We start from the raw sequence: 139,612 nt of genomic DNA on the forward strand, positions 1-139,612 counted from the left end.
CTGTCTGCCTGAGGAGGGGACTGCAGCCAGGCACACTGCAATACCAGAGCAGGACACAGAGTCAGATCTAAGCACCACCACTTACAGGAGGAGAGGAAGGCAGGAACATTCAGTCATCACTGCTGTGGATGTGGCCCATGTGGTGTCTGTGGTTTGGGGTACATCATCACATGGAGTCAGGTCTCCACGTGGCAGCAAGCCATACTCCCTCCAAATCCAACCATTTTCTGGAAATCATATCGTCCTCCAGGCAGGGAACCTAGGACCCTAAGAGGAAAGGGCCCATGTGGAACAGGGTAAAATCATGTGGGACAAGGATACCATGCTGGGTGGACAGGACTGTCAGTGAGGGACTCGGATGCACACAGGGAAGAGGCCAGGCTCTGGGAGTGGGTGAGCAGCCCAGGGCTCTGCTGGGCACTGTCTGCAGGAGGGGATGCTGGGCTTAAAATCACATCTGACTCCAGAGAAGGCAAAGAATCAAGCTGAACAGCAAACAAGGAAAGTATTTAACTGTGATGGGAGAAAATAATTATTACGATGTGATGAACATGATACACAGGGGCCTTCGAGACATTGAGGACTGGTTATGTGGCAGCCGAACTTTAATTTCCTGGAGCTAATTGCAATGACATAATTCACAAGCAGCTGCTTCTCACTGTAGTTCTGTGTGGCTCCAGGAATGACTGCAGAGTTACCTAAACACAAGATGACATTTTAGGACAGCAAAGAGTTTGTGAGATTTTGAAGGGCAGATTGAAAAGCAATAGTTAAAAATCTAGAACTGTGGTTGCTACGGAAGCTAAAAAAAATTATGTCAGTAAAATATACTTGATTTAAGAAAAAAAAAAGATACTAATATCAGGAAAAATTTTACAGATCACAGGATTTCCTATACTGAGAGCTGAGACTCATGGGAAAAAGTGAGAAAATTCCAGAAGCAAATGAAAAGAAGAAGCTGTGTCCTGAAAGGAAGGACCAGTATTATCGATTCTGAGGCATAATTGACAGAGGTCTCCAGACTGGAATGTTTGTGCTTTACTTTTGAACCTTTGAGGCACAGACTCTGTCATGTAGAAGCAATATATTTAACAAAGAATGTAAGTACACCTGAATAATTAGCATATAGTTGACACCTTTGGCTGTAGAAGGAGCCATTGTGTAGTAATACATAAAGTATATAGCTTGTCTCATAGCAGATTACTTGAGACTGAATAAATCTTATTTGTGCATATTGGATCATTATCACACTACATCTAATGGGAAAGCTCTGCTGAACCTCATAAGCTATTATGGACTTGAAATTCAAATTTATTTATTTTTTTTGTCATAGAATCAGCCAGGTTGGAAAGGACCTCTCAGATCATCAAGTCCAACCCTTGATCCACGACCACTGCAGTTACTAGACATGGCACTAAGTCATAGTCATGCAAGTTTTGATGGAAAGCGAAATCCTTGGCAAAGACAACTCCAAAGCTGTGGGAATCAGGTTTTGGCATGGGTTGTCTCTGATGACCTAAGCATTAAAATGTCACCTTGTCTTAATTAATGGACTGACTCTGCAGAACCCAAAGTTGACAGGACTGTGGGAGGATGGGCTCTGTCACCAAGAGGCAAGAACACAGATTCTCACCAGGATTTCTCACAGGACAGTGAAAATCTGAGGAGCAATAAACTGATAAAGAGAAAAGGCCTTTTACTGGGTGTACACAAGCATAAACCCCTTGGGGAATGTTAAAGTTTCTGTTGTCTTATAATTACTCTGTGCAAATTGGATAAGTAATTTACATAAAATGTTACTTGTACGCAAATACCAGTTTAGGTCAGTTTGTCTCCTCCACCTCTTTTTTGGTCCAAGCAAGATCATATTTCTTGTTCTTTCTTCCAACTGTTTTTGTCTGTCCAGTTTGTGTGCTTGTAGGATTCCTGGAGAGTCATCTGGCTCCTGTCACAGCCCAGGGACCTAGAGCAGCTGGTTTTATCAGCTCCTTGGGCTGCACTGTCCCTCCTGGGGCTCCACAAAAATGGAAGAAAGATCCCAGGAGGCTGCCTGGCTACAGACCTTCAGCTCCCCAGGAGGACAGGTCAGCATTCCTACAGACTTTTCACAGATGTTCCATTGACTATACTAAACATATTTGAATTGTGGAGTTCGCTGCTGTCTTCTAGAAATAGTTTATTTAAAACTGAGGAGCTTGTAATAATTCTCTAAAAAGACTCATGTGTGTGGCCATCCAGATTTAACAACTTCTATACTTTAATGATATAATAAATAATACCATAATCTTATGATGAAACTTGCTGATTTATCTACTTAAAAACATGCTTTCTAAAGGAATCCATGTGATGATTATTTTTTATCAGACCTCAGGCCTCCAGGGCCTGCTTATATAATAACAGTTGATTTTAATAAACTGAAAGATGCAAAAAGACCAAACACATAATAGAGAGGAAAAATCCAGCTATAGGGACTGCTTTTGAGAGTAGAGAAAAGTGGTTTCTTGACCATCTGAAACACTTTACAATGCAATTAAAAAGTAAACTATTTCACTGAGGTAAAGTAAATCTTACAGTGTTCATACATTTCTAAAACCCAGGTAAAACACATTCTAAACCAGTTCAAGCTCTTTAATATCTTAAACAACAGCTCTAGAGGAAATCAGTCTATTTTAAGTTGGAAAAGACACAACAAATGTGTGGTGTCTGGTGTTTCCAGTGGGTGTTGAAGAAATCCACTGCAGTAAAATGCTATATAAACAGAATGCACATTTAAATAAAAAGCATTTTTAAACTGCAGATATATTTTAAAATTAATCAAATATTTACATTTTATTAATATATTACTGAAATATGCAACTTTGTATTTATTAAATAGATTGTTAAAGACAGATAAAACAGTAAAAGAAATACTTTTTGAAGTGCCAGAAATGTGATAGCTCAAATCTGTTCTTGACCTAGTGCTAGTCAATTAATTGATCTGTTCTTTGCAACACAACAGTATATTGTAAAGTTTACATGGCTAAATCTTTGTAGTCTGATAAATAATTTTAAAAGCATTGGTAAGTTATATAAGCTGCATACAATCATACTGCTCAAACAACACACTGAAGATAGAAGCCACCTGTCCTAAACACGTGTCCTTTGGGGTTGCAAAGCTGGCAGCAGGGAGCAGAGAACAAAGCCACCCCGTGGAGAGGTGCAGGAGCAGGGAAAGCCATAAGGACAGGCACAGCATGGGCACCTGGTGGGGACCAGCTGTGTGAATAGAACCCGCAAGCAGCCCTTGAAACCAGTTATTTGACATATGGTGTTCTCACTGAAACACGGGCTGGTTGAGGTGCGGAGGACCCTCTAGAGGTCACGTGGTCAAACCTGGAGCCAGTTGCCCAAGTTATGGTTTTTTTACGTTTGCAGACATCTGTGTTAAAATAGAATGCTTGCCAGTGAAGTACAGGGAAAATGAATAACTGTGCTGTGTAACTGGCTGCAGGCTAGAGAATGAACACGTGTGAGCTAGGGCAGGTATTTATATTGTAGATAAATAGTACCTGCTAACCTTTCTGCTGCCTTTTTCTTTTTTTTCCTTTCAGTATGCCAGTTGGCTTATGTTCACCCCTTTGGAAACTGGAACTTAACAAACTTGATTGAATTTCATAGGTCTCTGGATCAGTTGTATGTGAGAATTAAAATGCAAGCAGAAGTTTCATTCTACCCAAGCTTGGTTTTGTGGATTTAATGTATATAGGTATATATATATATATCCTGTTATTTTGCTTAAACAAAATATGTCTGGTTTGGTCTGAAATTGGGGTGTTTTTTTGAGATGAGGGATGATTTCAATCTGTGAAGAAAGTCTTCCACACAGATATCTTTATTTATGACACACTCATATGAAAAAGAAAAATTAACAACTTCTTTATTATGTGAGTCAAACAGCAGTCAGGTATGGATGAAGCTGCTGGGACACAATGTGCATTCAGAGTCTACTTGTTTCCAGAGTACATTCTGCTTTCCTCTGCACATCACTCTCAGCATCAGTTTCCTTCCAGACTGGTCAGCTCAAAGCATATTTTCATTCAGACCTCTTCTACCCAGTCACACAGGTAGCAACATCCAGATATGATTTTTCTCACATTAAGAAAACTGGAACATCTGGGATATTAACTCCTTCCTCCTTGCATTGCATATCCCAGAACTCTGAACAGTCTGGAGGTGAGAGAAGGTCTTTCACAACACTGGTTGTTGGAGGTGCTGTCCCAGTGGACAGCTTTCTAAATCTCACTTTCCTCAAAGACTTCCTCAGTTGTTTCTCCAGTGGTGAACTCTCCCTCGCTGCTGTCTGACATGCTTATCCGTGGGTGGGATGGGAGAACAGAGCCTGGCTCCGGGCTGAAGTCTGTTCTCTGCCTAACCAGCACCTGCTGCAGCTGCATGCCCCAGGGTGTGCTCACCTCCAGGCATGAGCGGTGTTTGCTGCTGAGGTGCTGGTTTTTTCGTTTCTGTGAACATTTTCGGAGGTATTTTATGTTTTCCCCAAGAAAGCAGAGTTTGCAGCCAAAGGGATCTGCCAGCAGGAAACGGGACCACTGCTTCTGGAGCTCTGCTTTCACCTGGGGGGAGGAGAAAACAGTCTGATCATAGTGATGGCTTGTGACCACCCCCTAGTTCATGAACTCAAATACTAGATGTAAAATGAGAGGAACTGTGAAGTGCTGAGCTTCTTGTCTCTTCAGGCAGGTTCACCTTGCACCTGGTGGGGTTCTCGTAAGGTAGGAATAGACTTGTTGGCTAAGCCAACCTGAACAGTCCAACCTCTTCACTTAAAGTTTTTCCTCTGCAAATCTGATGCACGTGTGTGGGAGAGCTCAAGTGTTTACAGCCTGATGGAATGAAGAGGAGAGAAGCCCAGGTGCTGTGGAAATGAAGACCATGCAGTTTTGCCGGAGTGTTATGCTTGTGTAGCTGATTTGTTTTGTTAAAGCTGTTTATCTGGCAGCCTGACTGAGATCCTCAGCACTGGTTGTCCCACTGCCTGCACCCCCTGAGCCCGTGCTGCAGGCTCCAACCCCATGTGGAGGACTGAGACTTCCCCTGGCTCTAACTAGCGGGACTTTGGCCTGAGAACTCAGCTGGACTAATGGTAGAAGGCCAAAAGAGCAACTTTCAACTGCTGATGAGAGCTGATAGCGGTTCTGTGCCCTTCACAAGACTACTCTATTGCAGACAAGTGCCAGATCTCTTCTTCATTTAAGTAGTTTCAAAATCACTGCGTATTTCCTTGATAGATATTAGGAACATCTGGTCTACCTTCTGTATAAAGCCCATCCATTTGTTTCACTGGTGTCTTTAGGAAGGTGTCCAAATTCCTGTAGCCCTGTTTGTGTAGTGTGTCTCATGCCAGTGTTCTGATGCTGGATATGTGTCTGTTTATTCCAAGTAGTGGCGGTCTGTACCCAGGCCAAATACAAGGGAAGTACAGACAGCAAGATTCAACTTAGAAAACATTTAATATTAAATGAGATTAATTCCACAGCCTACGCAACATCATTTTCCAAGGTAGCTTGTGGCAAGTTAGGCTGAGAAAGCTGGGGTGTTCAGCCTGGAGAAGAGAAGGCTCTGGGTAGACATCAGAGCCCCTTCCAGTGCCTAAACAGGACATAGAAAAAGAGGGAGAACCACTTTTCACATGTGCAGATAATGATAGGACAAGGGAGGAACAGTTTGAAACTACAAGAGGAGACATTTAGATTAGATGTGGGTGGAATGAGATGAGCTTTGAAGTCCATTCCAACCCAAACCAGTCTGTGATTCTATAATTCCATGCAGTCAGAGTGAAAAGGCAGAGGCAGTGTGGAGCTGTCACTGGACTGTCTGGACAGGAGCAGAGCCAGTAGTTCAAGAGAAGCAGTTGTTCTCCCTTAGATCACCTTTGAATACTGTGACTAATTTTGGACCCCCAGTACAGGAACTGTGTTGATAACCTTTAACTTATTAGCAGAGATCAGCACTGGGGCACTTGCCCTATGAGGAGATATATTTACACTTCAAAGCCCGGATACTGTCTATAAGGAGATCATGGAGGAGATGGAGTCAGGCACTCTGCAGAGGTGTTTGATAAGGAGAGACAGTGATCGTAAATTGAAATATATAGAAGGGTTTGGAGCAGCAGGAGGGGCTGAGGGAGCTGGGGGGGTTCAGCCTGGAGAAAAGGAGGCTCAGGGGGAACCTTCTGGCTCTGCAACTCCCTGACAGGAGGAGGGAGCTGGGGGGGGTGGTCGGGCTCTGCTCCCGGGGAACAAGGGAAAGGAGGACAGAGTTGTGCAACTGGCCTCGAGTTGCACCAGGAGAGGTTTATATTAGACATTAGCAAAATATTCTATATCAAACAGGCTGCCCAAGGGAGTGATTGAGTCACCATTGCTGGAGAGATTTATGTAGATGTGACACTTGGGAACATGGTCTAGTGGCAGACTTGCAGTGCTTGGGTCAAGAGGTGAACTCAATCTTTTTTAGGTGTTTTCCAATTTAAAACAATTCCATGATTCTATGACAATATATGGAAAAGATATTCCCTCCTGAGTAGAGAGAAGCACTGGAACAGAGGACCAGAGAGGTGGCGGAACCTCTGTCCTTGGGCTGGGGGGGTTTGAAGTTTAGCTGGACAAACCCCTGAATGTCATTAGTACCCTTTAATAACAAACTAAAAACTTTTCTCATAAACAGTGTCTTACCTCTCCATTAGCAAAGCAATACAGAACTGCTACCAAAAAACCCTGTAAGAGAAACAAAGTGAGAGGGAAAAGTCAGTGTGCAGGAAATACCTGAAGCCTTAGTTTAAGGATGACATTATTGTTAAAGCCATAAATATAAAAAATACTGCTTAACTTTCAAAAAGGAAACTAGTTGTCTGCATTTACTTATTATTGAAGTGCCCGGTCACTTGTTTTTGTGCAGTGGCTTGGCAAATGCAGGTCACATTTTGTGCAGATAACTGAGAAGAAGAGACTATACAACCCAGTCTTAATTTTGCTAGCACATCATAATACTTTTTTTCCCAAACCACTGCTGTTATAACTGCTGCTATTTCTAAGCATGGTAAGACAAAAAAATGCAGCTTTGTCTTATTGATTTGTCTTATTATCTATGTTTGTTGCGGTTTGCATATGAGACTACTGAGACAGATCTCATTTGGGTGCTTTTTACAAATTAGTTCTATATTAAGTGATTAGTGTTAGTTGAAAATACAGCTGTATTGAGTGTTACAGCTATTTTGAATTGCTATTGTTCCTTCAAACTTGATATAAATAAACACCTTAAAAAATCCTAGAGATAGAACTTGTTTTAAACTAACGCCAAAATTATTCTTTCCATTTGCCGCCCTTTGTCTGTGTTTGATCTCAGAACAAAGCAGCTTACAGGCTGCATCTCAACACCACAGGCTGGTACAGACATGCAGATTTATTCCCAGTTCTTCTGGAAATGCCATTCTTTTAGTGTGTCTCAAGGTATCTGTGACACAAGTTCTGATTGAGAGAAAAATCATCTCAGTCTCAAGGCAATGTTTATATAACAACTACAAAGGTGCTGTAACCATACACAATGCAGCTGACAGCACTCAATTGGTTTCACACTCATACTTTTCCAGAAAGCTTAAAAAGAAATTCACATACCCAGAATCTTCAGTATTTTTCATTATACCTAGCATTAACCAATATCATTTTGAGGGTAATGTTAATAGTCTAGCAATTCTGAAAGGTTTGGAGTCATTAATTCCTTAAGCATATATGCAGTAAGTATGAAAACAAGCAGTTTATCTGCCACACCAGTGGAAATAGGGACAAGAGAAATAGCAGTCACAATTGCTTTTTCCATGTATTTTATTTATATAATTTTTCATGCTTCACCTGGGTTACTGTAGCAAGATATAGTTAATTTTGGCATGTCATTTATGAATGTAACTTTTAAATAATCTTTTGCATCTGAATTATTTCATGGAAATATAAAAAAAAATCACAAAATACTGTGGTCATTAGAGTTATTAATAGGTTATATTAAATACAAATTGTAATTCATTATAATAATTATATCTTATTATAATTACAATATATTATCATATATGATCTTAAATACAGATTTAATCGCTTAAAAAGCAACTTTTTTTATACAGAACTGCTCCTGTACCTGGAGATAGTTCTCTTTTTTTTTAGGTAGAAACTTTATGAAGATGTCTCTACTGGGTGGGTGGTTTGGGTTTTCTTATTTTATTTATGAGCTCTAAATTTAGCCTCACAGGCACCGCAAGCATTTTAACTACATGATGCTGTTGAGTCCTGTGACTGCTAAGCCTGGTGATAGCCCCTGCCAGAAATGCAGAGACTCACCAGATTAGGAGCCTGTGTGAACACGAGTGACATCTCTGTGCTGATTTCAGTTTGTAAATCCCTCTGTGAATCTAGTTCACTGCTGCTGCAGGACCAGAGCATGCAGTGACAAGCAGAAGCACTGTGAAATCATACCAGAAGGTGGAAAATTCTCCTGATTATTCATGTTTGATGTTCATTTTATATCCTGATTTCTTTAATTCTTACTCATTTTTTTCCCAATAAATTGAATTTCACACTTAGAAATCTTTCCAATATGCTGTGACTTTTCAAGCACACAATTTCAGAATTATGCAAGTGTGAGTGAAAAAGAAGAATCAGATATTCAGAAGAAATGTTCATTAGCATAAACACCAATAGAAAAGGATAGACGCACACAGAAGCCTCACAACTGTTTTTCAGTTCCATTGACAATGACAACATGATAAATTACTTTTTAAATAACGTGGTCTCTCCACTAGAAACTAGTAGTTTTTCCTGTGGCTAGCAGTTTGCATGCACCAGGGAGCCAAGATATTTTGATTACTCCACTTTCTAAAGCAAAGTAGCATCATACCTACAGCAGAACTCCTATTTAGAATTTAATTTTGTGCTCCTTGAAAATGTTTGAGTTAAACCTCTGGATAAGATCCCAAGGGTAATGTTTTCTTTAACAAAACAGTTTAACTGTCTTTTAAACTATTGAGAAGATTTACAGACTAAACAAATGCAACTGTGTACAGTTGATGTGCTTTTTGGCTAATCCCTCCACAAATAATGCCATAGCTAAAAGAGAGAATCTGAAATAAACATTAGCTAAGATCTTTGGGTATTTTGTAAAGACGTTTTGCTTCTAAAGCATGACATGCAGCCAAGCACATGAATGTTTCTCTAAAAGGAATGAAGTTTGTGTTCTCTAGCAAGGATGAATAAGCTGGTTTATATATCAGATTTCTCTGTACAATCCAGTAAATGAAATTTCCACTAAAAATTATTCTGTGTTTTTAAAATAACATCTAGTCACTGCAACGTCCCCAAGTAAGGATATGTCTAACTGAGGAATGCATTCTCTAAAACTAAGGTCCCTTCCAACCCAAACCATTCTGTGATTCAGTGAACGCCATGTCAGAGGGCTCCTCAGGGTTGTGGCTCTGCAGGAACTCTCTGATGCTGACTGGGACATTTTTCCCCTGAAGCTGTAGTGGAAATTTTTAATTGGAGCCTCAAAAACAGCGTCAAAACACTGATGCATACGTACACCTTAGTGTGGGTGCCATACATAGAGGTTAAAACCAAGGATCGTCATAAATCATGGAAAAACGCAGCAATGCTGTGATGACTTCATGCCTCTGCATGTGTCAGAGCAGTGAGTTAGTGAGGAGCAAGGACTTGTAGCCAGAGAGAATGCTGGGTTCCTCAGTAAAGAGAGGAGACCTGGAAATTACTGTCCTGTTGCCCTAAGAAGGTCAAGGCAGGAAGATAAAGGGAAAGGACAACTTTTCTAAGCAGGTTCATTAGTACTACCTGGAAAAGTCATAACTCAGCAGCTCTGCAGAACTCAGACTGAAGCACACAGCAGTGCTTTGTGCCAGTGTCAAGTTCTTTGGCTTTGCAAACTGGAGAGCAAATAGTTATAGGGAAGCCCACCAATACCTGTGCATAGTGGCCATCTGAGAGTTCCAGTGACAGCTCACTCTATGATTAGGACTTAGGATTGGCTATTTAACAGGAGTGTGAGTCCTTCACCCCCTCAGCCTTGCCACAGGGTTGCTACAATCAAACTCTCTTCCTCTCCTACCTCAAGTTTCTGCCTACTTTCACAAGACTAAGGCGGGGTGATTGAAGAGGGGTCAAGTGTGTCAACATCTGTAAAACACTGCTGACTGCATAGGTAAGGAACTTCTGTTCCACCTGCAGACACTGGTCCATCTATCTGTTCCATCCATGTAAGGGCTCTGACAATTTTTCTCCTAGCTCTAAAAGTGTATGAGTACAGTACTTTTGTGAGTGTACGTCTAAGAGCCCATAGTGTCACTTTGCAGATGTGATGTGCAGTTGATGATGCAGATGTGCAGGTGAATGAACAGATCCTTTAGGGAAATGGAGCCCAAACCTTGGATGAGAACAGACATTCTCATAGTTATGATTTTGGCAGGGATTATTTTAAATAGACCACTTGAATCCTGTTTTCAGGGGTCTGTGATGAACTGTCACCTATTATCAAAGAACACAGGACACACTGTTTCTGGAGATGTCCGAACTGCTTTTTTGGTGTTTGGGACTACAATATTTTGAATATGCAGTTTGTGAATGTTTTATCTTGTCACTGCAATAGTTTATTTAGAGACACTTTAGGTTGGAGAATAATATTAAATAAGAATTCTCTATATCTGTGGTATGTATAGGTGAGCAGCATATGCTCACGGATCTATGACCCCTAAAAAGAGTACTTGCAAAACAGTACTTACATGAAATGAGCTCATTGTCAGCTGAATGAAAAGTCTTATATGCCTTGGAAGTCCTTCCACCTGTTCATCAGTGATGAAGGTAAATACAAATTCATGGATCCCCAGCAATGGAATCAACACAAGCGTAGATCTTGCCAATCTTAGAAAGAAAATGTTTGATTATTGTATTTTTAAGTATCCTTGGTACAAGTATAAAAAAAATTAATCTGTAAAGAAATTATTCCAGAAAAATTCCCTCAGTATTCTGACTCTGGAATGGTATTAGCAGTTTTGTGATTTTGGGAATAAATCCTCAAATATGAGTTTTGAAACACCCTATCAGAAAGGTATGTACAGGAAGGAATCTTGGCTTTGAGTTTAAAGTGAAAAGTTAGGGACAAGAAATAGAACAGGAAGGCCACTATCATCAAACTTATGCTGTTAGGTAACAGAAAAATATTTACATAGCTAAATATGAGTGGTTTAGTAACAGGTCTTTAGACCTTCCTATCACTGCTGAAAGCTCATTGAGAACGTCCTGCAGTACTGTCAGCAGGCATCTATTTCCCAAAAAATGCAACTAGAAGAATTTGCTGGAAGAGAATCTTCTTTAACGAGTCTGGGGACATATTTATATGGATGAAAGAAGAGCTCTCAAAAGAAAGTGAGTTCTGAGGATGATTTGCATTATGAAGAATAGCTTGAATCTTTAAAAGTTTAGCAAAATTATAAGGAGTAGAAAGTGGAATATAATACAAAACATTAGGCAATGCTAAATACAGGCATTTCTGTCTGTACATCACAACCACCTTCCTGTATCAATCTGCAGAATATAGCTGAGATCCTCTGGACATTGACTGCTGAAGGAAAATGGAAATATTCTTTTGTTAGGGATGTAATACTGGGTTAAAGAGGAAGTTAATAGCAAAATTTCCATCCTCCCCTCCTCTGGCCTGGTCCTTTTTGACAATAAAGTAATTCATGTTCGTAAGGCAGGACTGTTGTAGCAACCAGGGGTTCACAAATGTCGTGGTTTTGCTCTGGGTCAATTTGCTCTCACCCCCCACACAATTACTATTAATTGAGAGAAGGTTTATGCAGACAAAAGAAACTTGATTGGGGAGAAAATAATATTAACATTTATTACTAGAAAGATAAAAACTACTAAAGAACTATATCTACAACATCTAATTAAGTAAAAAGTACTATGTAATTACAGAAGTACTTCTCCCCCCTTTTATCAGTCCAAGGAGGAAAAGGAGTCCCTTTTTCCATTCTTGGAGCTCCAGGTCTTTTCAATAACTCTGCAGTACTTTAAAGCTCTTCTCCTGTTATCTCAGGACGACAACTCCTTTTCATCACAGCTGGAACTCTATCTCTCTTTCTTCTGTGTCAGCCTCAGGCTACCCCCCTCCTGGGCTAAGACCAGAGGCTGGGGATTCCCCAGGCCCTGAAGGTTTCTCTCCCATGGGCTTGCAAGGGGACACTTGCCTACCATGGATCTTCACCACAGTCACAGGGGATAATGGCTTTTGAGTCCACCCCTGTTCCCTGTGAGGTCCATCCCCACGGGAGAACAGTCCTTGATAGACCTCTCCGGCATGGGTCTAGCATGGATCCCTCACACGGATCTCAACATCCCTACCGGAGCCATTCTTGCTCCAGCGTAGGTTCTCTCAGGGTCACAAATCTCCAGCACCAGCAGCATGGATCTCTCACTGAGATCCCAAGCTTACCCGAGCTGTTCTCACTCCGGTGTAAGCCTCAGGGTCATAAATCTTCAACAGGACTCTGCCTCATCCCAGTCCTTCTCATGTAGTCTTGGCTTCCTTATACATCCACAAGCTCCTTTGTGAGCCGCATGGGGGTCTCCTCACCCCAACAATCTTTCACAGGTAGTAGGGTTTTGTTTTTCAGTCTTTTCCCTTCCGAAGGGAGAGAGTAAAAGAGGGGAGAAACAGCCCCCCTCTTAGAAGTTCTCTTTTCTCTCCTCCAGCTGCCAGCTTCGACCTTGGACACTTTGTTATCTCTCTGCCGGAATTCTTCTGCAGCATTTTTTTGTCCAAGCAGTCAGTCCTTTAAAGTTTTTTTTCCTTTACCCTCTTACAAGAGAGAAGGGGGGTTTCAGTGCCACATCTGCCCCTGGCCCAGGGCTGGGGGAGGAGGGGGCCTGGCCCCCACCTGGGGCTTGCTGCCGCTCCTACATGGCTGCCTAATTTCAACTGCTCCACCAACCTTCTCTTCCGTTTTCCTAAATACGTAATTAGCAAAGGCATTACTGAGAGTCTTGATTGGCTTTTTGTCCGGAAATCCACCTGGACAAAACCATCCTCAGCCCCAGGGGCTGGCTGGTGGGCAAAACCACGACAACAATGATATTAAAAGACACTAAGAACAGGAAAGGACTTGGACATGAAAAGAAGTTAAATCCTCATGTTTCTGTTGTTTCCAGCTTTTCACTGCAGCCTTAGCTCCTTGCAGAGCAGCCTGCCCTTGTAGTTCCCACAAAGTGACATGTTTGTGACATTGTCAACTCCAAGACTTTATTGTGATTGTACCATTGAGTCTCCTCCAAAAGAGCCCACACTAAGGCCTACAAGAGACCAGGCTAAGGAATAAGGTAGATCAGAAACACTAAGAGACACTTCAGTGTCTCACAAATCTTCTACACCCCCTTTTCTTTTGAGGACCTTTTGCCACATTCAAGGGAAAAATGCATCACAGCAGCAGAGGCCACAGGTGTGAGTGACGATACCTGAGAGCAGAGATCTCCTCGCATTGCAAAGCCTTGGTGAAAATGCCCACCCAATTCAGCACTCTGCCTTTACCTCTCAGATAGGAAACTGCCTGTGGAGCCTGTTTTCCCAGGTGGCTCTCCTATATCATACTTTGTGTTACACCTGGTGGTGGTAGGTAAATCTTTAAGGGCAAACAGGCAACCTTCTGATGTTGTGAGAAAATAAAAAGAAAGGGCTTAGATTTCCGTGTAATTTATTACATACCTGTATTTGTAGTCATGAAAGCTCATTTGCTGAGCTTTTAGTTTGGAAATCAGCATCCTGAGAATTTTTAAGAAGATGCCAAAGTTAACCTTGAAGGAAAATACATGTGGGTTACTTAAAACTAAAACAGATGTTATGACACTAATCATATAATTATTACATAAATGTAAAATTGATATTAAATACTTGCAAAACTTATCACCAAATAACTGGAATACAGTTGTGATGAGTCTGGAATACAAGCAGGTTATTGGCACATCTGCAGCACAGAGCAGGGAGTAGCAGTGACAGACTCTGCTGGTATCAGCTCTCTCCAAACAAAGCAGTTAACAGTTTATTTACCTTTAGGTCATGCAACTCTTCACTAAACCATGACAGGTAAGCAGAACGTGGTAAAAATCCACAATGCAATTCTTAAGATAAAGAGGCTCTAGGCAGCCCAAAAAGCCCTGGGTATCCTTTTTACAACTGATTCCCTTCTCTGTTAATTAAATTTGGCTGACTTGAGCCAGAAAAATTTGCAAATAATTCTTTCTAATGAGACCTGCAAATGCCTATGAGTCATGAACTATTTGTCTTTCCAATATGAGTCATGACCTATTTATCAAACCAGAAGCCCTATGCAAAAAGTTGCAACATTGAGGAATTTTGCATTGCCTTATTCAGCCTGACTGGCGTATAATTTATGATATGTGATCTTCCAGTAAAAAATTATATTTTAATTTTTTAACACAGAACTCTGCTTCCTCATAATTTGAACAAAAGTTTATCCCTTCTGTCACTTTATATCCCCCTTGATATTTCTGTAGTAGGAAGCTGTATCTTATTTGTTCCAAAATACTGAAGGACAAAACAGGCACTTAATAAAAAGACCAAGGAGGAGAAAAAATACAGGTTATATAATTCTTACTGTAATGGAAAACAACATTGGTCCTCGGATGATCCACCAGATTCCCATGTGTTCATTTGTTCCCCAGCATCTGGAGAATAATTTGAAGTATAATTACTCTATTTTCATGGAAAAAAAAAATAGAAAGTTTACATAACCTGTATATATTTCAAAAGGAAGTTGTCACAGTACAAATTTTTCAGGTGTCCCTCAGAAAAAACAGAGTAAAACTAGGAAGAGTCTCAGCAACAACTCTAATTGTATTTATTCGGAAGATCTTTCCACATGAATGTTGAGAGATGTTTCCCTTCAGAACTATCTGGCAAACTCAGTCTTTGAATCCACAAAATAACTGTATATGACATAGAACTTTCATGACAAAATTCATCCTACTTAAATTATCTATCGGAAACTATAAATGAGTAAACTAAGAACTGTGTACTAAACAGGAATTGCTTCCTGTCCTGCTAAAAAATATGCATACTGTTTCCTTGAATTTGTGTCCTTTTATCCTGCTCTAGACTTCTGTTTTGTCCTCTGCACATGTTTCCTCTTGCTAATTAGCCTGAGGTTCTCTACTATCTTGGCTTGACTCTTATGATTTATATAACATCTAACTCTATGAGATTGTAATTATTGTTTGGTTGCTGCTTATTATCTATATTGGGGAGCCCCTGGTGGTCTAGTGGTTAAGGGCACGGCGCTGTCACTGCCGAGGCCCGGGTTCGATTCCCGGTCAGGGACACTCCCGGGCAGGTGGAGCTCGTTAGCCCTTAAAGGCAACCCACCTACGTCCTAAGGACCTCGCTGCCACCGTCCAAGCTCGCTTGGCCCCGGCAGATGAACCTTAGGATTAAAGGGTGGGCTCAGTTCCGCGCACACTGTGTCTCACCTAAAAAATCCAATGCGCAGGCTGGAAGGTGGAAAGACCTTCCCCGGATCTTCGCTCGCGAAGACTGGCCATTATTATTATTATTATTATTATTATTATTATTATTATTATTATTATTATCTATATTGGCATTCCAAATGAAATTCTCTAGAAGCCATGAATAATAAAAGACCAGAAGACTGGAAAACTGATGCTTCCTAGTGCACATTACTGTCACTAATTCCTCCACCAAATACAAACACATTAATTACTGTCAGCTTTCAGTGACTATCAGGTTTTGCCATTAGCCTCCATAATAAATTTTTTTTACAAAATGGCAAGGAATAGTTAGTAATTAAACTCAAAATGTAGATGGTCTCCAAGGAAAGCACTGATTCCCTTTTCTTACTGACAGGATGCTCTCCATAAAGATGTTGGTGCTGACAACTTGCTTCATATAAGTGGATGAATATTGGATGTGATAACTTTCATCTCAGGAACAGTGAAGGTTCATTCTACTTCTTAGGTCATGCATAAGTAAATGTGAGAATTCCTAGAAGTAGTTTAATGTAAAAGTACTAAAAGGAACCCTGAAAATGTAACAAGTATCAATCGGTGCTGTATGTATTTTATAATCTAGTAATCAGTAGTTGTGTCAAGTACTGTCAAGGGCTTTCAGAAAAGTCAAGTAAATAGAAAGACAGTATGCTAAGGCTCATTTTATTTAGTAACATACCCAGTGTTCTCCAGTTTGGATCTGCTTATTCCCCAAGGGCCCACAAACAGGATTGGAACAACTGAAAGGAAAAGACATCAATTACAGCCAAGCTTGCAGAAGTAGGTGGTGCAGAGATATCTGCTTTTCAGCCTTCAATTTAGAAGTGTACAAAAATCAACCTGATCCTGGCTTTCCCCATTTGTAGTTCAAATGCAAAATGAAACTTCATTGTGGAATTGAATCTTGCATTTTCATACTGATATATACGTACACACACACAAACACAAGTGGTTGACCTTTTGAAATTTTCTAAATTTCAGGTCCTGAGAATTCAAAGTAATTGGCACATGAGGCCTCGAAGACTACCTTAGGCAACAGTTCTTGAACCTTAAAAGACTTATCAGTGAAGGTGTGAAACTCTGTCTAGTTAATCAAAAAAACTGATAAAGGATTGTTGTCGTGGACCTTTTCAAGAGAATCTGGGGTCCCCAGTCCCCCATTGTTGCCCTAACCCCTTCCTGGAAATCATAGGCTGCAGGCTGGACAAAAAAACCCCCAAACCCTGAAATAAAGGATTAGTGCATTGTTGCAATTGTCTACATATATGCAGGCACAAGTCTCAGTCAGAAGCAGAAGGCATGTGAGCTACAATAAGCAGGCCTTCCACTACATTCTCAGCCCAATAACACACAGAAGATTTTGTGGTGTATGTGGCAGAAATGAAAGGAGATGTGGGTCACTGGGGCCAGAAGAGGGATTATTCAGGATTCTGTAACAAAGCTAAGGTCAGGGAGAAAGCTGAAGTGTGACAATACAGGGAAAGGACCAAAACCAAAATACTTTTTAAAAAAGAATTGATCTCTGAGTGGGTAAAAAGGGGGAAAGAGATGAAAGGAGTCTCACTTGGGTGGGAGATGGCATTGGTACAATAAGTGGGTCCCAGAGAACAATCAGGACGTAGAGAACTTGCTAACAGAGCTATAGATCCAGGGGAGTATGATGTGGTCTCATGAGGAAAGGTGATACCCAGAATGATGAGGTGATGTTATCAAAGGCAGTTCTTGTACAGTAGCTGAGGAAATGTGTCAGTCAGTTAGAGGGTTCAGCCCTGCTGATGAGACACGTGCCAGATGTCCCATCTTAGTAGTGATGGTAATAAATATAAATAAGAGATTCAGCTAATTAGTGAGGAAAGCCTTTAGGAAATCAATGAATATGGTGCAGGAATGAGTGCAATAGAGGACCACCACCAACCATAATAGTAATAATAATAATGAGGATCATTATTATTTATAATCTTTCACTAGTGAGAAAATTTCCTAACAAACTTGTCTATTGCGGTTTGAACAAGGAATAAAATAACTAGTCACCACTATTCCAACAAGCTGGTGATCAAAGCAATAAAGTGATTTAGAGAGGTATGGAAGTATGGTGAAACAACACTAAACACCATGAAAGACAGTGGTCTTGCTGCATCAGCAACCTGTGTGCTCATATGGCCATACTGATAGAGCACAAGGGTCCTTTAAAGAGGAATTGGAACGGGAGCAGAGAAATCAAGGCATGGATGGTGAGAAGGACCCTCGAAAGGGTAAGGGCACAGCAGAGGACAAAGCTCAGAGGCTTGGCAATGGACAATGGAGTATGGTGTTAGGCTTTGACAGGAACTTCTAATAGATGAGGAAGGATGGGAATAAGTGTGAAAGTGAAGGAAAGTATTTTATGTCTGATGAGGAAGAAGTAAAAGAGGAAAAGAAAAGATGCCAAAAATGGGGTAGCACATTCAAAACTACAAACCTGAAAAATAGTTGTCACAGCAGCATAATGGATGAATACAGGGAAGGACAGAGAAAAAAAATCCTGTAGGAAATTCAACTGTGCCTATATAGTGAGATGCATAAAAGATTAAGGTAACATCCCACTTCACTGAAACATTGAAAGAATTCAGTCTACAAAGGTACTTGTCTTCTTACTTTGGTTCTAGAGAGAATCTCAGTATTAGAGACCTGAATTTAACCTTGTTACATAAAATTAAATCCCTCCTCCACAGGTAGACTAAACTAAAGATTTAAGCTCTACCTGATTCTAAAAACACAAGGAACTCTGATCTGAAAACACCCCTCAGAGCACTCAAGGAGTACAGTAGATCATACTGAGGGAGCAGAGGAGAGACAGGATGGGAGATGGAACAAGGATGAAAAATTAAAAATTCTGTTTTAATCATATGAAACTTGACTTCATAGTCAGATAAACAGAAAATATGAGGTTTTTTTTAATAATAATAATTACTTGGTTTGCCTGTAAACATAAAAAGGTTGGTCTGGAACATGGGACTCATTACTGACTGTGCATAAAAGGATACAGGAATGTATTTTATCTTCTTCTTTGTCAAGTGCCTTTATTCTGAAAAACTACAGTTCTTTTGGGGCAAGACCAATTTTCTGAGGTAATTTTAACCATCACATTTCTGTCCATGTGCCAAAATGCAATATTTGAATATTCCAGCTTGTCTTTAGTATTTGTCCTGACAAAACATTATCCTCCACAGAGATATCTCAATATGTACTTAGATTTAATCCCCAAATCTGAGCTGTAATATAGTGCCATAGGTTTAGGTGTCCTTCTCAGTTTAAATACATGAGTGTATTTGGTGAAAAAAGATTTCATATATCAAATTTATGCCTTGGAACCTGGAAGAACTTCAGCATTAACTTTGAGGAACTGTGTTCCAAATGATTGATGATTGCTTTGCTTAGGCTTTCCTTATCTCTTCATCATAGCTATTAAATAACAATTTTCATCAAATTGTTTACTATGTCAACTTAAGTTCAGCTTAACGTGAAGAACAGTCCCCATGTTTCAAATGTGAAAAGAAAATCACTTTTTTCCACTTATGCAGTAAACCTGCCTTTCCCCACTGTACATGCTTCCTCAATAAAAAGTGATGATTTTTTTCCCAAGAGCTCCTTTCTCATTTGATGTCAAAATGTCAGTTTATGATATACAACAAAATATTTAATCAATAGATCAACTTTTTTTAAAAAAATAACCTTTCCCAAGGTTGCAGCACTTCCTCTGTATGCATGGATTGACATTTCTGAAAAAGTCTGTGCTCCCATTGCAAACACCTCTGTCTAATCCTCTTTCTGTCCTCTCAGCTTTTCCACTTTATTCAGTTGTTGTAATGGTGCTCAGTAGTGAGGACTCTGCATTTGTCATCTGAACCTCAGAACTCCGTTGCTTCTCATAGGCTCACTGAAACAACCAGAATTTCTTAACTTCCGGAGATAAGCTAGTTTTTAGTTGGTCTTTGAAGAGCTAAGAGGTATGAGGTTCTGAACAGTCTGTTAGAGCTCTTCTATTGTTACAGGCAGCTAAATAAAATCTTATTTGTGGGAGGAACATGATGTATGTGTGAGCAATTTATATTGTGTGTTGTAGTTTTATAAACTTTTATATAGTTTATATAGTTTTATAGTTATAAGTGCCAAGATGGCTGCGGGTCTCTTTGCTAAAACAAAAGGAAATCAGTGCCAAGAAGAAGGTGGAGTTCGATAAAGTAAATAATTGCCTTGTTACCTGTTAATAACCAATTATAAATGTATTTGTAATGCATGTTTACATCTGGACAGTGACCTGTAATCAATTATGTGCTTCTTGTCACAAGACCTTGTATACAGATGCTATAAAAACCCTGAGCTATCCTAATAAATCGGACATATTTTAGATCTCATAGGTCGTGTATATATGTGTCAGAGCCTCCCCGCTAACACTTATTTTGGATTTAAAACTGCAAAGCAAGGAGAAAAGAGCAGAAATGTTCTAATTGTTAACAAAAGGAAAAATTGACACAATGCCAACTGAGTTCTATGCTCACTTGTAACTAACTGATTTAATGCTCCTAATTAAATGTGCCAACATCGCTGGGTCCAAATTTTTTTATTGGTCTCCAATAACAAGATTACACAATGCACAGAAGTAAACATCAGTTCTACTGACATCTTCAGAACAATACATACAATACTATCTCATGTGTGTTCAAAACCTGGTTCAAACGCTCTAAGAGACATGAGTCAGGTACCTTTTAATCTGAGCAGTAGTAGTAAACACATGCCATTTCTGTAAGAGAAGACATCTAAGTCTTCTGAGTTTTCTTTAATAGATTGTTATTCTTTCAGGCAAGATAGTTAATTTAGAACAAAACCATCTAGTATACTTCAAAAGGCCTTTATATCACAGTTCTGCAACTGTTTTGCTGAGGTTTGTGTGGTTATTTTGATGCTGAAGTTCTGTTTCGAATCTTGCCTTAAGCACTGACAGTTTTCTACAATGGTTCTTTATTATTAAAGGAATAGTCCTATTAGAAGAATATAAAAATGGTCTTATCTCAAATTTGCTTAATTCTAGGAATTTCTGCAGTAGCTTGATTTGGATGCTATGCAATTTCCATTTTACATTTCAGGGGATAAGGTAGATGTCAAAGAGTAGAAAAATGACCTGTCTTCATTCCCTGTGATTATTACAAGGCAAGTTCAGTATAACTGAGTGACATGAATGACTACCAAAGTGACAGGGAGACTGTCACAACCTTGATAACAATAATCAAAAATTTCCTTTAAACGTGTAAGTGTTGTAGCATTCCAACTTAATGATTAAAATTTCAATAATTTCAACTTCATCAATTTACACTTGAGTTTGAACATCTCTTTAAAATCAGACCTCAATTTATTAGATAATTTTAGCAAGAAGTACACCAGTAATATGAAACTGAAAAATTATCCACTTGTCCTTTTTTTTTAAGTGGGTTGTACACTACAGTCCCACAGTCCTGGACACACAATTTTACTTTTTTCAGCACAGTTGAACAGACACAGATGTGGTGACAGTGAACCATCTTGTAAAACCATATATTGATAAAATTTATATAGTTTTTATATAAAAGTCTATATATTATAGATTATAATTTTTATAGTTGGAACTTCTTATGGCTAACCCTTCTATCCTACTTCTTAGCTCAGACCGCTGGATTTGAATCAACAGCTCTTGCAACAAACTTAGATACTGTTTAAGAGGACATTTATTAATTATCATTTTAAAGTTTCAAAGGCCAGCAAGTTGTACAGGTAGCTTTTAGATGATTTTTTGTAATTGGCAAACCTTGATTTTCTCCTTTGTCCAACTAAGATACAGAATTACACTCACTGAGTAAGGAAAAAAAAATAAATTGTTGGACTATGGGACATAGTAAGTACAAAATTGTTTAAATGCTTGTAACTAACATTACGTTGTCTTTATTTCACAAAAAATGCCTAAAATGTAAGACCTCACTCATGCAGTGTTTCAGATTGTCCTCTACCTTAAAGCACACTGTAGAACTTTCAGGTGAGGTGGGAAGGGAAACATTTACAAGCAAATTGCTTATGTTTTGACATTTTTTGTTACGTAGGTGCTCTAATACAAAAGAAGGAAATGAAGTTGCTGCTAGTACCATAATATTCAGTGATGACAGAATATACCGTCAAATATAGTAAAATTTCTTCTGCCCACCAGGCTCCTGTTTTCTTTTGAACCAATTTCGCTAATTCCTGTACTTGCAGGTCAAGCTGAGCTGCCATAAATGTACCACTACTGGCATACTCTTATTTACAATTGCTGGCTTCAAAACTAACAGAGTTCAGATTTTATTTTCTTCATTATAAAATATCCTCTGCTGACTCAACAAAGCACCACATAATCAAATACTTAGAAACAGTCATGGACTTACCCCATCCTATCACAATGTATGTCTGCAGCAGTCGTTTTTCAGAGAGTACCACAGTTATCAATAATGTGTGCAGATAAATTCCTTCTACTAATAGCCAAAAGTAATTTGCCCCAACAAAGTAATGCATGAAAAACTGGGCAGTCCTGCAAATTACTACAATCTGTAGGAATGAGAGATCAGGAATCATTGTAAATATAGGTGTCATAATCTGCATATCAGAATTTTTACTGATGAGCTATTAAAATAATAGTCACCATTAACACCTTGAAGGTAATTTTGTTTGTTGACATGAGCAAGCTCTACTCCTACATCATAAAAGTGTAATTTATTCACAGTGGTTACAAATGAGGTATTGTTAGTCCATTTTCTAAACAAATGTAAGAAAATTAATACATTTTCCTAGTACAGAAATACTGTTTTTCTCTCTCTTACTGCTGTTTCACAGAAAATCACAGAATCACAGAAAATCACAGAATCACAGAATGGTTTGGGTTGGAAGGGACATTAAAGATCATCCAATTCCACCCCCTGACCTTGGACAGGGATACCTTCTACTAGACCAGGTTGCTCCAAGCCCCGTCCAACCTGACCTTGGCCACGATCCCACCCCAGCCTTGCACAGGCGCATCTTTCCAGTTTGCTGGTTGAGCAGTCAGGTGGCGTCGGTTCCACATTGATGTGAATCATTTACCTACCTTGCACCCTCTGTCACTGGTATTATTGATGTTACTGTTCATTTTCTTATCTCATTGCTTCTTCCTCAACCCACGATCTTTTCTCTACTCATGATCTCTTTCTTTTGTGACCCTGATTCTCCTCTCCACCCCACCACAGGGGAAGGGAGTTTCACGTGGTGTTTCAGTGAGCACCAAGTTGGGGAATACCATTCCTAAACCACTAAAGATACTGTTGTTGGAAAAGCCAGATTTGTGTGCACTGCTTTATGCTACGCATAAGAGGAGTGAATAAATGCAGTTTTAAATAAGTGCCAAATAAATACTGAGATTTCTTCCTGAAAGTTGCAGGTGCGAGTTGTTTTACTTAAGTGTCTGTTTCTAAATATAGCACTCCATTAATATGTTCTTTCTATAAGAGCCTTCCTATAAAATAAATCTATTACAATTTGTCAAATCAGAATTTTATCTTGGTTACCCAAATTTTATCAGCAAAATTTCAACATCCAAAGTTTGATCAACAAACACCTTAAAACTTGATGATGGCAAATTTCCAAAACTGAAACTGTTATGACCTCTAGCAGCACACATTTACTATTAGCTATGAAACAATACGTTACCTCTGGACTGAGGTATAATATCCATCCAGTTTCATCATTTGGTCTCTTTGAGTAAATATTGTAGTATACAGTGTCTTTTATAAGAACTGCTGTGGCACGCAAGATAAAAGATGCAAATAAATTCATATGGATGTAGTTTCTTGTGCAGTGTAGTTTTCTGTGGAGAAAAAATAATATATGAATCCTCTAGAATATATTTAATTTGCAGAAATAAAATTTTTAAAAATGGACAAAAAAAAAGGAGCAAAACAGCCGTTGTATTCACACTGTTGCCATGAATGGATTTTGCTTAGAATTGCTTTTGTATTGCTTATTAGGAAAGTACAAGTTATTTACATAAAATCACAGAATAGTTTGGTTTGGAAGGGATCATAAACCCCATGTCATTCTACCCTCTGCCATGGTCAGGCACACCTTCCACTAGTCCAGGTTGCTCCAAGGCCTGTCCAACCTGGCCTTGGACACGTCCAGGGATGGGAAAGCCACAGTTTCTCTGGATGACCTGTCATGGTCATCACAGGGAAGAATTTCTTCCTAATATCTAATCTAAATATACCCTCTTCATCTTAAACCTTTTCCTGTCACTCCGTGCCCTTATCCAAAGTCCCTTCCCAGCTCTTTTTGTAGGCCCTTTAGGTACTGGAAGAGTGGAATGTACCAGAGCATTACAATCTAAGTCATAAATTCAATTACATAAAAAGGAGAATGTGTGTACAGGTGTCTGTACTTCTAAAATGCATGTAAATTTGTACTAACCTGAGTAAAGAAAGTATAAGCAGAGCTAATACAAGTGAGATCAGAGAAAAGTAATATCCAATGGTGTATAACAGCTGTAATGTGGTAAGTAGTTTATGTTCTTCTTCCTAGAAACAAAGAAGAAAAATATGTTGAGTAGGCAGGTGGGCAGATCACAAACACAGCTCAGAAACTTTCATGTTCACTTACAAGGAGTCAGGGTAGAGTTCTGGTGCCTGCCCTCTGCACTGCCTTGTGAAACCAGTGTATGACAGAGACATTTGCAGCCAGGCTTAGTTTCTTTTTAAATTCAAAGGCACTCTCAGACTCATTTCAAATTTCTCCTGCACAAACACCATTCATAGTGTGAATCACAGCTAATTGTTGCCATGATTCCATGCACCAAATAGAGCCTGGTGGGTTAACAGTTGAAGAGATCAACCCACCCAACCTGCACACACAAATACACTTACTCTGTGTGTGGTCTGGAGACACAGTTATAGATCAGTTGTGCTGTACAATTTTGAGAGCTAGCTCTGTCTAGAGGTACTGAAATAGACTGACTTCAACCTTGAGTTCAAAGAAAAAAATAAAAATTATTAAATTGGACCGGTATAGAATGTTTTTGAATGACAAATAAGACATCACAGGAGGAAGGAAAGTACTTACATTTTTACAGATTATCATAGAATATCATGAGCTGAAAGGTACCCACAAGGAGTCCAAGTCCAATTCCTGGCCCTGCACAAATTTCCTTCCAATTTGCTTCATTTAACTTTTTTTTTTTTTTTTTTTGCTAGGTTTTTCCATTTTAGCTGCTTATGTCTACCTCTCAACTATTCATACTCCTTTTCTAGCTCAGTGAAAGCTTCTTTGCAGAGGGAATGTGAGATACAGGATATGTGACTTTCATAATCCATATCTGGCCTGCAGACATTTTCTTGGAACCTGTGTCTTTTTCTCAGTGAGTGTGCTGTTGTTTTACTTCTCAGCACCAGGGATTTTAGCACTGTCTTTCTGCTAGTAGTGTCCTTAATAATTTTATGCTTGTCAGCTGTACCTCTCGAAGAGGGTGAAAATGTCCAGGGAGAACAGTGTGACTGCAGGAGATTCTCAGCCATTAGTCACTCTAAATAAACAGAAAGTTTAGTAATTCATGTACTCACTATGTAAAGAGTATATTAAAAACTTAGTAGTCCTGGAGATACTGAACTAATAACTAATTTCATAACTAATAACTAGTTTCATAACTAATCAATAAAGCAATGTTACTTGATAAAGTAATAAACAGCACTCATGCAATAAATTTTGACATCAGCTAAACTGAACTCCATAGCAAAAGACGTTTCCCCTCTGTGGACAAAGTCCAGCTCTTGGGCTGATGCAATATGGGAAATACAGGATGGAAGGCATTAGCATTAGAGAGAATCCTCCAGTCTCTGACCAGCGAAACTTGAAATGACGAACTGATGGCTCGTTAAATGCTAAAAGGCTCATTAAATGTTGAAGAGCTTGGGAGGGAAATTGTCTGAACTTGATAGACTACTCTGATTTGTGGGGATGCTGGGATGCTTTGCATTTAAGTTATTTGCTTCACAAGTTGCAGTCTTTTTCTATTTTACTAGGGAAAATCAGCATAAGTGAAGACTGGACTCTGAACAGAAAATAATTTGTGGCATCTAAAGCAGAATCCTCTTCCTTAATATTTCCTCTTCTGCTTCTTCTAAATAAAATAACAGCTTTCCATTTTGTAATTTAAATGAAATTTGAACACTCGTTGCAGGTATTCAGTGGAAATGTTTTGTCAGTTACTCAAGAAGGGATTAAGAAGATTAAAGTATTCAACCATAATATAAAAAATACTTACTTTTTTTTTGAAATGATTTTTCTCAGAACATTCTGAACTATCCCGCCAAATGTCTGTGGAATTTTCCTTTGTTTGCCAAATCCCTTCATCCAAGCAGACTCTGTATACATGTCCTACGCTTCCTGAAAGTAAACAGAGATTTAGTTAGAAAGATCAAAATAAAGATTTCATTTTTCATATGTTTGAAAGATTTCTTCCTTGTACTACCACAATAGACGCTACACCACCTCAACTCAAAAAAAGCAATAAACCCCACTTTTCTTTTGTCTTTGACAATATATTTTCCATATTTACATAGGACAAAGTAGGAATGTAATTTAGAAGAAATAAACTCCCTGATTTTTACAAAAAACCCCACATAGTTACTACATCCAAAAAGAAAAAGCCTGCATCTCATTTTATTCTTTTTCCTCATTAAGCTGGGTAATTCATTGTCCAGGTTGTGCAGTCAAAACTCTAGGAAAATTTGATTAGGGAATGATCTTTCCCTGTAACACCTGGTGTTGCAAGTGTTGCAGGCTGGTGCTTCATTTCTGTGCTATCGGGCCCCTTGGGCACCTGGAGTGAACTGGTGAATCTTTCTTGGCTTTGTCCTAGTTTTTGTGGAAATTCAGACAGAAAAAGTTACATGGAGGGAAGATGTTTTCATATTTATTATGAAGAGCTGGATCTGTTCTAAACTGTTGGCAGAAGCAGTTTTTTGAGAGAGTAGATAGAAGCTTGGTCTCTTTCTGCTTATCAGCATAAAAAAGGACAAATGATATTAAAGAACAAACTATGTGTGGTGTAAGCTGGAAAAAGCTGGGATAAGCAGCCTATAGTTGTCTCCCACACCTTAAAAAACTCAGGCAGGTTTGGTCCCTCCAAGTGTTATTAGAAATAACAAGAAATAATAATTAGAATATAATAAATAAATTAGAAATATAAGAAAGACTGTGTAGCAGGATTCACAAATGCTGGTCTGTGGTGATAGGAATGCCCTTTCATTTCTTTAGGAGAAAGGGCATGTTGTTTACTCTTCAACAATTTTGCTTCTGAAGATGTTTTCAATTTTCCCTTCCTAAGAGCTTCCCTGCTCCACTCCCTCCAGGAAAACGCTGCTTGGAAGGCTTTTTTGTTCACCACACCACTTGCTGTTGGTCTGCTATAACCTGCTGGAGGGCTGACTGCTTGGACTGCTGCTTGATTTGGCTCTTACAGCTTTCTGGGAGAGAATTTCATGTCTGGGGGTTGGTGGGGACCCCAGAAGTCGAACTTCAGAAGCTGAGCCCCAAATATGTTACTATCAATAAAGTCCTGGCAATATGTTTACACAACCTTGCAAATGTTGCTTTGTAGCAGACAATACAGAGATATGGCAAGCACAAATGGAAAAAAAAAGAGCAAATAAACATCGACAACGATTTTGTGCCTCAGTTCAGAAAAGGAGTAGAAAGAAGTGAGCCAAGAGAACACTCAGACATTTCAGAGGACACTGGGACAAGGTAGACAAGCACCACCTGTCCTTTATCTGGATTCCCAGCACAAGCTCCAAGACAAGTTATCACTTTAACATTACCATTTTCCAACCATGGCAAATATGAAGGACAAGGAACAGAGACATTTCCTGGGCGTGAGTAAGGCCAGCAAACAAACTGATCAAATGTCCCATTGCAATGTATTCCTGGAGAGAGAAGCAAATAAAAGTTTTACAAAAAGTTGTCAAGACAATGGACAAACATGGAAACCATTGTGTACTGTTCCAGGTAACCTGGCAAGCTACTCCAGAGTAGCAGAAAAACATCGTGCATTCACTGTGCAGTTCTCTGTGCACAGGGCAGAAACATCTGCTGTCTTTCTTCCCTGGATCCACACAACAGCTGCAGGTTTTACACACTTTACTAGGAGATAAAGGTATTGCTCTTCACAAAGAGACTGAGGTCAGACCTCCCTGTGGCCTGCAGCTTCTTCACAAGGGGCAGAGGAGGGGCAGGCACTGATCTCTGCTCTGGGGGGACCAGGGACAGCCCCCCGGGAATGGCTGGAGCTGTGTCAGGGCAGGCTCAGGGTGGATCTCAGCAAAAGGTTCTTCCCCCAGAGGCTGGTTGGGCACTGAACAGGCTCCCCAGGGCAGTGGGCACAGCCCCAAGGCTGCCAGAGCTCCAGGAGGGTTTGGACAACACTCTCAGGGAGATGGTAGGATTGTTGGGGTGTCGTGGGCAGGGCCAGGGGTTGAACTGGATGATCCTTGTGAGTCCCTTCCAACTCAGGAAGTTCTATGTGTCTGTGATTTTACGAAACTATGATCCTGAGACCTCTGTGGTCCAAATATAACAGTCAGATTCCAGGCATGTTATCAGTCGTTGTTTTTTGTACATGCTGCAGACTGGTAAATGGAACATATTTCACCTTTCCCGAACCCTCTGAGAACTGTTCTTAGCTCAGTTAAGCTCTGCCAGCTTCTCACAGTGACTTCTCTTAGTCTTTGGGCAATATCTCATTACCAGAGAAATTATCAGTAACACTGATATATCTCTGATGTATCACTGGTAATATCTCAGACTAACTCAGTTTTGAGATGCATAAGTATCATATCACTCACAGGACTTAAGGTTAAGATAAAACATTTGATAACGCAGAACTGAAATGGTGCAATCAGATGACAGTAACAAAAAATAAAATACATTAATAGCTGCTCCAGTGTCTTTCTTTTTGGGATACACTGAAGTTCTTCTCTCTTAACTTTAATGGATTTGCCCATCCGAAGCTGGAAGAGTTTATCCTGCTTTGTTTTCCATAATGCTTAGCAATACTTCAAGAAACTTATGTGGGAAGAAGAATACAGGGAGCAACAAAGATAGCTGTGTGCTATCTCACCAACATCTTTTTGGGGTGCTTCTGCTCAAATACAGAGCACAGTATGTGCTTTCTTACTAATTCCTACCTTTGAGGCTAAACATCCGTGACATCATCTGTGTTATGACCTGTGTAGCTGCTAACATTTACAGTTGCATTTTTATTATTCCTTTCCCCAATTTCTGATCAACTGTATATTGGGTAGGCTGCCAGAAAAATACTTTTTTTTTTTAAATTTTATTTTATTTTATTTAAATTTTTTTTTTTTATTTCATGAAAACTGGAGTTCTGAGTCCCTGTAGTTCTCTTCATCACCTACTACAAACTACTTCCCTCTAATATCTTGCCAGGGTCATCTGGCTTAGTTCTAATTGCCAACAAAGCCACCATTCTCTGCCTTCCCAGCAGAACACACTCTTCTTTTGCATCATGCTGAGGGTTTCTGCACACTAATGTCTTCAGGAAAGACACTGAGGTGCTGGAGCAGGTCCAGAGAAGAGCAACGAGGCTGGTGAAGGGACTTGAGCACAAGTGCTGTGAGGAGAGGCTGAGGGAGCTGGGGTTGTTTAGTCTGGAGAAGAGGAGGCTCAGGGGTGACCTCATCACTCTCTTCAACTACCTGGGAGGAGGTTGTAGCCAGGTGAGGGTCGGTCTCTTCTCCCAGGCAATCAGCAACAGGACAAGAGGGCACAGGCTTAAGCTCTGCCAGGGGAGGTTTAGGTTGGATATTAGAAAGAAGTTCTTTACAGAGAGAATGATCAGGCATTGGAATGGCCTGCCCAGAGAGGTGGTGGATTCACCGTCCCTGGAGGTTTTTAAGATGAGGCTGGGTGTGGCACTGGGTGCCAAGATCTGGTAATCACAGTGGGGTTGGATCAAGGGTTGGACTTGATGATCTCGGAGGTGTCTTCCAACCCAGTTAATTCTATGATTCTATGATTCTGTGATTCTAAGGTCACAACTGGTCATAGATCTCTAGCTGCTCACTACTGTTTCTCTTTCTTTCCTGTCAGCATTAGTGGTAAGCTGTACTGCACATGTACTGGTTGAGCTGATCTGTGCTTTGCTTCCCTTGCTTTTTAGAAAAACACTTGTCTCCTCTGCAGTCCTCACCACTTTCTTGCTTCTTTGACTGTAGTCACATAGCGTGTAACTTATGGAAGCTTCTTTCTCTTAACTTTGTGTGTTTTCTCCCCTATTTCACACAGATGGCTCTGACTTCTGATGCATCCACCTCACCTCCCAGTTTGGAGTCCCCAACAAATTTGGTGAGGGTGCTTTCAATATCTGCCGATAGCCAGATTTGCTTTTAATTTTTCCTTGGTAAACTGCGGTCACCTCTCTCCCAGCCACTTCTTGGATTTCTCCAACTACTCAAACCAAAGCCTTGCTATCTTTTCTTTAAGACAAAACACCTAGCTGAGCAGAGTTTATACACTACTGAGCAGAGTTTACACATGAGCAGAGCGAAATAATGACAGATTATAAAATCACCTTTTGCCAAACAGCATAAAACTTTGAGCACCTAGCCAAAGGTGGGAGGTGTGGACTCAGGACAAAACACTGTCCTCTGAAGCTATACTGCTCTTTATTCAAGAATCCAGGAGGCACAGACACAAGAGAATAAACAAGGGCATAAGGCTAATGTTTGTAAGTGAACATGGTTCTGCATCTTAACTTATTGTCCTAATGGCTGTGTCCCAAAATGCACAAGCAGTCCTGTGAGAAGGCAGCAGCTCCTCAGCTGCCTTGACCAGGCAGAAAACAGACTCTGTCCTCTGTCATGTCCCAAGTGTTTTGGGTCCTTGTTTGCCATGGCTCAGCTTTCAAAGTATAGAAATGGGAGACATCTCCTTTTCCCTGGGTGCTTTGTTCTCCTGTGGCTAGCACAGTTCCAGGAACTGGGTTTGACTTCCTTCAGGCTGAAACAGGAAGTGAAAACTGGTCTTATCAGGTTCTTACAAAAAATGGCTAGCAAGACACCTCTGGACCAGACACTCAATTCCACACCACAGTGGCATCACTGTTCAGTGTTTCCTTTCTTTATATGATCTGGTTTTATGTATAGGAACATAATGTGTTTCAGGAATAAGAAAGCCAATAATTTCATGATTGCATTGTTTGCATGATCATTACAGCTGATTATTCTACACTTAAAACTTAGGAACAGACACTTCCACAAAGCAAGGAAAAGAATATTTGCATATTCATCAATGTTACTTAACACATTTCTTTACTGTGCTGTTTAATTCCTTACCAGTATCTATTGTTGATTCCTGTAGCATTTTTAAGCATTCCTGTTTATATTTATTCCATTCAGTAGTGGTTTTTTTCAGCAGAGATCCTTTGGCCTGGGAGTGAAAATACTGTTCATGAGGAAAATCAGTTAGAATCTTGTGGTTGGTCTTTAATGGTAAGATTCTTTCCATTATAAGGAATTTCAGAGAAGAGGAGAGAAGAGGACAGAGAGGACAATGGAGGGTAGATAAAAAGGGAGATAAAGACAGACATTCCTTCTCCGGGAATTATAGAATCACAGAGACACAGAAAGCTTTGGGTTAGAAGGCAGATTAAAGACTATGTAGTTCCAGCCCCCCATCATGGGCAGGGGCACCTTCCACTATCCCAGATTGCTCCAAGTCCCATCCAACCTCCCTGCCCCTTGAACCCTTCCAGGGATAGGGCAGCCACAGCTTCTCTAAGCAATCTGTGCCAGGACCTCCCCACCCTAATAATGAAATTTTTTCATTTGCTGTCTGTGCCCAAACAAGTCATGTATTGCCACAGTGCTATATTACCACAATTTTTGTTTCAACTTCTGCAAAGTCCCTTTTAAAAGATCCACATAGACATTTAATTGCCAGGAACTGTGAGGGTGCACATTGGCATTTCATTCCTCTACCTTAGAAAATGTATGCTGATCTTCACTAACTTTACAGTCTTTCCAGTCTTTTTATAGTCAACCAAGGTCAGCCATGGATTTATGTTTCTGCTAGTTTAATTTAGGAATCTGATTGACGATAATTTTGAGGGCTGTTTATTTTTATTTTTAAAGGTAATCAAGTACACCTGGTTGAGTAGTACAGAAAAAAAAAAAAAAAAAGAAGAATATAACAGCAATGAATAAGCTTTATTATTTAACTACTAGCACCTTTCCTCTGGTGCATTTTGTACTCCTTTCCAGCATTTCAAAGACTACTTATTTCACCAGCTGCTGCAATTATGCCATAGATCCATTTCTTTTCCTCTTTTTTTTTTTTTTTTTTTTTTAAGAAACACTTTTGTAAATCTTAGTTTTACTTGCCCATCTGCACCAATTGTGCTGCCCTTTTTGCCTGGACAGGACACCAATTAGCTTTCCTCTTGTGTCCGTATGTGAGAAGGGTCTTTGGTCTCAAGATTTCCCATGTAATAAAATGGAGAATTATTTTTCCCCTGTCAAAATTTTCTCCATCTCACACAAACGGATTTTCTTGTGTTCTGAACCTTTATAAGTACATTTATTTTCCTTTTTTGTTTGTTTGGGGTTGGGGTTTTTTTTAGGAAGAGATGTTTTTGTGTGATTTGGGGGTTGATTTTTTTTTTGTTTTAGATATTTTCATTATCTAATGTTATATCTAATATTTTATATCAATATCTAATATCTAATATCAATATCTAATAGATATGTTTTAGATATTTTCAAAGCTGATTTTGTCTACACCTTCCTGTCTGATCTTCCTCTTCCAGAGGAGATCAAGAATTCCTTTAAATTCTGAAAAGCTACATTTCTGAAGACAGTTTAATCTCAAACATGATATGTTCAGAGAGAATAGAAATAGAAATAAAAGAATAGAATAGAAATAAAAGCACTTCAAGAAAAATCTCCCTATAAGTAGTGAAGCCTTGAAGACAGTCTTAACTTTGGATTTAGTCAGTCTAACGACAGTAGACTCTGCTGAGTCCCTTTTGGAAATCCACCATCCCATGATTACAAGAGCAGCCTCCTCTGCTTGGCTGCTCCTCTGCTGGCAGGCTCCTGGCTCCATGCTGTCATGGTTTAGGAACGGTATTCTCCAATTTAGTACTCCCACTAAAACCATGAGCCACTTGCCCTCTCCTCTCCAACTGGAGGCACAAAAGGCAAAGATCACAAGTTGAGATAAGAACAATTTACTGGAAACAGCAACAACCAGTAACACCATCAGTACTAAGGACAGAGGGTACAAGAAAAGAAATTACTCACATGGAAAACAACCCCTGAAAATGGACAATACCGGACAGGTGTCTCCTCCACATTTGCTTGACTGGAAGAGAGTCCCCCTGGGGGAGAGTCCCTTCCCCTTCCCTCAGCAATGATGTGAGGTGGCATGGAATAATCTCTGGGTCCTGACCATGGCTGGAACCAGGACACTTGCTCTGGCTCTTTCTCTTTGCCTGCTCACCCTGTGCAAGAACAATCCACCCTCAACCCACAAGGTCGCCCTGGGCCTATCACCCACTCTTTTCTTCTCTGGGTGAAGAGAGGTTGAGAACACAAGTAAAGCAAAAAAGGACATCGAGGTCTGAATTGGTACCTGCTTTGACAGACCACTTCTGGCATGTTGTATGAGAGAGAGTTGCTGCATTTATAAGACGTGGATAAGATGTCTCTGCGGTCACAGATGACAGGGCTTGAGGGGATTGTCAGTGCTGATTGATAAGGGACTGAGAGTAGAGGCTTAGGAGCCCTGCTTGAACATGCTGTCTTGAGTTACTCCCTTAGCACTGGGAAGTCAGTAAGCAGAAAGGAAAGAGACCTAGACATTACCATGAAAAGGTGAAGTCAGGGATGTAGATCAACAGTTGCTAGCAGAGAGGAAAAATAATCAAATTTATCTCAAATGGTAAAATTAGTTCTAATATCAAATCTACTCTACTGTTAAAAAAAAAAAAAATTCCCAGCTATAGACAAATTTTAGTAATGATTTTATATACAGTGACTGAAGTGTTTAGGATGCAGTCAGCATCTGTGGCATACACCTTTAGCAATGTAAGGATTGCAGCTGTCCCAAGGGGACTCATACTTGAACATGCTCTCCCTAAATATATGGATATTCACATTTTCTGGTACATCTTTATCATACAACACTGACTGCAGAGGCCTTTAAAAGGACCATAGCTGATAATTACTGTTTAGAAAAGCAATGGCTTAAAATAGAAGAGTTAAATGCAAAATTAATAATTTTGGTTTTTTTGGGCTGATGAAGAAATGCCCAATTAGAACCAAGCAGCAGAGAAAAGATAATGCTAGATGCTGCTTACAGTCCAATATTAGCACAATGACCTGATCATTATTTATCCAGGGAAAAGAACACCAGCCTAAAAAGTCACTGTGCAATAAGCACTCTGGTAACCTGAAACCAGGGGTTTGAGAGGCCAGAGGCAGGCCAGCAGTCAAAAAACACTGTCACTGTAAGTCACCGAAAATGAAGACCTCATTACTGGTTGAAAATGTTACCAATTTTAAACAGCAAATTTTGGAGACCAAACCAAATATAAGTTTTCTAAAACAATCCTTCTATTAAAAGAATGTTTATTTGTTCTCCAGGAAAAGTCAATTTCCTTTTGTCTGGACTAGACCCTTTTTTTGCAACTACCTTTCCCACATGCGTGGTTGTCTTGAACTTGTCTGACCTTTGTGTTGTTCTAAGGGCTGAGAGAGCTCTTCACTAGGATCACTATTTCATGCATGTTTTTACTGTGTAAAATGTTACCTGCTCAATACTCTGCCTTTAGTCTCTCAGCTAATTTCCAGACACTCTACCTCAACTTACAGGGAGTAGAAAGACTATAATTATTCTTCCTCTGATGGGATTGTAAGATAAGGAGAGAATATTTACAACAGCCATGAGAAAGGAATGCACATTTCCAAAATAAAAAGCATCTTGACATTTTCCTCATGCAGGCCTCAAACTGCTGGGAACCATGGGAGATTTTTCAGACACTCATAGGTCAGTGAACCTCATTTGAAGAGGCAGAGACATGGAGATGACGCATTTGGAGACAGGACTTTAGGACAGCATTTAAGGGAGAACACTCCAGTTTCTAATAAACAAATGCATTAAATAGACCAGGAAGTACAAAGAAAGCCTCACTGTTACATGACTGCTTATTTGGTTCCATTCCTGGAGACAAGGTTGACACACAGTCATGAAGAAGTTCACTCAACCAGAGTAAGGAGCAGTTGACTAATTGTTGTTCTAAAAGACTAAGAAATCCCCCTAGATTTATGTTATCAGAGAAATGATAAACAGATATTCAAGACAAAACCATGAACGGCAGCAACTTGTTCATTTATCATCAGGTACTTACATAGGGACTACCAATAAAAATAGCTAAAAAAAGCAAGCTTGCTGTTCATACATGACTATTTAGTCTGCAGTGGCTTCCACTTTTTCCGGGAAAAGGACATACATGTAGAGAAAGGCCAAAAAATGCTGGAAGTACCTGGGTATTAGGAAAATCAGCTTTCTTTCCCTTCTTGTCTTGAAAATGTTTGATATCTGACCTAAACCTCCCCGACTCAGATTCATGTCATTCCCCTTGGGATCCAGATCATAAGAATGGAAATCTTGCGTGATAACACTAAACTGCCACTGGAAGGCAAACCATATGGGCTGGGAATATGGCACTAGCCCTTAAATGGAAGGGAAAATGAATGAACTGAGACATCTTGATGTTCTATGTCTGTTTAAGTAAGTGAAAAGGAGTTGACAACAAGTCAAAGGGACAGGTTTGCCTCTATATCTTACATCCATGTCTCTTTGGTTCTTCAGACATGGGCACAAGTTGTCTCAGGAAGTGGATGGTCTACAGTCTGGGTCAATGTGAGAAGTATAGCGATCACTGATGAGACTGTGGGGGCTTTTCCTGGTTTTGCCATATGGGAGAAGGCCAAGTCATAGAATCATAGAATGGTTTGGGTTGGAAAGGCCATCTTATTCCACCCCTCTGTCATGGGCAGGGACACCCTCCACTAGACCAGATTGCTCCAAGCCCTGCTCAACCTTGCCATGAACACTTCCAGGGATGGGGTGTATGTCCTGTGGCTGTGTTCTGAGAAGACCCATCAAATAGTTCTCTGCAGCTGATATAAATAATGATTACAAATCTCAGCAAGGTTTTATTATGATCTAAGTTTTGGGCTACTCAGTGCTATCAAAACTTAGATACAGTGCATGCTCAACAGAAGAAATACGAGCTTTTGGGGAAATTTCCTGTGATCTCAAGCAGTGGCAACATACAGTTAAGCATGGCTTTTAATCTCAGCTTTACGTTTCAGTTACCATTCAACCACTGCATTTAAACAGGACTTCTGACTGAGCAGAAATTAAAATCCAGCATCCAATGCTGGATTGGATGCCCTACAATGGACAGCTCTTCAGGTTATCTGAATTTTTCTTGGTATCAAAGGAACTGCCTCAGCCCATCAACCTGGCAACCCACTTACACCAAAGTTCACCCATACTGAAATGTAATGACCCTGGAAGGATTAGCAATTTATTTAGTTTGCACCAAGATGACACTGCTGTTTAAAAATATGTTGGATGCTGCAGAAAGTGCTGCCTGAAGCTTTCATTTAGGAAATGGATTACATATGACTGCAGACTGGTTTAAATTTAAATTTTTCATAACTGACCACAGTATAATCATGGTTTCACCCTTTTAATTTTTTATTCTAAGCTAGTGGTAAAATGAAATGTTTCTGTTTATTCAGACTGTGCTATTATGGACAGAAAAAAATCCTTCGATTTATGTGTAAACTAGAAATAAAAAGTTAAATATTTTCTTATTCTTTCAGCCATGGTTTATTATTTTTCATATCTATAGAAGTCTTTGCTAGAAAATGCAATTTTTCTTTCTTATTAAATAAAATATAAAGAAATATAACACATATTTCTTTAAACAAGTTCCAAGAACCACTATGACAAAATAATTCACTATGATTTATAGTCTTGTGAAGTTTCGATCTCACAGAAGTACTTGGGAGATTTTCTGTTAGCATTGATGGAACCAGTGATTTGGCCGAGGTGTTTCACAAGCCTGAAAGTTGTTTCAGTTCTATAAACAGAAGCTCCAAATAGAGAATCTCTTCAAATCAAACAGATTTGAATTACAGAAAAGCATTAGGAATATTTTCTTTTTTAAAAAAATTAATTGTGTTTCCTGGTAGCTTTTTCTCCATAAAAAAGCTAGAAACACAGTTATCAGCTGTCCTGCACATAGAGATGCAAACCCATTTCCTTAGAAAGCCAGAAGAATGGAGAATGAGTGGATAGAAATACCTTATTGCTTTCAGTTTAGAGTAAATCTGTTGCTTGTGGTAATGCCTATATACACTTATTTCATAGAAATGTACCCTAAATCTATATATGAATTTTATTCTGTTAAATTGAAATTTGACACATATTATTAATTACTCTTAAAATTTATTCAAATAAAGGTTGATATTAATAAATAATGATTATTAGAAATCTACATGAAAATTTCCTTGAAGTACACTGTTTTATCATTAAATACCTAAAATTCTTCCAAATTATAAGACAATGGGGAAGAAAGAAATAAGTGCTCAGATTTTTTTATAGATTTAGCAAACAAAAAGAGAAATTAATAATTTAGTGGACCTTTACAAGAAATAAAGGTAAAACTCACACACAGATTTACCAGCCTTCTGTAGGAAGGGAAGGTGCTGAATGAAACCAGTAACACCACATTTCACAAATGGGAGATTCAGTGCTTACCCCTCATACAAGAGAAAAGCTAAAAGGAGTGCCAGAAACAAAGCAGAGCTGTTTTTAGAACAGAGAAAATACAGTAGAAAATAAACATGACTCACAATAGTATTGATATCTGGTAGGAAAACTGAAAAACAAATATAATTCAATATTGATCAATATTGGGAGGAAAAGAGATTATATAAATGGTTGTAAACACAATCTATTCACTGTGTGAATGAGGATTAATAGAAGAAAATTGTAATAAATTACCTAGTAGAATAGAATTCTAATATAAAACTCTACAGCTTTGCAGCCAACGTTTCTCATGACTAATTTGTAATAAAAATAAGTTGTTACATCAGAAGGATTTTTGAAACAAACATGCTGTTTGTGAAGGTTAACGTTATGAGGTAGAAATCTGCATTCATACTACTATTAATTATTGAATTAGCTTACCTGTTTCACGAGAAACAATATTATGACAGAGCTGGTAGATGTGGGAGATATTCTGGTCCAGAGACCCATGCTGGAATCAAGACCAGAAAGTGTCACCATGCCCATTCTAATAAATTTGCCCCAATATGCTGCTATTTCACTCTATTATAGATCAATTATTTCACTCTCTCCTGTACAAACAAACAAACAAACCCAACCAAACTAGCAAAAAAACCCCAAACCAACAAAAATGTCTTCTTTTATAAGTGCCACTGTTCCATTGATCTTCTCTACAAATAAGTGAAGAAGTGTCCTAAACTGTCTAGACTTGCCAGACTCCAACTGCGTTTTGCTTTTTTTCTGATTAAAGGCAGAGAGAGCTTACTTTAAACTTCACAGCAACTTTGCTTACTGTAGCTCGTCCATTAGCCAATAAGAAGTCAGAAAACTATTAAAACATTAAGGGGCTGATCCTGTTCTCTTGAAGTTCCATGGGAATATTGCCAGTGGTTTTGCCAGAACGAAATCCAGCTCCATAAATACACACATATACACAACTCACAAAAACAAAAAAGATGTCTTAGAACACATTAAAACTTTGTGTAGGAAGCTTGCTGACTCTAGCTGGCTGTTAGAAAGCAGCTAAATAAAAGCTAGTTTTATGCTTTCTGATCATGTTTTGTCATCCAGCCAGTGCAGGATCAGGATGAACCTAAATGTGCAAAAAAATTTGTGACCACCAGTTAAGTTTTTGCTACAATTATTGTGACATGTAGTGTTTTCTTCACAGCTTCAGTTGCCAGGTTGGAGAAACTGACAATGAGTTTCAGCTTAAATTTTCAAAAAAATTTTCCAGTTGTAGAGAAAAGCCTGAAGACATTAATAAATCTATACATTATGAAGGTTCAGAGAATAAAATAATTTATAATGCAATAATTTTAGTGTCTAGTTTGTCACATTTTGAGTTGGGAATATGGAGAGTCAAGAGGACGTTGCCTCATTTGTTTCCAAGAGAAATGAAATTTGTGGCTATTTGTATTGAAGGATAGCTCATGTCCTTTTGAGAATCAGAAAATCATAGAAATGTTGTCCAAATGCTTTTGGAGCTCTGGTAGGGTTGGAGCTGTGATCACTTCCTGTTCCAGTGCTCAACAACCCTCTGGGGGAAGAACCTTTTCCTAATATGCAACCTAAACTTTCCCTGACGCAGCTGCAGCCGTTTCCTCCGATCCTGTCCCTGGCACAGAGAGCAGAGATGGAGCTGCCTCTTCGCTGCCCCTCAGGAGGAAGCCGCAGACCTCAGTGAAGTTTGACCTCAGTCTCCTTCAGGATGAACAACCCAAGCTCCCTCAGCAGCTCCTGATATGACCCCTCTGGGCCAGGACCCCGAAGTTTGAGCAGCATAGTTGGAGAACAGACAGAGGAGTCATCCTGGGACCCCACAGCAGTGGGCCAGCACACCCCATTAGCCTGACCATCAGTGTGACCCAGCTATCTCTCTACATGTGACAAAACTCTCTTCTGGAGGAACCCAGGAGTGGGGAAGGGCGTGATGTACACCCATGTCTCATCTTTACATAAAGTTTGGATGTGGTAAAAAAAATTAGTACCTGGACATGGGATGAGGAAGTGCTCTTCACAGTGCAAAATGCATCCAGCCCACTCCAGTGGTCTGGCACTTATGGGTCCCTTCCAACTCAGGGCATCCTATGATTCTGTGAGTCAGTGAGGGCATTGGCTGCACTGCATCACTGGCATAGAGACATGCAATTCCCTTCATTTTCTCTACTGATAGCTATCACTCAGCAGCTGAGTCTGTTCTTTAGTTACAACTTACAAGTTGTAAGTTTTTATGTGCTCACTTCTTAAAATCATCTGAAGTTTAAACCTGAAGGAACTCTATGGTCCCTGTCTAGAATTAGGGCTCCTCAGGACTAGGTCAGAGCAGGAGATCCACAGTGTGTTGTAGTGACACTAATACCACCTAGAAGGTGGTAAAGACAGAAGGCAGAACTGAAGTTTGAATTTCTGAGTTACTGTTTAGAATTTTTACCAGAACAATGTAAGCAAGTATACTGCTGAATGCTCACCACAGCTGCTCACCCTTGTGCCCTCTCAACTTTACTCTGGCAAAAATTACTGCATATAACACTTCAAAGGAGGGTCCAGATAATGTATTTGCTCCTCTCTTATCTTCTTTATTTTTTCACAGTTTGCAATAAATGCTTGTGCAATATATTCTTCCTATTATATAGAGCATTCCTATATGAAGAATTAATTTGAAAGTTGTGGTAGCAGCACTGTTAGGGTATGAGCAGAAAACTGGCTCCATGAAACATTTTAGACTGCAATTGTCAACCAGAAGGTATCAGTGGTTTCACAGGTCTCAAAATATGTTTGAATACAGCCATAGGTAGATTATTCATGGGAATAGAAAAATAGATAAATGTGTAATTCTTTTAGAAGGACTTCCCTCCTTCCTTCCCACCAACACTTGCTGCGCAGTTGATAAAGCTGTCTAGAAGCAGTCAATGCTCAGAGCATTCATGTGTAGTTCACAAATGTTACATCCTTGTGAAAATACAGTAAGACAAATATGTAGAAAATAATAACTCCTGGTTCGATCTACATCTGACTTTAGGGTTGTGAGATTTGCTCTGCCTTTTTTAGTCCAGACTTGCTTGTCTTTCGCTCTGTTGCTGGCCAGTCCTATAAGCTGAGCTCTTCACAATAACCTAGAGCAGGAATTTATCCTGTTCCTTTGTGTTTCATGAGGGGGCTCATCTAGCCACATGCTTCTCCAACTCTGACATCTTTGGGTAGAATTGAAAAAATTCAAAAGACTTGCATTAAATGATATACATGTAACTTTGCTGTCCTGTGGTATCATTCTCCCCTGTGACATTTACAGTTTTAAAATGAAATAGTCACTTGCTAACACTCCTGATCCTTTTGGTTCTTTGCATCACTTGTTTGCATCATCAAACAGGCAGAAAAACAATACATGTAACATGTCAAGGCGGGACACGTTTCCTAGATGAAGGGAAAAGAAATGCTATTTCACAGAGAGAGCACATGCACAGACTAAATTAGAATAATTCAGCATTTTCTCTACTGTTTCACCTAACTTGGGCACAACTTGTATTATGTGTTCATGGAGGTAGACTGGACAGTGCCCAGGAACATGTCAGTAGCAAAATCAGGTAACTTACGACTTTCATTTGTCACTTTGGACATTATGCATTTGCCTTTCCAGTGTTCCTGAGCAGTGCTGCAATGGCCATGAAATGCTTAGCAACTGGCTCTAGCTCCTTAAAATTTCTCTATAGTAAGAATCACACTTGTATTCAATTTAAATACTGTTCAGTGTAACAGGAGCATTTATTTGTTATATATATTTCTTAGCTATGAAATATAAAGGTTCCATCAGTCTGACTCCATCTGCCAATCAAGGTAAATAGGCACAATTTTTTATATAAATAAAACTTTTCTGATTGCATCCTGGGGTACTTCCAATGCTTCTGTGTTCCTGTATTTTTATTCCTGTGATTCATTGGGCAAACTATAATTTATTGCCCCACTTCCTCATATTTCTTTCACAACAAATTACTGCCAAATAGCACTGTCCTACATCCTTAATCTTCCCTGCCACATGATTTCTGGTCATGCCCATATCTCTGCTCTCTGTCTTTACTCTTAAGCTGGTGCAATTTTCTGAGAGGAATGAAGAATATGATGGCAAAGACAGGCAGGTGCTTCACCAGGCAGATAGATGCATAAATTTCTAAAGGTTGTTTCTAGAAAAATTGCTAGTGCAGTCCTGGAGGATGCCAGCCTCACTCCCAGAGGCAGACAGACGGCACAGAGCTTCAGCAGCATTTTCTCTCAGTTTTCTCTCTTTAGTCTTCTCTATTACAGCATTCAGTAGCAGTTACTGGTGCGAAGGGACAAGAAAAGTTGCCAAACCTTTCTGTACCGGAGAGAGCAAAGGGGGTCTTTGCATCCGCTTCAACAGCCCTGATGCCAACAGCAGCCAAGCCGTGCAGTATATCTGGGAGACAGGAGATGACAAGTTTGTTGAGCGAAAGTTTCATGCTGGGATTTGGTATTCCTGTGAAGAAATGATAAATGAAGAAGGTGAGTAAAACCATGTAAATTTACTCAAGAAAACAATCCATTATTCCTGCTTTTTTGGTGTCCTCTTCTGATCTGCTGCATTATCATGGATGTATTTTATTGTGCTCATATCCTTAAAAAGTTGCTCTTCTCTGGAAAAGGGGACCTTAGAGGGTACTATCTAGTCAAGATTTCATAATAAGTTCTGCAAAGAACATTAGAGTGACAGATTGTGTTTCTCGTTTAGTGATAGGTTGTGGTACAGATCAAGATTTGTTTATTTTTTATCATTCTAACCATAACAGCAAGTTAAATTGCTATAACAGGGAAGTGTTTCATTTTCCCTTAGTCAAAAATGAACACACTTGCCCTAAAGAATTGCTTCTGATCCTCTATGGCAACATAAAAAGCACAAACTGACTTTTTTTGTTTTAAAAATCATTTGCACTATTGAATCTGTGGGATCTAAGTTAGTTTCTGGGTTTCCTCTTGACCACAACTACTTCTGCTTTCTTACTGTGATCTCACCTTTCATAAATCAAAGCAGAAGAAGATACTTTTCACCCTGATAAAACCTGATTTAATAACTGTAAAAAATGGTAGCATGTAACTGAATTTCACTCTGCATATGTAAATACCTGTAGAATGAAATTAGCTTGTAATTATACAAACTTTCCAGTTAATTTTGGATATTTGTATAAGGGAATTGTTGGTTCAAGAATTCAAGCATTTATTCTAAATCCAGATCAACACTAAGTTGTTCCCTTGTTGTCCTGATCAGTGTACAAATTACAACTAGAACAGAACTTCAGAGAAATCAAATCAGCTATCACCTGTGCTATAAAATGCAAATATTTTCACAGTCACCTGTCCTGAAGATCCAGTTCTGCCAGAAGGTCTTGTAAGTTATGCAATCTTAAGGGGGTAAATGTCAAAGATCAGAGCAAACTGCATGTCCAAAAGATACCTTTCAAGTGGTGATTGCTATGAATATCAAGGTTGCGTAATTTGTGCATCTGCTATGGCCAGTTCATATTTTCCAACTTGGCGCAGTTAGGAGCTCGAAAAAAACACTCAGCATTTTCAGAGCAGAGTGGAATTAATTCAAAGAGCTTTGTTCACAGCATCTGTGTAGGGGTCAGGGGGTCACATGAGTTTGAAAATCAAAGCTTACAGAAAGCAATTGGAATGAAGCTTAGAAGTAATTTGAGTGAGCAGCAGCCTTGTTGTTGTAAGGAGAGCAGCTCTCCTCTTACAGGGAAGATTACACCCAGGCTGAAAGTCTTCCAAAGGAGTTGATAATTTTCCTATTCTGGCTTTCACAGCTACCACCTTTTGGAACTCAGTTCATAGCCTTTCTCTGTCTTCCAGCCTCTGGTTCCACCTTTAAGAAGTCTGAAAGGATTCTCTAGCTAAGCCTCAGGAGTAGGTTGATACACCAGGCACTCTGTGTACAAATATACACCAAAAATAGTTTCTCCTGACCATCCCAGTTTCTGCTTTTCTGATAGATTTTGCATTTTCCTCTTTTTATTAATCTATTTCTTTAGATCATTACGGAATACAAAGTAATTCTGATTTTTTTTTTTTTTAGGTGAGAAATGTAGAAGCTTTATCAGTCTGACTCCAGCTTCTGATCGAGGTAGGTATGCATATTTTTTTGTGTAATCAAAACTTTCTTGATCATATTTACCAATATAAGTATTCTGCACTTTAATTTCAAAAATACTAGCTTTAATCCTACACAGATTTTTGTTTCCTTTATTTAGTTTTTCAACTTCAAAATGAGGTCCATATCAAATATCAATCTATGTCTTTTTGAAGACACATCATTTGAATATGAACGGCTTTTGAAATTACTTTGAATAGAGGTACTGGAAGTCAAAATTCCTAAATTTTGCCTGCTTTTTCATCATAACTCCATGCTCCCAGTCAGGAATTCTGTGGCCTGCACCACACAACCAAGAGGGCAAAGGGACAGGAGTGCATGAACATTCACCCTTGTGTGCTGATGGGACTTGAGGGAGTTGTGCTGTCTGATGGCAGTCCGAATCTCCTCCCTGTGCCTTGTAAAGAGTTGTGAGGAGACATTTCCATTCTCTTCTTCCAAAGAAGGACTCATATTCCTATAAAACATTCCTGCAGATGTTGTAAAGTGCCTCCTCCCTTGCCCAATCCCCAGTGTAAAACCATCAGTCCATCACTTATCTGATTAAACTAATCACTTTGCAAGTGGCTGATCCAGGAAAAAGAAAAAAGAAAAGAAAAAAAAAAAAGGCTTTCTCTTCAGGATACCGTGAGTGGAGTATTTTCCTGGATATGCAAGGTCAGCCTCTTGGACAAGAAGAAATAGTCAGTCTCTGAAGGCTAGTCTTCCTTCCACCTATTGCAGGATGTCACTGAGTACTAATAATTCAAGAGTTTCGTAGCATGAGAAAAAATATAAATGAGATATGGGTGTATTCACACAGACACGGTCCTCAGAAATGATGGATATATTCTGGGCTCTGCTTTGAGAGATCCTCACAAGAAAAACTACTGTTGGACATAGTGCTGAAACCAACTCTGTGAAGAGCATCAGCAAGCATCACAGGTACTAGCAGGTTAGATCAAGACAGGCAAAGGTACCTAAACACCAAACTTAAAAGCTCTCCCTGGACAGTAAAATCCTGTGCGGAAATAGGCTCCTGCCCTGCACAGGAGAAGAGAGAGGTTGTGTTCTGCACGTGCCTATGGTTACTGTGTGCACAAAACTCAGCAGGCTCACCCTTCCTGAAGTTATCACCTGTGGGTCTCATAATCAGGGATGATCACCATTGGTCAGTGCATATGGAATGATGGCTCACTGATTAAAAATGTTAAAATGCAAGTTCTCACAGCTGGAGTAGCTGAAACTATTGGGAAATGTAACATCTGGAGTTTCTAAAGAAAATCACAATTTTTTAATGAGACAAAGACTTTCTGGAGAAATAAACCTTGCCCAAGAATGCCCACATATAGCCTGCCAAAGAATTTGATGTATAAATGGCCCGTGAATGAAAGAAGTCCCACAGACATTATCAAAGCCAGCAGTAGGGGTTATTTACCACACAAACATTGTCTACTGTCCTAAGTGGTGTCTTGGTGCCTAGTAGTCAAGGACATATCTTAGCAGTGTTTTTATTTTTAAGTTTTGATAGTTTGTATATATCTTCATGTGAAATCACTATTTGAATGTACGACCAGTTGTCTCAGGACACATATATTTGTTTTTAAAAAAGTTTTGGGAAGGTCATTTGCCAGTTCTTGCTACTGTGAATCTGAACACAAGAAGGCCTTCTGCTCCTGGTTGTGGGACATCAGCATGTCAGAGGTCAAACAGCAGGCTGAGAGACTTTAATGAGAGTATTAACTTCTTGCATAAGATGTAATTACCAGATATCCAAAAAGAGATCCAAAAAGATATCCAAAAAGAGAATTAGCAGATAACCAGATAAATGAATCTCAGTGAAACCTGGAGACTGCCTGGGCTCATGAAGGCTTCTCTGTCCAAAAAAATCAAGATCCTGTTTGGTAGAAAGTTAAGCCCATGGGACAGATTTTATTTAATGACTAGACCCACAGGCAGTGTCGTTGTGTGCATGGCCTCACAGTTTGTTAGCTGGGTGACATGGTCAGCTGTTCCTGTACACTTCTCTTTGGACTCAGAACCATGACAGCTAGATAATTGGATAGCAATTCTTTTTTTTATATTAACTTTGGTTCATTGTGTACTGCATTTTGTACTGCAAGCTTCTAAGTGTATAACAGGAACATGCAACTGCTCTTCCACTAAATGATTGAGTCGGTAGAAGAAATTATAATTTAGGGTGTCCATTGGCATTGAAGTCTTTCCATAGATTTTATTGTGGCATCCTCTCAGCCTTTGAGCTTCTGTTTAATGTTGTATGAACTATATAAATGAAAAAGAAGGAAATGGTGAAAATACTATATGACTGTTTATAATATTAGTGCTATTGGTTTGGTTTCCAGGGGTTTTGTGGCTGTCTATTGTAGCAGAGCTTCTCTACGTCATTTTGCTTCTGACAGGAAACGTTCTTATGTCAGTAGAAATGTGTTACTACAGTTCTGTCATTGACGGGCTAAAGATCAACGCCTTCTCTGCAGTAGTCACCGTATTAGCAGGTACAGTTAAGTATCTCAAATAATTACATCCAGAATAGTCTTCCATTTGAAAGTTATTAACAGTGTCCAAGCTTCAAAGCTCTTACAATGCCTATGGAGACACTAACAATACAAGATGAAGCAAAATATTACGGGAAAATATTATTTTCAATTAATTACTTCTTAATATTATTTATTTTGCATTTTATGTATATAGCTTTTGCCATTTTTAATTCAATTATTTAAATTTTATAATTTTTATTTCATTCCAGACTATGCAAATTAAACTTCTGCTACTGTTTCCAGTAGCTATATTGAAAACATACAATTTAAAAATCCTGTATTTACCTACAAAACTACATTAAAGCTACTATTTGATTTCTCAATTCCCTCAATATTTAGCTCAGACTAAATTAAATTCTAAAATGTATGTTCTAACTGGTGCAGAATACAGTGATTTAAAAGAAGAATCTCACTGTGACATTTTCTGACCATAGGTATGTAGATTTATGATGTCCCAAATGCGTCTCTTGACTTTACAGAAATTACTATTCTAATTTGTGTTTTCTCTTAAATACATAAGCACTACTAGTTAACTACCCTGCTATGAAATACAGATGATTGATAACACTGTCCTTTATCCCTCAGTGGCCTTTGATGAAAATGGAGCTTTACAGGCTCTATGACTATGCAAGCACATAACTATGTTTGCCTGTTATATCTATATTAGCAACATTTTCACCATTTCTCCGGCACCAAATTGCCCTGAAGTCACCGCTGAGATGTTAGCTTGACTCTGGATTTAATCCTTGTACAAGAGCTAACAGGAGAGCTCCAGCACAGGAGCTCATGTTCACACTCCAGTTATATGCATTTCTAGGCAGCCAGACTGAAGAAATCAGGACAGAAATTGGCGTAATTCAGCAATAGCTATGACACACCACTTCTCTAGTGGGAGATGGGCAACTGGTCTCCATTCCCTGATAGTCACATCAACAGTCAAACCACTTTTCCTGAGCAGTTCAGTAAAGAATCTGCCACATGGTGCCCAATAACTACCAAATGTGAGGATTGAAAACACGAAGCCTTTTGGCTGTGTTACACCAAGGGCTCTCCTACCTGCCTGTGTGAGTGGTGTTTCAGTCAACACCAGCATTTCAGGGAAGGCCATTTCCCAGCAATTACTGAAGCCAGGCCACCGTCAGCACAGACTTGTTATGCTCGGGAGTCTGAGGGATATTGTGTGCTAGAGCGTGAGCTGTGCCAGAGTTCATGAAAGAGACCTACTTTAAGAACACCTCACAAATTGGGTCTTGCGAGCTTGGTATGGGACTGTCTGCTTGGAGAACCTCATACATTTTGGATAGTGGGACAGTTGATAAGTCAAGGGTATTCATCAATTTGTAAAGGAAACTGGAAACAAAAAAAATCAATGTTTACAGGAAAGTTCACTACTGGAAGACAAAATGCTGAGGGAAAACAGATACTTCTGGAATTACCCAGTATCCTAGTAATAATTTTGAAAATTAAATTATTCAATATAAGCCTCTTTCACAACCTAGACTTTTAGAACTTACTAGTAACTATTGTCCATTTTTTTAAATTCACCTTCATAACTGATAAATCTGGCTGCATTTACAGTGGGAATAGCATACAACTTTGAAAAATCTTTCCACTGAATGACAGCAAACTGTGGGACATGTATCCAGCACAATGCAAATGAGCAATACTTTTCTGTAATAGCTGATCCTTGCTCAGTATTACATAATTAAGAAGTTTTCAGAGGATGAGAGCCAACAAGCCTGCTGCTTTTTAAAATCTATGAGTTGCATGTCCCACTGTGCTTCCAGATTCCTCTGCCATAGAGTGCATGTGTTAAGGGAGTGTATGAATGAATGCAGTGGCAAATACATGACACATTAAGTACACCTAAATTATAGTGTTAGTGTCCAGTATTTGTAAGTGGAATTCAGATATTTCATAAAATATTCTGCAGGAGTTCAATGGATAACTGGAAACAGTTGTCGTCGAAGAACATCCTCAATATAAATTTTCTAATGTTATTATAATATTATACTTTTCAGGTCTTCTGGGCATGGTTGCTCACATGATGTACACAACTGTATTTCAAATGACAGTAAATCTTGGTCCTGAAGACTGGAGACCTCACACATGGGATTATGGCTGGTCTTACTGGTACTTACTGGTTTATATTTGGTTCTTCCACTACATTTTGGTCATTTTACCCTACATTCAAGGAATGTATACCCAATTTATAAGCAATGGGTTTACCTTATTTCACTCCTGAGGACACAGTTCAGTAACCAGTTGTTGTTCTCAAAATTCAGTTGTCTTAGATTATTGCACAGAATATTTAAGCTTGTGAGTTTTGCATTTGACTTCCTACAGGCAGTGCAGAGATGTCCAACTGCCTTGCACAAAGCAGAGGTTCTTCTCCATACACATCAGACCCAGATTTAGTATCCTCATCTCCCAGGACAACAGTCTTACATAAATTGCTTAAAACTCTTTCAGCTTTAGCCATTTAGGCTGGCATTTTCCTATCACATATGTGCTTCAGATTGTTGTATCTGGAACATTACAGACAAGATGATTCGAAGTTGAAAATAGGCTTAGGTAAAATCCACATTATTTTGGCCTCGTTTCTGAGGAGATGTAGTATTCAGAAAGAGGGCTGTTCAGATTAATTTTGCTATAGAAGTGTGTCTTTGCAAATCCATAAAATCTGATCAATAGCAAGCATTTGAACATTCAGGTGTTGGAAACTGCTGCTATTTCCTCAGCTGTGACTGAGAAAAAGAATAGGAACAAGCATATTGGGTTCAATCAAAAGTCAATCAGGATAAATATTTTAGGTCAGAAGACCAGAGCTCAGGCTGATTGTCTTGTTAATATACACTCTGACAGGTGAGATCACAGCTCACATTTTCAGTTGTTGTTGCTCTTTCTACTTTTATTATATCTTTATCAAACAGGTGCTTGTAGCTCATGTGGTCCCTGTGATGCAGACTCACTAGGGATTTTTGCAGTGAAACTGGAATTTCTTTTGTCTTTTGTTCTGCTAATTTTCACCTTCTAATTAACTCAAGTCTCATTTGAAGGTCAGTGTACATTGTTCTGCCTTTTTCCAGGAGTCTGTTTCCCAAGCAGTTTGTTTGAAGTTATTGCTACATGTGTATAGATAGAGATGTTTCTCTGGTGCTTTCACAACACAGAGGGATGAACTTGGTCAGTCCTCCCAAGCTGGAAATCAGCCAGTTCACGACAAAGAGTGTATTTTATCATGTTTGTCCAGCAGACAAGATGGCACAGCAACTGTATGTCACCCACTTGCTCAAAGTAGAAAGTGTGATCATGCTTCTGTCAGGAAGAACATGTCTGACAAGGTCCAATACCAATCATTCAGACAACACCTAGGACAATGTCCAGGGGCTACTTGGATAACCTCAACAGGTATTACAGAAGCTGTTCAGGATCCTTCTTCCGTCCTTTCAGGCTTACATTTTGCTTCTTTGATTCTCCCTTCTTCCCTTCATTCATATGTTTGTTCTTGAAATAATAATTTGGTTTTCCTTTTTTTGGGGATCTCTTTTCTGGAAAGTCTCCCCATTTCTTTCATGAATGGGATTGGGTCTGTTTTTATCCTAAAACCAGTAAGAAGAATGGTCAATGGAAAAAGGGGGAGTGTTCCTTCATTATCTCCCCCTTCCTATGGGAGTGGAAATAGAAAACTGCAGACTGGTACTGAGGAGCCTGTTCCTTCCTTTCCATCCCACTGGGAGAAGAAGAAAAACACCCAAATCACTGTCACTAGTACTGTAACTGACACAACTCCATCAATGCCACTATCACCATCATCATCATGTTAATCACTGATGTCAGCACTGCTGCCACTACAGGCAATATTCTCCTGAGTTCTTGAAATAATGGCTTTTACCATGTAGCACACACATGGAATTGAGGATTTCATGGCTGTCCTCTAATGATTCAGGGTAGCTTGGGCCACTGAATGCCCAAAGAAATCCTTCTACTAACACAAGACTTTCCAAGCCATCAGTATCTGCATACAGGAAGGCATTGAGGAAGATGATCTATGTGGTGCATTTTTTCTAATAAATTTTATGCTCCATTTTTCTACCAGGATTCTTTCCTTTTCCTAGGCCTAAATTGCAACTGCACCACCTTGTTTGACAGCAATCTAAAAGTAAAGTAAGCCATACATACAGGTTCCTCACACACTCCTCCCAGCTGTCTCCCTTGGTTTCTTTCTTCTTGTCCCGTTTTATATGTAATGTTGTCTCTCTTCTTATAACCTCCATTTGCACCTCCTTTCCTGCTGTATGAACCTTCATCTTCAGCCTCCCTTAGTTGCTCTCCCATTTCTGCTTGTGGAAACCTCATCTGATGGTAAGAGAGGAAGAATGTTGATGCTATTTGTCTTTTACAAGAGGAAAGAGAATAGATACCAAAGAAAGAGGTATTATTGATTACAATTGACACTCTTTTCTAATTACCTCAGCACCCACTTGTGGCCACCAAAACCATGAGAAGGGCATGGGCAGGCAGAGGCACAGGTAAAGACTGCTGTTTTTTCATTGGGACTTAGAATCATCTTCTTAGTAGCAAAAAAACCTCAAGGAACTGGGCCCATGGAGCTGCTTTTCTTCCCAATCACCAGATCTAGTAGTGAAGCTATTCCTGTAAGAACTACTGAGCCGTTGTCATGAATCTTCTACCTGCCACAGTTTCCCCTCTTCCTCACATCCAACTGTGTGGCCAGGGCTTTTCTTCCATTTGGCCCAAGAAACATGAAGACTTTTCTTTTTCCTTTACTGTGCTGGAATTGCTAACAATGGATAGACTAACTCTGTGATATCTCTGAACTTCTCTTCAAAAATTTGTTCTGTATTTCTTTTTTCTCTTCTTCAGCAGCTTTCCTGCAAGTTGAAAAATGTTTCTGTTATTGGTGAATCTCTCATGCTCATTATGTTTCTCATACTGAGATATCCTCACATCAAAAGACAATATTTTGTCTCTGAAGAACTGCCCTCTATACTAAATTCCCATAGTTCAGCTCGTATGGAATGCTCCATACAGGAAAAGGGAAAATCCATAATCCAGTCGAGCTTCTTATGGCATGTCTCTTATGCAGATGAAGGATTGGTTGCTTTAGTTTTTTTTCCTATCAAGTCAACCTGCTTGATTTCCCCTTGCCTCCTTTGTCTCTGGGCAGAACCGAAGTTGAATGCTCTCCTTACTGAAGCTGAATGTCCTCTGCAGCCAAAGTGCCCTTTATTCTCTGGCTCCCTTGATAATGAGACTCACTTCCTCCCTAGTCAACTTGGGAACTCCCCATTATTTCCAGGTTGTTTATGGAAAAGCAAAATTTCTGCCAAAAACTTTGACAAATCACACCAATATCCATATGTTGTCAAAAGAAACCATTTATTTCTGTCTTTTGCGTTTTTCCTCTTTTAACACAATATTGGTCTACAAGAGAATCTGTTCATAAGAGATTATTTTCTTTTAGTCTTTATAGAGACTCTCTTGAAATCAGTTTCTTACCCACATGTCATTGGGTCCTTCAAAGAGCTTCAGTGGATGAATTAGGAAAAGCACCTTTGAAAAAAATCTGTACTTCATCATATCAGTTCTATCAGTTTGTTTACTAATGTTACTGTGCTTCAGTTATTCAACCAAAAATGCCACCTACATGACTCAGAACTACTGAGCCCCCTTTATGTCATTCCAGAGCCTGAATTTTCAGTTCTTATCTCCCATGACTGGCTGAACCCACAGATTACACAGCACCTGCTGTCCCATTCTTGTTTTGGTGTGGGGAGAAAATCTAGTGATTTTCCACCCTTCTTGCTCTCTTTTGTTATAAGAGTTCTTACTCAGGGTGTACTTTGATGTTAGGAGCAAACACTGCTTAAGCTGCACCTCTTCTTGCTTCTGGGATCCTTCTGTGTCATACTCCACTATCCTCAAATTCTGTCAACACATCTGATTTCTGATCACCCTAGAGATCAATCCTGGCCAAAAATACTGAGAGGGGAAAGGGGGGAAAAAGGCGGGCAGGGAGAAGGATTTATTTAAAAACACAAATTAATTTGTTGAACCACAACAAGGATGTTGTAACAAACAACTCTGAGGGAGAGATGAGATAAACAGGAGTGCCTTAAATTGATTTCTTCACCAAAGCACATTTCCTTTGATAATCATAACTTTACCTTGTTAAGAAAGCCACTGATGAAAATGTTCCTGCACTGTGAACTCCAACCCATGCCACTGTGAACATATTTTTACAGGCTGCTTTTACACCTCCAGCATGTATTGCCCACTTGGTAGCCTGGAATTTCACATATTTTTGGCAAATTGTACCTCAATGTAATTTTTTTTTTTTAGTTCTGCCTTCTTAGGGTTTTATTTTTACCATTTCAGAGTTTATGTCCTTTTTTCTCTGTTTTGTCATGACTTGTATTTTCCCAGGAATGCATTTCAGTGCTCTGAATGGGCTTTAGTCAACTATTTAACTGTGCCTTCTCTGTTCCAACACTTTTGGATAATTCACACACATTTTTCTCAGTGTCCCCTATGAGATCTGTACTCTGAGTAATCACATCTTTTATTTTTTTAATGCATATGCATTTTTCGCAATTCCATTTTCAGATATTAAGCTCTAAGCAGAGTAAACAGAGAAACTGGAGGTAGGGTTTCATTAATCAGGAATGTCAAATGTGAATATTGTAACAAATATGTATAGGTCAACTATAGGTCTGTAGATGGCCATTAACGAAGAATCTTTCTTCGTCACCAAGCGTGCTCATCTTTCCCTAATACACACCAATACAAGCAAATGTGTGCAGTGTTTTCAAAAATAAAATTGAAGGACTTGAATATGAAAATGTCCTGCTAATTTCTGATAAACCTTTTTGTTTATAGCCTCGCATGGGCTTCCTTCGCTTGCTGTATGGCTGCAGCTGTCACCACTATTAACAAATACACAAAAACTATGTTGGAATTCAAGCACAAAAGAAAAAAGCTGGAAAGGAGTTTAAAGATTAAATACAAATTTCCTGACCATACAGCTCCAGAGAAAGCTTGCAATGTGTATGTGAACTCTTTTCAAAACACCACGGAGGATCCCACACACGCAATAAGAGGCTTGCGTCACCTGGCCACTATTTCAGTTCTGTAAAGCTGAATCATATCTCAAGGCATCCTGTAAATTATAATGCTAGATCCAAATGAAACGGTATTAATGAATAAAACATATCAATGTGTAGTATTATTTATTTTTCTTAATGAATAAATGATATTTCCATGGATGTTTCAAGGAAATCTTGATATTGGAAAAGTAGATTCAGGTGTCTCTTTTCAGAAAACATTAGTGATGCAAATTCCCCCACTGCTCTGGTTTTTAAGCAGTGTCTAATGCTAAGACAGAGCATGTGTGTTTGTTAGAATTTCAGAGCTCTAAGGATTCCACCCTAATTCTTTATTGAAATGACTGTAAAAAATCCCATCCAAAAACCAATACTCATGAAGAGCAGGGCAGCAAATAAGACATATGGTGCACGGCTTGATGAACTTTTTTGTTATTAAAGGTGTAATCTCAGTGGAGGAAGGAAAAGGAATATCTGTGGACTGCAGCTTATGATTCAAGTGTTTCACCATATGCATAGTAGGTTTGCTGTGAAAGGAAGGCTAATAGAGGGAAGAGGCTTTCAGTGTAAACACTGCTTACTCAAAACAGTTAGGAAGGCAAAGCGAAATCTGAAAGATACATTGTTGTAGGCAGCACATAACTCACCTATGGAATTCTCTAGGAATTATTCTGGCAACAGTGTCAGAAAGAATCAAAATTTTATTTGTGATTATTACACATGAAGAATCTATAATCACATTAAAAACGGGAAAGTAGAAATGATTACAACCCTCACAGATGAGGAACACACAGCTGTTCCACTGTGAGGATCAATGTGGAACTTCCCTACGGAACTGAGATGTGTGCCTACTTTGCTGGATACCAGCTTTTCTTCATTTTTAGGTAAATACTCCTCTTAATGAGCCCATTAGGAAAACACACTCGTGAACTCTTGCTCGCAGAGGTCTTAGTATACCAAGCAACTCTGGGCTTTGGAAAAATCACTTTACATTTTTATTCAGGCAATAAATATAGTTTGAGCTTGTTATGCCAGCAGGATCCATAGCAGGTCAGTTTATGGCTAGTGATAAGGTGGAGCTGATAACAGAGAAGCACAACTAGCTCAAAAGGAAACTATTAGAGAGATAAGAGAAGAAAATTGTTAGATAACAGCAGTCTCTGAAGGTGAGATCGCAGAGCAACACATGAGCCTATCTCTTCAGAAGGGACATGGTGGGAAGCCCATAAAGGGGTGGCAGGCACTTGTGCCCAGCCTCCATCCACTATGTACTTGGCCCTGACTGTCCCTTGGGAGTGCAGTGACCTCAGGACTGGAAGTGTGGGGGCAGGATGCCAGGAGGGGCCACAGACACTCCTTGGATTGTTGCTTTCTGCTGGTGCTTGCAATCTGTGCAAGTCCTTCAGTTCTTCTAGGAGCAAGTTCAAGGCTCCTCAGATTCAGGTTGCAGGTGGGAAAAACTGGCTCCCCATCAGGGAGTTTCATGCATTCATGCCACTAGTACTAGAGAGAGAGCTATTTTCTGAGTTGCAAAGCTAGGGCCCAGAGTATCGCTCTGGCAAGGACAGGAACTTTGCTGAAGGCAGGCTCGGCATTGGAGGTGACACCTCAGTGGATCTTGTCCCCACCATCCACTGGAACAACAGGCACTGCAGAGGTCCTAGCACAGACTCAACTCCTGAGAAAGAATGCAAACCTCTGGGTCTAGGGTTGCCAGGAGTGTCTGGGGCTACTTGGAAACTCCTGAGGCCAGGAATGCTGGCAAGAGGGGCATGACTGTTTCTCTAATGGCAAAATACTTTCCATCTCTGGCAGCAGGCAAGAGGCTGTGAGCTCTGCCTGGGGAGCACTTGGAGCCAGCTGAGCCTGACATATGCAGCAGAACCAAGGAGCATGGCAAGTGCCAGCAGTGGGAAACTGTCTTTCAGGGCTTGGTACCTTGACTTGATATCCAGGGATGTTTGCTGTTTGTTCGGGGCTTAGGTCTGAGGTATTGCAGGTGGACTGCTGAAGCCAGTCCAGCCCTTAGACTGCTATTCCATGCTGATTATCCATGTGAACAACAACGGTAATGTCCAGGAGACACTGACCAAGGGAAGAGTACCTCTGTGATTCTGAGGGTGAAGGTGTAGGACATTAGGGCCAAGGTGGTGTTCTCATTGATTCTGAGAGAACAAGGCTTGGAAGTAGGGCATGGAACATGTGGGTCAACCCTTGATTTTGCACAGCAGTCTTGGTGACGGGGCTTTGACTTTGACAGCTGTAGGTCTCTCTCAGAGGATGAGGAACAGCTGGGGAGAAAGAGGGTCCACTTGGCAAAGCTGGCCAAAATGTTGAGAAATACTTTAAGAATGCTTTAGGAATAACAGAGAATTGAGATTTTGTCGTGAAATAGAAGACTACAGTGGTGGAAAGCAAAAGGTGCAAGGTGACACAAAAAAATGAGATCTCAGGTATGATAAAATAAGGCAAAGAAAGCCCTACCCCCTAAGCATATGTACACAAATACAAACAGCCTGGGAAACAAGTGAGAACTAATCTCCACTGAGCCAATGAGCTGCAGTATCCTTAGAACAAGAGATGTGGTTGCACAGTTGGGCTGCTGCAGATCAGTTCAGTGGAGATGGACTTGAGGATTTTATTGAACTGCGATCACAACAAGCTGTAAATACAACTGACAGAAAGAAAGCCAACAGCATCTTGGGCTGTATTAACAGCAATACACCTAATAGATTCAGAGAAGTGATTTGTTAAATGACATACAGAATCCAGTTTTGGGCTCCACAAAACAGGAAAAACAAGAACAAAGTGCACCAAGTTCAGCAGATGATCACAAAGGTGATGGAGAGCTCTGGAGCATACGTGCTATGAGAAGAGGCAAAGGCTTTTTTTTTGCCTGCAGAGACTTCAGAGAGACCTGAAGCTGTACAATGTCAGGCAGGCTTCCAGTTTCTACAAGAAAGTTGTTTATTACATGGAGCCAGGCTTTTCACACTGGTGCACTGTAGGAGAATGAGAGACACTGGGCATGGATTCAGCTGAGACTTGAACTGGATACAAGGACAAGCTTTCCATTGTGGGGACTTGTCAGGCAGTGAAACAGGCTGCCCAGAAGAGGCTGTGCAGCCTTCCTACTTGGAGGTTTTCAAGACCAGACTAAGTAAAGCTCTGAGCAATCTGGTCTTACCTCATAGATGACGGGGGTGAACAAAAGCTTCCTGAAGTACTATTCTACTTGTGTTATCCCACAATCCTGCCCCTGCTGCCTCCCAAAACTCAAATCCCCAGGGGCATCGTAGTGGGTTGACCCTGGCCAGATGCCAAGCACCCACTAAAGTCGCTCTCTCCCTCTGCAACTGGACAGAGAGAGACAAAAAACAGCCAAGGATTCCTGAGTAGAGATAAGAGCTGGGAGAGGTCACTTACAGATTAACCTTCACGGGGAAAACAGACTCAGTGTGGGGATAGAGCCTAAATTTATTACTAACAGGATAAGAGCCAAGAGTGAGAAATAAAACAGTCTTAAAAACACTTTCCCCCCACCCCTCCTTCTTTCCATGTTCTCCCTCCTCCCCCCAGCGGTGCAGGGGGATGGGGAAGGGAGGTTGCAGTCAGTTGTTTTCCATGGGGTCGGATCTCTGCACCCCGATGGTCCTTCATGGGTTGTGGGGGGACAAACCTGCTTCACCATGGTCTGCACCAGGGGTTACAGGGGGGTCACAGCTCTGAGTCCTTCCCTTGTTCCTATGGGGTCCCTCCCACGAGAGACAGTCCTGGATGGACCTCCCAGTGTGAGTCCATCCCTCGGGCAGCAGCTCTTCCCACCCTGCTGTCCCGTGGGTCCCTCCTCCATGGGGTCAGTCCTTCAGGGATGAGCTGACCCGGCGTGGGTCCCCCACAGGGGCCACGAGTCCTGCTGGGAAAAACCTGCTCCATCCTGGGCTTCCCTCTGCACGGGCTGCAGGTCCCTGCCAGGACCTGCTCCATCCTGGGCCTGCCCCGGGGTCACAGCCTCCTTCCTGCATCCCCCTGCTCCAGCGTGGGAGCCTCCAGGGGCTGTAGGGACCTCAGCTCTGAGTCTTTCCCCTGCTCCCAGGGGAGCTCCTCCCCCTCCTTCTGCACTGACCTTGGTGTCTGCCTTGTTATCCCATGTTCTCACATGTTCTCTTCCCAGGCTGGACTTTCTTTTGCCCAACACTCCTCTGTTCTTAAATATGTTATCACAGGGGTGTTACATTTACTTCTAATTGGCCCGGCCTTGGCCAGTGGCAGGGGGTCCATCCTGGAGCAGCTGGCATTGGCTCCATGGGGCAGGGGAAGCTTCTGGCAGTTTCCAACAGAAGCCACCCCTATAGTCCCCCCTGCTACCAAAACCCAGCCAAAGAAACCCATGAGAGGGATATATTGGGACATTCACACATAGGCCTGAAGGTTCTCATCCTTTCTGATGGGGAATAACTGCCTCAGCTACACCGGTGTGAGAGGCAGCTGTCATGTCTTAGAAGGGGCCATAAACCACCAAGGACACCCAAGGTACCCCCAGACTCATTTCTGAGGCTTTCCACCAGAGGACTGCAGGCACTGCACAGTGTTACATCAGACAGTGCAAAACTCCCTCCAGGGGAGTACCTGTCCATTCTTACCTGAACCTAAACATTAACCCATTGAACCTCTGGTTTCATGGGCCCCCAGCCCTGATGGATCAAGACTGTGACCATCACCTTCACCAACAGGCATTGAAATTTGTCCACAGGTGGTGATATCTTTCCTCTCTACTATATAATCTTATCCTTTCTTTCTATTTCTTAAGTGGTATTTTTATACTTTTATATTACTATATTTCTATAGATAACAAAAATGTCTACATAACTCCTTTCCATTGCAATTTAATTGTTTCAAAATAAACCTACCATATATATATATATATATATATATACACACACTGGTCATTCAGTGTTTCACTCTAATCCACCCAAAGGGATCTATTAGCAAGAACCTCAGTTACCCCACCTCATGGGGTGGGTCATAACTTTAAAAAACAACCAACCAACCAACCAAATATGAATAGGAGCTGCAGTAGACTGCAACCTGCAGCTGATTCCTGAACACATAGAGCTTTGTCAGACTCACGAAACAATGTCAGTCAGGTATTTATACCCAAAGTCATCTCATCATAACTTTCATGTGTTGGTTGATTTTATGATTTATGCCTAACTTGACTGCAGTTTCATTATTTTCAGTGGTTTCAGCATTTGGTATTTATCCAAGTTTTCCCATCCAGTGGGAAAACTGACAGAATCACACTCTCTGGCTGAGCAAGTATCAAAACTATTTTGGCTGGAAACCCACTACAAGGCTCACCTATACCTATAGACTCACAATCAAAGAATAATTTAAATTGTAAGTTTGTCATGAGAAGTATGTCATGAGGTTTGTGTCTGGTCCAACCTTCCCTCTGAAAGCAAGACCAATAATGTCGTTCAGAGACTTAGTTGAATTTTGAATATATTGAAGAAATGAGATTTCCTGACCTTGTTGGCAACCTGTCCCAGTGCTTCACTGCTGCAACTGTAGAAAAAGCGTTCCTAACATGAAATCAGAATGCCATGTCCTCCAATTTGTGTCCATTACCTTTTTTTCTTCTACTGTGCATATTTGAGAAGTATCTGGCTCCATCTTCTCTATACCACCCCACCAGGTAGCAGCAGACAGTAATATTTCCCTTTTCATCTTTAGAAAAGTCTGTCTTTATCCATTACAGTGTTCTGAAACTGCTACCTTCCGTTCCTCTCTAGCAGTTGCTAGAGAGTTTGGTATTCACTTTGGTAGAAGCAGTCTCAATCCCTTGACCAGAACACAAGACCTTGATTCCTTTCTCTACTTTCACATATTTCTTTGTGATGGAGATGTTTCTAACATCTTCACTGATATAGGAATTATTCCTGATTCCATCTGACTTTCTGCTTCTTGCATTTGTAATACATCTCTTTTTACAATACATTTTTACTCACCTCATGTTGTTTCTGGGAGTCACTGAGGAACTTCCACCTCATCCAGGAACATACTCAGTTAGTGCCTATAAGTCCTTTAAAGGATCTAATTGAAGTAAGCACCTCATTTTTTTCTTACCCTGCAATTTACTAACACAGATAGCCAGCCTCTGTCATATGGTGTTTCTTCAGGATTTTTCTTACAGTTGGACTGCACTCTTATAAAGTGCTCATTGTGGACAAGGGCTTTAAAATAATTGTCCAATAGGACCGCATCCAGATCAACTCTTAAATCTCAGACTGTCTGTTTTTCTCACATACTAACCATTCAAGAAGACATATGTCTTCTGCTGAATGTCTGGTAAATGAAGTCACATGAGGAAATGCAAGACTTCTTGTCCCTATTTGTAATCCAGGGTTTTGTATTTTGGCCCTTATTTTAACTTTTGACTCCCAGTAATCCTGGAACCATACGATTTGAAGGCAGGTTAAAAACTGTGGCACTTTTATTCTGATTCTTTAGACCCAAACAGTCTTGGTGAATGTGGCATCTCAGTAAACTTCAGATACCTGTGGCACAGGTACATAGAGCTACACTTGTACTGGCACTTCTGGGATGCAATTCCTATTATCCTGAGCTGTAAGTCAGATAAATCAGGCTGTAGACACCTGTTTCTTTCCACCACTTAAGAAGGGAGTCTGGGAGGTCATCCTTCAGTGGGCTATATCTAGGACAGATGTCTAAAATTAAACAAGAATCTCCTCAGTTTTAAATTCTTCCTTACCTCAAGGGTCCTTATGTCTAGAAATGCCTCACAATGTCAATTTTCTTGAACAACAAAAGTAAGAGTTGATTTCAGCACAAACCCCCGTAAATTTAAAATAGTGTAACTGCAGATCACACTGAAAGAAAACGATGTGCCCTTTGGGCATGTGAGCTTAAAAAATTAATTAAAGGAGCTATAGCTGATTATCTTTCTCCTATGACCTACAACTAAATCTGTGGGCCTAGTTCTGTCTTCATTTATAAAAGTTAGTATTATTAAGGAATCTACATAGATTAAAATACAGTTGAGTAAGGCTCACAGAAAATACCTCTTACTGAACTTATAATATTTCTATTTGTTATCATAATATTTTTATATACAAGAGAGATCCACAGGTGAGACAGCAAAACCGAGACAGACAAACAGAATAGAAAACTTCAAATTAAATAATTTATTTATCCAGAGGGAAAAAAAATACTGCTTCTGACAAACCAGTGGAGAAACACTGTTCTCAAGATGAGAAAAAAACATCTAATAAGAGAAAAGTGTGACCTGTTTAAAAGGTCATCTAATCCTTCTTTTCCTCTAGGCAGGATAAACTAAAGCTACATTGGTTTTTTACAGATGTTTCATTAATCTCTTCTTTAAAGCTTCCAAAGACAGGCATTTGAAAATTTCTGTGGCAATTTATCCTTTGTACTTAACTATTCTTAGTAGAAAATTCTGTCCCTGTAAATCTCCTTCGCAGTAATTTTAGCACATTGTCCTCCTCCAGCAAAATGTTTAATTCTATCTTCTTGGCAGTACATTTTAGGAATTCGAAAACCATTAAGATATATCTTCCTTCTACTTTCTAGATTAAAACACATCTGTTCTGTAAAAATTTCGTGATGGGTCACCTTTGTCACTCTCACTGCTTTTTACTGTGGCTCCTTGAACTGTTCACATTTTTTAAGTAAGTGAAATTAAATGAAGAATTTCTGCTGATATCTAGAACATGCAAAATGGAGCAGAAGGATTATTCAGCTTATTTTAACATGTAATCCACTTGTTTCTACAACAAAGCAAGAAAATAATAGAAATCAAGGAAATCAGAGAATTGTTTGGGTTGCAAGGGACCTTAAAGACCATCTTGTTCCAACCTCTTCCATGGGCAGGGACACCCCAACCTAGCCTTGAACACTTCCAGGGTTGAGGCAGCCACTGTGTTGATTCATGTTTAGTTGTGATGTCCTATGATTCATGATCCTTTTCTAATTAAATTACCTAGTTATTCTATATTTGGGTTTTTTGGAATTGTGAAGGGCTTGGCTTTTGCCGAGGTACAGACACAGGTAAAACTGAGACCACAGCAAATGCCCATTTGTTTGAAGGAGTAGAGTTCTGGTGAGGAGCTAGAAAATTTTTAACAAAGTCATTGTTTGACTTCCCAGTTGGGGTATAGTCATTCACATAACAATAAAACCCCAGTGCTATAACAGAAAAGAGACGAAACTCGAACCGATACTGCAGGAACTGTCTCCTCCCCACTGGTCAACCACCTCGCTGAGTCTGGTTTCTCCAAGTCAGAGCAAATGAATAAGAGATACAGTAAAAAAAGTTAATATCCCCACAAAATGATAGCCATATATTTCCTTGCCCTCAGAATTCCTTTCATGTTTGGAGACTCTGCTGATGAATGAGGTATAAAAGTGATCTGCTGTTGAAAGTTACACGAGCAATGGGACTTGTAGCAGCAAGAGCACTTTGGTTCCATGGTTCCAGAGTAGCTATTTCCTTTGTAGGTATTCTGCAAACAAGGCACTTTGACAGGACAAAATGTAAGTGGTCATGACCTCTTTGAGTACTGACGGCACAAGAAAGGAAGGCAGAAGGTTTGGGACACAGAATTTAAGCCCTTAGATGTAAAAACTGAAGATCAGGACACCCTCACATTAGCGTTATTTATATTCTGGTTCAGCCCCCAGGATGAGACAAGAGGCAGAGCAAGGCCTCAGCATGAACTGGGAAAATGTGATGGGAAGAGGAGCCTGGAATGAGTAGGAGTAAGAGAATTTTGGAAATATATGGAATTTAGGCAATCGACATGAACAATGGCCATGTTTATGTTGGACATGATGATTAATTACAATATATGGCAGAGTCAACAAGGAAACTCAATGATCAGGAGCAGCCAGAAAAGTCAGAAAAATGTCTCGAAAGAGGGAATTTGCATAAGACATGCAAAAGAAGAAAAGAAGTGAAAAACCCAGGAAGTATCTGTATGCTTTGAATCCAAATTGTTTATTTATTTTGAATGCTGCATGCAGCTCTGGGCTGCTCATCTTAAAAAAACTAAAACAGAAACAAAAACGAAAACCAAATGGTAAGCCAAAAATTATAAAGAAGGATAACCTAGACTTCTCTCAAAGAGAGAGTGAATAGTTTACAGGATTCTCCAATTTGGAAAACAGACAACTGCATGGAGTGTATGATGGGCATGAATGATTGGGCTTGAATGACTTGAGTACCATTATTTTGTGTCTCTCACACTAAAAGAAGTAGGAGATATCAGAGAATATTACCTGACGTCAGGCTTAAAATAAATGTAAGGCAGTCTTTTTTTATATATGACTAGTTCCTTTCCTCAGGGAAATAAGGACTTGAAAGATTTGTGTGAAATATAGATAGTTTTTTAAAAAATGCAGAGACAGAGTCTGTTTCAAACTGTGAAGCAGAATGCCAGAACCTGGAAGGCTGCTCTATTTTTTTAAGCATGTACTCCAGGATCCTGTTGTGGATATTGAACCAGATAAGCCTTTATTGGGTTTGCCATTTGCATATCCTGTTAGAATTTCCAAAAAGCTTATCTGAGGAACACTCTGAGCCAGGCTCTAACTTCGTTTTCCATTGGTTTTTACTCCTCTCTCTCCCACATATCCCTGCTTCCCCATCTCTTTGTTCCTGTAAGTTCCCATCATTTCTAGCACTAACAGATTATTCTGGTGAGTTATTGCATGTCCCCAAACTTTGACTTAGATTGGGAATCACTGTATTATGCAGTGACAGAGTTCCTAGTAGGGCTTTTCCCATACTGTTCTAATGTAAAAAATGACATTTCATATTCCCTAAATCCAGAAGAGTAGAAGCTCCATGGGTGAATGTGTGTCAGTGGTAGTAGCTTTATTCTACCCACAGCAAGCAGCAGAAATCACTGACATTTGAAACAGAAACTTTTTTTTCAAGTCAAACCCAGTGAAAATAACTGAACAAAATCAATTTTCCTCCTCTGTCTTTAGCTTTTCCCTAATACCTGAGGCAACAATGGCAAAAAACAGCTCAGGGAAGAAGGTTCGAATGTACACTGCTGCTCTGGGGATAGGGTTGGCCATAAGAACCTCCTGCTTCTTCCTGCTCACTGTGCGCAAGACTTCCTCTGCTACCTCCACTGGGTGTACACCATATGCCACCTTCCTGAAAAAGACTGTAAATCTTTTTTAGAGAGGAGTGACAGCTACAGACAGGCAGACAAACAGACAGACAGGTACTCTGAGGGAATGGTGGTGAAGACACACAACTAGTGCATCAGTCAAATCAGTTGAATTCCTACATACTTTTAAGCCCTTATCCATTCCATTCTCTTTATCAGTACATCCCTAAGATTTTTTTACAATTTTGATGTAAAATCTTGACAGTCCCTAAGAGAAGGAACAACCTGAGTGCAGTGGAACCTTTGGACCTTTCATGCTCTCCTCCATCTCCATTCTTGATGCCCTAGTGTATTTATTTTCTCACATAATGTTGTTTCTTTCCATGTTCCTTCTCTTTTCACCAGGCTCATCTTACCTCTCTAATATCTCTTTTCTTTTGCTACCCATACCATTCATCCTTTCTGTCATTTCCATTATTTTTCCTGTGCTCCTGTCTTCACCCTGAAAAAGCTTCCATTGTGCTACATGGGCCCCATCTTCATCCATCAAAACTTACATTTCCAAATAGATGCCTCCCAGTTGCCAGGTGCTGGCTGGCGATGGTATGAACAGATGAAGGTTGGATTCACAGTGCTGACAGAAATATCAAATTCTTCCATTTCAGCTCTAAGACAATCAAAAAAACCTACAGCAGCATGCTTGGAGGCAGCATCTAAAAGAAAAAAGCCCATATATGCATGTTTAGAAATATGATTGCATGGACGTAGATGTATGATAGTGCTCCATAAGACACCAAGGTTTGGGAAAATGAGCATGGAATGATTAGCCAAAAGGCAAAAGAACAATGGATTATTTCACCCAGTGAAATTATAATAGGACATATTCAAAACAAGCAATAAGAAATTATTTGTATAGGACAATAGTGTATGAGGTATACAGGCAGTCTCCTGGACATGTCCAGCATTTCCCAGTCGGAAATAGTCCTGGGTTTGGGAACATCCTGTGTTAGAAAATAATACTTATAGCATCTTTCAAGTTCAAAAATGTGTTTCTGCAGTTTTTAACACATTCATAAAACGCAGTTAAATACATGTGCATTGCTGGAATGCAGGAGTACTAACTGTTTTGTACACTAACTGGGACTTTGCCCTGCAGATGCAATCCAAGCTACTTTTAAAATTAAAGTGAAAGTAACTGAATGTCAAGACTTTTTTAATCTGCTTTTAGTGTCTTTTTATTGAGGATGGTATTAAAGCAAGATGACAGTATGTGAACCTTGACCAACAAATGGAACTGTGTGTTCAGTGCAGCAGAGCTGCAAAGCACTCATTCACCTTTTATTTGACTCAATTTACAATGAAAATCCACCTATGCCTGATATAATCTAAGCAATGGCAGAGGGGCTCTGGGAATGGAGAGATGCTTCTCCATTAATTTATTTTGACATTCTTTCTTCTGGTAGCTTCATTTCATGCAACATAATATTAGTAGGAGCATTGTAAAAACTCTCTCTGTTGGCTCTTCTGCTTCTCATGGTTTTATATACAAATAGTGTATCTCGACACAGTTATCTGTATCCTAGACGGAAACCATTCCAGATGTCACATCAATGTGTTGTTTCTTTTTTGAGTCTTTTTTGTAGTCCTTATACTTCTTCTGAGATGGGACACCAAAACTGCACACAATGTTCAAGATATGGGCATTGCACAGATTTATGCATAAATGTACAAAGACATAAAGATGGGTTTCACTTTATTTTGTCTACTGCTTTCCTTACAGTTTCTATCACTGTAATTTGCTTTCATGGAACAAAAGGTCACAATCGTGAGGTCTTGCAGACCTTTTAATTCAGAGTTCATCATTCACTCTGACCTCTTGTCAAGTTAAAAATGTCTATTTACATCCATCCCAAGTTTAAAATGTCTATTTATATCTATCCTATATTTTCTGCCAGGAGTCCCCTGGTGGTCTAGTGGTAAAGGCGCCGCGCTATCACCGCGGAGACCCGGGTTCGATTCCCGGTCAGGGCCACTCCCGGGCAGGTGGGGCTCGTTAGCCCTTAAAGGCAACCCACCTACGTCCTAAGGACCTCGCTGCCACCGTCCAAGCTCGCTTGGCCCCGGCAGATGAACCTTAGGATTAAAGGGTGGGCTCAGTTCCGCGCACACTGTGTCTCACCTAAAAAATCCAATGCGCAGGCTGGAAGGTGTAAAGACCTTCCCCGGATCTTCGCTCGCGAAGACTGGCCATTATTATTTATTATATTTTCTGCCACTGTCCAAGCTCGCTTGGCCCTGGCAGATGAACCTTAGGATTAAAGGGTGGGCTCAGTTCCGCGCACACTGTGTCTCACCTAAAAAATCCAATGCGCAGGCTGGAAGGTGTAAAGACCTTCCCCGGATCTTCGCTCGCGAAGACTGGCCATTATTATTATTATATATTTTCTGTCCACTAACTTTGTATTTTATTCATGCAAAGACCTTTCATCATAATTCAGGACAGCCTATTTTCCTTAGAGCTCTGGATGAAAGACCACTTTGAAAAATTTCTAGAAAGTCAAACAGAATACAATTACTGCATCTCCTTTTAAACTCCCACGCATAAATACATTAAAAGCATGAGGCTTCCTTTGCAGAGCAGTAGCTTGTATCTACTCATATTTTATATTTATACACTACACTTCATGATGGCTTCTACCAATATGACCAAATATAGATGTAGATATATATTCTATCTATGCAATATATATTTATATATATATTATATATAAAAAATTTTCTGTCACATTTGATATCCTCTTATCCTCAAGTACTTTAGGCAGTAGCTACATTTCAAAGGTACTATTTTAACTATTTGTTGCCGAGTTTCACTTCTTCAAAAAAATTTCAGCCAAATATTGTATTAGTAGGCTACTGAATTAGGGTGTAAATTAGCACTTTTAATAACCTATTATCAGTGTCATGGACTACTCACAACCTATGCATTACAATGTTTTTGCTATGCATAACTTACAGGCTGCACGAAATGGGATTCCTATTTTCCCTTGAATGCTATTAATGAGAACAATTTGACCAGTTCTTCTTGAGATCATGTTGGGAAGAATGGCTGCAAAAGAGAAATACAAGAAAAACTGCATAAGTAAAAGAGTTTAATGTATTTAGTGAAACGAGTGACAGCTGAACTGTAGATATTACAACTACCTTTGGTTAATGTTATAGGTCCAAAATAGTTGGCATCCATTATCTTTTTATCAAGTTCCAGTGAAATGCTCTGCACTGCTCCTTTCACCTTCATACTTGCATTGTTGATTAGTATATCCACACAGCCATAGCAATTCAGGATTTCCTTGGCTACATCTCGAATGCAGTTTATGTCTGAGATATCCAGAAGTATGAGCTTTGGCGCATATGTCTAATAAAGAAAAGACTCATAGCAATGATAATTGTTATCTAAAAAATTTATTTCTATTTACTTGTCTTGTAAATTAATTTATCTTGACATTTGAATAAAGTGTTTTTATTATTCTCACATAAACTTAGGGGTTTTTTTAACCCCCTCTAGCAAGGAGGTAGTTCAGTAATGAGAGTTGGCATTGCTCAGCCTGGAGAAAGCTCTGGGGAGCCCTTCAAGCCCCTTCCAGTGCCTAATGGAGCTCCAAGAGAGATCTGGAGAGGGACTTTGGACAAGGGCCTGCAGTGACAGGACAGGAGAAAATGGCTTCCCACTGCCAGAGGGCAGGATTAGGTGGGATACTGGGAAGAAATTCCTCCCTATGAGAGTGTTGAGGCTCTGGCACAGGTTGCCCAGAGAAGCTGTGGCTGTCCCATTCCTGGAAGTGTTCTAGCTGTGATTTCTTCCAAAGAGGGGGAGAAACTAAAAATTATTTTGATCTTTAGACCTGTCTCCCGGTCCTTGAGCACATGATTTACAGGAAAAATTAATGACATTTCCTGTACAAATGAAGCACTTGGATCCCTTTCACTCAAATTATCAGGTTAATTTCTCTGCTGAAGATTTCTCTCTGGGTGGTTTATTCAGAATGCAGGAGTACTCAGATGATTTACAGGAACTGCTTTGGATTAGCTCAAGGATTTTGACATTGTGCTCTGAAGACCTTCAGAGGCGTTTCTTTCTCTGGACTCTGTTTGTTGTATTACCTGGGTGACCAAAGTCACCATTAACAGTGAATCATGCTTCTTGTACCTTGTTTTATTGGGTCTAAAAGCACATTGTGTACCTGAACAAGGTGTTTACCTCAGGCTATGAATACATACCATGCTTGGGTCTGTCACACTAATTAAGGCATCATACAAGGCTTCTAACTTTTCCCATGTCCTGCCACACAACACAAGCCTTGCTCCTCCTGAGTGAAACACACGAGAACATTCTAGGAGAGAAATACATTCAAAAGAAATAATTACAATAATGACAATTTGATTTTGTTTACTTTGCTTGAAATGGGATGCTGTTTTTGCTAAAGATGTTGAATCCATGCTTTAAAATTAACTAATTTTGAGAGAACATATATGTATAAAAAAAGAAGAAAGCACTGAAATGTAATAGTACATATGTGAGTAATAAATTCTAATTCAATGTAGTGTTATAATGAACAATTAATGGTACAGTACAATGCTACTGTTTAGTAATGGGATTTAATAACAAAGTAATCAAGAAAAGAACAATATGTCAGTTAATGAATAATGCATTTGAGTTAGAAAAATTTTTCTGAATATATTTCACAGACACTTTTGCTATAAATAAAACTGCATACAAAAACACCCAAGGTTGTTACAATACAAAGTGCATCTTTTGCAAACCTTCATGTGTGATGCACTATAAAGAAGACAACAAACCTCAATAAACAGTAACACTCTGTGTTACCCTCACAAAACTCTTGGCAACATGGAGCTCATCTACAACTTTGATAAAGAGTAATACAGATAAACTCACCACCCATTGGTGCACAGGCGGAACACCCCTTTCTCATACAGACCCTTCCCTCCAGATGTAACTTACCCCAAGAGCTTTATCTCCTGAGTACTAAACCTTCCCAGTAATCAGCAGAGGCATCAGGGATCAGCTTTCTCAAGCTACATTCCCCACATCCTTCCTGAATAGGGAAATGGAAAGTTTCTCGGAACGCTGTGGCTGGCACTGCATTTTCTTCATTCAGACACATTCTGAGCTAGGGATTTACCCCAATTTAAGCTAGGTCTCTGGGGAAGATTCTTCTCCCTTTTTCATACAAGTGAACTACGACTGTGCTTTTGTGAAAGTGGGGACTCTCATAACAAATGGAACTGGCAGTCAGTGTTACCCATCATCCTCTCTCAGCACAAGACTGCAGCCAACTCATTAGTGCAGGTCTTCATGGGGTTGTATGACCAGTTCAAGCCAAATTATGAGATACAAGGCTGGAGCACTTTAACAACTTCTTCTCTTGGTAGTGTTGAGGAAGAATATATTCCTCACCATCCTGTTAGTTTGACCAAAACCAGGCATTTAAAAATGTGGAGCATAGATACCTCATGGGAATCTTTGAGGAATTCATTGTTAGTTGTATCCCTCGGGCAGTTGTAGGCTGCTACAGTGACACAACTGCAATGAAACAGTCCAGGAATCCATCAAGGCTGTCCTCCTCACCAAGAAAAGCACACATTTGCCTGCCTTTTATTTCTCAGAATACATAACATCCCACAAATAGGCCTGGGGATACAGCCGATGATGTGTCCAAGGTGCCCCAAAGCAGAGGTCTGCTTTGCATGCAGCCAGAGAGTTAGCTGACAATGGATTATGTGTACTTTTATGATTGAAAATCAAGAGTTATTTTTCCTGATTAGGTCTTCCAAAAAGCTCTCAGCCTTGGAGCTCTCATGTTTGGTCTCTAAATCAAGTCTATAAGATAGCTACGTATGCAGCATTGAATGAAAATTAATATGGTCTTACGACGCCTTTCAGCCTATTTGTTTTGTCTCAGCTCATATGGCCTTTGCTGACAACAGAACAACCCCAGTGCTATGGTTTGCTGTCCTCCAAGAAGAATTTTCTTCATATTTCAGTATTCACAGGAAGTCCAGTTATGCTTATCTACCAATTAAGATTTCTTAAATGCTCATGTTAGCTCTTAATATCTGTATGGAAGCATTTATGGATCAATCTTGTATTTTTGCAAACCCGTGCAGCTGGAGGCTTTTATTTAAGCAATCTTTTTCATTATTTACAACAGTAATTTTACAAATGTCTTTAATTTTCTTTCTTTTCTAGTGCAGAAAAAGTTTTGATTTAAAGCCCAAAAGATTATTTGTCAGTACAACTATACTATTATTTTCCCTATAAACAGTAGTTGGGTCAATATTGTGAAAAAAATGCAAAAAAGAGCACTGTGTGAACAGCAATAAAGGTGAAAAAGGGAAACTAATGATGTCCTCCTCTAGAAGCTTCCTGGACTTTTCTGAGTTATAGCACTCAGAAGAAACAGGAATTAAGTTTCAATAATAGCCATAAACCATTGAAAACATCTTTGATCATCATAGTTTGGTTTTGTTTTTTAACTTTGATGAATGTTGTCTTTAGTTCAGAAATTCTGGCATGTAGGAAAAAGAATGTGGATGTTTCTTAAGAGCTCACATACAGAGCTACTGGCCACACAGCCAGTATTTTAAAGCCCTGGACAAATGGCCATCCATATGCATGAGTGGACTGCACAGTAAATTTTGCATTATTTATTCAAACCTGTAAAAAAAAAAAAAAAGGCAAGACAGCTGGAGAAATGTTCAAAAAAGGTTCTTTATTCTTGGAAGGTTCCAAGATTTGTCTTGAAGCCACACCCAAACAGATCTAGCACCGGTGGTATTTCTGCTCCAAGTGAGATTTTTATCTAGAAACCCAGACATCCTATAATTCTACGACACACCCAATCTCAACAGAAGTTCTTTGAATCATGCCTCCCCAGTAAAAATATTGAAATATAAATGCCCTGGTTCCTGCCAGAGTGGTGGTAACTTTTGCAGTAGCTAGGAGATGTACGGCAGGACCCTGGGGTTGTTCGCTCCCACCCCAGCCCTGCACAGGGCAGGCGCATCTTTCCGGTTTGTTGACTGAGCAGTCAGGTGGTGTCGGTTCCACATGGTAAGTCATTGGTGTGAATCATTTGCCTACCTTGTACCCTCTGTCATTGGTATTGTTGATGTTCATTTTCATCTCTCATTGGTGTTTCCAGTAAATTGTTCTTATTGCAACCCATGATCTCTGCCTTTTGTGTCTCTAATTCTCCTCTTCATCCCTCCACAGGGGGATGGAGGGAGTGAGCAAGCAGCACGTGGCGTTTCAGTGAACACCAAATTGGGAAATACCATTCTTAAACCACAACAATAATCAACCTGAGAAAATGCACATTAATATTATCTTCAACTGAACCTGAAATGTATCAGGTAAAGGGAACGACCAGATAGGATGAGGAGGCCAGAATTATTTCATACCTTGTCCTACCAGCCTCCATTGCAGATCTCTGCTCTGTTCTGCTAAGGACTAATTCTGCAGGAGCATTCCTTTTCCCCATCTGTTCTCTGCTTGGGAGTGCAAAGGTTTTAACAGACAGCAAGTCTTCATTAAAAACACCAAAATATAATCTCGAGCTATGTTTGCCTTATCAGGCACTTGAATCTACTGCCCCTCAAGTGGAGCCTAGAGCAGGACTGCACATAAGCAATATATGACTTGGTACCTTTAATCAACAACATCATGTAGGCAGGAAACAGGAGCCAAAAAGTATATCACAGACTCATATGGGTTGGAAAGGATCTTAAAGACCAACCAGCCAGCTTCTCTGGGCAACCTGTGCCACTCTCACAGGGAGGAATTTCTTCCCAATATCCCATCTAATCCTGCTCTCTGTCAGTGGAAAGCCATTCCACCCTGTCCTGTCACTCCAGGCTCTTGTCTAAAGTCCCTCTCCAGATCTCTTGGAGTCTCATCAGACACTGGAAGGGGTTCCAAGGTCTTGCCAGAGCCACCCAGGCATTGAGCCATTTAAATAGAAAAACTATCTCATTCCCTTTCCTTCTGTCCTCTGAATTCACAATTACACATAACCAGGCTGCCCAGTTGGAAGTACTGGACGATGTCAAGGGAAGAGGAGTAACATGGGTGATAGAGGGGGCAGAGATACAAACAGCAACAGAGGGGTGAGCACTGCTGTTTACAGGGAGCAAGAAATTTTGAAGTCTTTAAGGGCTGAAAAGAAACATGTGAAGAGTAAGATGACACCTGTTTATATGATTTGCCACTACTCTCCTGTGACAGCCTATGTAATAAGATCTCATAGCAACAACATGCTAAAAATAGCACTCAGTGTGCTTATAAAACCTCTCATTCTATTGAATTAAATAAATACAAAGCTCTGTAGTTCCTAGAAGTTTATCAACAGTTCCTGAGGCTGAGCCTAAAAATATAAATTTAAAAATCATAGTGTTTTTTCATAAATATATTTCCTAATTTCTCCTTCATCCAGTCAGTTATGAATATATACAAGATAATGTGTGCACGTTATATCACCCAGGGTGGTTTTCTGGCTACTTCTGTTCTCTGAAAAGAAATGAGACAACTCACCCTTGCCTAGTCCAGAAATGGCATCCGTAATCACCACCACCTTGTTCTGCACCGCTGACTTGGACAAAAGCCACCTGACTGACTGGTAAATATAAATAATTCCACTGATCCCTAAGAGAAGCAATGGTAGAGCAAATACAGCAAGAATACCCATCTCTGTGGGAAACAAAAGACCATATGAGAGTACAGTAATCATAATACACATTCATTATTTTTCAAATATTCTTATCTAAAACCCCAATGTCTTCATATATAGAAAATACAGTGATCAGAATACCAAAGGCTTGAAGCAGTAGGTTGTTTTCCAATCAGTTCATAGTATTATTATTTAATAGACAGGGTAATATTGTGGGTTTTTTCTGGTTTTGCCATCTTTGTATGTACATATATGTGTACATTCTATTATGCCTTAAGGCAAAACATAGGCTAAAATATAACACTGAACTTTTAGTTACAAACTTTTAATTATGTTGCTATTATTAGAAGACAGAGAAAAAGCTTTTAATCCAAATTTCAGATAAAACTCACAATAGAAGTATTTGCTGTTCTAAAAGATATAGAAAATATAATCACTTACTATGGCTATGAAGACTCCAGATACAGATAAAGCATTCTACTGTATTTTTGTAAACCTTTGTATTACAGGTTTAATTAAGATCCTCTAGCAATTTCATAGAGCATTGATTTGTTGAGGTTGCTTTCCCTGAATGAGAATGGCTATATACAGCCCTGTGAGAGAGGCAGAGCCAGAGTAAATATAGCATCCAGCGTGATCCACATGCCTGACCTATCTGGCCCAGCAGCTTAGGCAGTGATATTAAACTCTTATTACAGTATCAATTCAACTGAATAAAGAACAACCTCTCCTTCTGCCTTGCTTTTTGTTGTTCATAATAATGTTTTAATTTCTTGTGATTGGCCTTCAATTAACTTTAGACATCAAACCATTTGTGTAAAATCCATAACAACAGGTCTTTAAAACCAAGGAAAAGGTACCATAAAGAAGTTGCCACTTGCAATAACCATAGTTCAGCAATATGAATAATGTATGAATGTGTCAGGAAAAGGCCTCTGAGCAAGCTGACTTGGGAGTCAGTGCATCATACAGAGCTGCTGCAGGCAGATGAATGTTGGAAAAAAGACGAGGCTGGCATCCTGTGCTGCCAGGGGCTACAGGCTGCTTTCCATTCTTGGTATCTGCTAGACAGATCTGCCTCTTTCCCAGCAGTTTCAGGACCATACCAACTCTAGGTAGGTGATTTAACTTTTGCATTTCTGCAGAGAGACATTATCTGTTCATCAAATCACAGAATGTTTTGTATTGGAAGGGAATTTAAAGCGCTTCTTGCTCCGCTCCCCTGCCATGGGCAAGGATACCTTCCACTAGACCAGGTTGCTCCAAATTCCATTCAAGCCCTATACATGTTCAAGGTTCCAAGCCTTGAACACTTCTAGGGATGGAGCAGCCACAACCTCTCTGGGCAACCTGTGCCAGTGCCTCATCACCCTCTGAGTAAAGAACTTGCTCCTCACACCTACTCTAAATCTTTCCTCTTTTAGTTTAAAACTGAAGCCCCTTGTCCTATCATTATCTGCACATGTAAAAAGTTGTTCTCCCTCTGTTTTATAAGCCCCCTTCACATACCAGAAGGCCGCAATGGGGAGTTCCCAGAGACCTCTCTTCTGGAGGCTGAACACTCACAGCTCTCTCAGCCTATTTTCAGAGCAGAGGTGTTCCAGTCCTCAGAACAACGCTGTGGCCTCCTCTGGACTCCTTCAACAGTGCCACATCCTTCTTGTGCTGATGATCTCAGGCCTGGACTCCAGGGACGGTTACAGAAGGGCAGAGTAGCTGTGATTGTTAACCTGACAATCACACTTACGGGCTGACCTTTGAAATTCTAGGGAGAAGGCGGTTTTACCATAAATCGTCCCTGTTTTGTTTTTTCAAAAAATTATTTCACTGTCTTAAAACTGCAGTTCTGACAAACAGATTCACACTTCTGTTTGTGCTGTGTACCTGGGCATCTAAACTCTAATTTTCATCTCCAGTGAGAGAATTCAATTCTATAAATGATGAGCCATTGATGTTGGAGTGTTCTAACAAAAAACAAAGACTTCGTGGTTAGGTTTGCAGGTACCAGGACAGTGCTTGTTTTTGATGACTAGGAATGGGCACAAGGTTATTTAAGAGAGTGTAGGAGGGGACTTTGAGACATAATTTGTAAACCTAACTTGCTCTAGAAGCTAATGATTTCAGGAAGCAAGATGTGTGTTCTTGTCTGTGAAAGCTGATGTTGCCTGCCAAAGAACTCATGATTTAATGTTTAAGATCTCCAAACCACAGAATTGTATAGTGTGCCAACACTTGAAACATTGCATGCATTTCTTTCTAGAACAACTCCATCATGAATGACAGATATTAATAAAAACCTGTTTTCCAATAAAAAATGGTCATGGTGTCCTGTAATGTACATCATTTTCTACAAGAAAATGTAAAAACATTAACTCAAATGAGCTGAGAAGTTGTGCCAAGCCACCTGCAGCAACAGCAAGGTCATCTAATTTTCCATCATTCTTAAAGCTCCAGCTATCTTCTCTTACTTTTAAAGCATCAGTTTTTAATAAACAAATGTGCAGTTCCCTATCAACAACTGAGCTAGTTTGTTCCTTTAAGGGAACACGATGTGTTGTTTGATTAGTTCATTCAGAGTCTGGAAATATTTTTTTCTGGGAAGGTAAAACATTGGGGGGAAAAAAAAAAAAAGCACGCACTAAAGATATTTATGAGTTCCAATACAGTGACTGCAATAACCAAAACACCCAAATCTTCCCAAGCACAGAAATCTTACTCTGTTGAAGTACTAGAGAAATGTATTATGCACTGCCATCTTCAGAGCATGGTTGGGAACACCAGAGCAACAGGAATAACTAAAAACTCTTCTAGAGGGCAGTTCCCATTTAAAGGCTAAGTTACCTACAAGGAAACTTGAACAAAAGTGAGGCTTTCTCTCTCCCTCATCTGATTCTGAAAGTTTCTATATCCTGAGCTCCAGAAACTGTCCCAGATGATGCCAGAGATTAACAGTGTCCAAATCTGAAGATCTAGAGCTTGTTTCCCTGAAGTGCTCAACCCAGGTCACTGCCTGAAAGCATCAGCATGCACTTACAAACATCTGCATTACTGACATTTCACATTGTTCAGAAGTGCTGGACAAAGCATTCAGTGGATATTCTTCAATGTTTTGTTTGTGCTTTTGTTATTTTTTTGGAGGAAGAGTTTAACTCACTATAGAGAAAGCAATGATTAGGGACACTGGCAGCTAGCATTCATCCAGGAATAAGAAACTAAGATTTCTGTCCCAGAAAGATGATTCCATCTTTACAGTTACCATTTTTGGGGTTTGTGAACTCCCTAAACATGGCCATATTCTTGTCCACAGCAAGGTTTAATCAGTGCAACATCTACAATTTCTTTCTTTGAGTAGAAATGGAAAGACATATGGATTTTCATATACTTTGAGAGGGTATATGTCTCTAACACTTAAAGTCAGAGACATTTTTAACACTAGCCAGGCCAAGTATTTTAATTATGTGCTTATTCTGTTCTGGATAAGGGAACATGTAGGCTGTAGTGAGTCCTGTATTCCCCATTCATCTCATCTAAGCGACATTGTAGGTGAATTTTACCTTTTTTGTCCCCCCTCAACCCTTGTTTCATTATTCTTTCATTCTTATTGCATTGATTCTCTTTGTATTTTCTTTGAATAGCTTTGAGATCACTGAACATACTGACAGGACAGCTTCTACTTTAAGATACTTTTGGTATTTGCTAGAATTCCTGCCTTTATACCTATATCAAAATCATTTTTGAACGATGCTCTCCTCAGAGACCTGTTGTTGACTTGCAAGATTAGCCCATCTTATAATACTACCATGCATATTTTCAAGCATTGAAAACCACAGAAATTCTTGCTTGAAAAAGAAGTCAGCATGTTTGGTCCTGGGAGCAGCAGGAACATAATTTCCATTCTCGACGCAAAAAAACTAATATTAAAATTTTTTTTATTAAAAACCTGCTTTTTGAAAAGTACTGTGATTACAGTGCAAGAGCCAGACACTTTAAAATCAGAAATACAGTGTCAACAGCAGAACACCTAGTTCAAGTCAAACATGCTGCCTGCGCAAGTCAGTCCATGCACTGCCATTCCTCAGTCCATGCAATTATTTATTTGATGTTCTCTTCTCACACGTGTGCCACAGTATGTAGGCATGGTTCCTCCTACATACTCCAAAAGATAAAAATCTTGACCAAAAGCTACAAGGAAACTTGGTATTCTTCTCAGTAATAGAGACACACAAGCACATAGTCAACCAGCCCTCTATTCTCCACAGGGAGACTCTATTGGGTTGACCAACAGGTTTCCCTCCAGCTTCCTGGTGGGCTTCGATGTGCTGTCAGCTTCATTAAAATCCACAGGCATCTGCACCCCTACTGCTGGAAGATCTTATCTTTTCTTTGTACCTGATTTCATTCACTGTTTTTTTCTACTTCTGAATAGCTTTTTGTAGCCGTTTTATTGCTCTTTTTCTTCTCAAACTCCTTCCAAAGAAACAATTGACTCGGAATTGCTTTTTGGTCATTGGTCGCAGTTTGGCAACATCCATACTTAAATTATGTGGTTCCAATCTGGTCACCAGGTAATTCCAGCCTGATAAAGTGTTACTGACATGATTACTGAGTGCCCTACCAAGACTCTCCACCTCCAAATTACCCAGCAGTTATCCCATTTATAAAAATTGCATATCAGTTATCTTACATGCTCCTTGAAAAGAGTCATTGCACTTTGGCCTAAATTCTCTGCCTTGCTTACAGCTGAGCAGAAGTAGCTTCATACCATACCTGCAGACAGGCTGCACACTAGAACAAGAGAATGTTTTTCACACTCTGATGAGAGCAGACAGCATCCTTGTCCAGGAACTGGCTCAGACACTGTCATGGTTCCACTTTGGCCAGCTATAATATCTAGTGCCTTACAGTGCTCCTGAAGGATTTTTTGCTCACAGACTCCCTCCTACGGATTTAAGGAAAGAGATCAGTTCTCACTGTGCACAACTTATCATGGCCAGTCAGATTACATTTTTGGTCTACTATGATCAGCGGGAAACTTTAAAAATGTTTCATGGTTTTCAAATTCTGGTCTCCCTCATAACTTACAAATGCCTATGGAAAACCTGTAATTGGCAGTACAATGTTGTTCCATAGTATAGTCAAATCTCCATTCCTTCAAGGATTTCAGTGCTTGGTGCCTCTCCCTTTATTTTTCCCTCTCACTCCCAAATTCTATGTAAAAAAGATCACTTTAGCCTTCTCTTCCTTTCTCTTCCATGCCTTTTAAAACCTTTTCTATCTTGGCTAGAAGACCAGGAGACAGTCTTCCTACTGTGCTCCAGACTGGACATATGTCACCTTGTGTTTTCAACACTATACCTAGGGACTGTTTAATTCAGTTCCACACTATAGCAAATACATGAGCAAATACAATACAAAAAACCAGAATACGTGAGGCTTGCAAGACATGAGCTTAGAAGTCAGTGCTGGTCTGGTTTTTTAACCACCATATGGTTTATGGATGGCAAGAGGCAGACTGTTTACCTTCACAGATGGTCTCATGCTGCATAAAAGCACCTGTTTGTCTCAGCATATCCTCCCTGAAAAATCTTCTGAAAAGTAAGTTCAATTTTCAGAACAAGCCACCATTTTTAACTCTTGTTGCTGGAGACTTTTAAGAAAAACAGAAAGTACTGACATCAGTCAAAAGGTCTCTGATGGTGCTTTAGAGATTTCACTGCTCAAAAAACTTTTAAGAATTTTATCTATTTATTTCAAAATGACACGACTGTTATCCAATGAAATAATTAATCAGGTATGAACCACAGCTGAATACAGTTTGAATTGAGAGTAATCGATTAAATCAGAGGGAAGATAAGCATGGAGTTTGAAAAGAATACATTCAGTCAAAATGCTGTGGGATTTGGGGTCCCTGGGAGTCCAGGGCTGGATGCCAGATAGGTGTCCCTGGTTGCAGGTGCAACACCAACCTGTGCAGCAGCAGCTGTGGGGACATGCACATCAACACCTGCCTGCACCAGGTTGAGCCAGTGCACAACACTCAGCAGTGGATGCTGGGCCCTGAGGAGCAGCACATCACTGGCACCATGTCCTTCCAGCACAGACAGCCCCTCTAGATGGTCCTGGTCCACAACCATCCGGATGGTTGTGATTCTGGCCCTGGTCTTGCTTCCAAGTCCTGGTTCTGAACATTTTCACCACCTTGGTCCTGGTCCTGGTCCTAAACACAGTTCTGGTCTAGACCCTGCTGTCCCCAGCAGAGGTGTCCCTAGGAGAGGTGCATGTTCCCAAGTGGGGGGCATTGCCAGAGAGGGTGTCCCTGGGGTGGTGGGGGTGTCCCCCCTCTCTGTGGTGAGGGGTTGGGGCCGCAGTGGGGCCTGTAGTGACACCAGGGCTGCCCAGCTGGAGATCCAGCCACTGAGCCATAACTTCAGCATCTGGGAAGACAACCACCACATCTGGGACTATGGCCACCAGCTGTCACCCACCACTGTGGAGCAGCTGGGGGTGACCAGGGACAGTGCCCTGGACTATATCCAAGGCTGAGCCACCCCCGACACCTGCCATCGTCTTTGGGCACTAGGCACATGGATGAGGGTGGGAATGGGAACAAGGACTCAGTGGCTCTGGGCACAGGGATGGGGACAGAGTCAGGGATGTCTCTGTGGAGTGGCCACTCAAGGCTTGTCCCCACTGGCCATGAGAGGTGCCATCATCGGCCTATGGGACACCATTAAATCAGTACCCAGAGCTCACCATGTCCCCAGGGCAGGGTGGGAACATGCAGAGCCTGGACATCAGAGACAGGGCTACCCCTGACAGTGAGGCTTGGGAGACCTCTGGGGGTCTGAGCACAGAGCTGGAGGGCAAATACTCCATAGGCCCTCAGGGTTAAGCAAACAGAGCCCCTCCCCACCACCATGGGGGTTTGTGGCAGGGGTCCTACCCCAGTAAGGCCTAGAATCCAATCAGAGAATGCAAGCAATGCAAGCTGTTTATGATGAGTTACTGCTGATGCCACAGTAATGTTTTTTGGTGTTGAATTATGCTAAAACCAGCCTAGTTCACCAAACTCCTAACACACATCCTGCTTTTTGAAGCTGGATGTGGCAGATAAGCTGGTAGTTGGCCCGTAAATTTGTGATTTACAGTCAATCAGTTTCTACTACAGAAGTCCAGTCCCCTTGCACACAGTCATGTTTTCTAACATAACCCTTCTTGGGGTGTATGTGTAGAGATTCCTCCCTTGGGTGGAGACACCCTCCAAGGATATTCCTCAAAGTTGAGCGAAAGAGATCTCCCCATGAGGGTTGATATGGGTGAGTTACATCAAATCTCTAATTAACTTCTTTTTGCTAGCTTTAATATATTTGCTTTTATATTTAATTAATTTAATAATGCTTCAATATAGTGCACTATCTTATCTTATACCATACTACTAGTAGTTTTAGCATTTATATTGTGTTGTAAATAATTCTGGTTAAGATCTTTTGTCTGATCATTTGTAATAATAAATGATTCATTTTATATAAATATGCTCATTTTGCCAGTCATTAAAACCTGAGGACAAAAGTCGTTCAGTCACACCTCTATAATTCCTTAAACTACTGACGTAATCTGAGGCTAAGATTGGATTCAGATGCACCCAAACTTCTGAGTTTAGAAAGCAAGGGAGCCCTTTCTGCACCTCATGACTCAACAGCAGGGATTCTTCTAATAAATTTTGTCTAAGCCTTCTACTCCCACCTGTGATAGTGTCACTGGGGGGCAAAAGGCAAAGACCCCCCAGTGCTGGCAGAGGAGCCAGTGGCAGGTTGGGGGAGGGGCCAGGTGGGTCCCTCACTGCTGCAGTCACCAGGATGTGCACCGTGTTCATGTCCTCACTGTGGATGTCACCAGCAGTGGCACTAACACCTGTCAGCAGCACCACTGTCCTCAGGGTGTCACCAGTGCCATGGAGAGGTGGTCACAACCACCACCATCACCACAGCGTCCTGCTGAGGGTGCAGTTGTGGTCACTCTCCTCATGATCATCACCTTAGTCATGATTCTGGTCCCAATTCTGGACCAGGCACTGGGCCCCCACCTCACTCAAGAGGCCCCTGACACTCACTGGTCCACACACGAGTGGAGCTGAGCCTAAAAACAGGAGAGGGGGACGGCAGTTTGGCACCAAAGAGGTTGCCAGGGAGTAGCTCCAGGTACCCACCCGGGCCCCTCAGAGTCCCACTCTTTGTGTCCTCCCCTGTGCCACCAAAGCCCAGCTGGCCTCACCTTTCCCATCAGCAGTGACATCCACTTGGGAATGGCCACACCCCCTGTGCCTAATAGATATTAATAGATATGAGGGGCCTCTACACCCCCCTCAAAGCCCCGTACCCCCATAGATCACTGCAACTTCTGTGCCCTAGAGCCACCATAGACCCCCCCAGCCCCTATGGGTTCCTACAGCTCCTCCCAGCTCCCCGGTTTGGAGATGAGGATGCCACGAGGGACCATGCCCAAGGCCTTACAGCACACCCGTCCAATCCAGTCCAGGGCTGACACTGGTCAGCCTTCCTCATCACGGAAGGCCACCAGACTGGTCACACACCCCTTGCCCTCAGTGAAGCCGTGCTGGACTACCATGAGTCCCGTTGCATCTGCGCCTTGGTTTTCCTGATCGCATCCCTACATATCCAAACAATATCCCTATGCCTTCTCAGGCTACCTCCTGCCTGCCCTGCTCGATTCCTTACACTTGGGGATGAAGCTCTCGCACTCAAAAAAAGCAGCCTCAAAGAGCTGCCAGCCTGTGTCCTTAAGGACAGTTTCCCATAGGATCCTTTAGTTCTTTAAAGAGCTGCAAGTTCACTCTTCCACAGTTCAGGGATGGGGAGAACGCGGTCACGGTACCCCCCAAACCGACGTCACCGCTGCCCTCCGGGGGGCGGGCCCAGCCCAGGGAGGAGGGGCTGGCCCGCCCATCGCGGCCAATCGGCACGCTGGGCCCGCCCCGCCAGCGCGGGCAGCCAATGGGTGGGGGCGGTGCTATGGGCGGGGCGAGGGGCGGGCCCCGGCGGGAGGGTCTGTGAGGGGGTTTGTGTGCGGTACCGCCCCGGTGCCAGCCCAGCTCTTGCTCTTGGCTGTCCCCGGACGGGGTGCCCCGCGGGTGTCCCATTAAGCCTCCTGCCCACGCTCACCGTTCCCGCGGAGCAGGATCGGGACACCGGGGCCTGCAGCGCCTCCAGTGCTCGCTTACTGACGCCATGGCGAGCCGGGTTCTGCCGGCGCCATGGCGAGTGACGGCACTTCCGGGTTACCGCTGCGCTGGTCACGTGACGCAGGGATCACGTGATCATCCCATCATGTGACCTGCGGAGGTGGGAGATTTCCGTGAGCTTGGAGGGGAGGAGGTGTCCTGGATGTGGCGATTTGGGATCACTAAGTGGGCCGTGGGAGTCTACAGGGGTCTGAGCACTCGGGGAGGAGTGGGGGAGGGACTCCCCAGGCCAAGGCCGGAGCGCCCCCCCCCCTTCGGAGGTACCGCCTGATCCCCCCGTGCCCCTCAGGCCATGGCCGCCCCCCGCCCCCCCACGGTGGTGCCGGGCGAAGCCTCCGAGAGTGACTCGGAGCAGGAGCTGCTGGTGGGGGCGGCGGAGGTAGCCCCCGGGGCCGGGCTGAAGGTGCCGGGCGAAGCCTCCGAGACGGAAGAAGAGGAGGAGGAGGAGGAGCAGGGACCGAAGACGTCCCCAGTGCTGGCGGAGGAGCCGGCGGCGGTTTGGGGGAGCGGCCGGGGGAGCCCCTCGCTGCTGCAGCAGCGGCTGCGGGAGGGGACGGGGCGGCTTCGCGGGGCGGTGGGCAGCGCCCTGCGGCAGAGCTACGGCAGTGCTGCCCGAAGCCTGGGGGGGCTGGAGGGGGCCCTGGGCCGGGCGCAGGTGGCTGCCGCCGCCGCCGCTCACTGCCTGCGCCTGGCCCGCCGCGACCTGCGCGCTGTGGCCGACACCATCGACATCGTCACGGCCTGTCGCCTCCTGCCCGACATCCGCGTGCAGCTCTGATTGGCACCAGCACGAGGCACCACGTTCACCGTCCCCACTGTGGCTGTCACCCACGGCGGCACCAACGCCTGCCAGACATCCACGAGCAGCTGCCGGCACCACTGCTGTCCTCAAGGTGTCACCAGTGCTTGGGTCATGCTTGTCAGCATCATCGCCCCAGTATTCTGCACCGACGGTGCAGCACCTCACACTGACCTTGAAGATCTCACCACAGTGGCATCACCAGCATAGTCACAGTGACACCAAACAGTGGCTTTGGCACAGAGGCCACCACCCTGCCATCCCAGGACCTCTACACTCTGGTGACATGATCAGTACTGGCCTGGCCAGCTGCTACCATCCCTGAACTGCAGCCTCACACTGCCTCCAGTCACTGCTGACCTCACCATTTGGTGTGACATGGAACTGAATAAAGCCATGGTGGTGTCAGAGCCACAGCAGAGAGCTTGTGCCATGGGGACAGCAGCATTGCAGAAGGGGGCACAGGGACACACAGGGGACAGGGGGCAGGTAGGGCGACGTGGGTCCTGGTGTCATATTGCAGTAACCTTTGAGTTCACTGGTAGCCCAGAAGACAGGACTGGTGACCTGGGGCCTGTATCTCCCATGTCCCCTATCACCCTCTGGTGATGTCCCAGTGCCTGCCCCCTGACACACACATTGTGTCCCTCTTGCCATGTCCCCAGCAGCAGGATATTGAGGGGACAGTGAGAACAAGAGGACTGCAAGAGGGGGGACAGAAGCCCCACCCTACCCCAAGAAGAACATGCCCTAGGGCCAGACAAGGGTTTATTTGGGGGAACGCTTGCCCCACACCACCGTCAACTCCACGACACAGGGAGGGGGAGGGTTCCCAGAGGGGCTGGAGGGTCCATGGGGGGAGTTACATGCAGGTGTCCAGGCTGTTCATGTACTCTTGCAGTGCCCACAGCCGGGCATCAATCTCAGCCAGCTCAGCCGAGGGTTCTTCAGAGTGGTTCTCTGGGGAGGCCAGTGCAGGTAAAATGGATTAATGAGGGCCTGAATTGGGTTGGGGGGCACCCCGAATATCCAGGGACTTGGATGGGGCCTCACCTTTACCAGGGCGCTTGCCAGTAGCGCTGCGTGTGGGCAGCTTGTGGCTGGCAGCCAGGCGAGGTGCCTGCGGGACAGACTGGCGGTCACTGGTGGGTGTTCCCCCACTCGTCATGCTCACCCTGCTTTAGGATGTAGAGGGGGGCCCCAAATGGGTGGGGGGACCCCAAAGGGGCAGCCACTCACCATACAGAGGCCATTGCAGGACGAGGTGCTCAGGGGTCTCTCGGTACGGGTCACCCTCCTGTCACTGCCCAAGATAAGGGGGTTTAAGAGGTGCCAGGAGGGAGGACCAAGCATCCTGCCCCACGCCAGTGTTACCTGTGGGGCATAGCCTTGGGGCGCTCACTGCCTTTGCTGCCAGAGCTCGCTGCCGAGCACCAGCTCCGGAAGCTTGTGGCTGCAGGGAGAAATGGAGGTAAGGGGTGAAGTTGAGAAAGGAGCTCCAGCACCGAGTGAGTGGGTGCTCCTTAGCCCTCTTCATGCTCCCCACTCACCCGACGAGCTGCGCCCATGGCTCCTCACTGGACTGGTGCTGCCAAAAGCTGCTCTGTTCCGCTGGCTGCACCCAACAGAGATGGTGACGGGGGGCAGGGATCCCCCAAGTGCTGGGGAGGAATGGGACATTGGGATGGTGAAAAGTTCACTGTCACCACTTACTTTCTGAGCTCAGCCTCCTTCTGCCGTCGCTGCTGGGCCCTGACGAAGGCAGTGGGGTCGAAGCGTGGCAGGCGGGAACCTGGTGGGGGGTGAGGAGGAGGAGGGGGTCAGGGTGAGGAGGCAGTGAGTCATGTCCTGTCTCCACCCCTATGTGTGTCCCTCCAAGTGTCCCACACCTGCAGGTGATGGGGATCGCAGAGAGGGGCGGCCCAGGCTGCTCCTGTGGCTCTCCAGGGATGCTGAGCGTTGCTTCTGGGGGCAGGGGGCCGTGCTGGCAGATGTCCGGCGGCTGCCAAGAGGACCAGTGCCATGAGGGGGGGACACCCCATGGTTATGAGACCCCCTGTACCACCCACCCCAGCCTTACCCCCTCCTGCAGGAGGCCAGTTCGGCTGTCAGGCTCTTCACCCGCAGCTGCAGCCTCTGCTCTGATGCCTTTGCCTCGGCCAGCTGCAAGGTGGGGAAAAAGGTTCACTGTGCATCTGGCAGAACCCCTTCCCGCTGCCAGCAGTCCCCAACACGCAGCCCCCCATCCCCTCCCAGCCCACCTGGGCAGCCAGCTGACGGTGCTCACGCTGATGCCGGGCCTCTGCTACCCGCTTCTCCTCCACTGCGCGTCGCAGCCTGAGGAGGATGGCAGGGGGTGGTCTGGGCACTCCTTCCTTGTACTGACCCCTCCCAAACCCTTCTGAGTGCTGCCAGCCCCACTCACGCGTCCCGCAGGTGCTGGATCTCCTCCAGGCGTCGTGCCCGAAGCTGTGCCAGCTCCTCCCGCAACTCCTGCACCAGTGTGGCAAGGTCCTGCCGCCCAGCGTAAGGCAGTGGCAGCGGGTAGTGGATCCTGGGGAGGAGCACGTGGAGGGGGTGAGGATGGTGTCACTCCTCCGTGCCCCCTACCCAGTGTTCCTTGTCACCTATCAAACTCCACAGAGTAGACGAGGATAAGGTAGCGCCTAGTACTCAGGGGGGAAGAGGAGGAAGGGGGAGGCCGGGCGATTGCCCCCACTTTCCAGCTACGCAGGGTCTCTAGATCGGTGTAGGTGAGGAGCTCCAGGCTGACGGACTCGCTGCTCTGCAGAGGGTTTGAAAAGTGGGGGAGGCTCGGTGGGAAACATACCCCACCACATCTCCCCCCAGAACGCTATGTAGAGGAGCGGCGCTGCCACACCTGTATCAGTGCTGACTCCAGCATGCTGCAGAAAATGCCGAACTGCTTGAAATTCCCAGTTTTGCGGGTCATGTCCTCGATGACTGCGAGGAGTACTTCAGTGAGTGGCAGTCGTGGGGGGTTCCCTCAGTCCTCCCCCAGGTCCGCCCCGGCACTCACAAGCGGCATCGAACTCGCCCCTCCACAGATCAGCGGTGCCATGAGCCTCCACCTCCACCCGCAGCACAGTGCGAGCCAGGGTCACCCGCACCGTGTGTGTCCCGGGCCGAAAACTGCAATCGGCCTGCAGGTACCGCGGCTCTGCCATTGCGCAGGGGGGTCTGTGGGGAGAAGGCACCATGGGGAGACAGGGGCACCCCAGGAGTAGGGGAGGCACCCCTAGAAGACGGGGAGGGCACCCTCGGGAAAGGGGATCCAGACTGGAGGGCTTGAGCCAGGCGAACTGGGGTGGATTCTGGGGTGGTGGGTTCAGGGAGGGAGCGGAGTGGGAGTGATGGCGGGGGCACAGACGGGGGAAAAAGGCGTCGAGGCCACAGCATCAAGGGAGGGGACCACAGAGAACCTCAGGGCATTTGGAGGTTAGGGCTCTGCTGGGGGGGCTGTGGGAAGCAGTTTGAAGGGCTGGAGAGAGTACAGAGGGGCGCGGGGAGAGCCCTGGGCCTGGGGCTGCTGCCTGGGGAGCAGGGGGGAGCCAGGGCTTCGGGGGCCTGTACCGAGGAAGGGGAACAGATGTTCTGTTCTGGGCGCAGCGGGGCGGGGGTGGCCCGGGCGTATGCTCAGGCGTCAGACAGCGGGAGCCCCGTCGGTGTCAGCGCCGGCACCGCAGGAGGGTCTGGGCCCGGCGCGCAGACCCGCAGCTCACCGGCCCAGCGCTCACCGAGATCCGCCGCTTCTCGGCCGCAGCCCCGCCTCCCTCGCCCCGCGCCATTGGCCGGCCGCGCCCGCCTCCGCCTCGCCATTGACTGCTCGTGCCGTCTGTCACCTTAGTGCCGTTAGCCGCTTGGCTGCCCGCCAGCCTCTCGCTGCCATTGGCTGTCAGGCGGAGCCCGCCTCCCGCCTCCGCGGCGCCGTTGGTTATTGCGGCTGTCAGTCATTCCTGGAGAAGAGGAGGAGCGACGCCTGCCTGTGCAGCCCTTCGACCGTGACGTCCGGCAGGCCCCGCCCCCTCCCCCTGAGGCCGCCGGGTCCGGTCCGTTGCCGCCCTGCGAAAGGAGGGCCCGTGAGGCTGGGCCGGAGAGACTGCGCTACCTATGGGGGGCACAGACAAGTTGGGGAGAAGCTGAAGCTTGAACCAGTTTTTGTTAACCAGACTGGGAGCGGGGAGGGAGGCCTCGGGAGGCCCCAGGCACTCCAGTATTTGGGAGTATGCCCCCAAATTGCAAAATATCCTCCTGAAATGGTTGGAGGGGCAGCCCCAAGACTTCAGATCCCCCCTGAACATTCCAGGGGGTTGGCCCTCACAAGAAATGGGGGAGGGGAGCGCAGCACACTCTTAAACTGCCTTTGGGAATCCCAGCAGCCCTTCTGAGGCAGGACTGTGTCTGGGCGTCTGTCCATGCACTCGGTGACACTGATGGCATTATGAGCACTTGTGATGGCACTCTGGGGACCCTTGGTGGCAACATGAGCCCTGGGAGAGGAGATGCCAAGTTCTCTCCTTCCTCTTCTCCTACTGAAAAAGCAGTGCTGGAGTCAGAGCAGAGGTAGTTTGAGGGCATCCAGGGGTCTCCAGCAACTGGGATCAGCCCAGTGGTACAATACCACATACTAGAGATGCCACCATCCTTGCACAAACCCTGTTTGGCCCTCGGTGGGACCTTTTGGGGTGGTTTCTTGCTTTCTGAGGAAGGCAAGAGGAACTGCAGGCCCTGCTCCAGGGCCATGGGGACTCCCCACTTCTCCAGGCAGATGAGGATGCCAGATTGTCCCACCTCATGCAGGAAGAGCTGTTGTTGGATGGAGCCAGCCAACTGCAGCCCTTAAAACCTGCTGCTCGCTATCTCACATGTCCCAGTTGGAAGGTAGGACAGCAGCTGGACTGTTGGGCTTGACCTGCTTCCCAGTGTGACACAGGGGACACCTGCACCATTACAGAGAAGGAAAGATGAACACTCTGACCCTCACTAGAGTAGCTCAGGACCTACTTTACTTGTAAGTGCATGAGGAAATGCCTCTGTGGAGCCTTAAAAGGCAGCTTTGAGCCAGCTAAATTGCAGACTGAATTCTCTCCCTCTGAGAGGGAGGATTTGGAACATATCCAATTGGTTTGGGGCCAAATATGAGCCTTTGGACTCTACAAATGAGGCACTGAACCTTCCGGTCAAATCTGAGGCCTTCAAAATGATGCTGTGGACCTTCTAAATGAGTCTTTGAACTTTAAAAGCATAAATCTTGTGATGTCTAAATGTGGTTTTGTAGTATGAAATTGTGGGTTTGTATCTTAAATTGACTATTTGGTCTCCCAAGTGTAGGTTTTAGTGATTTAAAAGTGATGCTATTTTCCTTACTTTGGAAGCACAGATCTATCACCCTCAAGGTGGTAAACCCTGAGGCCTATCACACTTGGGGGGGATTAATCCTGGGGGCCATCACCTTTGGGGTGGGGGCAACCAGCCAGTTGTTTTTTACCTTCGGGTCCATTTGTCCTTGATCCCATCATCCTTGGGATGATTAACCCTGGGCCCACCAGATGTGCTTTACCCTGTTGGCCCTCACATCTCAGGCCCAACCCCCTCAGGCTTGTTAACCCTGGGGAACCATCCCCCTGGAGGCTCATTCCTTTTGCTTTGAAGGACCCCGGGGCCCACTAAGGTGACCATGAGCAACAGGATGCAAAGGATAAAGCATCACTCTCCTGGGTGGCACTTGGAGGCAGGTGGCAGCGGGATTGTGTGCTCCTTCCTCAGTAGTGGTGAGCCCACCCTTTGAGCACTGGGTCCCAGCCCTGGGCTACCAGTACAGGAGAGACAGGTTGTCTGCAAGCCAGCCCAGGAACAGGCCTTGGAGATGCCCCATGGCCGGGAGCCTCTTGGAGGGGCTGCAGGGAGATGCTCAGCCGGGAGCAGGTTTGGCTGCAGAGGGTCCAACCCAGGTACGGTCTCAACCCTGGCAGAGGCAGGACAAGAGATGCCAGGCACGCACCCAGACTCAGAGTGACTTGGGAGGACATGGCTTTTACTGTGGGGATAACTGAGGCTCGTTGGGAGGGTCCGGGGGTCCCAAACTGGGGAGGGGTAAAAGGCCACCTGGACACAGCTATGGTGGTTTTCCTGGGGCTTGCCTGAGACCCCAGCACCCCTTGAAGGGCCCTGCTTCACCCAGGGCTCTCCTAGGGGCCTTCCCAGGCCTCCTAAAGCCCAGAGACCCTCCCAGGCAAAGGCTCCATGCTAGTCTTTGCTGTGCCCTGGCGACCCACCAGGGCTTGCTTTGGAGGGGAACAGCAGGTGATACCAGGGACACAGGCCAGGCTCATCGTCTCCCCCAGGCCAGCACATGGAGTTGGTGGGCAGCATTGAGCAGCCGCTCACGGTACTCCAGGTGGCAGTGCAGCCCCGGGGGGATGCATGTCAGTCCCCCCCGCAGCCCCCAGCACCCAGCAGCAATGGTCCCCGTCGAATCGTTGTCCCCGCCATGCAACACTCCCCTGCCACACAGGTCTTCCCAGCTGCCGCCGGCTGCCAGCAGGGCTTCCAGGGCCACCATGGGTGCGTCATGGCCACTGCGCCCTGGCCACCCCTCCAGCGCCCAGCCTAGGTACGCTGTGTCCCGCTCGGCTGGGGACAGGAGGGATGGCACCTGGGCTGGGCCACGACCCTCCAGAAGCCCACGGGAGTCCAGATACCTGCAGGGACATGGGGATACTGAGGTCACTGGGGATATTGGTGGCAGCAGGGACGACACTGAAGACATGGGGAGTCATCAGGTACACTGGTGTCAGTGGGGACATTGGTGTCACCAGACAAGGGGGTAACCAGTGACACTAGGGGTCACTAGGCTATGGCTCCCAAGCAGCCCCTGTAACCTCAGGAACCTGTGAGGACACTGGGGACTATTGGTACACTTGGGCGGCACTGTGCTACTGGACACAGCGGGGACAGCAGTAATGCCAGGAAAGCCCATAACCCCAGGAACCCTAGGGACACACAGGTCAGTGTCCTTGACGAGGGCACCATTGGCGGGACACAGGTGCAGCAGGCACAGGATGGGCAGTGCCAGCCCTGTGGACAGACTGAATACCAGGATCAGCAGTAACTCCAGTGCGACGCGCTGCCAGGACTGGGAGAGAGCCTAGAGGACACCAGTGACACCAGTGGCCCCCTGAACCCCTCCCAGTATCCTCCCCAGTCCAACCTTGTGCTCCCAGTGTCTCCCCAGGAAACTCCCAGTGCCTCCTCACCGGTGCCAGGCCTCCCCAAAGAAGGGCCAGGCAGCAGCATTGTCCTCCACAGCCACACCGGTGCCCTCCACGTAGTCCCATGCCAGGGGCAGGACCCTCAGCAGCTCAGCCCCCCAGCGCTCTGGGGGCTCCCCTCGAGCCCCCAGAGCCCCAAAGAGGGCCACTGCCAGTGCCCCGAGGTACCCTATGGGGACAGGGGCTTCAGGGGTGTTCCTGTGTCTCCTCCTGCCCTGCCTCCCTCAGGCTGGCACCCACCAGTGGGGTGGTGGTGGGTCATGCGCCCGCTCTCGATGCTCACCCGGATCAGTGTCGGCAGCTCCCAGGCATGTGGATACCTGTGCTGGCATCAGACAAGTCCCCACCCTCCCCGGTCCTGTATCCCCAGCATTGTTCCCATCCCACCACCCTTGTCCCCACTGTCCTTGTCCCTGATGTGCTCATTCTCCCTATTGCTGTCCCCGTGTTCTCTGTTCCTGACCTCCCAGCTCCAGCACCACCATATCCCCAAACTCCAGACCTTGTCCTCCGCAGCCCCACCCCTCTCTGTATCCCCATTCTTCTCCCTCTGACATCCCCATGTCCCTGTTGTCCCACCCCCATCCCCTCATGTCCCCTTCCCTTCAGCTCTGACACACCCATTTCCCCAGCCCCAACATCTCTCACCCCCATTCCCCATGTCCCTGTTCCCCGACATCCCTCCAGCCCTGACAACCCCCCATCCCCAATCCACCCATTTTGACCCCCCCCCACATAACCTGTTCCCATCCCTCCAGCTCTGATACCTCTGTCCCCCATCCCCACCTGTCCCCCCATTTCCCAGCCCCACCTGAGGCCGATGGCCAGGCTGCGCATGGCAGCCCCACATCCGGTGCCGCGGGGGTTGAAGGGGATGCGATAGCCCTCGGGCTCCCCAGGCCGCAGCTGTGAGGTGCCTGGGGGAGCATGGGGGCGTGAGGCCCCCTAATCCCCCTGCCTCTCCCCAGATCCTCAGGCCCCGCTCACCCAGGATGCTGGTGGGTCCAGGCTTGCGTCCCTCCATGTCTCCCATGGCAGCCACGTAGCGGCGAGCCAGCTCCTGCAGGAGGGGTTCCCCTTCCAGGCCTGGGGGGAGAGCGTGAGGACCATCCTGGGTTACCCAGACTGGCAGGGAGGGAAGGGAGAAGCCCCATGCACCCTCCAAAACTGAAAGGGAAGACCCCCCACTGCACCTCTCCCCCCAAAACAAGTGGGGAAAGCGTACATCGCCCCAAAACTGGAGGCGGGGGGGAGAACACCCTTCATGGACCACCAAAACTGGAGGGAAAAGGAGACACCACTCACGGACCCCCCAGAATTGGAGGGGAATCAGGACAAGTTTCATGGAGAAATGGGGAATCCCCCTGAGTGCTCCAATTTGGGTGGGAAAGAGGTACCCTGCCAAGTCTCTAAAGTGGGAAGGGGAAATGTTCCCCCTTCCAACCCCCAGTATGGAAGGGCACATAAATGGTGAAAAACACACAGATACAGACAGACACACACTCCCCACCTGCCACTCTCCCCGAGGAAATGAGGACACCCCCCATAAGCCTCACTGGCTAAATCCTAAAAGGGGAGGTGAGGGAGAAAGTGGAATTAGGATGCCTCCAAGCCCCCTCCAGGGCTGGCCAGGGTCCCCCCAGAAACCCCTCCCAGCAGTCCTCCAGTTTGGGTCATGGATACAGTGGGGGACTTCTGCCCCATAGAGCCCAGGGCTACAACGGGGACCCCCCCAGACCCCACTATACAACCCAACCAAAAGGTAACTCCCACCTCCTAGGGGGTATAATGAGGACATCCCGCTCACCCAGAACACTCTAGCTACCCTGTGGTACGATAGGGACCCAATCCCAGGGATCCATCCCCTTTATCTGTGGGGTGCCATGGAGCCCCTCCCCACCTGTGGCCAGGCCCTCGGCGGTGGCGAGGTGCAGGACGGTGTCATCACTGACGGGCCACTCGGGCGGCTCGAGCGTGATGGCCGCCAGCCCCCCCAGCTCAGCCAGCTCGGCGTGGATCTGGGGGCCCGAGGTGCAGTACTCCCAGCGGCTCCCTCGGTACCCCAGTGCATCCCCCACCCCACTCAGCACCATGGCCGCCTCGTAGGCTTCCACCGAGGGCACCCTGGGGGGAACAGCGGGTTCAGGGGGTGCCGGCAGTGGGAGAACCTCGGGGCCCCCGGTGCACTCACGTCTCCTCCATGGCGGAGCAGCTGGGGATGCCTGTTAGCAGGCTCGGGCACGGAGCCAGCGCTGGCCAGGGGCCCTTAAGGGGCCTAGAACACCTCTGGGATGGGGGGAGAAGCAGGGGGGGATTCCAGGGGCATTACAGATGAGGGAGAACAAGAGAGGGAGAAGCTCCAGGGAGTCCCGCAGGACACCGAGTGGGACTGAGGGGCTCAGAGAGGCAACTAGAGAGGCACGGGGGAAGGTGGAGGGGTGCTGTATCCAAAGGGAGCTGGGGCTACCCAAATGGGCATGGAGGAGCCTTGGAGGGGCACCCTAAGGGGCCTGGGGACATCCAAAGGGAAATTAAGGATACCCCAAAGGGGCATGGAGGCATCCAAAAGGGCCTGAGGGAAACACAAAAGGGACACAGAGAGGGGCCAGAGGCCTCTTAAGGACTTGGGACACAGAGGGCTGGGGTACAGCAGCCCCAGGGGAGAGAAGGAACATGGCCAGGGAAGAATGGTTCCACCAAATATTTCCCCATACTTATTTTGCTATGACAGGGCAAAAACATGGCCCTGACCCATATCCTGGGGCAAAATCTCACAAAACTGCTCTGGCCTGGGTCCCGAATAGAGGTTCAAAGCTCCACCTTAAATTTCTGAGTGAAGCAGCACAGCCTAGGCCAGGTCCAGGTCAGGGCGACTCCTGTACTTCAGCACCATAGTTTCATCTTGGGATTGGTCCAAATGATACCAGATGAGGCACAAATCTTTGGTCTGCTGGTAAAAGTCTGGAGAAGGGGTGGTTAGTAATAAAAATGGAGAATAACAAGGTTTAAAATCCATTGTCATGTTGGAAAAATTTTAAAATGCCAACACTTGGGGGACAAAAAAAATGATGTTTTGGAGGCTTTTTATCTGGACACTCAAAAATGGAGGAGTTATCCTACTACACTGTGAAGAGATGGTTCAGAATCCAACAGAGGAAGCCCTGGAGCCTGTGGGTCAGGGGCAGGGCACCCCAAAACCCTGCAGTTCAGGACACATCCAAATTGTACAGGTTGGGTCCAGGGCTTCCTTTGTTAGGGACCAAAGCCTTCTCTTTAGGATTCAGCCTGAGATTTGGTGGGCTCAAAGCTTATTTTAAGCCTCTAAAAACCCCTTTTTAGAGGCCAAGCCCTAATTTGTGGTAATGAAGCATCCTTTGAGGGCACAAAACCTAACTTCATGGTTCAAACCTTCCTTTTCATTTCCAAAGCTCAGTTTTTAGGTATAGAATGATTTATTAGAACCACAATTTCAAGAAGCTGAGGGAAAAGCAGAAGCCTTGGAAGAAAAATTAGAACTGGCATTATTAAAAGTCCCTAATCCTCCTGTTTATGGTCACCTAGGGAAAAAGAATGATTTCATGTACCTTTGCAATTGCAGGCCATGAAGAAAATATTTTAGGATACAATATCTTTAAAGGAAAAGTTTGGCAATTGTTCAATGAGAATGTTTGATCATTCAGGCCTGTAAAAACTCCAATTAGTAAATTTTTTGGAGAGAATATGAAAATCACTGCATTAAAAATTGCTCCAGTCTTACCCATTTCTGTTGTGGCTAATATCAAAGGTCCTTATTTCCCCTGCATCCAGAGAAGGATAAATGAACTAATTAGGGATTTAGAGCACAGAGGTATTTAGGGCACACTCCCCATGCAATTCTCCTGTCTGCTCCTGGATTTTCTATAATAGCAAAACTGTTCTATGCATTATGAGGAAAAAAAGACCTGGGAGTGGCTTGATAGTCATGAACAGGCTTTACACATGCTAACAGAGAAGTTAAAAATATATCAATCACTTGAGCCAGTTTACCCCCGTGATCCTATAAGAGTTGAATGGGGTTTTGCTGAACATGGGACTTGCTATAATATGTTCCAGGAAAGCCCTCATGGACCTAAATGACCATTAGGGTTCAGTTCCACAGCATCAAAAGATACTGAAAAAAGATACATGGACTGGGAAAAGGTATTATTATCTCTGACCCAACTCTTAAAGAAGTAGAAAAAATTCACCAGTACCAATCTGTGCAAATCGAAGGCCCTTTTAACCTGTTAGCGGGTGTTAAGAAGGGCAGTGCTCCACCAGATGGGATTGCACAAAGGCCAGCAGTACACAGATGGTGTGCATATGTCTCAAGAGTCACGGATTGCATGGATATAACTGAAGGGCTGGGAGAACCTACCAAATTACAGGTAGCTGTGATCCCAGATATGCTGGCTTTGCAACAGCCATATAAGCCTACTCCTGTACTTGATGCTCTGCATTTACATCAGACTGAAGTAAAAGATGTGTTTTACTGATGCCTCAGCCAGGAATTGAAGTAGTAGAAGAAGGAATGGGAAGGGCATAGGTGGGAGAGTTAAAAGCTGAATTGCTGGCAGTAAAAGAGAAAACAAAGACAAAATATGTTGATTCTTATGCATCTGAGCTGGTGCCACACAGTGGCTGTGTCAATGGAAAGCATGAGGTTGACAAGTAAATGGAAAGGAGGTTTGGCAGAAGGAAGATTGGAAGTGGTTATTGTTACAGGCTCAATCCCGACCAATCCACATAGGATGGGTCAAAGCTCATGCCAATGATCAAGCCTTACAGACTTACTGGAACAAGAAGGTGGATCAGATCACAAAAATTAAGAAGATAAAAATTGATCAGTTGGAAGATCCTCAACATTACTATTGATTAGGCAACTAGTTACACCGTGAACTGGAACATACTGGACAGGAGGGTTTGTTTCTTGCAGAACAAAGTAGAGGCTGGCCCTTGTCACATGAAAAGGAAAGATTTTCCCGAACCCTAATGTTTGTCAAAACCCTTGAAAGACTTACACCAACAATTCATGGAATAACACTCTTTATTAATAAAATTGCGACAGGTTAAGTTTCAAGGATTGCTGATGATACTATCTGACTGCAAAAATGTATTCAAAGCACTATACAGACAACCTCTAATCCCTGACATAAGATGGCTAGAGAAGATCATTCAGCATGCACAGAGTGTGGTTCCTTTACCCAATGGGCCCCTACAGGGAGAGAGACAGGTTCAGCCCGTTGACCGATCCCACAAGTTCCGATGGAGTTTTCCCTAAATTCTCCCAGTTTTTAACTCACTTTTATGCTGTTTTTTTAAGCTTAGGTGGAGCTTGAGTGATTTTAGTCATGCGTCTTAGTGAGGGGTGGTTGTACCTTGGGGACAGGTATCTCAGTGCAGTACCTGAGATAACCTTGAAATGGGGACACCCATCAGTCCAAGGAGAGGGATTTTGCCACAGTTGCAGATTGAACAGCAGGACATCTTCTTTTATGTCCCTTGGTTTTCAGCTGCTGTGCAGCTGATCAGTTAGAAAGTACCACCAAGTTCCCTCCCCTGCAAAGGTTTTGACAGATCTGTGGTGTCTTCACTCAACTCCACCCTCCATTTAGTCGCCCTTAGATTGTATTGTGGGGGGGAGGTTGGGTATGCTGACTGTGTTCCATCCAGGGAGTAGCAACATATTTTCCCCTATAATTTCTGTACTATTGTCTTTTTACCCCCAGTCACTTTCCCACAGCCCTTAACCAGAAAATGTGTGGAGACATCCTCGCACAATGTTACTGGTGACAATTAAGACCTGTCCAAAATCAGCCATACCAGACACAACCAGCCTTCTTTTCAAGATCCAAAGCAGCATTTTTAGGGCCCAGGCAGTCATTTTTAGGGTCTGAGCCACACCTTGAGTGTCCAAATCTCCATCTGGATAGTCCAGAGTCCTCTTTTAGGGACCAAAGCATCGTCATTTAGAGCCCTAAGCCTTGCTTCTAGCCTTGAAAGTCTCCTTTTTATGGTCCAAAGCCCTATTTCAGTGTATAAACTTCTCACTTAGGGCTCAAAGCTTCATGTCCACAGCCTCACTGTGGGCAGGCAACCAGCTGGCAGAGCTGTCCAAGTTTCTTTCCAATTTCTCTCTTAGGGCTTTCTTGTTAGAGGCAGCACTCAGAGGGATAGGGTAGCCTGTTGGTTCCCTTTGTGCAACTTGGTCTCTGCTAGGGACACTTTTGAAACTTCCTGCATTCCTCTTCTTCCTCTCTGGCATTGCAGAAGTCAGATGCTCTGCTCCTCCCTCATCCAGGTTGACAATCTGCCCTTTTCTCCACTGTGGCAGCATGAGACCCATGGCCTAAGTACCACTCCTACTTTGGTGTCATTTGCCAACTTGCTGAGTATTCTCTCTGCCCCAGCATGCAGACCATTAGTTAAGAAAGACATTAAACAGGATCAGTCCCTGACCCCTGGGACACACTGCTTGTTCCTGGCTCTAGACGAGGCTTGGCGCTGCTGAGCAGAACCCTTGGGGTCCAACTATCAGCCCTTTTCAATCAGTGTTGACTCATCCAAGCCATGTCCCTTTGAGTGACTTGAAATCCATATTTAAAAATAGGAGATTGCCAGATGGGCACATGCAAGCACACAGCTTTCAAAATCCCATCATGCACAACATCCCACAGTGGGTATTTCCACCAATTGCCCTAAAAAGAAGGATTATTCATGCAAGGTCATGTCATGATCTACATGGTCAGAGGCGCGATGTTCGTTTTGAATTCTTGTCAGGCTGAACAAAGACACTGGGCTACATGCCAGGGAACTCTTTATGTTTTATTGTACAGCCACCATAACTCCAGGAACCAGCCTAATATTTAGATTAAAAAGATGTGGGCTAACAAGCCCTTAAATTATTATAACACACTTCTGCAAGAGTGGAGCCAAACAAGCCCTTAGATTCGGTACAATACACTTCAGTAAGTTCTCAGCTCCCACAAGAAGCTCCTCAAAGGTGCTGGCTCACAAGTAACAACACACTTCCACAAGCTCCCCACTCCCAAAACAAACTTCAACATGGAGCACAGGGTAGAATATCATAGCCGTGCTTTGCCCACACAAAGCCAGAGAGGAGAGAAATAAAGATAGAAAAGGGAGAGAGAGAACAAAGAATATCACCAGTCTGTAGATCCCACGTTGGTCCTGCCACGTGGGTCTGAAGCTGAGGTTGCGAGACAAAGAGAAAGAGAGGAAAAAGAGCCGGGGGGTTCAATCCACTTCCTTTCCTAGTTAACCTGGTGCAGCCTCTTATGTAAAATAGATTTTTTGTGCTGTTGTGTTCCACATGCACAGCCAGCACTTTTGGCACTCCTCCTGCAAGTTAGTTGGGGATGGAACAGCATGCGTCTCAAGGTGGAGCAGGAAGTTGGTTCAGAACATGATGCCCCTGCTCTGCAGGACCCTCTCCACCAGTTACCTTTCCTGTTGTAACAGAATGTTTAAGGCAAAACATGCTTAGGCCTGGTCCTCCACAGGCCAATAACGGGGTTTAATTCTGGTTTTGGCTTTTCCGCCTCTTCATTCCAATCGAGTGTTGATTTTGTTCATGCTGTGCTGCTCCCTCATCCAGGCTGACAGTCTGGCCTCATCATACTGTGTTTGTCTGACATGCATCTCTGCGATGCTCAAACCTCCTCACTGATTGATGAGAGTTTGTAATCTCCACAACCTGGCTCCAGAGATCATAGCCCTGCCATGAGGATCTCTGTATTGGCAGGGTTTGCACCCAAGCAGCACTGGGTGCAGGTGTCCACTGGCAGATCCAGTTGGAGAGCCCTGGAGCTGTGTTATCCCTGGCAGTGTGGTTACAGCCTAAAGAACTAGTTCTCTTCCTCCTCCCTGTTGAGTTGTCGTAGTCAGTGCTGTTCATGAACCAGCTGCAGAGATCATTGCTGCACTGTGGGGATCTGCTCTGGGACCTCTCCCTGGCACTGTTCCTTTGGCTGTGTGTCACCTTAATCCTACCAGGCAGAGCTTGTGGTCCTGCAGAACCTGCCTGCTCACTGCTGCTCCTCGTCTGACTGAGGATGGAATGGGCATATGACGGTGCTGGTGAGGAAGCTGCCATTTCTCCCATTTTCAAATTGGAGCACCTGGAGGAACAAAGAGTGATCTCTGTTTACTGCATTCCTTGTAGAGTCTTCTGGGATTCAGTCATTTTCTTGGAGCAACAGAGAGAAGAATTCACCAAGGTCACCAATGGGACATTTACCTGGGGTCTTCTCACCAGGTCTGCCCTTGTCTTTACACCCACTATGGCCTCCATTTCACAGAATCCTAGAATCCTAGAATCTAGTTGGAAGGAACATTAGGGATCAACTAGTTCCAACATGGGCAAGAGCACCTTCCACTGACACGGGCAGGGACACCTTCCACAAGCCCAGGTTGCTCCAAGCCCTGTCCAACATGGCCTTGGACACTTCCAGGGATGGGGCAGCCACAGCTTCTCTGGGCAACCTGTGCCAGGGCCTCACCACCCTCACAGGGAAAAATTTCTTTCTAATATCTAATCTAAATCTTCCCTCTTTGCTTTAAAATCATTATCCCTCATCCCATTACTACACTCCTTGATAAAGAGTCCCTACTCATGTTTCCTGGAGGCCCCCTTTAAGTGTTCTCTACGTGAGCCAGCTTCAGAGAGCAGACAAGTGGCAGTATATACAGGGCAACACCCTACAGCCTGGAGGTGAAGCAAGAGAAGAGAAGGAATGGTGTGGGATAGTTCAAAACTGACAGCACTGAAGAATGCAAGGAGGAGTTCTCTATTACAGAAGCACCCAGAAGGATGAGAAGACAAACAGCAAAGCCAGGAAAAGTAAACATATTCTGAACACATGTGACACTGGCTATTACCTGGCATAGAACAGCAAGTATGCTTGCTGCCCCAGAACTGTATGGGTGTCACAACTATCCACAGACTCATCGTCCATCTTGTACCACAGTCCATTGCTGGCCTGAAAAGAAAGGCATCCATCTGGAGAGGAACTTCCACACCACCACAGGCAGAAAACCGCAGAATCAAGAGTACACTAAAACAAATCCAATCCATCCCAAAGGAGACCTTCTCCCCCAAAACCCTGGCTGCCAGTAACACTGCTGGGAAAGTTTGTCTTCCCCAGCACACATTTTTCCTTGTCAGGAAGAATGTCTTTACCTTTGTGTAGCAGAAAAAGTGTCCTTCAAGACAGGTGTCACCACTGTGCACCACGATGGCATATAAAGAGCAGAGGAGGGGTTCTCCAGCTGTGTCAGACATGTATGGCCGAAGATCCAAGTACTCCGGATAGTCCACAAACTACAGAGAGACCAAGAGGGCTCAGAAATGATCCTAAGCTACCACATGAAATAGCCTTCGATATGTAATGGTTTGGGTGGCAGGAAACTGTTCTCTGTCAGAGCAAAGTCCAGGCTGGTCTTCCCACAGGAATTCTCCTCTCTCCGAAGGGAACATAAAAAACTCAACAAGAACAGCTTGTGACAGAGTGTACTGCTTTGGGGAATCTTCTGCTGCAGGAAGAGAAAGTTGCACACCTTGCTGATCTTCTTGCCAGTCCATTGGTCAGCCCTTTCCAGACACAACGTGAGGACTCTGGGTGCTTGATGGATTGTGATCCTCTTGGAGGCAGCAACCTTCTTCTTACACCTTGAAACCAAGCACAGAGCCGAGTGCTGAAATGCTTCTGATCTTCCCCCAAGAAGACCAGACAACCTTTCCTGTCTCAGTCATCCTTACGCTATTTTAAGGCTGTTCCGAGCCACATTACAAAAGCTGTGTCTCATTGTTGTGCATTAAACCTCCATGAGAAGATGACTTCTGTTCGATGACATTCAGCCACCCCTCATGCAGGATCTGGTGATATTATGTTGTTGGGAATCATCTTACTTGCGACATTTGAAGCATTCTTTCAGATCCAGCTCCCTGGGTGTCACACAGTCCTCCAGAACTGTGGTGAGGGATGAGGCTGCCTGGAGGAGTGAGAAAGGAGCTGCTGAGCTGTGGGAAAGGCCCTCACCCAAACACTTCCCATGAGCTGACAAGAAGACCCAGGCAGCTGACTCTGAGGATACCCATTGTGAACCTGCAGGCATTGTCTGGAAGGAGGCAAAAAAAGAGGGGGTGTGTGGGGTCTGGTTACAGGATGGGTGCTAGCAAAGCGTCCTGGGAGTTGTAGTTTGTATAGACTCTGTCACACAGGCGCAGTTAAATGCTTGTATAGGATTGGCTGATAAGGTCACGTGTTGTGACGTGTCAGCATTCGAAACCACTCTCTAAACCCTCGTCTCCTTCACTACGGCATGCGTTTCTTACGCACCGTATCGGTGTCTGTCTCTGCTCCCAAGGACCCACTGCTTATTACATTAATATAACTGCTACAGGTGTGATGCTGAATATTTCCCTCATGTTCCAGAGGCTCCCAGAGCCATCAAGAGTTCCCTCTCTGTGTCATCACTCAGTTCAGCTACTGATGTCATGCAGGGGCATCGGTAGTGAAAACAATCCAAGCCCATCAGCCTGCAAGCCAGAAGGGTGTTGAGGGGGGGCAAAGGGAAGGAGGAGGAAAGTATGTCAAGGATGCAGAGGGGATAATGCTGCTTGTCCTGCCTAAAGCCAGAACCACGGGGACACCAGTGTCATGGCCTCTGCAGGACCCGCTCGCCACCAAGCTCCCTTGTGCTTGCAGTGTAGGTTTTTAAGACAAATACTTTGGTTCTGGAAAGCTACAGGGGCCTTGAGGCATACTGAAGCACAATTGCAAGCCCTCTTACTCTGATATCCAAAGAGACATCCAGAAAGGCCTTGTAGGAATCAGTAACTGCTTGGCAGTTCAAGCATGTGACTGGAAAGAAAATCAAAATGCTGGGTTAATTGACCATGCCAGTATATGTTTAGGTTACCTACTACCTGGTCCCAGGACCAGCTATTTGTCACGGGCAGAAAGAAGGGCACAGACAATGTGAAAGGAATAGTTCTGGAAACATACCTCTGGATCTCATAAAGCCCCCAAATATTTGATGCACGATGGTAGTTTCTTGTGAAGAGATGTCCATGCTGGAAATAAAAATAAATGGCAAGGAAGAGAGTTACCTCCTCTAAGAGTCCAAGTTGAAGGCCCTGGACATCAGTTTTCCTTGATGGGAGCACATCAAGGAGCCCAACAGGTTCGGGAACAGTGAGAAAGTAATTTGCTTGTGCTTACTCGCTGCTGCCACTCAGACAAGCTCTCTGCATGGCACTGAGAGCACAGCGCAAGAACTCATAGGCGTTTTCCTGCCTGCCATACTCAAACTCTTCTCCTATGACTAAGAAAGAAGAAGTTAGTAGCTCTACCCTAAAGGGAAGAGAAAGAAGAAAATCTGTTGAAGCACCTAAAACAACTTACATTTGAGGTCCCTGAGAACAGCCCCAGGCAGGATGGCACTGGCTGAGGAATGCAGGACCTTCCTAATGTGTACTTCCATGATGCACATCATGCAGAAGCCTTGCTGTTGGCCTAAAGAGGTAAAGAGAGGGGGAAGGAGGGAGGGAGGGAAGGAGAGAGGGAAGCTTCTCAGGTTAGAAAAACATCCCTAGTGATGGGAAACCTAATGGAGATCTTGAAGTTCTGAGAACAGTCCCACTTCTTGCAGCGTTTTGGGCTTCAGGGGGACTGCCAGAAGAGCATTCTGGGAAACGAAGTCTCCAGGACTCTGGTGCACATGCGCAGTGAAGGGCTTTGTCGGGATTGGTTGTTAAGGTCGCAGGTGTGACGTCACTGTTTGAACCCCACACTCAAACCCCCGTGTCATTGGAATAAACGGGTTCAGTCACGGGTTAAACTGGTTAAACTGGTGTCTGATCTGTGCCTTGACTTATATTATATTATAGTTTCCTACAAATGGTGCTCGAACAGGGACCAAAGACTTGCCCTGAATCAGGGAGGAATGCCGTAGCGTTCAGACTTGGCTTGTTTTAAAGCTGAGGAATGTTCTCCGAAGAAAAACAGAGTCAAGAGAGCAGCGGTGAGAGCAGCGGGGGCCGCGGCGCGGCAGGGGGAGCGCAGCGGAACGGCAGAGCCGCGCGAGGGCCGAGCCGGGGCCGAGGCAGCTCCAGGACCTCGACAGGATTGGGCCCTGCCGCCCGAGGCAGGGAGAGTCCTGTAACTCAGTCCTGTAACTCAGCCGGACCTGCAGCGCTCAACAGTTACAATGCTGCCAACACAGCTTTCTCAGCAACGTGGTAAAGCTGCCGAAACTGCAGCTGCTAAACTAGCAAACCTTCATTGCCCCCCCAAACTAACTTATTTAAGATTGTTGAAAGTTTTAAATTCATTTACATAGATTAAGTTGATATAATAATTTTGTTCCAGTATTGTGTTTAAAAGATTTTAAGCATCTCCATAACTTGTTAATTAATGCATTCAAATATTCTATTATCCCAAAAAGTTGTGTAAATGTCAGTAAATGCAAAAGTAGCTGCTTGTAAATCCTAGTTACCTAAGAGATTGAGTTAAAACAGATTATGATTGTTCTAACCCATGTCATCTGAGAAACAGGACTGCAAACACTCCAAAAGGAATCTCATACACTTAACCATGAAACTGTCTACAATAGAGAAGATTGCACAACAAAAGATCACCCCTCAATCTTCAACTTTGAGGTAAAAAGACAATTTAGCATAAAATGACTTATTGCTGTTACCTCAATTTATTAACTGACTTCAACTATTCCTAGACATGACTACAGAAAAACTGCATATTTGCCTAACCCTCACATTTATTTCTGCTCATTCTCCACTTAAGACTGTCTAAACTGTTATTACCACGTTTGCCAAGTTTGTTATTAAAGACAAAAGGCAGCAACCAAGAGTGGATGAACAAGAACTGAAAAGTAACTATATCCCAGACACCAGAAACAACGCAGATTGATCTCTCACCGAAGACACTGGATTTCAAGCTGTGTTAATAGATTGTAATAGTGACTCATCTATGTATCTTTGAGTTCATTGGCTTTTGGCTTTCTAGACAAGGCTCAATCATGGAACAACTATTGCCAGGAAAGCACACTGCACACCAAACATATGTCAAAACAAAAGGGGGAGAAGAGAATATACATGCGCATAAACGAGTGCTGGATCAGAATAGATCTCATTTAGGTTTGTTAAGCCTTATATTCCCTGTGTTAATTCCTCTTCAAAACAGGTACAGTTGTTGAACATGACTACCAGAAATGACAGAGAAGCACACAGCCAATAATACTTAAAATCTAAAATGTGTGATTAAAATGCAAAGATATAATAAAAATTCTAACTGTGAGTGAAGAGTGACTGAGGTAGCCACCTATCGAGTGAATGAAAAAATGCTGTGAGTGAGAAAAGCTGTGTGGACATATATGTGGGTGGACTTAAAAATACTTAATACTTCATATGCCTTGACATATCAAAGGACAGCAAAATACACACTTACCCCTAAGAATCCTTCTCCTTGAAATAAAGTTGAATTTCCCCCTGTTCTACTCAAACCCTCAGAGAAATAGATTAATACTCTACCTGGGTATGCTAAGACTCTCAGAAAAATAAAAGTTGATGCTCTATCTAGTTGTATACAAGCCTTCAGAGTAATAAAGTTGTTGCTTCTACCAGTTATACACAAAGCCTTTAATAGAAAATCTTGGACAAACCTACTTGTTGGAAACCTAAGATTTACAAGGTAAAGCAGTTAGTAAAATTACTGTGTTAAGAATAAATTGTTATGTAAAATAAAGTTTAAAATTCTTACCAAGTTACCCCCAAGACCTCTAGAGAAAAATCTTAAGTAAATACTTGTTGCAAACTGCAAATCCATAAAGATAAAAACAGTTAATAAAATTACTTGTTAGATGTGAGATGTTATGTTAAAAATGGTTAACTAAAGGGGTTCAAAATTTCACTGTTCTGTATCTTTTTGTAATGAAAAGAGGGGAGATGTAGCATTTCAGGGGGACTACCAGAAGAGCATTCTGGGAAACGAAGTCTCCAGGACTCTGGTGCACATGCGCAGTGAAGGGCTTTGTCGGGATTGGTTGTTAAGGTCGCAGGTGTGACGTCACTGTTTGAACCCCGCACACAAACTCCCGAGTCAAGGGAATAAACGGGTTCAGTCACGGGTTAAACTGGTTAAACTGGTGTCTGATCTGTGCCTTGACTTATGATATATTATATTAATATTTCCTACAACTTCTCCCAGGCTGCCAAAGTCCCGACAAGCCCAGAACATTTTAATGCTTTAGAGGGATTTAATGCTTCAGCAGAAGTTTTCTGTGCAATAAGTCAAGAGGGTTTAACTTGCAGGGGTAGAGACCCAGGGCTAGAAAGAGGTGTTTTTCTGAGGATGAATGCACCTTGATAGGACAAACAGCTTCTTGGGGCTGACAAAGAAGTTTTCCTAAAGTTCTCCGCTGTCTCCTAAATCTGATTCCAGGTTCTGGCAATCCTCGGGATTTGCCCAAGATATTTGCAAGAAGGTGTTCCTAGAAGTACTCACATGACTGGCTGTGCTCATGAGAGAGCAGATAGTTGGCCAGAGGGGGTGTGTACGTCAGGCACTGCAGGATGACATTGATGTAGCAAGTATTTCCCAGGTTGAGGAGTCCCGCTCCAGGTCTCTGTCTTTGCTGCCAGTCCATGCATATCTTCTCTGGGGGAAAGAGGATCCTTTGTGGCAGAGCCATTCCCTTGGCAATGGCTGTGGAGAAATGACATTTGAAAAGAGATGAGACAATATTGTTGCTCAAAAGCGTATTCAAATATTGCATTGTCTGCAAGAGCACTGAGGACGACAGCTCTAATTGCCAAGCCAGTAACATTGGGCAAAGCCTAACACCCTGTTGACATCTTCTATGAGGAAAACAATTTCGGAAAATAGTCTGTTTCTCTGTGTACTCTGCGAGAAGTCCAACAAACCCACTTTGCTTTCTGGACCTCAGGCTACCTTCCTTTCCCTCTAGTGCCTTGGATTTTTAGGTCAAGACTCAGAGGAGCTGTTCCCCATTGCAGCCATCACCCCTCTCAGGAATAGAGGGGAAAGCTTTGGATGACAGAGTTCCAGAAAAATCTCCTCCAGAAAGATCAGATCAGCACCAATCCAATCACCTGAAGGGAAAGGAAATTATTGTAGCTCAACAAAATAATTTAGAAACCCCAAACATGACCCATAAAGCACCTTCAGCTGTCAAAAGTGTTTTGGTGGTGCTTGTAGCTGCTGCCAAGGATGAAAAATGCTTGGAAAAAGGCAGGCACACAAGAATCAGTGGAAAGAGCTGAGATGTCCCGAAGGCCAGCTCAGGCCAACTAGCTTTTGCTGGTCCACTCCTCAGTATACTAAGCATTGGGCAGGTGAGGTCACAATCACTGGACTGATGCTGCATCTCTGCGCATTTGTGACACAAGGCCACATGGGTACATGTCCCTTTGAGGCCACAGAACCCCATGACTGTCACAGTCCAGGCATCTCTTGCAGCTGGAAGTCACTTGACCTCCCCAGGTGCTGCTGGTGAATGTTCATCAGCCAGCAAAGCTCCTGCTTCTTCCAGGAGCTGCAGCAACCGGATGAGTCAAAGGCTGCTGAGGGTTATAAGTGAGTCTGGTCACAGATAGCACACTTGGAGTGCTAGAGGTTTCATTTCCACTACTTTTAAGCCCCCAAAGATCCCTTTTTAGGGGGCAGAGCCTTAGTTTAGGACAACAAAGCATTCTTTGAGGGCACAAAATCTAACTTCAAGGTTCAGGCCCTCATTTTCATTTCCAAAGGCCCATTACTGGGGCCCACAGATCCAGTCTGAAGACCCAAAGCCCCTTTCAGAGCGTCCAAAGCCCTCTTTTACAGCTCAAAGCTTTCACTGGAGTGCCCAAAGCCCTCTCGTCAGTACCAAAGCTTCATTTCTCCGTGCCAGTTCACTTTTCAGAGATCACAGTGTCATTTGTAGCATTTCACCTGTTAACTTTTTTTCATGGCTAAAGCTTCTGTCTTTTCTTAAACACCTCCAGGGGCAGTGACTCCACCACCTTCCTGGGCAGTCCGTTCCATTGTTTAATTACCCTTTATTGAAGAAATTACTCCTAATGTCCAACTTAAATCTCCCCTGGCACAGCTTGAGACTATGTCCTCTCCTCCTGTCACTTGTTACCTGGGAGAAAAGGCAAATCCCCACCAGGCTACAATGTCCTTTCAGGTAGTTGTAGGGAGTGATAAGGTCACCCCTAACCCTCCTCTTCTCCAGGCTAAACAACCCCAGCTCCATCAGACGCTCCTCATTGGTCTTACCTTCTAGACCCTTCCCCACCTCCATTCTGTTCTCTGGACATGCTCCGGAACTTCTATGTCCTTCTTGCAGTTAGGGGCCCAGAACTGGACACAGGGACATAGCACTCGAGGTGCCTCACCAGTGCCCAGCATAGGGGGACAATCACTCCCCTGGTCCTCCTGGCCACACCATTGCTGGCACCAGCAAGGTGCCATTGGACTCCCTACCCACCTGGGCACACCTGGGCTCATGTTCAGCTCCTGTCAAACCAGCAGCCCCAGGCCTTTTCTGCTGGGCCACTTTCCAACCACTCTTTCCCCAGTCTGTAGCACTGCATGGGGTTGTTGTGACCTGCGGCGTTGAAATGGGAAAGGGAGGAGGCTCCAGGACTAGGGGATTTTGCCCATTGCCTGGAGGGGAAGGTGCTCCCTCCCTGCCCCCTGCCTGGTGGTCCCCAGGGAGTCCACAGAGACCACAGCAGGAGAGGACGGAGGGAGAGAGAGTTTATCGTGTTGTGTAGGGATATACATAGCTTTAGGGGGGATTGCAAAACGAGCAATCAAAAGTTCATGGCGTCTTACAAGCCCACCAATGACAGGCAAGGGTTAACAATCAATAGAAAGGAGTAAATAAAGTCCAATGAGAAAACTTCAGGCTATATCCTGGAAATTCCAAAGTAGAGATAAGGCTGCCAGTGGGATTTTGGGAAGGAGAAGGTGAGTTGGCAAAGAACTACAAAAACCACCTTGGAAGAATAGTCACTTAAACAATATTAAAAACTTCTGTTTTTACAACATTTGGGCTGGTTTCTTCATTTTTCCCACTAGTCCATTTCTGACAGTACTTTTTCCATTCTATATATTGAAAGTCCATTGCCACAGTGACCCAAGGGTAGGACCCAGCACTTGGCCTTGAACCTCATGCCTTGGCCTTGGCCTTGACCTTGACCCTTCAGCCTGTCCAGGTCTCTCTGCAGAGCCTTCCTACCCTCCATCAGATCAGCACTCCCACCCATCTTGGTGTCATCTGTGAACTTACTGAGGGTACACTCAATGCCCTCATTCAGATCATCAGTAAAGATATTAAACAGGACTGGGCCCAACACTGATCCCTGGGGATACCACTATTGAACAGATGCCAACTGTATGCAGCAGCATTCTTGCCAACTCTCTGGGCCTGGCCATCAACCAGCTCTTAACCGGGCACCTGTCCAAGTCATGGGCTACAACTTTTCCAGGAGTGCACCATGGGAGACATAGGAAAAGTGGAAACCCCAACAGGATTTTTTAATAGAATCATGGAAACTGCACAAAAATATACTGATTTAGACCCCAAGAAAAAGGAGGATGCTGCATAATTAGCACATATATTCATTGGACAATCAAATCCTGACATTAAATGGAAATTTCAAAAACCAGAGAAAGAAGAGTCCAGAACCCTAAGCAAACTGTTAGAAGTTACTTGGACTGTGTGCAGCAATAGTGAGGAAGTAGAAAGGGAAAAAGAAAAGGAAAAGTAAAAATATGGTAAATTTTTGCATTGGCAATAACTCAAGTAATGGGAAAAGAGGGAAATTGGACTAGGGGACCAGGACAAAGACTGGGGCAAAATCCTCAAATGTGGCTAGATAAGAACAATGTGCAATTTGTAAACAAATGAGGCACTGGAAAAGAGAAAGCCCAAGGAATAGAAACAGGAGTCAGGAAAGCTGTGAAATACCAAGGGAAGCTATGGAAATGATTAATGTGAGGACTGAAGGGGACTGGGGAAGGACTCAAAAGATTCCCCAACAGATCCCCTGGTTATAGGAAAGTTGGGTAAGGAGGAAATAGCATGTCTTGTACTTATCAGAGCTGTACTCTATTTTAAATACTTGTAAAGGAAAATCAAGTTTACAAATACTCTCAGTTGTTGGTGCTACAGGACAAAAGAAAAAGGGACTTTCTTTCAACCATTAAAATTTGGAATTTGTAAATGGGTCATAGGCCCTTCAATTTCTTTATATACCTGAATGTCCCATACCACTACTAGGAACAGATGTACTGGGTAAATTAAATGCACAAATCACATTTGAAAAGGTAAAAAACCAAGTTCGCATTCCTGAAGAAAAGGTCTTGGACACCCAAGTCTTTTTGTTACATATTCCTGAACCTGAACCAGAAAAACCAGAGGAAGCTGACATTCAGTCACCCTGCTGATATGGGCCATAAGAATTCCAGGATGATCATGGGGTGCAGAATCAGTAAAGATCCATTTGAAACCAAATGTCAGACTGGTAAGACGTAAAAAGTGCCCTTTGAAATTGGAAACTAGGAAGGGACTTGAATCCTTAATAGATACTTTTCTCAAACACAAACTGGTTGTGGAATGCCAGTCTCATTTTAACATTCTGATTTCTCCAGTAAAGAAGCCACACTCGAATATCGCTTGGTAAAAGATCTTAGGGCTACCAGTCAGATGGTCCAGGATGTGCACTTGTTGGTAGCTAACCCCTATACTTTATTGACAACCCTGAAGAATTCAGACCAGTGTTGGACTTAAAGGATACCTTCTTTTTCATCCCACTGGAAAGCGAAAGTCAAGAGCTACTTGCTTTTGAATAAGAAAGTCTAAAGACCAGGAGAAAGACTTGATGTGGACTGTGTTACTGCAAGGATTCAAAAATAGCCCAGTTATTTTTGGTACCGACTTAGAAGGACGGCACAAAGAAGATGAGGGTGTAACATTACTGCAGTATGTGGATGACGTCTTAATAGCTTTCTCAACTCCATGCATTCCATGGAACTGATCCTTTGTCTGTTAAATTTCTTAGGACAATCTGGATACAAAATTTCTAGGAAAAAGGCTCAAATTGTAGAAAAAGAAGTACTGTATTTGGGTTTCACTATTTCACAAGGACAAAGAAGTCTGGGTTAGTGAAGAAAAGAGGCTCTCTGTCAAGCTCCTGAGCCCCTTTCTAAAAGAGAACAGAGACCATTTCTGGGAATGGTTGGGTGATGTCACCTGTGGATTATCAATCTCTATATGCGGCAGCTAATGGAAAGAATGAAGTTCTTGTCTGAACTCCTGAATGCAAGAAAACCTTTCAGGAATTGAAGCATGTTCTAATGACTGTTCCTGCATTGTGACTACTGGACTTAGAAAAACCTTTTGAGCTGTTTGTGTGTGAAAGGTTCCAATTAACACTGGGGGTGTTGACATCATGATTGCAATCTTGGAAGAGACCTGTTAAATACTTTTCTAAATGCTTTGATGATGTCAGCAAAGGATGGCCATCCTGCCTTAGGGCAGTAGTAGCAACAGTCCTACTAATCCAGCAAGCAAGAAAAGTAACCCAGGGTCAGAAATTGACTGGTTTTGTGCCCCATGTGCCTACAATGATGTTGGAACAAAAAGGAGGACACTGGTTATCACCAAGCAGGATGTTAAAATAATAGGCAGGATTTTTAGAACAAGATGATATGGAGTTAAAAGTAACTCATCTTCTGAATCCAGCAATGTTCTTAACAGCTGACCTGGAACAAGGGGAACTGGTCCATGATTGTTTGCAGATCATTGAACAGGTGTATTCTAGTTGAGATGACCTGCAGGACACTCCCTTGGAAGAAGTGGATTGGGAACTCTTTGTGGAAGGAAGCAGCTTTGTAATAAGTGGAATCAAAAAAGCTAGGTGTGCAGTGGTGACTCAGCATGAGGTGATAGAAGCCAAATCTCTGACCCCCACCATATTGGCTCAGAAAGCAGAACTGATGTCCCTGATGAAAGTGATAGAGCTCTCACAGAAAAAGACTGGACTGACTCAAAATTTGCTTTTGGAGAGATCCATGCCCATGGAGTCATTTGGAAAGACACAGGGCTGTTAACCTCTCAGGGATCTCCCATGAAACATGGATAAATAATACAGAGATTTAGAGGGGGTGCAGCTTCAAAAGGTGGCAGTAATGCATTGTGAAGCTTATCAGCTCAGAGACCCCAGTGAATACAAGAAATCACCTGGCTGATGAAGTGGCCAAGGAGGCTGCTGGTAGGTGCATTCTGTTAGTGTTACCCAGGAGACAGAAGCATCTGGACAAGGAGGCTACCAATTAGCAGGCTGAGGATGAGCAATTGGCAAAATTAATAGATGCTGAAAAGAGTCCTGAAGGAGGGTGGATACACCCAGCAAAGGGGGGAAAGGGCTGTCCTTCGCTTGCAGGAGACCTGTGCTGAAATTGCCGGTCTGACTCTCCAGATAGAACACAGCTGAAGATTCCTCCCAGGCAAGAAGTGCCAGGACAGAAATCTCTTGCTGCCCATGGAGTGTTCTGGGTGTCCCACCACCTGCACCTAAGACTCTAAGGCTACCAGCAGCCTTTCCTGGGGTAATGTGCTGTACTTCGCTTTCCAGAGTCAAACACAGAGGATAGCTGGTCCGACTCTCCAAATTGAACATGGACGAAGATTTCTCCCAGACAAAAGGTGTCACAACAGAAAGCTCTTACTTCCCACAGAGTGCCCAGGAGGCTGTCCCACCACCCGCATCTGAGAGACCGAGGGTAAGGACTTTCTTTCCTGGTGGAGAGGGCTGTTGTTCTCTTGTTAAGAGCCCTGCACTGAAATTGCCAGTCCAACTCCTAACATTGAATAGGAACGAAGATCCCTCCCAGAAAGGTTTCAGGGAAGAAAGCTCTTGCTGCCCATGGATTGCCCAGGGCTTCCCACCAACTGCACCTGAAACCCAAAGGTTATAGACTTTCCTTCCTGGGGGAAAGGGCTGTTGTTCCTTTGTGGAAACCCCACCCTGAAATTGCCTGTCTGACTCCCAGAATTGAATATGGATGAAGATTCCTCCCAGACAAAAGCTGCCAGGACAGAAGGGTCTTACTGCTCATGGAGTGCCCAGGGTATCCCACCAGCTGCACCTGAGAGACTGAGGTTATGGGCTCTCTTTCCTGGGGGAAAGGGTTGTTGTTTGCATTTTGGAGACCTGCTCTGAAATTGCCAGTCCAACTCCCAGAACTGAATATAGCTGAAGATTCTTCCCAGACAAATAATGCCAGGAAAGAAAGCTCTTGCTGCCCATAGAGTACCATGGCTGGCCCACCACCTACACCTGAGATCCTGAGGGTAAGGGCTTTCCTTCCTGGGGGAAAGGACTGTCCTTCACTTGCAGGAGCCCTGCGCTGACATTGCCAGTCTTAACTTAGAAAATTGAACATGACTGAAGATTCCTCCCAGACAAAAGGTGCCACAAAAAAAGCTATTGCTGCCTGTGGAGTGCCCAAGGTGGCCCACCAACTGCACCTAACACCCAAAGGTCACAGGCTTTCATTCCCTTGGGGAAGGGCTGTCATTCGATTACAAAAGCCCAGAGCTGGAATTCCAGTCTGACTCCCAAAACTGAGTATGAATGAAGATTCCTTCCAGACAAAAGGTGCCAGGATAGTAAGCTCTTGCTGCCCATGGAGTGACCAGGGTGTCCTACCACCTGCACCTGATAGATACGAGACTCTGGACCCAGACAGTCAGGTAGAGGACAGCCAAGATGATCCCTCTAGAGAGCCTCCTTGTTCGGCCCTGTCCAAAAGACGGATTACAACCACAGGTATAAAAAAAAAAAGAAGGGTAGTTGTAGTCGGTGACTCCCTTTTGAGGGGAACTGAGGGCCCTATATGTCGCCCAGACCCATCCCAGAGAGAAGTATGCTGCCTTCCTGGGGCCAGGGTGAGGGATATTAGTAGGAGACTTCCTGAGTTAATTCAGCCCTCAGACTATTATCCTCTGGTGGTAGTCCAGGCTGGCAGTGAGGACATTAATCAAAGAAGTGCCAGGATAATTAAAAAAGACTTTAAAGCACTGGGTCGGTCAGTTCAGGGGACAGGAGCACAGGTGATATTTGCCTCAGTTCCTGTACTATCTGGGATGGATGAGGAGTTAAATAAAGAGAGGAGTAAAAAAGCCCAACTCCTCAACAGATGGCTAAAGAATTGGTGCCACCATCAAAATTTTGGTTTCTTTGACCATGGGGCAAACTCCATGGTACCTAGTTTCTTAAAATCAAATGGGATTCATCTTTCTAGGAAGAATAAGAGGACTGTAGCCCATAAGTTAGCAAGGCTGATTAGGAGGGCTTTAAACTAGGTTTGAAGGGGGAAGGGGTTGAAACCGGGCTCTCCAGTGATCAGCCTAAGGATGGAAAGCCTGAGTTAAGAATTAAATCAACAGCCCACCTGAAGTGCATGTACACTAATGCACGCAGTATGGGCAACAAACAAGAAGGAGCTGGAGGCAATTGTGCAGCAGGAAGGCTATGATGTAGTCGCCATCACAGAAACATGGTGGGATGACTCGCATGTCTGGAGTGCTGCTATGGAAGGCTATAAGCTCTTCAGGAAGAACAGGCAGGGGAGGAGAGGTGGAGGGGTGGCTTTATATGTTAGAGACTCTCTGGACCCTGTTGAACTTGAGGTCAGCAACAATAAGGTTGAGTGCCTGTGGATCAAAATCAGGGGAAGACCAACAAGACTGACATCATCATGGGTGTCTGTTACAGACCGCCCTACCAGGATGATGAAGGGGATGAATTATTCTACAAGCAGCTGGCGGATGTCTCAAAATTGTCAGCCCTTGTCCTTGTAGGTGACTTTAACCTGCCAGATATCTGCTGGGAGCTCAATACTGCAGAGAAGAGGCAGTCTAGGAATTTCCTGGAGTGTATAGAGGACAATTTCCTTCATCAACTGGTAAATGAACCTACCAGGGGTAAGGCCCCGCTAGACCTGCTGTTTACAAACAGAGAGGAGCTGGTGGGAGATATAGTGGTTGAAGGCCGCCTAGGAAATAGTGATCATGAAATAATAGAATTTTCAATACTCAGAGATTCAAGGAGAAACAACAATAAAACCTCTACGCTGGACTTCCGGAGGGCAGATTTTGACCTATTCAGAAGTCTAGTCCAGAGCATACCCTGGGAAACAACCCTTGAAAACAAAGGGAGTCCAGGAGGGATGGATGTGCTTCAAACAGGAAGTTTTGAGTGCACAGGAACAGGCCATACCGGTGTGCCGAAAGGCAAGCCGGCGGGGAAGACAACCAGCCTGGTTAAACAGGGAGATTCTGAAGGAAATCAGGGATAAAAAGAGAGTTTATCGACTATGGAAGAGAGGGCTGGCTACTTACGAAGAATTCAGGAAGACAGCTAGATCATGCAGAAAGAAAATCAGGGATACAAAAGCGCAATTTGAAGTTAAATTGGCCACTTCTGTTAGGGATAACAAAAAGTCCTTCTATAAATACATTAATAACAAAAGGAGGGGCAAAGAAAACCTCCATTCTTTGATGGACTCGGAGGAAACATAGTTAATAGAGATGAGGAGAAGGCTGAGGTACTTAACACCTACTTTGCCTCAGTTTTTACCAGTAAGACAGGTGGCCCTCAAGGCAACTGGCCTCTGGAGCTGGTAGACAGAGAGGAAACCAAATAGCCCCCTGTATTCCAGGAGGAAATAGTTAGTGACTTACTGAGCCACCTGGATCCTCACAAGTCTATGGGACCAGATGGGATCCATCCTAGGGTAATGAGGGAGCTGGCAGAAGAGCTTGCCAAGCCGCTCTCCATTATCTTCCAACAGTCCTGGCTCACTGGGGAGGTCCCACATGATTGGAAGTTGGCAAATATCACCCCAATCCATAAAAAAGGCTGCAAGGCTGACCCTGGTAACTACAGGCCTGTCAGCCTGACCTCGGTGCCTGGCAGAGTTATGGAGCAGATCATCCTGTGTGCAATCACACAGCACCTACAAGATGGACAAGGAATCAGACCCAGCCAGCACGGGTTTAGGAGAGGCAGATCCTGCTTGACCAACCTGATCTCCTTTTACGATCAGGTGACTCACCTGGTGGACGAGGGAAGGCTGTGGATGTGGTCTATCTGGACTTCAGCAAAGCCTTTGACACTGTCTCCCATAATATACTCCTGGAAAAGCTGGCAGCCCATGGCTTGGACAGGGGCACTCTGTGCTGGGTTAGGAACTGGTTGGAGGGCCGGGCCCAGAGAGTGCTGGTGAACGGGGCTGCCTCCAGCTGGCGGCCGGTCACCAGTGGTGTCCCCAGGGATCAGTGCTGGGCCCAGTCCTGTTTAACATCTTTATCGATGACCTAGATGAGGGGATTGAGTCCATCATCAGCAAATTTGCTGATGACACCAAGTTGGGAGGAGTGTCAACCTACCAGAAGGCAGGAGGGCTCTGCAGAGGGACCTGGATAGACTGGAGAGATGGGCTGACTCCAATGGGATGAAGTTCAACAAGGCCAAGTGCCGGGTCCTGCACTTTGGCCACAACAACCCCCTGCAGCGCTACAGGCTGGGGACAGAGTGGTTGGAGAGCAGCCAGGTGGAAAGGGACCTGGGGGTGCTGATTGACAGGAAGCTGAACATGAGCCAGCAGTGTGCCCAGGTGGCCAAGAAGGCCAATGGCATCCTGGCCTGCATCAAGAACAGTGTGGCCAGCAGGAGCAGGGAAGTGATCCTTCCCCTGTACTCTGCGTTGGTGAGGCCACACCTTGAGTATTGTGTTCAGCTCTGGGCCCCTCAGTTCAGGAAGGATATTGAGGTGCTGGAGCGGGTCCAGAGAAGAGCAACCAGGCTGGTGAAGGGACTTGAGCACAAGTCCTATGAGGAGAGTCTGAGGGAGCTGGGATTGTTTAGTCTAGAGAAGAGAAGGCTTAGAGGTGACCTCATCACTCTCTTCAACTACCTGAAGGGAAGTTATAGCCAGGTGGGGGTTGGTCTCTTCTCCCAGGCAACCAACAACAGGACAAGGGGACATGGGCTCAAGCTCTGCCAGGGGAAGTTTAGGTTGGATGTGAGGAAGAAATTCTTTACAGAGAGGGTGATCAGGCATTGGAACAGCCTGCCCAGAGAGGTGGTGGATTCACCATCCCTGGAAGTTTTTAAAAAGAGATTGGACATGGCCCTTAGTGCCATGATATAGTAATTAGAGTTGGATCAGGGGTTGGACTTGATGATCTTGGAGGTCTTTTCCAACCCAATCTATTCTATGATTCTATGATTCTATGATTCTATGATCGAGCGTCATAGGTTTACTTGTTCTAAAAAAAAATGAGCTGGGAATTTTTTTTTCCTTGCATCACTGTAAAAGAAAGATATTGAACAAGGGAGGGGGAGGTTGTTTACCTAGGGTGATTGACACACACAAAAGAACTAACTAGCAGACCCATTCCAGGTTGATAGCCTTCAGAAGACTGTGTTTGTTTGTTTTTTTAATCTCTCCTCAGAAAAAGGAGGACTCCACTTTTGTCTGACTCAGAGAGGTGTGTGTGTGGAGGGATTTCCATGGTTCATTTTGTTGTCAGCTAGGTCATCTGGCTGATTCTAGCCCTGGTTCACCTCTGTTCTCCTGCATCCTGTTCTTCCCCCACCTCGAACTTGTTCAGATTTCATCAGAGAGGCTTGACCCTTCTGTGAAGGAACCTTTGGGGGAGTCCTGGCCAGAACCAGCTGCTGTCAGCAGGAATCTGTGGGAAGAGCCTCCCTTTCCCCCCCTTTTTCCCCTTCCCCTTCTTGGTTGGGGGAGGGAGATTTCCATTTTTGTCTTCTCCAATCTCCAAAGCCCAACAGCGCCCCCTGCTGGCCAACACGGAGCAACAGCAGGCCAGTGATCCAACAGTGCCCCCTGCTGGCCGTGCTTGGAATTGCACCAAAAGGCATAAAGTACTCGACTGTTTCCTTTTTGAAGGAGACTTTTGGGTAGAGGATTATTGTTTAGTTGTTTCTGTGTTCTTTTGTTGTTCTGCCAATACACATCTATTCTTTAATAAAGGGCTGTTATCTTTTATTTCTCCATACTTCCTCAATCAGAGCCTCTTAATTTCAGATTTAAAATTGCTTAAGGGGAGGAGCTTGGTCTTCCTCATAACTCATCCTCCTTAGCAAAACACTTCAGTCTCATTAAACTGAGACACCAAGGCTATCTTTCTTTCCTGGGGGAAATGGCTGTCATTCTCTTGTAAGAGCCCAGGGCTGAAATTGCCAGTACAACTCCTAATATTGAATAGGAACGAGATTCCTCATAGACAAAGCTACCACGACAGAAAACTCATGCTGCCCATAGAGTACACAGGGTGGCCCACCAACTGCCTCTGAAACCCAAATGTTAGTGTCTTTCTTTCTTGGGAAAAACTCTGTTGTTCACTTTTCAGAGGCCTGCACTGAAATTGCCTGATTCCCAAATTTGAATATGGACAAAGATTCCTCCCAGACAAAAGGTGCCAAAAAGTTCTTACTGCCCATGGAGTGTCCAGGCTGGCCTGCGAACTCCATCTGAAACCCAAAGGCTAGAAGCATGCTTTTCTGTGGGAAAGGCAGTGACATCACAAGGAGTCCCATGGCAGACAGGTAGGGCTGCACTGTGAGTGTGTGAGGCATTGGTTCTTCTGTTTCCAGGGGCTATTCCAGAATGGAAAGGATAGAGCATGACATCACAAATGGCACACCTGCTCTCTTTATCTTACCTTATACCCTAAATTGGCCTGGAGTTAGGGTTAGGGTTAGAGGTTAGGGTTTAGGTTTTAGGGTTAGGGTAAGGAACAGAGTTATGTTTAGGGGTTAGGATTTAGGGTTAGGTTTAGAGTTTTTTTTCTTTTCAGGTCTAGGGTTCAATACAACTGAAGATACCTCTCAGACCAAAGGTGCTTGCACAGAAAGGTCTTGCTCTTTGTGTAGTGCCGAGAGTGGTTGTCATAGTTCTGATTTCAGCAAGGAATTTTTCTTTCCCTTCCCCCCTGCGTGTGTGCTCTGTGGATGAGCCATCAGGTGAACAAAAGAATCGGCCTGGCCACTAATGGCCGAGATTAGTCTCCTTGACAACGAAGGGGGAGGAATTGGCTGGTGTGTGACTGGAAGGGGGTGGAGGTTGGGGGGAGAACTCAGTCTCTCTGCCCTGAGGGGAGCCTACTGCGGGCTGCAGACACTGCCGGGTTTCTTTGTCTTTTTCCTGTCGGAGGGGAGTTTTTGCTGCTGCTCTCGGCTCAGCTGTGGCTGACCCTGCTTACAACGGACCCTAATCAGCTGAAGTTTGTGAGTTTTCTTCCATTGGGAGAACTTTCTGTTTTATTGCTGTTGTTTTTTCCTTCCCCTTCTTCCAACCCCCCCCCCCACCTGGCTACAGCCAAAGATCTCACAGCGCCGCCTGGTGACGGGCACGGGACATTACAAGTTCTACTCCTCCAGTGATCCAACAGCGCCACCTGGTGACTACTATATGACACTACAAACTCTGCACCTTCAGTAACCCAACAGCGCCACCTGGTGAACGGTACAGGACATTACAAATTTTGCATCTAAAGTGACCCGATGGCGCCCCCTGCTGACTGTGGTTGGAACTGCACCAAAGGATGTTAAAAATTGAACTATTTAAATTTTCCTTTTGCCGGTTCATCGGTTTTGTTCTTGAAGGGGATTATTGGTGGGTATAGGAGTATTGCTTGGTTGTTTTACTTAGTTTTTTTGTGTTCCTGTTAATACACACATACCTTTTAATAAAGGGCTGTTATTTTTTTGTTTTCCCTTTTCCATAACTTGTTTTCCTTCAATCGGAACCTCTTAATTTCGGATTTATAATTGCTTAGAAAAAGAAGTTTGGGTCTTTTCCTCCTAATTCATCCTCAGCAAAAGACCCTTGTCCCATTTAAACTGGGACAGTGGTGCACCAACTGCACTTGAGAGACGGGGTCTCAGGGCTTTCTTTCCTGGGTGGAATGGCAGTCATTCGCTTGTAGGAGCCATGGGCCAAAAGTGGCCATCTGGTAGCCAAAATTCAATATGGACGAAGATACCCCACAGCCTCTCCTTACCTGGGCCAGGTCCATCCCTCATCAGTGTCAAGAACTTCTCTCACCTGCCACAGGTACATCCCTTACCTGCACCAGACACATTCCTCACCTATGCCTGGTAAATCCTGCACCTGTTCCAAGTTCCTCCCTCATCTGTTCCAGGTACGGTGGGTGGGGTGTGGCACCCTTCAGGTCCAGGTGCACCAGGCACTGCTGCATGCTCCGGCCTCGATTGCTTTGGGCTGTCACCACCGTACCCTGGCACACACCGTCCGCCTACGTCCCGCTGCCCTGGCCCTGCTATGAGAAATATCTCTAATTAAAATTTCAAAAATAGCCAAATAAAGTGAAACAAAGAACTATTTTCAGCACGCTTGGTGTGGTCAGGTCTGCCTCATGCCAGGGCCTGAGAGCACATATGAGATTGGAGGGGGTAGATCTTTTAAGATCTCTTGATTTGCGTAACTATTCCCTTGCCCCTCCCATGCTCAGCTCTGCTCCTTTTCTTCTTTAAAAGCTGATATAGCCTTTTTCTTGAGCTCGATTGGGTCTCTCAGGGCCAGCTCACACTTCCCTTTCCCAGTCCATTGGTTGTTTTAACCAACCTATCTGTTTTTTTCCTTGTCCCAGCCACGTGGTCCCTTGGCAATGAGCCCTGGCTGGTCTCATTGTCTTACAGGCTTCCCAGTTCACCTCTGTACAGCAATAGTAAGCAACAGTAACATGATTACAACTATTAGCAGGTCATGGCTGCAACAGAGCTGCAGCCACAGGCAACTGCAGAACACCCCTGGTCACAAAATCTCCTCATCACGAGGCAGCTATGGAAACCCTGCTTGTAATAAAACTGTTTCACTTATTTCTTACACCGCTGTCCTGATGCTGTCCTCCCGCATCCCACTGTCCCAGTTTCCTGCTGTCCCAGTTTCCTGCTGTCCTCCTGCCACCCCTCTGCCACTCCCTGCCCTGGACCAGGTCCTCCCGCCCAGCTGAGCGTGCTTCCCAGGTAGGCCAGGCCAGGGCGAGGTGCGTCGAGTGCACTGCTCACCGTGGAGGAGGGCGATGGCCCCACAGTGCCAGGCACTGCCCCGCAGTCCTGAGAGCGCCGGGACCAGTGACAGGAACGGGAACAGGCCATGGGGGCCACCAGCATAGCAGGTACAGGGGGACCTGGCCCGCATCTCCCACATTCTGCCTCAGGGGTGGTGGTGCCCAGGTCCAGCTGTGCTGCAGCTCTGGGGGAGCTGCCGTGGGGGGTGGGCAGGGAGGGGGGTGGGATGGCGGGTGTTTGTAAATATCTGTGTGTGTTCCTGTGTGTTTGTGCTCAAAACCAAGGCCTGGTGGAGCTCCCTGATATCGGCTGGGCCCGCTCGGCCCATCCCTCGCTCACGGGCCCGTGCTGTGCTCCCCCCGCAGCACCAGGAAGGGCCGATCTTGGCAGGATCTGCAGGGATGGCGGGTGAAAGCAGCAATCCTGCTCCTCCTCTTCAAAGCGGCAATTGGAGGCCTAGTGCTCTGGAGCCACCTGCTCGCCCGGGATGGGATCTCCAGGGATGGGTTTCCCCAGGATGGGGTCAGTGAGGGGCTGGCACATCTCAGCAACAGCCTGCGGGACAAGATTGTGGAGATCACCTTCTTGGAGGACTATGACAGTTTGAAGTAGTTTGAAGGTATTGGGGCAGGCAGTTTGAAGGTATTTGGGCAGGCTTGTCCCACATGGGGTGACTGGTCAGAGGACCGTAACACCTGAGTTTGTGAAACCGAACTTCCTGTATTTCCAGCAAACTCCTGACCACTGAGTGTTGCTTAAAACCCCAAAACCTTCACACCCTTTGGGCCAGCTAGGAAGTTGTTCTGAGAGGTTACTCTGTCAGTCCTGTGTAATTCTCTTCTGCTGCTGCTTTCTTGGCCTCTGTGAAATAAACCTTTCGTTAAGCCTGTTTCTAGTTTCTTTTCGGAGCCCCTGGTGGTCTAGTGGTAAGGGCACGGTGCTGTCACTACCGAGGCCTGTGTTCGATTCCTGGTCAGTGCCACTCCCAGGCAGATGGAGCTCGTTAGCCCTTAAAAAGGCAACCCATCTACATCTTAAGGACCTCACTGCCACCGTCCAAGCTCGCTTGGCCCCGGCAGATGAACTTTAGGATTAAAGGGTGGGCTCAGTTCTGCGCACACTGTGTCTCACCTAAAAAAATCCAATGCGCAGGCTGGAAGGTGTAAAGACCTTCCCCGGATCTTCGCTCACGAAGACTGGCCATTATTATAGTTTCTTTTCATACTCTGTTGATTCCTGAAGTAGGCTTTGGGAGTGAGTTTGTTGCTAGTCAGTACCATACAGGGTATGGAATGGAACTGGTTTAGGGCACTGTCTAATTATCACCACCAACATGTGTAATTGCACAAGTGCCAGTTTCTGACACACTTGTTTTGGGATGTGCATGTGCTGATATCTTTTGCTGCTGCCTACAGAGCACTTCTCTGTCTTTATGTCCTTTAGCTGAGCCAGTTTTTTAACAAATTGGGATTTGTTTTCCTTGGCACTTATTTTTTGGGGGGGTTGATATTGGTACTTCAAGAAAAATGGAAGATTTTCATCCTCTCTGATGAAGAGCTGTCAGGAAGCCACCAGCAAGGAACCTTCCTTAGTGGAGGGGGGTGGGGTTGACAGAGCACCTGAAAACACATATTCTGTGTTAACTTGGCATAGTTACTAGAGAAGAAACTGCTGCTGGCTTTATTTCATAGTACAAGGACAGAGAAAACTGCAGCTGGTGTAATAAATGCTCATACTGTTTTCCCCAAATGCAGTTTCTTTTGTCTGCATAAACTTTTTCTCAACTGTTTAATAATTGTGTGGGGGGTGTGAAAGCAAATTGACCCAGAACATAACCACGACACTTTGTTATTCACATATAGATTTAAAGCCTGACATATCCAGCCCTCAAATAAACCGTATACTGGCCAATACAAATGATTCTGTCTTATTTGCTGTCCCCCCCATACCTCCATGCAATAATGTACCATCTCTTCTCTCAACTTCCCTTTTCTAGAATGATAATCATTCCAATATCTGATCATAACTCCTAAAGGACTGTCTGGCGGTATGGTTGGTAACTTTATCACAGACTCATTCTCAAGTCTTTTCCTCTCCTGTGGGGTATCCTGCAACTTCTCCTTGTGACCCCCCCCATCCAGCCTCCTCCTTGGGTTTTTCCTCACTCTTAGGGCTGTCCTGCACTAATTTACAGCCACCCATGGGAGCAGAAGATTTATTTTTCTTCTGCCCCATCTTCCGAAGTGTCTTCTCTCACACACACACACACACATTTCACTCGCTTCCCTTCTTTCATGGTCCGGTCCCTCGCGGGATACGGGAAACACACTACCGGAAGGTCCGCACTCACTTCGTCCGACAGACGTCTCAGTTATTCGCACTCTGGGGCCCCCTCCCAACCGAAAGGGGGTTTGCAAAATACTTACCTCTCCCTGGGTAAGTCTTCGTCCAACTCCTCACTGGATGGTTCCTCCCCGACCAGACGGCACCAATACCCTTACTCTCTCTTGGAGTAAGTCCCCGTTCGGACCCCTGCTGAACGGACCCCTTCCCGACTGAAGAGGGTTTAGTACTCACTTCTCTCCCTAGTGAGTCTTCGCCCGGGTATGTGCACATAAATTACAGGGTACTGCAGTAGTTTATTTGCTTATTTGCTTTTTCCAAATCTTTTCGGTCAGAATTTCAGAGTCTGTGCTGCAGGACTCCCTGCAGGACCATCCAAAAAGGACGGGGTGCCCACCCCAGAGGGGGATCCTACTGCCCAGGAACCCTGATCCGAGTCACGACACCAGAAATTGCTGTAAGTAAAATGAAACTGAGTTGAAATATAGTAATAAAAATTTATTGAAAATCTATAGAAAATGCAAATAAGCAAAACAGCATGCTGGGCGGCCAGGGAGACCCCTGCTCCACTCACAGCACACAAGCGCAGTAGGCAAAAGCAGTAATTTTTATTCCCTTATCAGTTCCCCTCCCATTGTTACTTGTTGTCCCCCTATTGGATCCGAGCTTGCAGGTCTGGTTCTGGTTGGTTTCTTTGCAAGTCCATTTTAGTTGCCAGGTACTTTCCCCTCCATAGTTCCAATCAGTCCTTAGACCTTGAGGCCTAGTGTACAGGCATCTCCAGATGTCCATCTTGGATACTCTGTATTGTTTCAGTTCCTGACCCTTCGATCCTTGTCCTTTCTTTCATTACTTTATGCATGTTGTGAGACAATAAGCTTTTTAGAAAAATAAGATACAAAAATATTTACTTAACAAGGCACAATAGTTTGTCTTTCTAGTTTAAAATCTGCAAGCTACATGCTTATCAGCTTACAATGCTGATAGATTAATGAACCATTCTACAACTCAGAGTCTCCTAACCGTAACAGAACAGTGATTATAACATATATATAAGAATATAACATGCACTACAATTTAATGAGTAAACTACTATTACTAATTTGATGAGTAAATTTAACTACTACTACTTACTACATGAGGAAAGTGGAGGAAAAAGGTCTGACACTAGACTGTGTGGGAGACAACGTGGAATACATGCAATGGAAACATCAGTCATAGAGGAGAAACAGCTGCAGCCCAAAAGAACTCCTGGAATCAGCACAGAGAAACTTCATGTTGCGAAATCATTGTTCCGTGCTACCCCATTCTATGTAACCTCTCTCCCCCCCACCATCTCCATGCTGCCGGCTGTTTGGAATGCCATTCCTGTCCTGCCCCCAGAGTGGGGTCATGTCCCTATCCTAACCCCGTTGGCTGTCTCCCCTGACTTTCCCCACTTCCTGGATTCTTACTGGGTATTACCCTCTCGGTCTCTTTCATTGGCTGGCCGAGTAGCCAAACCTCTCCCTTCCTTCCAGCATCCTTATAGGCCACGGGAAACTTGAATAAACCCTCTTTGCCTCCTGCATGCCTGCGTGTCGCGTGGTCATTGCTGCATCCTGCACGTGGGCTCACAGCTCAGCAACTCCATCCTGGTGAGGTGAAAAGCAGAGAGCATTTCCCCTGCAATCCTGTCAAGACTGTTTCGGGGATGGCTCACAGGACACATACCAACACCCAGTAAGATGGAGTGGAAATTTCTCCAAAGCACTTGTGCTGTGGCAAAACTTCTCCTTCTGTCAGACTTGACATAGTTATTATATACTTTTGATCAGAGCAGACTGACACTTTTGACCTGCATGGGTGAATTGATTGATTTATTTGCAGGAGTTTTGTGTTCTGAGGAGCCAATAATCTTTTGTGTAGAGCAGCACTTGTATTGGCAGGTGCCAGAAAATGCTCTCATCCCAGCTTTTCTGTGGCATTATATGTGGATCTTTCCCAGAAAACTGCCAAGTGTGACATCCCAAGGTCTCTGGTGACTCAGAATTGATCTTATTTCTTTTTCTTGCCTGAAGGCTGTTGTGGGCGAGACTTCTCATTCCATAACAACTTTCATATATTCTTCACCTGGAACTCTTACTGCTGGCTTTTCATTCCCATGAGCTTTTAAAATTTAATGTTGGATTTCTTAGCAAGGAATTTTTTTTTAATCAAATATGTCCAAGCTGTGTGCTTCAAGACACTTGTGTGCAAAGTCTCATTATAAAAACCTGCCCTGCAGGTGGTTGAAGTGGTTTCAGTGGCTTTTATTCTTCCTCTTTGTGTCCCAGGGTGCACTCCCAGGAGGTGTGGAAGGGGTGTGAGCGATGACACAATCACAAGGGAGGAAGCTGAAAGAATCCATAGGTAATTTTTCTTTTAGCTCTAGCTTTTCCAAACACTTACTTTAATGACATTGGGCCAGTCTTTGAGGTCCAGCACAAAGTTCAGTAGCTTAAGCAGGATGGGTAAAACACTAAATTTTGGGGTTTAAAGCCATTTTACATTTTTGTTGTAGTGAGGGCAGTTCTTTCATGGAGTCTCTGAGGGGCAGGAGTGCTTCACTGAGAAAAAGAAAAAGGAATTAAATAAGTTTTAAAGACTTTTCACTTGACCTCCTGTTTCCTTTGGTGTTTAAAAGCAGAACAAAACAACAGAAGTCTCCTTCTAGCAGAGTCTCTCAGGGGAATTATGAACTGGTGCTGACCTTGTAGTCCTCTGTGAGCACTAAGTGGTGTGTTTTAATCAAATAGTAGGGGTCAAATTGTGCAGTTTCAAAAGTTATCAGCCTCTCTGAGTGTGATTTTCACTTGATAATCAAATAAATGGGAAGTGTCAGTAGTGCAAAAAATAAATAAGGCAGGTTTATTACAAGCAGGAGTTTACTCATGTCAAGATGCTGGAAGCTGTATTGTTTGGGCGGGGTTGGAGAGTTATTTAGTAGTCAGATGCTTATAGTCTGTTTGCAGCTACTTACTGATTGCTTATAATAAATAATAATAATGGAGCCCCTGGTGGTCTAGTGGTAAAGGCACGGCGCTATCACTGCCGAGACCCGGGTTCGATTCCCGGTCAGGGCCACTCCTGGGCAGATGGAGCTCATTAGCCCTTAAAGGCAACCCATCTATGTCCTAAGGACCTCGCTGCCACCGTCCAAGCTCGCTTGGCCCCGGCAGATGAACCTTAGGATTAAAGGGTGGGCTCAGTTCCGCGCACACTGTGTCTCACCTAAAAAAAATCCAATGCGCAGGCTGGAAGGTGTAAAGACCTTCCCCGGATCTTCGCTTGCGAAGACTGGCCATTATTACTGATTGCTTGCAGTTACTTGTTGTTGTTGCCTATAGTTACAGTATAGAGGCGAGCTGGGAAGCCTGTAAGACAATGGGACCAGCCAGGGCTCATTGCCGAGGGACCACGCGACCGGGACAGGGAAACAACCTGATAGACCAGTTAAGATGACCAATGGACTGGCAAAGGGAAGTGCGAGCTGGCCCTGAGAGACCCAATCAAATCCAAGAAGAAAAGGAGCGGGGCTTGCCATGGGAGGAGCAAGGGAATGGTTATGTAAATCAAGAAACCTTAAAAGGACTCATCCCTCCCATCTCGGGGTGCTCGGACTTGGCCACGAGGCTGATACATCCAACGCGTTGTAATTAAAGTTCTTTGTTTCACTTTATTTGGCTGTCTTCGAAATTTTAATTAGAGATATTTCTCACAGTAGTGCTTGAAGGGATGTACAGCTCCTGAGTGCTTTGTTCACTCTGTGATTCAATTCAGTTGTGCTTCTGATTGTGATTTTCTGCATTGCTCAGGTTTCTTTGTATTGCCCCCAAGAATAAAGATCTGGGGGTTTTTTATGTTTAACTTTACTTGACCAGAATGTATTTGAAAGATAATGTTTCTGGGGGTACTTTGGGCATTTATGGGAGGGAGCTGCAAGCTCAGAAATGTTCTGCAAAACAAATACTTCATTTTCATGCCAGGCTACAAGATTCAATTTCAAATAAATGGGAACATCTATTAACTAAGTTGAAGGGTTACATGTTGTAAATAAGGATTAAAAGACAAAGTAATTAGACTTCAGTTCTCATCTGAGATTTTTTTTTTTCCCTGCGGAAGAGCAGAGAGGGGAATATCCTTTGGAGGATCTGATGGAGGGGTGAGCAGTGTCCTGTTACTTTCTACATTCTTTTACTGCCAAGGCAAGATTATAAATGCTTTTTTTTTGAGGTCGAGGAGATGGAGAATTCTTTCCTTCTGTTCAAACTTGGGAAAAAAATTGTTTGGAAAGTTATTTCCCAATAATACTTCTGTTGGCAGTGTAACTTCCTGACTTCTGCAATACAGTTGCCCTTTCCTTGAATTCAGTTTAGTTATTTCCAGTACCTCCCTTGAACTGATTTTCTCTTCATCTGGAAACAGTTACTGTAGTAGAATTGCAATGGTTTGACTACTGACACTAAATTATAATGGTTCACAGCGTCATGTAAAGATTGGTTTTGTGTAGTGACAAAAAAGCCATGTGATGTCTTAAGAAGACCTTGGAATAATATTCTTTAAAATTAAACCAATCCCACTTATCTTTAACGAGCATATTTATTTTAATTTCTTTTCCCCGACTTTGTTCTTAGAATGTTGTTGTTTACCAACAGAAAACTGGTTTTTGAGTATTTGCAAACACAGCCACTTCTTTAGGCCTCTGCTGAATTAGGGCATGTGCTAGCAGAAAAGGAGAAGGGTTTCAGTGGAGAAAAATAAGACTTTATTGTCCTTGTGATTGCTGAGAAAAACCTGCAAAAAACCCATAAACCAAGAAACTGAAGCAGTGCTGCCCATCTCAAACAATATGTTTAAAAGATTTAACCAACTGTGTTCAGTTCTGTTGGGATCCCTTGGATTTTTTCCAGTTCTGTGGTTGCATGATTTACCACTTTGCCTGTTGGGATCCTCAGCTTGGCTCCTGCCATTAGTGGGTTTCCTCTCCTGTGCTTCTGGGGCCCTACATGTGATTTTTTCTTTACACATTTACAAAGAGGGATTACAAGGGTAAGGTATAACCCAGACAACCTCATGGATTTGGACCACAGAAAGTGTTGTCCAGCTGGGGGTCAGGGAACTGGAGAACCTGAGGCAGAGAAAGCTTGGAAAATACATGAGGGGGAGTTAAACTTATTGCCCCAAAGCACAGAGCTGGGCAGGGGTGCTGAGCTGGCTTTGCTGGACAACAAGCCAGAGCATCAGACAGATATAAATCCATCATCTATGTTATTATGGAAGCATCACTGAGAGTTTTTTTAAGAGAGGAGGGAAGTGAGGGAGAGGGGGAGATGATGCAATTGCTACAATAACATAAATCTGCTGAGAATCTGTTGTGCATGGAGAGATCTGGGCTCTGAGCCAAACCTTCAGACATGGCTCATTCTCTGTAAATGTGGGGAGGTTGTTGTGTGCTGTTAATCCTTCGGGGAAGGTGCAGGAACAAAGTTGTGTAGTATTGCACTAGGGCCTTACCCAAAATAGCGGATAAACACTGAAAGATGTTAAACACAAGAGCTGACCAGTGTTTCTGGGAGATCACGGAATCATAGGATAATTTGGGTTGGAAAGGGCCTTAAAGCCCACCCAGTCCTACCCCCTGCCATGGGCAGGGACACCTTCCATTAGGTCAGGTTGCTCCAAACCCCGCCCAACCTGACCTTGGACACTTCCAGGGATGGGGCAACCACAGCTTCTCTGGGCAACCTGTGCCAGGGCCTCCCCACCCTCACAGGGGAGAATCATGTTCAGGAGAAGCCTTTAAATACAGTCTTTTTACCTGGTTTCTTTTATACCTCTTTCTCCTATTCTGCCATCTTCCTCTCTCTTTTCCAATGTGCTAACTCGTATTCCCCAGGTCATGGAGTGAATCTTTTCCCCACAGTGCTGTCTTGGCTCTCAGGTTTATTTATTACAGAAAGTGGCCAAGTAAATGGGAACCCGAGAGACAGGAAAGGAGAGGAGTAAACTAAGCCCTCAGTGAAACCCCCACTCACTCAGGTGTGTTTTACGAAGTTGTCTTACCGACCCCAGAATAACCAGAATTCCCCACAGCAGAGGCTGCACCCTCGAAGGGTCAGCAGGCTCACAAAGATAGCGGCGTCCCCGCAGAAGGCAACGTTGTCCTTCATGTGAAGCTTGAGAGCCCCGAGCACGAGCCACCCACATTTTTATCCACTGAGCCGGTGACGTCTCCCTGGGCCAGTGTGGCAGCACCGCCCAGCCAGAGGCCCTCGGTCCCTCCCCCGTTCTGTGAGTGCACCCCTTCAGCCATGCGGGAGAACGTGGGGATTCCCCTCGCACTTGCGCTGTTTCACTCAAGGGGTCTAATCTATTTGGGTCTGGGGGCTTTACTTCATCCTCTCTTCTTCAGTTTCTCCTTCAAATGTCCCTTACAGATAACGAACCGATCACAGAACACCAATTAAAACAGTTTACACAAGAAACTCTCTCTCTAAGGACAAAACTCCCATTTATCAGTGAACTTGGCAGACAACAAAACTTTTGCAGATGACTGGGCCAAACACAGACCAAAAAATCTCAACAATCCCTGATACACTGGCATTAAGTTGTTTCCCCCCGTATGAAACAACCCCAAAGAATGTCCTTTCTTTTTCAGATTCCCTTTTCAGTCTTCATCTGGGTTTTCTAGGCTTTATATTGTGGTTATTACCTGTTTTCTTATGAATACCTACAGTTCTTGGGGCTGTCTTTTATTGATTCACTTGGTTATTTTGGATCTTCATAACTGTAATCATCTGAGAAGAAATGTGTGAGTTTGAAAAGGGCGTGGAAAGAGTTAGAAAGGCAATTTGGTTTTAAATTAAATTCATCTTTTCAGCCATGTCTTGCTACTTCTTATAGTCTACTTTAGGATGGTCACAAACATATTTTTGGAGCTGCACAGGCTGTGGCTTATATTTTTGTACAGAACTAGGAAGAAATAAATGAAAGTATTTTGCTTGTGAAACTTGAGTAAAGCCTATTACAAGAACTGCTCTTGCATAATAGGGAGATGACTTGCTTTCTTAACAGCCCTCTGAAGCTTTTGGTCAGCTATGGGAAGGGGAGGTCTGAAAAGCTCATGGTGTGTCCACTTGAATAGCTTGTGACTTTATGTGTTTTCAAGGGGTAAATAAGATTATTATAAATAAAACTATCCCTTGTAAGAGGAGATGTCAGTGGGGTTCCCCTGATTCAGCTCTGGAGCTCAGAGCAATTGAAGCTGCAGAGATTTTTCTGAGGGACTGTTATGAATGTTTTCCTCCATCACAAGTGTCATTACTGCTGGGATTTTGTTAGAATAATGTGAATGGTATGTGGTGCATGAAAAAAATGTCAAATTCCAAGATAAGTGCTTTTGCCTGTATATTGTGTATCAAAGATGTGATTACTTTGGTGTCAGGCAGCTTAATTAACTGTTGCTATTTGATTTTTCTAGTAAAAAAAAAAAAAAGGCTGCTATTGGACAGTCATATTTTTATTCAATTTAGAGAAATATTTTAGAGGCCTGAGAGGTAGCTCTCCATCCTGGCAAATCTGAATACTAATCTTTTTACCTTGTCTGGAGCTCAGCAGAAGAGTTTGGCTTGAACTAGATGAAGAAATGGATTGAATTTTCATAGGTAAAAACTTTTCACTGTGTGGTTTTCTCTTACAGCAGTTTAGAAATTGAGGAAAAGAGAGTTTGGCTCTAGTAAGCCTTAGAATTCTAATTGTTCTTTTAAACTGACTTTTAATGTCTCCATTAAATATGAGAAATATACAGGAAATCAGGTGAAGGAGAAGTTTAAGATAAGGCAAGATAAATATTAGTGCTGCTACTTGAGCACTTCACAAATACTGGAAAATTAGTCATCCTTGTGTGGAAGGGAAATGTCTTCAAGAAGGAATCCTGGAACACAGTATTCAACCCACAGCCCATGGCAGTTCCCTGTCATGTTTGAATCTCAGGAATAGCAGTCCTGTGCTTTTTTCATAGTACCTGAATATTCTGTGCATCCATACAGTGATCCCAGAGGGGTCTGCAGTTGTGAAGTAAAGGTTATATTGGGAACTCAAATGCCAGAAACTAATATTTTTACTTGGGGAAGCTGTGAAAATTGAGAACCAACTCGGGCCAGTTATTAAAGGTCATAGTTAAATAATGATAAAACCTTTTTAAGCTCATTTTTCCTTCTGTTGCCTGTTCTGGGCACTGATTTTGGACTTGCACTCCGGAGTTCTTTCCCTGGGGAAGCATTTTGTTAATCTGTACAGGTAAGGTGAGGCTGTGGCTTCCTGCCTCTTGTTATCCCACACCTTCTGTGCCTACTCCCAGCAGCCCGGACAGGGGGGAACTCCAGAAACCCAAAGTGGAGAGACCAGAGAGGAGAAGCTCCTGGCTGCGGCTTTTTGGGCTGAACTGCGATGTTTTGGAGGTTTTTATGGTCCCAGGATGCCCGGTGAGTTCTAGAGATGGACTTGGGCAGGAGGAACCCCCAAGCCAACGCGTTCAGCCCTTGTTTTTCCCCCAGCAGGATTTGTCCTTCCCAAAGCTTGGGCGGATGGAGGAGGCTGTGAGGATGAGGAAGATGCCGCAGGCCCCCCAGGCAGGTGAGGAGGAAGTCAGTGCCCCTTTGGCCCTGTCTTGTGGTGCCTGTGGCAGCTGAGCATTGCCCCCAGCTGCAGGACAACCCTGCTAACCCTAACTCTGCTGGGGCCAGATTTGGGGGGATGTCCTTGGCCTTCCCTCTGGGCCAGAGGCAAATCCCCTGCCTGTCCTTCTTCCTTCCTGCCCCAGGCCCCGAGCTGAGGATGGAGAGCACGGAGGACAAATCCCCCCGGCAGAGCCTGGTGGGAGAGGCCGTTTTGAAGGGCTCCCCGGTGCAGGAAGGCAGCGGGGAGGAAAAGGCCCGGAGATGCCCCCGGAGGAGGGGCTGCAAAGCCAGCCCAGGGTGCCCTGAGGAGGAAAGAGCCAGCCTGTGCTGGGAAGGGGGTTGGAGTTTGAGCTGGAGCTCTGACATGGTGGTCCCTGAGTAGCCTCCCAACAGGGAGAAGCCCTTCAGGTGCTTGGAATGTGGGAAGAGCTTCAGCTGGAGCTCTACCCTCCTCAGCCACCAGCGCATCCACACCGGAAAACGGCCCTACAAGTGCTTGGAATGTGGAAGAGGTTTCAGATCAGCTCACATCTCACACATGAGCAGACACACACAGGGGAGAGGCCCTTCTGCTGCACCAACTACGGGAAGAGCTTCACCCAGAACTCCCACCTCGTCACCCACTGGCACATCCACACTGGGGAAAGGCTCTACAAGTGTGGGGAGTGTGGGAAGAGCTTCACCTGGATCTCTGCCTTGACCTCACACCAATGGACCCACAGATAAGGGAAGGCCCTACAAGTGCCTCGACTGCGGGAAGAGCTTTGGCCGCTGCTCCCACCCCGAATGACCCCCCTGATGTTGAGGCAACCCCTGGAGTCCAGTGACTGTCAGTCCATCCCTTTCTACCAGAAAGGGCCAGTCCCCTTTCACAGGGGCAGGTTCTACCAACAGAACCTGGAGAACATTGAAATGGGAAAGGAAGGGGGGCTCCAGGACTAGGGGTTTTTGCCCGTTATCCTGGAGGGGAAAGTACTCTCTCCTTCCCCCACCCACGTGGTTCCTGTGGCTGCCACAGAGACCACAGGAGACCAGCAGAGGAGAGAGTGAGAGAGCCTTTATTGTTTTGGGTAGGGACACATATAGGCTTTGAGGGGATTACAAAATGACCAATCAGGAGTTTACAGGGTCTTAAAAAACCACCAATGACAAGGAGTTAACAAAGCCAATGAGAAAACTTCGAGTTATCTCCCTAGGCATTCCAAAGGAAAGATAAGGCTGAGAATCCTAGGAAAAAGAAGATGAGTTAGCAAAAAAACTACCAAAAGCCATTTTGAAAGCATGTTCACTTAATATTAAAAGCTTCTGTTTTCTCTCATATACTGTAAGTTCACTGCAACAAAAACCCTTCTTGGGGTGGTGTGTGGAGATTCCTGCCTTGGCTGGGGATCCCCCAAGGTCACTGCTCAAGGTTGAGAGCAGAGATCTCCCCACTAGCATTGGTCTGGGGGAGTTCCATCCATCTCTAATTAATAATAATTCTTGCTTTGGTACCAGCTTGAGTAGAATTGCTTCAATGATTGCTTTAGGGTAGAACACTGTCCTGTCTTATCCTGTACTACTTGTAGGGGAATTAGAAACCTTTTGGGTTAAGGCAGGAGTGAACCAGCTGATGGGAATTTGAGGAGTTTCAAAGACTAAGTGTTTTGAGAACACGACAAGTGTTTTGAGAACTGGACATCTGGAAGAAGGAAGAAAAACAGCACCTGCGATGGGAGGCTAAATTGGACCTGCCAGGAGGCATGTGAATAGAAGTGTTGTGATTAGATTTAGAAGGAGAAGAATTTAGAAAATAAGATATGTCATCTAACCAATAATAATCGTGTGAACAGTGTATGTTTTGTGTGTGTGACCAATAATAGGTTAAGTAGTCAAATATGTGATAGTTATTGAATTGTATAAAAGTGTAATTTCCAATAAAGATGAAGCTTCCAAAACATCATATTGGTGTGTGTGAAGTTTCCACTGGGTCTTGCACGCGGTTACAACTACTGGTAGTTTTAGTGTTTCTATTGTGCAGTAAATAATTCTGATGAAGATCTTTTGTTTGATCATTTGTAACCCTAAATAATTCATTTCTATCAATAGATCTGAAATGCCATCATTAAAATTTGTGGGACAAAAGTGGTTCAGTCACACCTCTGTAATTCCTCTCATCGGAAACTGTCAGCATAATCCAAGGCTGACATTGGATCCAGTAGCCCCCAGCACCCCACAATAAGTTGGGAGCTCAGGGGGGCAAGACCACACCCCCTTTTCCACCCTGCTCCCTGTTCCTCCTACTTTCCCATTGTTTTTGCCCCCTCTCCTGTGGGCACTGAAGGAGAAAATGAGGCTGCACACACAGAGTTCCATTTCGGGACTTGTGCACTGACACTTTTCGGTGTCCCCTTTTATTCCTGTTCTCTTGGGAGAAGCACCCATTCTCAGTCCACTGGAATTCCCAGTATTGCCCCAAAGCAGTGCCCTGATCCCACACATTGCCCTCACCTCATGTGAGGGCTGTTCAGCCACCAGAGAAAAACACAGGCTCCCATGCAGACCAGTCCAAGTGGTTTCCACTTTGGCAAACAGCGTTCTCTTGATCCGAAACACCAGTCAAGGCCAAAACACTCCTTGTTGATCCTGATTAACTAAATGCAGCTGCTGCTACCTTAACTTGTTCCCACAAAAATTCTTCGGGTTTCTTTGGTTCCAGGAGGCCCCACATGTCCCAATGGTCCCTTGATTTCATGGGGTTCCAAACTGTCTCAGGAATCCTTTGGTTCCAGGAGGCTCTACATATCCCAGTGGCCCCTTGGTTCCATGAGGATGCACAATCTCAGAATTCCTTGGCTCCAATGAAGCTTTGTAGTGTACCAATGGCCCCTTGATTCCATGAGTTTCCGCAGTGTCCCAAAGGCCCCTTGGTTCCATGAGACCCTACAGTGTCCTCATGGCCTCTTGATTCCACAAGGTTTAGCAGTGTCCCACTGTTCCCACAGTGTCACAGGGTCCCTTTGGGGCCATAAGGCCCTGCAGGGTCACAATGGTCCCTTGTCTCAGTTTAAATGAGACGGGTGTTTTGCTGAGGATGAGTTATGAGGAAGACCCAAACTCCTCCCTCCAAGCAATTGTAAATCCAAAATTAAGAGGCTTTGATTTAGGGGAAAAAAAAGTTGTGGAAAAAGGAAAAATACCAGCCCTTTATTTAAAGATATATGTGTATTGGCAGAAAAAACAAAAGAAAAGAAGTAAACCAACCAAATAATACTCCTATACCCAAAAATAATCTCCTTCAAAACAAACCAATAAACAAACAAAGAAAAAAGTAAACAGTTCATTTTTCACCCTTTGGTGGAATTCTAACCACACGCAACAGGGGGCACCAATGGATCACCAGATCTTGTAGTGTCCTGTGCCTGTCATCAGGGTGCTAGTGGATCACTGGAAATGCAGAGCCTGCAGTTCTTTATGCTGGTTGGCAGGGGACTCTGTGGAATCACTGGTTGTTGCTACGTGGAGTGAAACCCTCCTGGACGTGTTGGAGAAACCAAAAATGAGTTTCACTCCCCCCACACACGCACTGGGAAAGGGGAGAGAGAGGAGGGAGAGAAACCACAAAAAAAAGTTCTCCCCAACTGGAAAAAAAAAATCACTCTGTTCGGCTGCTCGAATCGTGCGGTATAGTTTTCTTTCTCCCTTTGATGTGCACAAGAGCCACTGCTAAGAAAGAAACAAATGGGAACAGGGAAGGGGAAAAAACTCTCCCAAAACAGGTCGTCTCTGATGAAAATCCAAGCAGAATCCACAGTTGGAAACCAGGTTGAGAAAAAAACCCCACAGAGCTTCCACTCTGACCTTGTTCCAGCTTTAGCATCCAGCCAGAACTCCTCCCACCATTTCCAAGAAGAGAAAAAAAAAAAAAGTAATTTGGAACTCCTTACCCCCATTTCCAGGAGACAAGAATTTGAGGGCCATAAACTCAGAGGTAGCTTCTTTTGTGTTACTTAACTGCCCACTTAATGGCTCTCCCTGCAGGTGGCAGGGGGAAGAGAAAAATTCCTGCTTAGTTTCTAAAAACAAGCACCATGACACTCACCAACTGAAAAGGAGAGATGGAGGGTAAGGGCTTCCTCTCCTGGATGGAACTGCATTTGTTTGGTGTCAGAACCCCTGTGCTGGAATTGTCACTCTGAGTTAGAAAATAGAATACGGACAAAGATTCCTAGCAGACAAAAGGTGCCAGCACAGGAAGCTCTATGTGTACATGGAGAGCCAAAAGTGGCTCACCAATTGCACAAGAGAGATGGAGGGTATGGGCTTTCTCTCCTGGGTGGAAATGCATTTGTTTGGTGTGAAAGCCCTTTGTCTGGAATTGTCAGTCTGAGTCCCCAGATGGACTAAGAATTAAGATTCCTCCCAGACAAAAGGCACCAGCACAGGAAGCTCTATGTGTGCATGGAGTGTCAAGAGTGGTTCACCAGTTGCACAGGAGGGATGGAAGGTAAGGGCTTTCTTTCCTGGGTGGAAATGCATTTGTTTCTGCAACCAAAGCTACAGGGGTTCTGAAGCCAACTGCACCCCTATGGAGAAGGAAATTCTGGTGGCCTATGAAGGCATACAAGCAGCCTCAGAGGTTGTTGGCACTGAAGCACAGCTCTTCCTAGCACCCCGACTACTGGTGCTGAATTGAATGTTCAAAGGGAAGGTGCCCCTACGCATCATACCACTGATGCTACGTGTAGCAAGTGGTGGATTGCTTTGATTACACAGCATGTACGAATGGAAAACTCAAATCGCCCTAGAATTCTAGAGGTTATAACAAATTGACCTGAAGGTTCAGACTTCAGTCTGGCAGATGAGGAAGAAAAAGAAGAGCCATTGAATTGAGCTAATGAAGAACATGATAACAACAGACAAGCAGACTGTACAAGTTGAGGTACCACAAGTAGACCTAGACTGACAGCAGAAGAGAAAACTGTTCCTAGCTTGATGGGCCCAGAATACTTCAGGCCATCATAGCCGAGATGCCACCTACAGATAGGCACGAGACCGAGGGGTGGATTTAACCATGGATGCTATCTCTCAAGTTATCCATAACTGTGAAACCTGTATTGCTATTAAGCAGGCAAAAAGACTGAAGCCCCTGTAGTATGGTGGACAATGGGACAAGTATAAATACGGGGAGGCATGGTAGGTTGATTACATCATGTTGCCACAGACCTGCCAAAGTGTTTACCAGGGTGAAAGCAACCACCGGATGGTTGGAGACTTATTCAGTGCTCCATGCAAAGGCCCGGAATACCATTCTGTGTCTTGAAAAGCAAGTCCTGTGGCGACATGGGACTCCAAAGTGCATCGAGTCGGACAATGGGACTCATTTCAAAAATTATTTAGTTACCACTTGGGCAAGGGAACATGGTATCGGATGGGTATATCACATTCCATATCATTCATCAGCTGCTGGGAAGGTTGAGAGGTGTAATGGACTGTTAAAAACTACTTTGAAAGCACTAGATGGGGGAACTTTCAAGAATTGGGATCAAACCCTAGCAAAAACCACATGCTTAGTGAACACTAGAGGTTCTGTCAATCAAACTGGTCCTACACAAGCAAAATCCCTCCACATTGCAGATGGAGACAAAGTTCCAGCAATCCACTTGAGAAGTCCAAGCAGGAGAAGCAGTCTCTATCTCCATTTTCGGAGTTCCAGGTTTCTTCAATAACTCTGCGGCACTCTCGTCACAGCTGGAACTCTTTCTCCTTCTCTGTGTTGGCTTCCAGGGCTGGGCCTACCCCCGTCCTGGGCTAAGACCGGAGGCTGGGGGTTACCCAGGCCCTGAAGGTCTTCTCTTCCATGGACTTGCAAGGGGACACTTGCCTACCATGGATCTTCTTCCACAGGGTTACAGGGGATAATGGCTTATGAGTCCACCCCTATTTTCCTGTGGAGGTCCCTTCCCACAGGAGAACAGTCCTTGATAGCCTTCAGTCCTTGATAGACTTCTCCGACATGGGTCTAGCATGGATCCCACGCATGGATCCCAACATCCTTATCCGAGCCATTTTCTGCTCCAGCATAAGGCTCTCTCTCTCAAAGTCACAAATTTCCAGCACCAGCAGCATGGATCTCTCACTGAGATCCCAAGCTTACCCAAACCGTCTTTTGCTTCGGCGTAAGCCTCATCCTTCTCAGGGTCATAAATCTTCAACAGGACTCTGTCTCATTTCAGTCCCTCTCATGAAGTCTCGGTTCTCTGATACATCCACAAGCTCTTCTGTGAGCTGCATAGGGGGTCTCCTCACCGCAACGATCTTCTACAGGTAGCAGGGATTACTTTTCAGTCTTTTCCCTGCTGAAGGGAGAGAGCGAAAGGGGGGAGTAACAAGCTCCCCTTTGCACTGTTCTGCTCTCTCCTCCAGCTGTCAGCTTTGACCCTGGAAGTCCCTTATCTCTTTGTCGGAATTCTTCTGCTGTGGTTCTTCATCCAAGCAGTCAGTCTTTTAAAGTTTTTTTTCTCCATTCTCTTACAAGAGAGAAGGGGGGCTTCAGTGCAGCACCTGCCCCCAGCCCAAACCGGGGAAGGAGGGGGCCTGACCCTCCTCGGGCCCGCTGCCTCCTCTCCTACATGGCTACTGCTCTTAATTTTAACTGCGCAACCCACCTTCTCTTCCATTTTCTTAAATGTGTAATTAGCAAAGGCATCACTGAGAGTTTTAATTGGCTTCTTGTCCAGAAATCCACCTGAACAAAACCATTCTCAACCCCAGGAACTGACTGGCTAAGCAAAACCACAACATAGATAATAAGGAAAGATGGAGAGATCCAGTGTGTGCCTCAAGAAAATTTAACCTTGAGGAAAAACTAATTCTGTGCCTTGAGTTGTGTTTTACGGAAGACCAGTCACCAGACGAGAAAGACCTGAAATAAGTTGATGCCGGTATCCAATGATGAGACAGCCCAGAACAATGAATCAGCCCAAAAACCAGAACTGTGATTGTGACTGAAGAGACCAAAGATCTGAAATGAAAATATGTTGGTGTTGATTTTCAAAAACTGCTCCGAAGAGACAGACTATATATATACATGTATCTATGCGCCAGATATAGGCAAACGTGAGATATAGGTGTTGTGTAAAAATAGTATGGAATAAAGGGTGGAGAATGTGGTAGTTTTAATCTAGGCCTTCGTTGGTGACCAGTTTGAAACCAAGGAAGTGGTCGTGTTCCCAGTATTCCATACAATTTTTACGTAGATGTGGTGGTTTTAATCTAGGTCTTCCTTGGTTACCAGTTTGTAACCAAGGAAGAGGCAGTGTTCCCAGTATTCCATACGATTTTTACGTAAATCGGGGTATAAATAAGAAGGGAGGAGAGGCCTTCACTCTCTTCTCTTCCGGCAAGGTTCAGGAGCAGTGGGTCCTTGTGGTGGTCTTGCTTATCTAGAGCCTGAGGCCTGCAATGACCACTGGTCTGCCACACAGGAGACTGGAGAGTGCTGGCCATGTCTAGTGATCTTGCTTTTCTGAGGGGCGTGGTGAGATGGGTTTTGCTAGTTATTTTGCTAGTTCTTAGGTTTGATTGTGTATATCTTTTCTGGGTCCATTTTGTCTCTTTTTTGTCCCTTTTTCCCCCTTCCCTTTCCCTTTGGGAGTGTTTTGGATTCCCTTCACTGTGTACATGGCATCTTATTGTATATAACTGTAATATATGTAAAATATATATTATATTTTTTTATAATATATATTTATTTTTTTATATATATATATAATATATATAATATATATATATATTATATTTTTATATAACTAGCTTGATTTCAGGTTCCTCGATTTTTATAATTTTTTTTTCCTTTGCCCTATGGGAAGACAGAAGGGGAAAGGGGTTGTTACTGTGAGTTCGGGCACTTGGCAGGGAGCCAGGTTTGAACCATCACAGAACCCTTGGGCTGGAATTGTCAGTCTGAGTCCCAAAATGGAATAAGAGTGAAGATTCCTCCCAGACAAAAGAAGCCAGCACAGGAAGCTCTAGGTGCGCATAGAGCTTCCTGTGTTGGCACCTTGTGTCTGGCAAGAATCTTTTTCAGTATTCCATTTTTGGACTCAGACTGACAATTCTAGCGCAGGGGTTCTGACACCAAACAAATGCATTTCCACCCAGGAAAGAAAGCCCTTACCCTCCATCTCTCCTGTGCAATTGGTGAACCAGTCCTAGAACTCCATGCACACCTAGAACTTTCTCTAGTGGCTCCATTTGTCTGGGAGGAATCTTCATTCTTTAGTCCATTTTGGGGATCAGACTGACAATTCCATTGCAGGGGTTCTTTCATCAAAGAAATACATTTCCACCAAAGAAAGAAAGCCCTTACCCCCCATCTCTCCTGTGCAATTGGTGAGCCACTGTTGGTACTCCATGGACACATAGAGCTTCCTCTGCTGGCACCTTTGGTCTTGGAGAAATCTTTATTCTTATTCCACTTTGGGACTGTTGTGAGTTTACTCTTGGTCAATTTGCTCTCACACCCCCCACACAATTACCATAAGTTGAGAGAAGGTTTATGCAGACAGAAGAGACCTGATTGGGGAGAATAATTTTAGGATATATTACTAGCAAGATAAATCTAAAGAACTATACCTATAAACATTCTACTTAGGTAAAAATGTTACGTAGTTACAGATATACCTCTTCCCCCTTTGTATCAGTTCAGAAGGAGAAGCAGTCTCTTTCTTTCCAGAGCTCTAGGTCTTTCAAATAATTTTGCAGCACTCTAAAAGTCCTTCTAGGACGACAACTCCGATTCATTGCAGTTGGAACTGTTTCTCTTTCTCTCTCTCTCTTCTACATTGGCCTCAGGGCTGGGCCTACCCCGCTACTGGACTAAGACCGGTTACCCAGACCCTGTAGGTTCTTCCATGGACTGCAAGGAGACACTTACCTACCGTGGATCTTCACCACAGGGTCACAGGGGATAATGGCTTTTGAGTCCACCCCTGTTTCCTGTGTGGTGTCTTCCCACGGGAAAACAGTCCTTGGTAGACTTCTCCGACATGGGTCCATCTCTCAGACAACAGGTTTTCCATTCTGTCCCTCAGGGTCACAGATTCAGTTACACTAGCATGGATCCTTTACTTGGATCCCAACATCTTATCCAAGCCGTTCTGCTCCAGCAAAAGTCTTTCTCCATAGCCTACAAGTCTCTAATAGAACTCTGTTTCATTTCAGGTTTCTCATGAAGTCTCAGCTTCCTCATGCATTCATTTCAGTGTAAGCTCCTCTTCAAGCTGCATGGGGGTCTCCTCACCCCAATAATCTTCCACAGGTGGCAGGGATTTATTTTTCAGTCTTTTCCCTGCTGAAGGGAGAGAGAGAGAGAGCAAGAGAGGGGGAAGAAGCAGCCACCCCTTCGAACTTCTCTCTCCTGCTGCTTCCAACTTTGACCTTGGAGGTCCCTTATGTCTCTGCTGGAATTTCTTCTGCAGCATATCTCGTCCAAGAAGTCAGTCCTTCTTTAAAGTGTTTTTCCTCTACTCTGTTACATGAGAGAAGGGGGGATTCAGTGCCACATCTGCCCCAGCCCAGGGCCGGGGGAGGAGGGGGCCCTGTCCCACTTGGGACCTACCACCGCTCCTACATGGCTAATAATTTCAACTGCGTAACCACCTTCTCTTCCGTTTTCCTAAATATGTAATTGACAGAGACGTTTCTAAAACTTTTGAAA

At 44.0% G+C, this 139,612-nt stretch overlaps 8 protein-coding genes across 14 annotated transcripts; 2 read left to right on the forward strand and 6 right to left on the reverse strand.

The window, feature by feature from the left end:
- Positions 1-2,863: 2,863 nt before the first annotated feature.
- GLP2R (glucagon like peptide 2 receptor) lies at positions 2,864-38,119 on the reverse strand. The gene is made up of 13 exons (XM_050319549.1): positions 37,977-38,119; positions 31,040-31,148; positions 27,506-27,610; positions 25,948-26,069; positions 24,102-24,208; positions 23,346-23,502; positions 22,052-22,211; positions 16,306-16,366; positions 14,720-14,789; positions 13,810-13,898; positions 10,829-10,967; positions 6,732-6,773; positions 2,864-4,610 (listed from the first exon to the last, which is right to left on the reverse strand). Exons 1-13 carry the CDS (start codon positions 38,079-38,081, stop codon positions 4,272-4,274), a joined length of 1,605 nt encoding a protein of 534 aa, XP_050175506.1. The 5' UTR covers positions 38,082-38,119; the 3' UTR covers positions 2,864-4,271.
- A 3,501-nt stretch (positions 38,120-41,620) lies between these two features.
- On the forward strand, positions 41,621-53,436 carry LOC126642209 (germ cell-specific gene 1-like protein). The gene is made up of 6 exons (XM_050319637.1): positions 41,621-41,703; positions 41,746-42,092; positions 43,666-43,713; positions 46,083-46,235; positions 48,299-48,410; positions 53,181-53,436. Exons 1-6 carry the CDS (start codon positions 41,621-41,623, stop codon positions 53,434-53,436), a joined length of 999 nt encoding a protein of 332 aa, XP_050175594.1.
- Positions 53,437-62,646: 9,210 nt separating this feature from the next.
- DHRS7C (dehydrogenase/reductase 7C) lies at positions 62,647-81,574 on the reverse strand. Its single transcript, XM_050319563.1, has 7 exons — positions 81,494-81,574; positions 72,179-72,334; positions 67,846-67,958; positions 66,772-66,982; positions 66,584-66,676; positions 64,128-64,283; positions 62,647-63,624 (listed from the first exon to the last, which is right to left on the reverse strand). Exons 2-7 carry the CDS (start codon positions 72,330-72,332, stop codon positions 63,416-63,418), a joined length of 936 nt encoding a protein of 311 aa, XP_050175520.1. The 5' UTR covers positions 72,333-72,334; positions 81,494-81,574; the 3' UTR covers positions 62,647-63,415.
- Positions 81,575-81,865: 291 nt separating this feature from the next.
- Positions 81,866-82,786, forward strand: BLOC1S3 (biogenesis of lysosomal organelles complex 1 subunit 3). Its single transcript, XM_050319570.1, has one exon. It carries the CDS (start codon positions 81,866-81,868, stop codon positions 82,349-82,351), a length of 486 nt encoding a protein of 161 aa, XP_050175527.1. The 3' UTR covers positions 82,352-82,786.
- A 337-nt stretch (positions 82,787-83,123) lies between these two features.
- CCDC61 (coiled-coil domain containing 61) lies at positions 83,124-88,367 on the reverse strand. Of its 5 annotated transcripts, none has more exons than XM_050319553.1 (15): positions 87,185-88,367; positions 86,236-86,455; positions 85,413-85,573; positions 85,254-85,336; positions 85,009-85,157; positions 84,798-84,926; positions 84,634-84,709; positions 84,453-84,535; positions 84,262-84,374; positions 84,086-84,164; positions 83,923-83,987; positions 83,747-83,825; positions 83,612-83,675; positions 83,426-83,492; positions 83,124-83,332 (listed from the first exon to the last, which is right to left on the reverse strand). In XM_050319553.1, exons 2-15 carry the CDS (start codon positions 86,280-86,282, stop codon positions 83,235-83,237), a joined length of 1,293 nt encoding a protein of 430 aa, XP_050175510.1. In that variant the 5' UTR covers positions 86,283-86,455; positions 87,185-88,367; the 3' UTR covers positions 83,124-83,234. The 5 variants fall into 5 exon arrangements, with proteins under 5 accessions (XP_050175510.1, XP_050175508.1, XP_050175507.1 ...); XM_050319551.1 differs by having other exon boundaries at positions 85,000-85,157; positions 86,236-86,349; positions 87,185-88,336; XM_050319550.1 differs by having other exon boundaries at positions 85,000-85,157; positions 87,185-88,336.
- Positions 88,368-88,406: 39 nt separating this feature from the next.
- On the reverse strand, positions 88,407-92,212 carry LOC126642158 (ADP-ribosylhydrolase ARH1-like). 3 transcript variants are annotated; one of them, XM_050319556.1, is made up of 7 exons: positions 91,856-92,212; positions 91,565-91,788; positions 90,652-90,750; positions 90,476-90,581; positions 89,905-89,984; positions 89,650-89,833; positions 88,407-89,094 (listed from the first exon to the last, which is right to left on the reverse strand). In XM_050319556.1, exons 1-7 carry the CDS (start codon positions 91,864-91,866, stop codon positions 88,722-88,724), a joined length of 1,077 nt encoding a protein of 358 aa, XP_050175513.1. In that variant the 5' UTR covers positions 91,867-92,212; the 3' UTR covers positions 88,407-88,721. The 3 variants fall into 3 exon arrangements, with proteins under 3 accessions (XP_050175513.1, XP_050175515.1, XP_050175514.1); XM_050319558.1 differs by lacking the exons at positions 91,565-91,788; positions 91,856-92,212 and adding an exon at positions 91,175-91,237; XM_050319557.1 differs by lacking the exons at positions 89,905-89,984; positions 90,476-90,581.
- Positions 92,213-96,549: 4,337 nt separating this feature from the next.
- LOC126642169 (uncharacterized) lies at positions 96,550-99,405 on the reverse strand. The gene is made up of 4 exons (XM_050319576.1): positions 99,262-99,405; positions 98,885-99,025; positions 98,584-98,684; positions 96,550-97,823 (listed from the first exon to the last, which is right to left on the reverse strand). The coding sequence occupies exons 2-4, from the start codon at positions 98,984-98,986 to the stop codon at positions 97,319-97,321; spliced, it is 708 nt and encodes a 235-aa protein (XP_050175533.1). The 5' UTR covers positions 98,987-99,025; positions 99,262-99,405; the 3' UTR covers positions 96,550-97,318.
- Positions 99,406-99,572: 167 nt separating this feature from the next.
- On the reverse strand, positions 99,573-104,415 carry LOC126642170 (ubiquitin carboxyl-terminal hydrolase 42-like). Its single transcript, XM_050319577.1, has 6 exons — positions 104,229-104,415; positions 101,112-101,222; positions 100,929-101,031; positions 100,713-100,780; positions 100,498-100,568; positions 99,573-99,696 (listed from the first exon to the last, which is right to left on the reverse strand). Exons 1-6 carry the CDS (start codon positions 104,413-104,415, stop codon positions 99,610-99,612), a joined length of 627 nt encoding a protein of 208 aa, XP_050175534.1. The 3' UTR covers positions 99,573-99,609.
- Between the last annotated feature and the right edge of the window lie 35,197 nt (positions 104,416-139,612).

This window comes from Myiozetetes cayanensis, unplaced genomic scaffold, assembly GCF_022539395.1.
Source record: "Myiozetetes cayanensis isolate MyiCay16 unplaced genomic scaffold, myiCay2020 scf22, whole genome shotgun sequence".
NCBI classification, from domain to species: Eukaryota; Metazoa; Chordata; class Aves; order Passeriformes; family Tyrannidae; genus Myiozetetes; species Myiozetetes cayanensis.

Coding starts and splice junctions, on each gene's coding strand:
- LOC126642169 (XM_050319576.1), bottom strand. CDS start 98,986: ATGTCTGACACAGCTGGAGAACCCCTCCTCTGCTCTTTATATGCCATC. Junction 98,685..98,884: donor ACTTTTTCTGCTACACAAAG/GTAAAGACATTC, acceptor CTTTCTTTTCAG/GCCAGCAATGGACTGTGGTA. Junction 97,824..98,583: donor TACTTGCTGTTCTATGCCAG/GTAATAGCCAGT, acceptor TTGTTCCTCCAG/GTGCTCCAATTTGAAAATGG.
- DHRS7C (XM_050319563.1), bottom strand. CDS start 72,332: ATGGGTATTCTTGCTGTATTTGCTCTACCATTGCTTCTCTTAGGGATC. Junction 66,983..67,845: donor GTGTGACAGACCCAAGCATG/GTATGTATTCAT, acceptor TTTCTTTATTAG/ACATATGCGCCAAAGCTCAT. Junction 66,677..66,771: donor ACCTATAACATTAACCAAAG/GTAGTTGTAATA, acceptor TCTCTTTTGCAG/CCATTCTTCCCAACATGATC.
- LOC126642209 (XM_050319637.1), top strand. CDS start 41,621: ATGCCCATATCTCTGCTCTCTGTCTTTACTCTTAAGCTGGTGCAATTT. Junction 41,704..41,745: donor GAATATGATGGCAAAGACAG/GCAGGTGCTTCA, acceptor AAATTTCTAAAG/GTTGTTTCTAGAAAAATTGC. Junction 48,411..53,180: donor GATTATGGCTGGTCTTACTG/GTACTTACTGGT, acceptor TTTTGTTTATAG/CCTCGCATGGGCTTCCTTCG.
- BLOC1S3 (XM_050319570.1), top strand. CDS start 81,866: ATGGCCGCCCCCCGCCCCCCCACGGTGGTGCCGGGCGAAGCCTCCGAG.
- LOC126642170 (XM_050319577.1), bottom strand. CDS start 104,415: ATGGCTCTGCCACAAAGGATCCTCTTTCCCCCAGAGAAGATATGCATG. Junction 101,032..101,111: donor TGTTCTCAGGGACCTCAAAT/GTAAGTTGTTTT, acceptor CTTCTTTCTTAG/TCATAGGAGAAGAGTTTGAG. Junction 100,781..100,928: donor TGTCTGAGTGGCAGCAGCGA/GTAAGCACAAGC, acceptor TTTTATTTCCAG/CATGGACATCTCTTCACAAG.
- LOC126642158 (XM_050319556.1), bottom strand. Junction 90,582..90,651: donor TGGACCCACCAGCATCCTGG/GTGAGCGGGGCC, acceptor ATGCTCCCCCAG/GCACCTCACAGCTGCGGCCT. Junction 89,095..89,649: donor TTTGGGGAGGCCTGGCACCG/GTGAGGAGGCAC, acceptor ATGTCCCTGCAG/GTATCTGGACTCCCGTGGGC.
- CCDC61 (XM_050319551.1), bottom strand. CDS start 86,282: ATGGCAGCGAGAGGCTGGCGGGCAGCCAAGCGGCTAACGGCACTAAG. Junction 85,574..86,235: donor AAGCGGCTAACGGCACTAAG/GTGACAGACGGC, acceptor TTCTCCCCACAG/ACCCCCCTGCGCAATGGCAG. Junction 84,375..84,452: donor CTGGCCTCCTGCAGGAGGGG/GTAAGGCTGGGG, acceptor TCCTCTTGGCAG/CCGCCGGACATCTGCCAGCA.
- GLP2R (XM_050319549.1), bottom strand. CDS start 38,081: ATGGGCATGGTGACACTTTCTGGTCTTGATTCCAGCATGGGTCTCTGG. Junction 31,149..37,976: donor TATTGTTTCTCGTGAAACAG/GTAAGCTAATTC, acceptor CCTCATGAACAG/TATTTTCACTCCCAGGCCAA. Junction 23,503..24,101: donor CTTATACTTTCTTTACTCAG/GTTAGTACAAAT, acceptor TTTTCTCCACAG/AAAACTACACTGCACAAGAA.